Source organism: Tachyglossus aculeatus, chromosome 16, assembly GCF_015852505.1.
Source record: "Tachyglossus aculeatus isolate mTacAcu1 chromosome 16, mTacAcu1.pri, whole genome shotgun sequence".
Lineage (NCBI taxonomy): Eukaryota > Metazoa > Chordata > Mammalia > Monotremata > Tachyglossidae > Tachyglossus > Tachyglossus aculeatus.
This window is the reverse complement of record NC_052081.1, coordinates 49,140,268-49,271,977: the sequence shown is the minus strand read 5'-3', so window position 1 is coordinate 49,271,977 and position 131,710 is coordinate 49,140,268. Positions and strand designations below refer to the sequence as shown.

Genomic DNA, 131,710 nt, shown 5'->3' with positions numbered 1-131,710 from the left:
CTTGACTCTTTTTGGCTGGAGCCTCCCCCAGAGGAAGCCTGTTTCCTCGGGCGATCAATCAGTCTCTGATGTTTTCTAGTAGAACACCTACTGCGTACAGAGTGCTATACTAAGCACTTAGAGTAGCAGACAGGATCTCTTCCCTCAAGGAGTTTAGACCCAGGGAAATGCAAGGGCAGGTTACTCAATCTGGCTGAGAGCTGCAGAGGCGGATGGGTGGGTGGGCTAGCCCAGGGGCAGTGGGAAGGCCAGCAGAGTGGTTCAGTAGACGGTGGACAGAGCAGCCTGGAGACGGTGAGTGGGTGGGCAGGGACTTTGGGAGGGCCAGACTGGCAAAGGCAGAGCACTGTGGCCCTGCTCATGCTCCGCTCGGTGCGGATTTGAGGTGAGCAGCAGTGGGAAAGGATTGCCAATCACCACACCTGCGTGCGCTGAGGGATTAAAATCTCAGCCCAGAGGGCAATTAGATCACTCCTTGGGGTGGGAAGAGGCCCTGGGAGGTGGGCAGGCCCAGGCGAGATCATTTTGGGAAGGAAAAGCACAAGGCTGAAGCCTCTCAAATGCCACTAGTGAGTGAGTCTCCCTAGCAGAGAGGCTGGCACGGGGGCCCTGATGGGGCTAGGCTCTGGGCATTAGTTCCCAGATTTCTGAGCAGGGCTGTGCTCCTCCCTGCCCATCTCCAAACACACACAGGGAAGATAACATTGCTATGCCCACTTCCCCATAGGGATGTTTGCGTGGCTGTGCATGTGCCCATCCCTAGGTGCCCAAAGGATTTGCTGGGCTCCAGAGACCTTCAGATACTCCAGGATTTCCTGCTTGAATGGCTGGTGGGTAGTGGCACCTCACCAGCACTGCGGAGCCTGCCTTAGGAAAGGGTAGGTGCCGCCCTGCCTGTAACTTATGGAGGCTGTACTCTCAGCGAGGGAGGAACAACTCTTCCTGAGACTGACTCCCCTAGTAGCAGGGCTACAAGGACCGGCCTTCAAGATTGCCCGTGGTGCCCGTGGGGAGTGGTGTCCTTCAGGGCTGGAGATGGTGCCCGGCCGGCCTTGAGTTCCTGCAATCGGCTGGCCATCAGCAGCCGCTTTAAGTTCTGAAAGTGGTCTGTTTCTGCTTTTTGTCGTGTCTCTCCCCACTCCGCTTTTCCTCCATAGTCCCAGGCTCCTACGCCTCCCTCCTCATCCTCCCTGCTCCCACCTCCCCACCCTCAGGGTACCCCCTCCCGCCAGTGCTCCTTCTCCTAGCCCTCCCCAACTGCTCCTCCTTCCTCACCTCCATTTCTCCCCACTTTATGCTGCCTGTTCATACCCGCTCCTCATCCAACGCAGCCTGTTTGGGTGAGGTCATGTCAAGTCCCCTGAGCGCTCAGAGCCCCCTGCCCTGCCCTGCCCGGATCCGGGGTGCCCCCTCTGAGCTACCCCTGGGTGGACTTAGTGCCAGGCCCTGGCCAAGTGGAGGGACTGGTGCCCCACCCTCCCGTGACCCGCTGCCGGCAGCTCCAGGTTCGCTCACGCTGGGAAGACGGAGCCCTGGGGCCTGCGGTGCCATTCCGACATCGGGAAGGGCTGAGCCGGAGGTGGCAGGAGCAGGCGGAGGGTCCCAGTGGGCAGATGGACAGACTGTCGCATCCCTCTGTAGCTTCGGAGCATCCCCAGGGCCCGCCCGCCCAAGGCTACGGGCCCCGTTCCATGCGGGGAAGGGCTGGGTTGACCTCGGGAACCACAGCTGCCTCTACTGCCTTGAACATCTGAGAAAGAGCCGGCAACCTCTCCTCTCCTCTCCCCTCCCTCCTCCTTCCCTTTTTCCCCTTCACTCTCTTTTTCCTCCTTCCTCCTCCCCCTCTTCCTCCTTTCCCCTCCTCTCTCTCTTCTTCCCCCTGGGCTTCCCCTCTTCCTCCTTCCCTCTGTGCTTACCCTCTTCCCCTTTCCCTCTCCTCTCCCTCCTCCCCCTTCTCCTCTCTCTTCCTCCTTTCCCCCCATGCTTCCCCCCTTCCTGCTTTCCCCTCTTCCACCTTTCCCCTCTCATTTCCCTGTATACATGTATATTTGTATATTTCCCTGTATATATGTATATTTGTACATATTTATTACTCTATTTATTTATTTTACTTGTACATATCTATTCTATCTATTTTATTTTGTTAGTATGTTTGGTTTCGTTCTCTGCCTCCCCCCTTTAGACTGTGAGCCCACTGTTGGGTAGGGACTGTCTCTGTATGTTGCCAATTTGTACTTCCCAAGCGCTTAGTACAGTGCTCTGCACATAGTAAGCGCTCAATAAATACGATTGATGATGATTTGTATATTTCCCTGTGTATATGTATATTTGCTTGTACATATTTATTACTCTATTTTACTTGTACATATCTATTCTATCTATTTTATTTTGTTAGTATGTTTGGTTTTGTTCTCTGTCTCCCCCTTTTAGACTGTGAGCCCACTGTTGGGTAGGGACTGTCTCTATATGTTGCCAATTTGTACTTCCCAAGCGCTTAGTCCAGTGCTCTGCACATAGTATGCGCTCAATAAATACGATTGATGATGATTTCCCCCTCGCCTTCCTACTTTCTCCTTGCCTCCTCCCCCCTCCCCTCTGACCCTTAATAATAATGATAACTGTGATATTTGTTAAGCGCTTATTAGGTGCCAGGCATTGTACTAAGCGCTGGGGTGGATCCAAGCAAATCGGGTTGGGCACCGTCAGCCCCTGTCTCACGTTGGGCTCACAGTCTCAATCCTCATTTTGTACAGATGTGGTAACTGAGGCCCAGAGAAGGGAAGTGACTTGCCCAAGGTCACACAGCAGACAAGTGGCGGGATTAGAACCCATGGCCTCCTAACTCCCAGCTTTATCCACTAGGCCAGGCTGCTTCCCTGTCCCTCCTGTGCACTGCTCCCTCTCCCAACTCCCCTCCCCTCTTGGGACCCTCCTGAGCTGGGGCGCAAGCAGGGGAGAAGGGTCCAGCCAAGGCGGGTCAGCCTGGCTGCCTTCGCTGGAGATGAGCCTGTTAAGTGCTTAGTATGTGCCAGGCTCTGTACTGAGCACTGGGGTAAATACAAGATAATCATGTTGGACACAATCTATGTTCCTTAAGGGGCTCGCGGTCATAATCTCCATTTAACAGATGAGGTAACTGAAGCATATAGAAGTGAAGTGACTTGCCCAAGATCACACAGCAGACCAGTGGCAGAGTAGGGATTAGAACCCAGCTCCTTTTGACTCCCGGACTCGTACTCTATCCCCTAAACCCACTGCTTCTCCTACCTGTAACTCACTTTAGTATCTCTCTGTTCAGCTAGATTATACAATCCTTGAGAGCAGTGGTCATGGCTAGTGTACTCTTCCAGATGCCGAGTACAGTGCTCTATGAGAAGCAGCGTGGCTCATTGGAAAGAGCCCGGGCTTTGGAGTCAGAGGTCATGGGTTCAAATCCCGACTCCGCCAACTGTCAGCTGTGTGACTTTGGGCCAGTCACTTCACTTCTCTGGGCCTCAGTTACCTCGTCTGTCAAATGGGGATGAAGACTGTGAGCCCCACATGGGACAACCTGATTACCTTGCAATCTCCCCAGCGTTAGAAGAGTGCTTTGCACATAGTAAGCGCTTAATAAATGCTATTATTATTATTATTATTATTATTATTATTATGAGCCTCAAGAGCGGGCTGGCCCCATGGCAGGCCCTCCGAGGCCCTCCCGCCCTTTCCTGCTGGTCCCTTGGCCGCCTTCCGAGGTTAGTGGATGGCCGCCAGCCCCCAAGACCCCCAACCAGTTGGGGAGGGGGTTTCTTTGGGGGCCTGAGCGTCCCAGACCGCAGCTCGGCTGGGCCCTTTCTCTTCGCGAGATGGAAAGACGGCTCGAGCCTGCGGGGGCTGATTTTCAGCTTCTCCCGCCTCGAACTCGGTCCCCTCGACATCCAGCCCCGCGCTCTGACGGTCAGGCTGCCAGGCTACTCCTCCGGCGGGGTCCCAGTGCCCAGATGGAGGCCACTCGGTCGGAGCAAATGTCTCCGAAGGTCACCTTGCCCGCTGTGTGACCTTTGGCAAGCCACTTCACTTCTCTGAGCCTGTTACCTCATCTGTAAAATGGGGATTAAGACTGTGAGCCCCACGTGGGGCAACCTTGTATCTACTCCTGTACTTTGCACAGTACTTGGCACATAGTAAGTGCTTAACAAATACCATCATTATTATAATTATTATTATCATCTGTCCGGAGGCACCCCACCCCCTTCTCCATCGCCTCCCTGATTTCACTCGGCCTGTCCGTTAATCCTTAGCCACCCGGGACAGCCTCCCCGCTCCATCCCACTCCCTGTCATTGTAATAATGATGGCATTTATTAAGCGTTTACTATGTGCAAAGCACTGTTCTAAGCGCTGGGGAATTTACAAGGTGATCAGGTTGTCCCACGTGGGGCTCACAGTCTTAATCCCCATTTTACAGGGGAGGTAACTGAGGCCCAGAGAAGTGAAGTAACTTGCCCAAAATCACACAGCTGACAAGTGGCAGAGCCAGGATTTGAACCGATGACCTCTGACTTCAAATAATAATAATAATAATAATAATAATAATAATAATGGCATTTATTAAGCACTTACTATGTGCAAAGCAATGTTCTAAGCGCTGGGTTCAAAGCCCGGGCTCTTTCCGCTGAGCCACACTGCTTCCCTAGGCACCTTTATAATAATTGTAGTTATGGTATTTAAGTGCTTACTTGGTGCCAGGCACTGTGTTAAGCACCGGGGTGGAAACAAGCAAATAGGGTTGGACACAGTTCCTGTCCCACATGGGGCTCACAGTCTCCAGCCCCATTTTACAGATGAGGGAACTGAGGCCCAGAGAAGTGAAGTGACTTCCCCAAGGTCACGCAGCAGACAAGTGACGGAGCGGGATTAGACCCCATGACCTCCTGACTCTCAGGCTCATGCTCTAGCCACTACGCCATCCTGCTTCCCTACCTTTACTGTCTCTCGTCCCTCCTGCGGACCGGTCCCTAACTTTGGAAGCAGCGTGGCTTACAGGAAAGAGCACGGGCTTGGGAGTCAGAGGTCATGGGTTCAAATCCCGGCTCTGCCGCTTGTCCGCTGTGTGACTTCGGGCAAGTCGCAACTTCTCTGTGCCTCAGTTACCTCGTCTGTAAAATGGGGATGAAGACTGTGAGCCCCACATGGGACAACCTGATCACCTTGTATCCTCCCCAGCTCTTAGAACAGTGCTTTGTACATAGCAAGCGCCTAACAAATGCCACCATTATTATTATTATTTAATGGTATCAACAGGCCCGGGCCTTCGCTCCCTCGCGAGCCTGGTCCAGCCATCCCTCCGCCTCCACGCAGGCACGCCCAGCTTTGAAGACCCTCGGGGAGAAGAGTCGGACCCCCACCTCCCTGGGGACTCCTCCCTTGGCCCTCTTTCCTGCCAGAACCTCCCGTCGGTGGAGCCGAAATTCCCACTGCTGCAGCCGGGCCTGGTCCTGCCCCGACCACCTAGACATTCCCTGTGGGTGGGGTGGGATGGGGCGGCTCCGAGCCCCCCGCGGGCCCATCGGGGGAATGGGGGTGGACCCCCAAGGCCGGATGGCCCCCTGCAGCCCCCTCTCTGATCTCTACGGTCCAGCTTCCTGCTGCCCAAGGGCGTTCGGTCGGGGCTCGGGCTGAGCAGGAAACTGAGTCAGCCACCTGGGACCCAGCCCTTTCCTCGTCTTCCCTGCCCTGATCCCCGCCCCACTGCAGCTCCTGGAAAGGGGAGCCAGTGCGGGAAGCATGCGGCACGATGCTGCCCCGGTGCCCCCGCATCCCGCTGTCCCGCCACTTTTCCAGTAAAACGCTTCCCGTCCTCCGAGCCTGGCAGCCGGACGGTGTGAAGTTTGGGTCAGCAGGACTCCGGGGTTCCCCGGAGACTGCATGGACTCTTCCACACTGCATACTGCAGCAGTATGGCATAGTCGATAGAGCACGGGGCTGCGAGTCGGAAGGTCATGGGTTCTAATCCCGGTTCTGCCACTTGCCTGCTTTGTGACCTTGGGCAAATTACTTCACTCCTCTGGGCCTCAGTTGCCTCATCTGTAAAATGAGGATTGAGATTGTGAGCCTAACAGAGGACAGGGACTGTGTGATGATGATGATGATGGCATTTTGTTAAGCGCTTACTATGTGCAAAGCACTGTTCTAAGCCCTGGGGAGGTTACAAGGTGATCAGGTTGTCCCTCATGGGGCTCACAGTCTTCATCCCCATTTTACAGATGAGGGAACTGAGGCGTAGAGAAGTGAAGTGACTTGCCCAAAGTCACACAGCTGACAAGTGGCAGAGCTGGGATTTGAACCCATGACCTCTGACTCCAAAGCCCGGGCTCTTTCCACTGAGCCACGCTGCTTCTCCAAATAGGGCTGTTTCCACCCCTATTTGCTTGTATCCACCCCAGTGCTTAGCACGGTGCCTGGCACATAGTAAGCGCTTAACAAATACCATTATTATTATTATTATTGTTATTATTGTAAGTAGGAACGGAAGGGTCATGGGGTCTGGAGGCCTCTGGGTCCAGGACTGAGTCAGATGTTGTCAGCGGGAGGTTGGGATCCAGCCCCAGTCCCGGGAGGGACTATTGGGGGGTGGGGGAGAGTGTGTCTGGAATTAATTAGAGAAGCAGCGGGCTCAGTGGAAAGAGCACGGGCTTTGGAGTCAGAGGTCCTGGGTTCAAATCCCGGCTCCGCCAATTGTCAGCTGGGTGACTTTAGGCAAGTCATTTAACTTCTCTGTGCCTCAGTTACCTCATCTGTAAAATGGAGATTAAGACTGTAAGACCCCCGTGGGACAATCTGATCACCTTGTAACCTCCCCAGCACTTAGAACAGTGCTTTGCACATAGTAAGCACTTAATAAATACCATTATTATTATTATTAATTAGGGCTCCAGATCTGGTTGGGACTTGAAGGGAGAGTGGAAAGGGGTGGGGAGGGGTGGAGCCCCCTTTCCCACCCTGCCTTGACCCTTCTCTGATTAGAGGCTTGCCTAGGACCCTGATTCAACAAAAGTCAGGTCAGTGGCATCAGGGCCTGGAATGCCCCCAATCCCTCTGCCCATCCACCAAGCTAGCTCTCTTCCTCCCTGCAAGTCCCTACTGAGAGCTCACCTCCTCCAGGAGGCCTTCCCACACTGAGCCCCTTCCTTCCTCTCCCCCTCATCCCCCTCTCCATCCCCCCATCTTACCTCCTTCCCTTCCCCACAGCACCTGTATATATGTATATATGTTTGTACATATTTATTACTCTATTTATTTATTTTACTTGTACATATCTATTCTATTTATTTTATTTTGTATGTTTGGTTTTGTTCTCTGTCTCCCCCTTTTAGACTGTGAGCCCACTGTTGGGTAAGGACTGTCTCTATATGTTGCCAACTTGTACTTCCCAAGCACTTAGTACAGTGCTCTGCACACAGCAAGCGCTCAATAAATACGATTGATTGATTGATTGATTACTCTATTTACTTGTACATATTTATTCTATTTATTTTATTTGGTTTATATGTTTTGTTCTGTTGTCTGTCTTCCCCTTCTAGACTGTGAGCCTGCTGTTGGGTAGGGACCGTCGCTATATGATGCCAGCTTGTACTTCCCAAGCGCTTAGTACGGTGCTGTGCACACAGTAAGTGCTCAATAAATTGAATGAATGAATTAATTGAATGATGATGATGACATTTATTAAGCGCTTACTATGTGCAAAGCACTGTTCTAAGCGCTGGGGAGGATACAAAGTGATTAGTGTATTGAATGAATGAATGAATCAGGGCACAGGAGTTCTGTGGTCCAGGCTGAGGTCCAGGTGGTCTGAGGAAGCCCCCATAGTCCAGCAGAGGGGAGGGGCTCCAGTTAGGAATTGAAGAAAGGTTGGGGGATGTTGGTGGCCAGGACTCTGGCCTCCCCGATTGGCCTCTGTGGTCTCAATCCAATCCCTAGCAGCCTTGGGGTTAGCCTGGGACCCTGGACCAAACTATGCAGCTTCTGTTTACCCTCCCTCCTCCACCCACAGTTCTGGGGGCTTCCAGGAGCATCTGTGTCTTCACCCTCAGGTCTCACTAGCACCATCCCGAATGACCAGGGGGCCGCAGGGCTCTTTTGGGCTCTTTACCCTGAATGAGGCTCCTCAGAACAGGCTGGGTGATTGTGAAGGAAGCCCAGCTAGTCCAGAGACAACAGGCAAATGTGTGAAGGCAATAATAATGATGGCACTTGTTAAGTGCTTACTATGTGCAAAGCACTGTTCTAAGCACTGGGGGGAATACAAGGTGATCAGGTTGTCCCAGGTGGGGCTCACAGTCTTAATCCCCATTTTACAGATGAGGCAACTGAGGCGCAGAGAAGTTGTGACTTTCCCAAAGTCACACAGCTGACAGGTGGCAGAGTCGGGATTAGAACCCAAGACCTCTGACTCCCAAGCCCGGGCTCTTTCCACGGAGCCACGCTATATCCTCCTGACTCCCAGCTACTGGTCACTAGTCACTGAACCCCAACACCCAGCAAGGCCCTTCAAGGCCCTGCTGAGAGCTCACCTCCTCCAGGAGGCCTTCCCAGACTGAGCCCCTTCCTTCCTCTCCCCCTCGTCCCCCCTCCATCCCCCGCATCTTACCTCCTTCCCTTCCCCACAGCACCTGTATATATGTATATATGTTTGTACATATTACTCTATTTATTTATTCTACTTGTACATATCTATTCTATTTATTTTATTTTGGTAGTATGTTTGGTTTTGTTCTCTGTCTCCCCCTTTTAGACTGTGAGCCCACTGTTGGGTAGGGACTGTCTCTATATGTTGCCAATTTGTACTTCCCAAGCGCTTAGTCCAGTGCTCTGCACATAGTAAGCGCTCAATAAATACGATTGATGATGACGACCCAGCACGGGCCAGGTCCAAGGGCTCAGGAGGTGGCACGGGCTTGGGGAATCCCCTTGAATAAGAGCCAGTTGGAGGCATGTCCCCTGCGTGACAGCAGAATATCAGGCCAGGCGGGGGTTAGCAGACTGAGACAGAGGAATATCAGGCCTCTGTTCAGAGAGCCGAGGGGGCCAGACTGGTTCTGGCCCGGGGACTTGAGGGTACCAATCTGGTTAGCGTGGAGACCACTTAACTGACAGCCACCCCTGAGGTCATGGACCAAGTGGAAATGGCAGCGGGAAGGAGCCAGGAGGTGAGGCTATTGTGGGACAAACCCTGTGTGGTCTCTTCTTGAAAGCCACACGCTGGGCTGACAGTCTCAATCAATCAATCAATCGTATTTATTGAGCGCTTACTGTGTGCAGAGCACTGGACTAAGCGCTTGGGGAAGTCTAAGTTGGCAACATATAGAGACGGTCACTACCCGACAGTGGGCTCACAGTCTAAAAGGGGGAGACAGAGGACAAAACCAAACATACTAACAAAATAAAATAAATAGAATAGATATGTACAAGTAAAATAAATAGAGTAATAAATATGTACAAACTTATATACATATATACAGGTGTTGTGGGGAAGGGAAGGAGTCTCAGCCCACAGACCTGGACTCACAGGGCAAGGTGAGACTGGAGGGCAGGGACAGTCAGTCAGTCAGTTAATTGCCTGTCCGCTTGTTTTGTTGCCTGTCTACTTGTTTTGTTCTGTTGTCTGTCTGCCCCTGCTAGACTGTGAGCCCGTTGTTGGGTAGGGGTTGTCTCTCTGTTGCCGAATTGTACTTTCCAAGCACTTAGTACAGTGCTCTGCACACAGTAGGTGCTCAATAAATACGATTGAATGAATGAATTTGAGTACTTACCGTGTGCAGAGCACTCTACTAAGTGCTTGGGAAAATACAATATAACAGACACATTCCCTGCCCACAATGAGCTGATAGTCTAGAGTGGGAGACGGACATTAATATAAAAAAAATTACAGATGTGGACACAAGTGCTGTGGGGCTGGGAGGGGGGATGAATAAAGGGAGCAAGTCAGGGCGACGCAGAAGGGAATGGAAGAAAATAAAAAAGGCTTATTCAGGGAAGGCCTCTTGGAGGAGATGTGCCTCAATAAGGCTTTGAAAGTGGGGAGAGTAATTGTCTGTCGAAAATGAGGAGGGAGGGCCTTCCAGGTCAGAGGTAGGTCGTGGGATAGTGGTCAGCAGGGCTAGCGAGACAGATAAGATAGAGGTGTCTTGAGAAGATTAGCATTAGAAAAGCAAAGTGTGCAAATTGAGTTGTATTAGAAGAGTAGCAGGTGAGGTAGGAGAGGGCAAGGTGATTGACTGCTTTGAAGTCGGAGGTAAGGAGTTTCTGTTTGATGTGGCAGTGGATGGGTAACCACTGGAGGTTCTTGAGGAGGGGAAAAACATGGCCTGAACATTTTTGTAGTAAAATGATCCAGACAGCAGAGTGAAGTATGGACTGGAGTGGAGAGAGGAAGGTGGCCAGGAGGTCAGCAAGGAGGCTGATACAGTAATCAAGACAGGATAGGATAAGAGCTCGGATTAACATTGGTAGCAATTTGGATGGAGAGGAAAGGGAGAATTTTAGCAATGCTGTGAAGGTCGAATTGACAGAATTTAGTGATGGATTGAAAATGTGGGTTGAATGAGAGAGAGGAGTCTAGGAAAACACCAAGGTTACAAGGCTTGTGAGACAGGAAGGATGGTGGTGCTGTCCACAGTCAGGGGAAGGACAGAATTTGGGTTGAAAGATAAGGAGTTCTGTTTTAGACATGTTAGGTTTGAGGTGACAGAGGGACATCCAAGTAGAAATGTCTTGAGGGCAGGAGGAAATGAGAGACTGCAGAAGGGGAGAGAGATGAAAGCTGGAGTTGGAGATTTGGGAATCATTCACATAGAGGTGGTAGTTAAAGCCATGGGAGCAAATGAGTTCTCCAAGGGAGTGGGCGTAGATGAAGAATAGAAGGGGACCCAGACCTGAGTCCCGAGGGACACCCACGCTTAGGGAACGGGAGGCAGAGGAGGAACCTTCAAAAGACTGAGAATGAGTGGCCAGAGAAATGGGAGGAGAACCAGGAGAAGATGGTGTCAGTGAAGCCAAGGCTGGATAATGTTTCCAGGAGAAGGGGATGGTCAATAGTGTTGAAGGCAGCTGAGAGGTCGAGGAGGATTAGGATAGAGTAGAGGCCATTGGATGTGGCAAGAATATCATTGGTGACCTTTGAGAGGGCAGTTTTGGTGGAGTGAAGGGATGGAAGCCAGATTGGAGGGGGTCGACGAGAAAATTGGAGGAGAGAAACTTGAGACAGAGGGTGTAGACAACTCGCTCAAGGAGTTTGGAGAGGAATGGTAGGAGAGAAATGAGACAGTAACTGGAGGAAGCCCTGGAGTCTTCCTTAAGACTGTGAGCCCACTGTTGGGTAGGGACTGTCTCTATATGTTGCCAACTTGTACTTCCCAAGCGCTTAGTACAGTGCTCTGCACACAGTAAGCGCTCAATAAATACAATTGATGATGGAGTCGAGAGGTTTTTTTTTTTTAGGAAAGGGGAGACATGGACATGTTTGAAAGCTGTGGGGAAGACACCCTTTGAGAACAAACAATTAAAAATAGCTGTTAGGTAGGAAAGAAGGGAGGGGACAGTGTTTTAATAAGGTGTGAAGGGATAGGGTCGGATGCACAGGTGGAGGGGGTGGATTTTGTGTTCTGCACACAGTAAGTGCTCAATAAATATGATTGAATGAATGAATGAATTTTGAGAGAAGGCAGGAGATCTCTTGAGATTCTGCTCGGAAAGATGGGAGAGTTGAAAAGCGGGCAGTATGGAGAAGGGACTGGGGAGGGGCAGGGGAGATTTTAGGGAGATCATGCTTGAGAGTTTGAATTTCTCAATAAAGTAGGCGGTGAGGACATTAGGAACAAGGGATGGGGGAGGTGGGGGGACAAGGGGTTTGAGGAGGGAGTTAAATGTCTGAAACAACTGGTGAGGGCAATGGGCAGGATGTCAATAAGGTTGGAGAAATAATTTTGCTGGGCAAAGGAGTTAAAGAACGCAAGGATAAACTTGAAGGGGACGAGGTCGGCCTGATAGCTAGATTTCAGCCAGCAGCGTTCTGTGGTTTGTGTGCAACAGCGAAGGAGGCAGGCTATGGAGGTGATTCAGGGCTGTGGCTTAGTGGTATGAGATCAACAAAGGGTCAGGGAGGAGTAAGAAAGGGGAGCGTCAAGGCTGTGGTGATGATCGCATTAATTATATTAATGTCTGTCTCCCCCTCTCGACTGTAAGCTTGTTGTGGGCCGGCAATGTGCCTGTTTATTGTTGTATTGTACTTTCCCCAGCGTTTAGTATAGTAAGCATTCATTAAATAAGATTGACCAACTAATTGACATCACTGATTTCATTTATTCATTCAATCGTATTTATTGAGCGCTTACTGTGTGCAGAGCACTGCACTAAGCACTTGAGAAGTACAAATTGGCAGCAAATCGGCCTACCCAACAACAGGCTCACAGTCTCTGTGAGTTTGCAAGGAGAGGAGCTAGCCAGCAATCCGTGCCCACTGAGAACCGGGCAGGGCATTTTGGCAGGACCCAGGAAGGAGTTGACCAGCTCTCTGTGCCCACTGAGGACTGGGAAGGGCAACTTGACAGGGCACTGGGAGGAGTTGACCAGCTACCTGTGCCCACTGAGGATCAGGCAGGGCATCTTGGCTGGGCAAAAACTGACAGTATGGACACCTGAAGGCTGTGATTGGAGTGGGAAGATTTTAGAAAATCCTGTTTCCAAACGGGGGTGCTGGGAGAGAAAGAAGGGAAGATCAGACCAATCTGGGGGGTGGGGAGGAGAGGATATTTGTTAAGTGCTTCCTATGTGCCAGGAACTGTACTATACTCTAGGGAGAGTACAATACAACAAACAGGCACATTCCCTGCCCACAACGCTGCAGTGGATACAAGCAAATTGGGTTGGACACAGTCCCCGTTCCACAGTCTCAATCCCCATTTTGCAGATGAGGTAACTGAGGCACAGAGAAATGAAGTGACTTGCCCAAAGCCACACAGCCCCCCAACCCCCCTTCCCGTTCCGGTCCTGACTCCCCCCCCCTCCCCCGGAAAAAGGCCCTTGTTATCACCAAGTTACATTAACGACAACCTCTTTCGCACCTACTCAGCCTTCCTGTCCTGCCATCGACCCCCCGCCCACGTCCTCCCCCAGGCCTGGAATGCCCTCCCTCTGCCCATCCGCCAAGCTAGCTCTCTTCCTCCCTTCAAGGCCCTACTGAGAGCTCATCTCCTCCAGGAGGCCTTCCCAGACTGAGCCCCTTCCTTCCTCTCCCCCTCGTCCCCCTCTCCATCCCCCGCATCTTACCTCCTTTCCTTCCCCACAGCACCTGTATATATGTATATATGTATGAACATATTTATTACTCTATTTATTTATTTATTTTACTTGTACCTATCTATTCTATTTATTTTATTTTGTTAGTATGTTTGGTTTTGTTCTCTGTCTCCCCCTTCTAGACTGTGAGCCCACTGTTGGGTAGGGACTGTCTCTATATGTTGCCAACTTGTACTTCCCAAGCGCTTAGTACAGTGCTCTGCACACAGTAAGCGCTCAATAAATACGATTGATGATGATGATGATGAAGAGGCTGAGCCGAGATTAGAGCCCATGACCTTCTGACTGTCAGGGCTATGTTCTATCCACAACACCATGCTGCTTCTCAACATCATCTCCCCTCTAACTGGGTGTTCTGTTGCTCTCTGTTTAGCTATCGATAAATGTCACCCTGAGATAATTATATAGAACAGTTCAACCAACGAAGAAAAATGTTCTTATGGTCTTGAAATCCCCATCCTTGTTCAAATGATACTGATGCTCACCAGGTGGTCCGGTGGGTTCATGTCCCTTCCCCCTTTTATTTCATGGCTCCCAAGAAGACAGGCTCTCTGGGAGTTGATCAATGAATCCTTCTCTGGAACTGTCTGGAAGCCAATTTGCCCTACCGGGCTAAAATCTAGGAAGATACAATCTTAACCCCAGAATTGTTAGCCATTCATTCATTCATTCAATAAGTACCCAGCAGCATCATGTGACCAGGTCAAACTTTATCAGTTGTAACAGCTCTTTCCCAGTAATATTTAACAGTAGCACATATTCCCAATTATTATCCTTCCATACCTTTCCAAATCTCTGGGATCTAAAACTTTGCCGTCCCCTTAAAGAAGACACAGTTGCAAAGACAAAATAAACATCTTTCCTTTGCCCATGATCAAAGTCAGCATTCGGGGTTTCCGTTTGTTTTGACCCGTAATGCAGTGAAAATTTATATTAAAAATAATCTGAACCAAAGATCAGTGTAACAAACAGAGATGAACAAATAAACCTCATTTCTAAAAGATTTAACCTGTAGCACTCAGCAATTAAATCTCTCATTTTCGCGCAGCTGCCTCCCTTATCGCAAACTTCTTTGAGGTTAACGACTGAAAAAGTTTCTCAGCCTTATTCCATTCCAGCTAACCTTTAATATTCGTTTTGAAAGCTGGGGTTTTGTGTGAACCTAAGCCCCCTTGTCAAATAAGGAAATGTCCCACTCTCTATTGTTAGCCTCTCTACATCCTTCTGAAGTCCTCCAGGGTGGCCTCCGTGGGCTCTCGGAAAATTCCCCGCACCAGACTCAAGGCTGCCCCCGCAAGCTAGAATTAATTAGTTAATTAATTGATTAACTCATTCATTCACGGAAACCTTGGGCTACCTCGTTCAGAAGCATAGTCACCGTGGTCCTGTTCCTGTATCCACCCCCGTGCTTAGAACAGTGCTTGGCACATAGTAAGCGCTCAACAAATACCGTCGTTGTTATTGTACCGGTCCGTGGGAGGTCATGGGTTCTAATCCCGGCTCCGGCACGTTTCAGCTGTGTGACTATGGGCAAGTCACTTAACTCCCCTGTGCCTCAGTTACCTCCTCTGTAAAATGGGAATTAAGACTGTGAGCCCCACGTGGGACAACCTGATTACCTTGTATCCACCCCAGTGCTTAGAACAGTGCTTGGCACATAGTAAGCGCTTAACAAATGCCACCATCGTCATCATCATCACCATCATTCCGCGACGTTCTCCTACATCCCCGTCTGTACCAAATCTATTGGAGTCTTTCTCTTCTCTTCCAACACTTCCTCAACTGCTGAAGCCAGTTTCTTTTTCCAGGATCTGAACCCTCTCTATCCCGGTCAGCCTCTAAGGCCGCTCCTCCACTGCCTTCGCCTCTTCCCTAGCACATCCCAATGCTTCCAGGGGGTGTCCAATAAAGGTCTCCTTGCCCCCCGCCCCTTTCTTTGTCTTACTGGCCTGCTTCCGATCTGTTAACTGGTCACAGATCGTTGCCCCGCTACTCCACGCCGAGGCCACCCTTAACCGGTCCCATCGGGAGATATCTAACCTAGCTCTTCTAGAGGGTTTGTGGTCCCCTTGCCCTAGCCATATCACACTTCTGACACCAAGAAAATGTCACCCACAGAGGTCCCTCTGACCCGGGTAGGCGGATTAGGCCGGGGAAAGGAGCACAAAGCTCAGACCAGTCACTTGTTCAAACAACCGTGATTTATATAGAGAAGCAGCGTGGCTCAGTGGAAAGAGCCCGGGCTTTGGAGTCAGAGGTCAGGGGTTCGAATCCCGGCTCACCACCGGTCTGCTGTGTGACCTTGGGCAAGTCACTTAACTTCTCCGAGCCTCAGTTACCTCATCTGTAAAAATGGGGATTAAGACTGTGAGCCCCACGTGGGACAATTTGATCACATTGTATACCCCCAGCGCTTAGAACAGTGCTTCGCACATAGTAAGCGCTTAACAAATGCCATCATTATTATACCGACGAACTGCAGAATAAACGACATCCCTGAACGAGCATGCTAAGGCCCACATAATCTATTCGCGAATACCGCGCTCTTCCAAACATTTTCCGACTTGGGGAGTCATAATCTGGTCGCATATGACCGCACTCTTCCAAACGCCACCCGACTTGGGAGTCAAAAGCTATTCTCGTATAACCCCGCTCTTCCAAACACTACCCGATTTGGGAGTTATAATCTATTCGCGCACAGGGCTGGATCACTACAACCCCTCCCCTGTGAGTGGGGTCGGGGGGTGTCTTATAATATCTGGTAATAAATAAGGAAGGCCGCCAATTGGTTGCTGTTCTCTAATCGCATTCCACCACGGCTGGGTTTTAGCGGGTGTTGGTTCTGCGTGCCCCCTTCCCTGTTTACGCGCGTAATTCAAATGTGTGAATCGGTGGGCTCACAGACAAAGGGCCCTATGTCGAGTTTCTTCCGCGCTTTCCCTGACTTGCCCTGAAATTCTTTCCTTCCTTCCTTCCTTCCTTCCTTCCTTCCTTCCTTCCTTCCTTCCTTCCTTCCATCATTCAATCATATTTATTGAGCGCTTACTGTGTGCAGAGCACTGCACTAAGCACTTGGGAAGTACAAGTCGGCAACATATAGAGATGGTCCGTATCCAACGGGCTCACAGTCGAGAAGGGGGAGACAGCCAACAAAACAAAACATGTAGACGGGTGTCAAAATCATCAGAACAAATAGAATTAAAGCTATATGCACATCGTTAACAAAATAAGTAGAATAGTAAATACGTTCAAGTCAAATAAATAGAGTAATATAACTGGACAAATATATATACAAGTGCTGTGGGGAGGGGAAGGAGGTAGGGCCGGGCGGATCAATCAATCGTATTTATTGAGCGCTTAATGTGTGCAGAGCACTGTACTAAGCGCTTGGGAAGTACAAGTTGGCAACATATAGAGACAGAAATAGGGGGATCAGTCTGGGAATGCCTTGTGAAAGAGGTGAGCTCTCAATAGGGCTTTGAGGGAGGAAGAGAGCTAGCTTGGCGGATGTGTGGAGGGAGGACATTCCAAGCCAGGGGAAGGGTTCGGCCAAAGTGGAGTCCCTTGGGTCTTGTCTAATAGCCACCTAACTTGACTCTGGGGCAGAGGGTTTGCCAAGGCCCAGTTCAATCCTCATCGGGTCCCTGGGGGTGCGGGCATCATGAGGGGCAGGCTCCTGGCTCTGCCGCCTATGAACCACTCACGCGATGGGTTGACGACATCTCTCCTGAAGGCATCAGTGCTGACACTCCTGCTGCTGGCTTGGGGGCCCAGAGGGGTTCAGAGCATCTCCGGCGGGGGGTGAGCCCTCCTTCCAGCCCCCCTCTCTGGCACAGTTTCCCTGGACCCCCAGGCCGGTGGGAGAGAGGCCGGTGGGAGGGAGGCCAGGAGAGCACTCTCAGGGTGATGGTAAAGGCCAAGGGGGATGATCGCCTGCATTTCCTCTCTCTGAGTGACTCGGCAGTGGCTTTCTGTTTCCTCAGTTTTGCAATCCTCAGTACCCGTGCCGGGCCTAAGAGAGCGACTGGAGTTAAGACAGGCAGCGCAGGGCTGGGCCTGCCAGGACCGGGCCCACCAGGACTACGGGGTTCTGCTCTGGGGGAGCTGAGGATCCCCACCTGCCACAGCACAGGTGAGCATGGGACGGCATCACTACGGGCTGGGGTGGAGGGGATTTGTGAGGTTGGGGGAAAGGAGCCGGGAAATCCCATGACCTGGGACTAGTGGGGACCTTGAGAGGTCATTTAGGACATCCTTCTGTCTCCGGCCAAGACCACCTCGGCCCACTCAAGCAGGAGATCTAGAGAATTCAAAGATCCACAGAAAAGGAAAAAAACTCTCTGCCTCAGCCACCATCTGATAGTCTGTCCAAGTAATGTCCCCCAGCAGTCTGGCCCCGGGGTCTGAGGGTCAGACAGCCCCAGGGGGCCTCAGTTTCTCCTTCTAAGTCAAATGAGGACCTGGTCAGTAGCCAAATTCTGACAGTTCCTGCCATCCTTGACGGGACAGGCTTTAGTATGCCCTGGCTAGGGGAACAGGGGGATGGGCTGGAAAAAGAGAGCCCCTCTTCTCCCCAGATTTTGGACTCTGAATATGAGCCTATCTCCAGACGATGGGGCGGGGGGGAGGGATCAATCAAGTAAATAATCAATCACATTTATTGAGTGCTTACTGTGTGCAGAGCCTTGTACTAAGTGCTTGGGGGAGTACAATATAATAATAACGATGGTATTTGTTAAGCGCTTATTATGTGCCAGGCACTGTATTAAGCACTGGGGTGAATGCAAGCAAACCAAGTTGGACACAGTCCCTGTCCCATATGGGGCTCACAGTCTCAATCCCCATTTTACAGATGAGGTAACTGAGGCCCAGAGAATAATAATAATAATGATGATGGCATTTGTTAAGGGCTTACTATGTGCGAAGCACTGTTCTAAGCGAGTGAAGTGACTTGCCCAAGGTCACGCAGCAGACAAGTGGCGGAGGTGGGATTAGAACCCATGGCCTTCTGACTCCTAGCCCTGTTTGCTATCCACTACTGACATGTTGCCTGCCTACAACAAACTTACAGTCTATAGGGGGTGGTGAATGTGTATGTGGCCTTCCCAAACTGAGCCCCCTCCTTCCTCTCCCCCTCCTACCCCTCTCCATCCCCCCTGCCTTACCTCCTTCCCTTCCCCACAGCGCGTTTATATATATATATATTTGTACGTATTTATTACTCTATTTACTTATTTATTTTACTTGTACATATCTATTCTATTTATTTTATTTTGTTAATATGTTTTGTTTTGTTCTCTGTCTCCCCCTTCTAGACTGTGAGCCCACTGTTGGGTAGGTACTGTCTCTATATGTTGCCAACTTGTACTTCCCAAGCGCTTAGTACAGTGCTCTGCACACAGTAAGCGCTCAATAAATATGATAGATTGATTGATTGATGCGGTTGGGGTCGGTGTGCACATGTGTGGTGGAGAGGGTGGTAATGAGGGTGTGGCAAACATGAGTGTGTGCATTGGTGATTGAGGGGGGTGTTGCGTATGTGTGCACATATGGGTGTCAATGTGCATGTGTGTTTGTGTGTGTGTGTGAGAGTCAGTCCATCGTATTTATTGAGAGCATACTGAGGGCATTCATTCATTCGTTCATTCAATCATATTTATTGAGCACTTACTGTGTGCAGAGCACTGTACTGAGCGCTTGGGAAAGTATAACAATATTACAGACTTATTCCTTGCCCACAACATGTGTGTGCATGTGGGTATTTGTGTGTGATAGGGGGTGTTGCAGAGTGAGATGCCCACTGTGTCCTCTGAGCAGGGACCCTGGCAGCCTCTTGAAGGTCCAGCCCAGTTCCGAGCTGATTATCTTGGTCGACGGGAACCAGAGAGGAGGAAGCAGCAGCAGCAGTAGAGGAAGAAGGGGCCCAGAGGGTGGGCAGGAGGAACTCCAGAGGCAGCAGGGTGGTGAGAGTCACAATTATAACAGTGCTATTAAGGGCTGACTGTGTGCCAAGTACTGTATTAAGTGCTGGGGTAGATAGAAGATAATCAGGTTGGACACGGTCCATATCCCACTTGATGCTCCCATTCTAAAGTATTCAAGAGCGTAGATACAGTAATAATAATTGTAGTATTTGTTAAGTGCTTACTAGGTGCCAGGCACTGTATAAAGCGCTGGGGTATATACAAGCAAATAGGGTTGGAACAGTCCCAGTCCCACATGGGGCTCACAATCTTAATCCCCATTTTACAGATGAGGTAATTGAGGGCCAGAGAAGTTAATCAATCAATCAATCGTATTTATTGAGCGCTTACTATGTGCAGAGCACTGTACTAAGTGCTTGGGAAGTACAAATTGGCAACACATAGAGACAGTCCCTACCCAACAGTGGGCTCACAGTCTAAAAGGTGGGCTCACAGTCTAAAAGTTAAGTGATTTGCCCAAGGTCACACAGCAGGCCCGTGGCAGAGGCAGGATTGTAACACAAGTCCTTCTGGCTCCTAGGCCTGTGCTCTATCCACCAGGCCACGCTGCTTTCTCAAGCGCTTAGTACAGTGCTCTGCACACAGTAAGTGCTCAATAAATACGATTGATTGATCTATGTATATAGGTTTGTACGTATTTATTACTCTGTTCTATTTGTACATATCCATTCTATTTATTTTATTTTGTTAATATGTTTTGTTGTCTGTCTCCCCTTTCTAGACTGTGAGCCCACTGTTGGGTAGGGACCGTCTCTATATGTTGCCAACTTGGGCTTCCCAAGCGCTTAGTACAGTGCTGTACAATAAATACGATTGATTGATTGATTTCTCTGTAATGTAGAGGGCGAGGAAGGAAAGAATGTGGGGTTTCTTCTGTGTTGCTGCCCCTGCCAGACTTACTTTCTCCCAGCTGCTGCTGTCTTTGAAGCTGGCTATGTTATTGCCAGCTCCCGGTGGAGGGTGGGACCAGGCCAGTCCTGGAGTGATGGAGTGGAGTGGAGTGATGACCGTCTCTATATGTTGCCAACTTGTACTTCCCAAGCTCTTAGTACAGTGCTCTGCACACAGTAAGCGCTCAATAAATACCATTGATTGATTGAGGAAGAGCAGTTAATCAGGGAGGGGCTGATGGTGTCTCTCAGCTCTGCCTGGGGCTGCATGGCTCCTCGCCCAGTCCTCTGCCTCTGGCCTCAGGTGAGAAACTGCCCACCCAGCTCGGCCCAGTCCATCGCCTCCACCCCCATCTCCACCACTGAGCAGGTGCAACTGGTTGCCATCAGGGGTAATAATAATGATTGTGGTATTTGTAAAGCACTTACTATGTGCCAGGCACTGTACTAAGCCCTGGGGTGGTTACAAGTAAATAGGGTTGGATGCAGGCCCCTGTCCCACATGGGGTTTACAGTTAATCCCCATTTTACAGATGAGGTAACTGAAGCCCAGAGAATAATAATCGTGGTATTTGTTAAACGCTTACTGTGTGCCAAGCACTGTTCTAAACATGGGGGTAGATACAAGGTAAGCAGGTTGTCCCATGGGGCTCACAGTCTTATCCCTATTTTACAGGTGAGGTGACTGAGGCCCAGAAAAGTGAAGTGACTTGCCCAGGGTCACACAGCAGATAAATGGTGGAGTTGGGATTAGAACCCATGATCTTCTGATTCCCAGGCCTGTGCTTTATCTATTATGCCATGGTTGCCAAAGGCGCCTGGTCGCAGCAGGGATTAGGTGGTGGGGTGGGATATCCCGGGAGCCGGCAGAAAGGCAGATAGTTCTGCCGGTCCTATCGCCCATCCCTCCGCTTAGAGGGTTAATGGGAACTGTGGTATTCTTTCCGGGAGGGGTTCCCAGAAGTAGTCGAGGTACAGCGCAACCCACGTTCCCGCCTCTGACCCAGCCTCAGCACCCGGGGGTAGCCATTGGCCCCAGGGTGCCTTGGCCTGGGGAGCCCCTTCCTGCCCCGATCTTTGCAGATTTGGCTGGTATTGGGCCCACGCTCAGCCCGGGCAGGGGCTCGGGCATGGGGCTCCGGAGAAGCTGAGCCGAGGGATAAGCCTGCGGTCTGGGCAAGCGAGGTTCTGCAAACGGACCAGAGACCATGGGGACTCTGGGGAGACAGGGGGGCCAGACAGGGGGGCAGAGGGTCGCCTTCCTCAGGGGCAGGAGTGGGGTCCGGCAGGACGAGCCAGGGCTTGGGCAAGGCGTACCTGCCCGGCGCGCCCTGAGCCGGGAGGCGCACGTGGCCGTGGGTGCGAGCCCTGTGAACACGTCACGGAAACATCAGGGCCGCTGTTGGGGTGACTCAGCCCCGCTGCAGTGGGCCGCCTGCAGGGGCGGGGGCTATTGCGAAACTGGGCCTCCCCAGTTTCTCTTGAAAAGGGAAGATCTCCAAGCTCAAACTCTCCCAGCCGCGACCGACCCTATAGGCCGCGACCCCCGCTGCCTGCTTTGGCTGGGGCGGGCTCCTATTCGGGGACAGCTAAGGGCCCCCTGGGGCCCCGTGGATCCTCCAGCTCCCTCGTCCCCCCTCCTCGCTGCCCTGCAGGTGGACACAGGGAAGCCCGGAGCCGGTCCAGTCTGTGGGGCGAAAGTCCGAGATCGGCTGGCAGCGCGGGAGGGGCAGGAAGTGCCGGGAGGGCAGGTCCCCGACTGACCCACCGCTCTATGGGGCAGAAGGGGTCAGTCCCCTCAGCTGTAAAATGAGGATGAAGACAGTGAGCGTGGGACGTGGGCTGTATCCAATCTGATTAGCTTGTATTTACCCCATTGCTTAGTACCAAGTAAGGACTTACCATTAAAAAAGGGGGTCCTCCAGACCCCCTCAATCTCCCCACGGGTTTGTATGTGCCCGCGCGGGGGGCCGGGGATAGCAGGCTGAGCTCGGTGGGGCAGGCCGCAGATCTGGATGATCAGAGAGAAAGAGAGGTCCTGGGAGAGAACTAGCCTGCGTGAGAGGCGAGACGACACATTCCAAGGAAGAGGCCTGAGCCCGTGGGAAGAGGGTGGGTCTGGGTCTGTGCCAGCTACGGCCAGGCTTTCCCCGAGGGCACTGGGCATTTCCCTCCTCTTCAGCCCTGCCCCACCCTCTGCCCTCCCTGAGGCCCAGGATGCCCTCTCCCGCCTCCATCTCATTCACAACAGTCCCTCCCACAGAGTCCTTGTGGGGAGGGGGAGATGTTGGGTGGGTGGGTCCTGCCCCGGGCTGGGAGATGAGAACCAGGGGCGCTTCCAGCCACAGCCCCAGTGACCGCCGAGAATTTGCTTTTTTTTGCAGGAGCCCCAGAGAACCCGAGGGTCCGTCCCCGAGCCGGGCCGCGTCTCCCCACAGAGCGATGTCGCCGGGCCCCAACACCACCAGGCGAGTGGACTCCGAGTTCCGTTACATCCTCTTCCCCGTGGCCTACAGCATCATCTTCGTGCTGGGCGTCTTCGCCAACGGCTACGTGCTGTGGGTCTTCGCCCGCCTCTACCCCACCAAGAAGCTGAACGAGATCAAGATTTTCATGGTGAACCTGACGGTGGCCGACCTATTGTTCCTGGTGACCCTGCCGCTGTGGATCGTGTACTACTGGAACCGCGGTGACTGGATCCTGCCCCCGTTCCTGTGCAACGTGGCCGGCTGCCTCTTCTTCATCAACACCTACTGCTCCGTCGCCTTCCTGGGTGTCATCACCTACAACCGCTTCCAGGCCGTGACGCGGCCCATCAAGGCGGCCCAGGCCACCACGCGCAAGCGGGGCATCATCCTGTCGCTGGTCATCTGGGTGCTGATCGTGGCCAGTGCCTTGTACTTCCTCGTGGCCGAAGGCACCAACACGGCCACCGAGGAATCTGGCCGGAACGTGACCCGCTGCTTCGAGAGCTATGACAAGGACAGCCAGGCAGTGCTGGCCATTCACATCTTCATCGTCGCCAGCTTCTTCGCAGTCTTCCTGCTCATCTTAGTGTGCAACCTGACCATCATCCACACGCTGCTCGCCCAGCCGCCTCAGGCCCAGTCTCCGCGTGGCGCGGGCGTCAAGAGCCGCGCCCTGTGGATGGTGTGCACCGTGCTGGCCGTCTTCATCATCTGCTTCGTGCCCCACCACGTGGTCCAGCTGCCCTGGACGCTGGCCGAGGTGAAGTGGCACAACCACCGGAACCACCAGGGCATCAACGACGCCCACCAGGTCACGCTCTGCTTGCTGAGCACCAACTGCGTGCTGGACCCGGTCATCTACTGCTTCCTCACCAAGCGTTTCCGCAAGCACCTGACCGAGAAGCTGCGCAGCCTGCGCGGGAGCCGCAAGTGTTCCCGGGCCACCACCGAGACGGGCACCGAGGGGGTCGCCATGCCACTTAATGCCTTCGCCGGCTACTCCATCAAGCAGTAGCCAGAGTTGCCGCTCCCAAGGACCGGCCCGGTCAGGCCGGGGACGGGACAGGGACCCGGGCCGGGAGCCTGGAACGTGCCTGCCCCGGCCAGCTACTCCCCAGCCCCGAGCCAGAGGCCAGTAGACCCGGCTACCCACCACTGGCCAGGCCCGGGCAGAGCCACCCCCTCAGACCATCGCCCCTGGGGTTCTGAGGCCGAAGAGGCCTGGACACTCCACTTGGACACCCCCAGACACCACCCTGGCACCCACCCAGGAAAATATCTGAGCCGGGGGGCCCAATTCTCTCCCCAAACCCCGTGCACCCCATTAAGCCTCATGCTTGCGAGTTGTAAGATTCCATCACTGCCACAAGTCTGGGAAGGCTCAAGTCAAAGTGCCGGAAGGTCTCTGGGCCTGCTGGACCGGAGATCCCCCAAGTGACCCAATGCTGGTGTCAGCTTCGGGCAATGCCACCGGCAAGGCGATGTGGGTGTGTGTGGGTTTCGGGGCATGAGCATGCAAGTGCGTGAGTGCAAGCATGTGTGTGGCAGTTGCAGCTTGAAGCATGAAGGCTGCCTGCCCCGCTCCCCGCCAACTCCCTGCGCTTGATTGGCACCTATGGGGAGCCAGCCAGGTCCCCGGGGGGGGGGTCCACAGCGATATGAACCCCCTGCTGCCTGTCTGCCTGGCTCTGCCATCACAAGGTATGAATTAGTAAATCTATTTTTGATACACAAACAGCCTCGTTAATATTTACAGCCCGGATGGAGCAGCAGCGGGGCCCTGAGGAGGCTGCCGCCGGGCTGGATCAGCAGGACCGCTGGCAGGCAAGGCCGGCTGCGGGCAATGAGCCAGGCTTGCAGCATCCAAGGGGCACTGCGTGCCCGGGGCAGCTTACAGGACCTTTGCAAAGATGGTGACCGAATGGCGGTTGTCCCTTAGTGGGGCAGAAGTTGGGCTTTCAGAGCTAGGCTGCCTGGGGTGCTCCGCCAACGGGCACCCACAGGGATGGTGGGGGGGGGATGTGGGGAGAGAAGCAGTGTGGCTTAATGGCTAGAGCACAGGCCTGGGAGTCGTCAGAAGGACCTGGGTTCTAATTCTAGACCTGCCACTTGTCTGCTGTGTGACCTTAGACGAGTCATTTCACTTCCCTGGGCCTCAGTTACCTCGTCTGTAAAACGGGGATTAAGACTGTGAGCTCCATGTGAGACATGGTCCGTGCCCAACCTGATCAGCTTGTATCTATCCCAGCGCTTAGTAAAGTGCCTGGCGCATAGTAAGTGCTTAACAAATAACATAATTTTATAAAAAGGAGAGATGCTGTTCCCTAAAACATGGAGTAGAAGCAGCATGGCCTAGCGGAAAGAGCTTGGATCTGGGAGTCCTCTAATCCCTGCTCTGCCACGTATTTGCTGTGTGACCTTGGGCAAGTCACTTTATTTCTCTGTGCCTCAGTTACCTCATATGTAAAATGGGGATTAAATCCCACTCCCTCCTACTTAGATGGTGAGCCCTGTGTGGGTCAGGGACTGTGTCCAACCTGATTAACTGTCTATTCCAGTGCTTAGAGCAGGGCAAATAATAAGTGCTTAACATGTACCTTAGTAATAACAATATGAATTTGTATTCCCATGCAGTGTGATGGGGTGGGTCATTAGGAACGTAGGGGATGACTCTTGTAGCCCTGCCTTAAGGCACCTTGATGTCTGAAGCCGGCCCTGCCGAAGGTGAGTTCCTCTTCAGGGTGGGCTACTTCTCAGGCCAACTACTAGAGAAGCAGCAAGGCTTAGTGAAAAGAGCATGGGCTCCGCCCCTTGTCTGCTGTGAGACCTTGGGCAAGCTTCTCTGGGCCTCAGTTACCTCATCTGCAAAATGGGGATTGACTGTGAGCCCCAAGTGGGACAACCTGCTTACCTTATATCTACCCCAGTGCTTAGGACAGTGCTTGGCACCTAGTAAGCGCTTAACAAATACCATGATAATAATAATAATAATAACCGCTACTCAGGGCTGGCTATTGCTCAGGGTAGGCTGCCGCTTGGGGTGGGCTACTCCCCATGGGTGGGCCACCCCTTGGGCCAACTGCTGTTCTGGACAGGCTATGGTTTGGGGTGGGCTGCCCCTCTGGGCCAGCTATTCCTTAGGGTAGGCTATGGCTTGGGGCAGACTGCTGCTTGGGGTGGGATGCTGCTCAAAGTGGGCTGCACTTCATTCAATCGTATTTATTGAGTGCTTACTGGGAGCGGAGCACTGTACTAAGCATGTGGGAGAGTACAGTACAACAATAAACAATTGTTGTAAATCAACTTCAGGGCAGGCTGACTTGAGGACAGACTCCTGGATGAGTCCCGGGAAATGGGTCTTTGTGTCAGGGGAGGGACATGGGCTACGTTCAACCTCCTCATCGAGCTGCGGTTAGGCCAACCCCTCCCCTTTCCTCCAATTGCAGGATTTAAATCAATCAATCAATCAATCGTATTTATTGAGCGCTTACTGTGCGCAGAGCTCTGTACTAAGCGCTTGGGAAGTACAAGTTGGCAGCATATAGAGACAGTCCCTACCCAACAGTGGGCTCACAGTCTAAAAGGGGGAGACAAAGAACAAAACCAAACGTACTAACAAAATAAAATAAATAAAATAGATATGTACAAGTAAAATAAATAGAGTAATAAATTTAAAGAGCCCATATCGTGCCCCTCTGGATTCCCTCCCCAGGGCCCACCCGGCATTGCCGGATCTGAAGTATCTATGTTCCGTCCTCTGGTCCCTCCCAGCTCAAAGGACCGAAGACACTGTGTCCCACAGCCCCTCTATGAAGCGGTCTCCCTCTGGGTGTGGCATTTGTCATTTGCTCTCTCGGTTTCCCAGGGAAACAAGGAGAAACAAGTCTCTCAGTCCCTGGTCCCAGCCGGCAGACGCGCAGAAATGTGAGTCCCAGGGGAGACTTGGAAATGGCAGAGCTGGTGCCAGTGGTGGTCAGTTTGGAGCAATTTCCGGGCCTTTTGAATTTCTCGGAAGGCAGGAGGTGAGTGCAGTGAGGTCTGGGACTGCTGTCCCGGATCCCCGGGTCCCCACGGCCCCCACCCTGCCCAGGCTGGCCTGGACTGCAGGTGTGGTGACACCTAGGAGAGTGGTAGTGACCCTTGCATGACCCCTCCCAACCTCCACTGTTCCTTCATTGACCAGGAAGCTCAGTGCTGATCCTGCAGCTTTCAGCCTGCAGAGAGAGAGGGAGTGAGGAGCATGTGAGGAGACAATTTTGGAACAGCAAACCAAGGCAGTGGCAGGCCACAACGACCACGGCCCCACAGCATCCATACCCTGCGACACCCATGGCCTCACGACGTTCACAACCTCCACATTGCCCATGTCTCCTGGTGCCCAAGTCCTCAAACCCCCTGGCTCCCCAGTTTTCGCTCTTTCATCCTTCAGTATTTCCCTTTGGTGATGGCTCTGGCCACAGGGATCTTCCAGTTGTTTTCCTTTTTCCATGTCTCACCACGCTCCAAAGGAGATGCCCCCTGTCTTGGCCTCACAAAGTGGGTCTGGGTGGGGGTAAAAAGATGGAGAGCAGGTCTAGAAGACCCTCCCCTTGAAAATCCACCAGCTCACAGCTCTCCTCTTCCTCAGAACCTTCTGACAGCCCAGTCTTAAGGAAACTTTTCCTGCTTCATTTTCCTCTGGCCGGATCACACCCATCCAGCTCCCACCTCAGCACTCAACCGCCCGCAGCCGCTCCAAGCACTTTGGATCGTATCGATTTGTCTCGTCCACTATTGCAGCATTTCTTCGTCCACCTGCCCATCTTTCCATTGCCTTTTTGCTCCGAGCTGCAATTGATTGTGAGGCCTCCTCTCCCATTAAATGGGGGCAGCGTGTTGTAGTGGTAGCAGTGACAGTACCGTCTGAGGACCTACCCGATACAATGCTCTGTACTAAACCCCTCATCCTCCTCTGACCAGAAGGAGACGATTGATGATGAGATGTACTAGCTGCTCAAGGGAGAGAGGCCGCCCTACAGCCTTGGAGGGAAATCTTGTGCAGAGCGAGAAAGATCCTGATTTCTGCTGGGCAACTGGGGAAAAACCCAGATTTCTGCTCTGCTGAGAGGTGACAAGGCCAGTCAGCTAAGAGCCCCCCACCCACCCACCACCTCTCCCAAGCTGGGAAATGGCAGTTCTTCCCAGCCTTGGGTCCAGCCTGAACCAACCATGTCCGTTCTCTCCCAGCAAGGACCCCCATGGGACTGACACTCCTTCATCTCGGCCAGACCTCTCTCCCCCTCCTCCCAGTCCCAACCTCCAGCATCCCCTTGCTCAATACTGAATTTCCCTTTTGTACAGGAAACTGAAAAGGAGCGGAACAGAGACTGCTAGGGACACTTTTTGTGTGTGTGTGTGTGTGTGCGTGCTTTGTCGTGATGACTGCATACAGGCCCGGAGGATTTTGTAGTCAGAGAAGCTGCTGTTGCCGAGGGAATGGCCCTTCCCGGGGGTTTCCATGTCTGGGGGACCGTGTCCAGCCACGACTCAGTGGTGGGAAGCCCTGCTTTGGAGGAAATTGGTCCTGGCTGCCTCTTCCCCAACCCCCCTGAGAGCCATAATGTAACTGCCCCCATCCAGGGGGCCCGTGATCCAGGATGGTCCTGCGAGGGGCTCGGTGGTGGGGTGGCTGGACACCCCCCAAGACCACCAGCTGCCTGTTAAGGCAGGCCCGAGCTGGGCCAGACCCACAGAGGCAGGACTCAGACTCACTGGTGTCATGGAAGATGAGAGAGGGGCAGGGAGGAGGCTCATATAAGGCAGGTGGGGACCCAGTCTCCATCACTGCCATCAGCCACCTCCTTCTCCACCAGTGGACCCCTTTCTCTCCACCCCACCCCGGTCAAGCCCTGACACCTTCCAGGCTAGACTCCCACATTGGTAACCTTGCTGGTTTCCCTGCCTCCTGCCTCTTCCCCTGAGTCTCTCTGCCATTCAGATCAATCAATCATATTTAATGAGCCCTTACTATGTGCACAGCACTATACTAAGGGCTTGGGAGAGTACGACATGACAATATAACAGACTTGGCTGATAGGTTCCCTGCCCACAATGAGCTCACAGTTGAGGGGGGGAGACAGGCGTTAATATAAATCACTAATTTAAGAATTTCTTTATAATTGCAGGAGAGCTGAGGGAGGGGTGATTAAAGGGAGCAAATCAGGGTGACGGAGAAGGGAGTGGGAGTAGAGGAAATGAGGGCTTTTGGAGATGTGCCTTCAGTGCTTTGAGGGTGGGGAGAGTGATTGCCCATCGGATCCAGATGGAGATTTCATCAATTAATCGATAGCATTTCCTGAGCATCTACTATGAGCACAGTACTGAGCCCTTGGGAGAGTACCCCAGAGTAGGGTAGACACGATCAGGGAATTTACAGTCTAGCAGGGAGGGTCTATTCATCCCTCCCCTGCTCAAAGATCTCCAGAGACTCCCCATGGCTTCTGGACGACCCCGGAGGCTCCGATGGTCGGCTCTGAGCCTCTCTCCCGACGGCTCGCTCCCTTTTCCCTTTCCTGCTGTCTTGTTTTGCTCTCCCTCTCAGCTCCCCCCAGGTCCCTCCGCGCCCATCCCCGGCTCTGTCTCAACTCGTCCATCCCCGACTCACTGCTCTGAAGGCTCCGAGCAGCCAGCTCCTCCTGAAAATCTTTCCTTCCCTGTCTGATTCTCCATCTTCCAGACCCTGCCACCCACTAGTTCCCCGCCAGGCCTGGGCCGGGCCTTTTGTTCCCTCTGCCCCCATGCCCCGTGTGTTTCCTCTCACTGCCCAGCAGCTAGTACAGGCTGAAACGAGAAGTGGGAACCGGGGAGGAAGCGGAGCAGCATTTTCGGTGCCCGGGGCCGCTCCGAAATTGCTGCCTTCCTGCTCCAGGAACTCCAGTCTCCTCTAAGCTCCTTCCGCAATAAATATCCCTGCTCTCGCCCGTCCTCACGCCCTTCCCTCCAGAACCACTCCCATCCTGCCAACCCCTGGGGTCACCCCCAGGACCCTCTGCTTTCCCGGTGTCCCTGGCTAGGGCCTTCTCTGCCTCTGTTGCCATGAGCCTTCTCCCGGTACCACCTGTTCCAAGCCATCCCCAAAGCCGGTAGTGGTGGGAGTCCATCCAGACCCTCTCCCTAGCTGGGGTGCAGCAGGAAGGCCCAGTGGGGGCTGGGGGTGGGGGGCGGAAGGTGGGGTAGGGAAAGGTGGGGTTGTGACAGATGGGGAGACAGGAGGGTCCAGCCACAGCCAGCTCCCAGGCCCCGCGGACATGGCTGACCCCTGTGCCACCTTGGGGGCCCAATCAATCATCAATTAATCAATCAATCAATCAATCAATCGTATTTATTGAGCGCTTACTATGTGCAGAGCACTGTACTAAGCGCTTGGGAAGTACAAATTGGCAACACACAGAGACAGTCCCTACCCAACAGTGGGCTCACAGTCTAAAAGGGGGAGACAGAGAACAGAACCAAACATACCAACAAAATAAAATAAATAGGATAGAAATGTACAAGTAAAATAAATAAATAAATAAATAGAGTAGTAAGTATGTACAACCATATATACATATATACAGGTGCTGTGGGGAAGGGAAGGAGGTAAGATGGGGGATGGAGAGGGGGACGAGGGGGAGAGGAAGGAAGGGGCTCAGTCTGGGAAGGCCTCCTGGGGGAGGTGAGCTCTCAGCAGGGCCTTGAAGGGAGGAAGAGAGCTAGCTTAATTAATCAATCAATCGCATTTACTGAGTGCTTAATGTGCACAGTACTAAGTGCTTCGGGGTGTACAACATAAGAGAGTTAGTAGATTGTGCTCTGTGCACACAGTAAGCGCTCAATAAAAATCGCTGATTGATAGTTTCCGCGTTCTCCAGGGCTGGGGCAGAGACTCAAGAGAGCAGGTAGCAGCCACCCTACCTCAGGGGCATCGAGTCTCTGGAGGTCAATCAATCAATCAATCAATCAATCAATTGTATTTATTGAGCGCTTACTGTATGCAGAGCACTGTACTAAGCGCTTGGGAAGTACAAGTTGGCAACATATAGAGACAGTCCCTACCCAACAGTGGGCTCACAGTCTAAAAGGGGGAGACAGAGAACAAAACCAAACATACTAACAAAATAAAATAAATAGAAGCAGCGTGGCTCAGTGGAAAGAGCTCGGGCTTTGGAGTCAGAGGTCATGGGTTCAAATCCCGGCTCCGCCACTTGTCAGCTGTGTGACTTTGGGCAAATCACTTCACTTCTCTGGGCCTCAGTTCCCTCATCTGGAAAATGAGGATTAAGTCTGTGAGCCCCACGTGGGACAACTTGATTACCTTGAATCTACCCCAGCGCTTAGAACAGTGCTTTGCACATAGTAAGCGCTTAATAAATGCCATTATTATTATTATTATTATTATCCTGTTCATTCGTTCATTTATTCATTCAATCGTGTTTATTGAGCGCTTACTGGGTGCAGAGCACTGTACTAAGCGCTTGGGCGAGCACATATAGATAGTAAACAGACACATTCCCTGTCCATGACGAGCTTACTGGTTCTGCACACAGATCCCCGGCAGCGCTGTTCCACCCAAACAGGGGGCATAGTGTCAGCCAGGCCCGCCCTGCCCCCCGAAATGCTAAGAGACTGGAAAAGGGGGTCTACGATAGTCACTGGCATGGACTGCAACTGTCCAAAAAACGCTCTGTGCGACGCTCACATCCTTGCCCTCCCTCTACCCATCCGCCAAGCTCGCTCTCTTCCTCCCTTCAAGGCCCTACTGAGAGCTCACCTCCTCCAGGAGGTCTTCCCACACTCAGCCCCCTCCTTCCTCTCCCCCAAGTCCCCCTCTCCATCCCCCCATCTTACCTCCTTCTCTTCCCCACAGCACCTGTATATATGTATATATGTTTGTACATATTTATTACTCTATTTATTCTACCTGTACATATCTATTCTATTTATTTTATTTTGTTAATATGTTTGGTTTTGATCTCTGTCTCCCCCTTTTAGACTGTGAGCCCACTGTTGGGTAGGGATTGTCTCTATATGTTGCCAACTTGTGCTCCCCAAGCGCTTAGTACAGTGCTCTGCACACAGTAAGCGCTCAATAAATACGATTGATTGATTGATTGATTGATTGATTGCGCCCAATCGTACCGCCCCTTTGAACTGAGGGGAAGCTCTGCTTAAAAATCAGTCTCAATTGGTCTCTGCCGCCATCTGGTGGACACAGTCTATACGACAGCCTTGCGCGCGCTCTCTACCGCCATCTGGTGGAACCAGACATTGGACAACTTGGATTGCCTCTTTGATGCCATCTAGTGGTCGCAGATCTATGTGACTGTGTTGGGCCTTGTCGCCCTCTAGTGGTCCGGGTCAATCAATCATCAATCAATCAATCAATCAATCAATCGTATTTATTGAGCGCTTACTGTGTGCAGAGCACTGGACTAAGCACTTGGGAAGTACAAGTTGGCAACATATAGAGACAGTCCCTACCCAACAGTGGGCCCACAGTCTAGAAGGGGTAGACGGAGAACAAAACCAAACATATTAACTAAATAGAATAGATATGTACAAGTAAAATAAATAAATAAATAGAGTAATAAATATGTACAAACATATATACAGGTGCTGTGGGGTGGTTTCAAACACCTACCCACCGGCTCGTCATCGCCGTTAACGGTATTTATTCAACTGAGGCCTGGGCGGGAGCTGATTACCTGCCCTGAATGGGTGTCTCTGGGTTTTAGGGGCCGGGAGCTACCTTGGCTGCTTGCTTGATCAGCTGTGTCAGCTGGGCTGCTGCAGGAGTCTCTGCTCTCTTCAACTGGAACTCAAATGTAGAGGAAATTTGAGCCCCGACTTGCAGTGGGTAAAAGCGGCCATCACCGTGGCTCCAGCTTCTGTTTCCTTCACCCTATCAAGCAATCAATCAATTAATCATATTTATTGAGCGCTTACTGTGTGGAGAGCACTGTACTAAGCGCTTGGGAAGTACAAGTTGGCAACATATAGAGACAGTCCCTACCCAACAGTGGGCTCACTCCTTCCAGCACCTTGGTCTTGCTGCCTCCCAGGGGAATATTGTTTTTCACCTGTCTGAGGGGGGCCTGGCCACCAAACCAAAACTAGAGGATTCGGGAGACCAGGGCTGAACTGGAGGCTCCTTAGGATGAAGTAATGAGGAGAGATGGGGTTCCGGGGAAGTTACTTTGTCTCTACTGCATTGCCATATCCAACCCTGCTCTCAATGCCAAGTTTTCTGCAAAGCCACCTTGCTCTAAGCCAGTTAGAGTACTAGACCTTTAAAGGAGTACCTGGGCCTGAGCAGAGGACCTTTTGAGCTTCTGGGACCTTCCCACTCTGGCACAATCTAGTTCCAACGCACGAGCTCTGGAAGATATGGGGCTTAAACAGGTCTGGCCCTGTCCCCGCCCCAAGAGGCCCCCCATGGACTTATAAACATCTCTTGTCTCCTCCAGCAGAGCAGGCAGCAGCAACCCCAAGCATTCAGCCAGTGGGAAACATCATAGGCAATGATACTCGGGCATCATAATTAAAATTGTGGTATTTGTTAAATGTTTACTATGTGCCAAGCACCATACTAAGCACTGAGATAGACAAAAGATAATCAGGTTGGATTAATTCATTCATTCAATCATATTTATTGAGCACTTACTGTGTGCAAGGCACCGTACTAAGCGCTTGGGAAAGTACAAGTTGGCAACATATAGAGACGGTCCCTACCCAACAACGGGCTCAGTCTAGAAGATGTAGACCATGTCCCATATGGGGCTCATAATCTAAGGAGAAAGGAGAGCGGGTATTTTGTCTCCAGCTAAAGATGAGGAAACTGAGGCACAGGGATGTTAAGTGACTTGCTCAAGGTAACTCAGAAAGTAAACGGCCGAGCTAGGATTAGAACCCAGGTCCTCCGATTCCCAGGCTTGGAGATCATTCCATTAGGTCACGTTGCCCTGGTCACGTCAGAGGCCAGGCAGGGGTGTGAGTCAATCAATCAATCAATCAATCGTATTTATTGAGCGCTTACTATGTGCAGAGCACTGTACTAAGCGCTTGGGAAGTACAAATTGGCAACACATAGAGACAGTCCCTACCCAACAGTGGGCTCGCAGTCTAAAAGGGGGAGACAGAGAACAAAACCAAACATACCAACAAAATAAAATAAATAGGATAGAAATGTACAAGTAAAATAAATAAATAAATAAATAGAGTAATAAATATGTGCAACCATATATACATATATACAGGTGCTGTGGGGAAGGGAAGGAGGTAAGATGGGGGGATGGAGAGGGGGACAAGGGGGAGAGGAAGGAAGGGGCTCAGTCTGGGAAGGCCTCCTGGAGGAAGTGAGCTCTCAGCAGGGCCTTGAAGGGAGGAAGAGAGCGAGCTTGGCGGAGGGGCAGAGGGAGGGCAAGAGTCCTGCTTCTTCCTGGAGAATCAGACCTCTGGTAGCCTTGAGCAAAGGTAGAAACATGGTGGAATATGTGCATGGGCGGAGAGAAAGAAAGGGCTGAAACGGGGGTGTGGGAGGAGAGTACAGTTGGTAATGAGGAGAGGGGGCTGCGTGTAGGGAAGGATAAGGGACCAAGAGGCTTCTTCCCCACCCATGGTGTGGTTACCCAAGGCTGCCCCTCCTAAGGGCTACTGCTCCTTCCCGCATGTGGCCTTAGCTGAGTCCATTCTCCGTCCCTGTGGTCCCCTCCAGGCTGGGAATTGTCCCCACAATGCTGAAGATGCGAGCCCAGCCCCCTCTGTCTCTGGGCTCGGCCGGCCCAGCTGCGAGGCTGGAACGGCCCCAAACCTCACTGCCAGCGTGGAGGTGTCGCAGCTGCTCCAGCAGATCGCAATCAGAACCACAGGGATGCGAGAAGTGATTTTTCTTGGGGGCACAAGCTCACGTCTCTTACCGGAGAGGAAGGAGCGGCGGGGCTGCATCCAGCTTATCTTGCTTTGTCTGCGGCAACTTCTCCACCAAATTCAGAGGCTTGAGCAGCCTTAGGGAACTTATAGAGCTGAAATATCCAGTTATTTTTCACCTTAACAACCTACACTCGCAGTCACACACATGCCCGCGGACAAACAGAGTTCCAAACACAACCCTAAAGATGCACTACACAGGCACACCGTGGGAACAGCAGAGAGAGCAAGCGGTGACCAGCCAGTCAAAGAGAGGATCAGTCAACCAGGAACAAGGGGAACAAAGGAGACCCAAGGTGGGGAGCAAATGGGGGTGAAAGGGTGTGGGTGCAGGGGCTGAAGGAGCTCTGGCTGGGAGGAGGCTGAAAGGAGATTGTGGGTTTTTTTGGGGGGAATGGGTGAGGGGGAGTGGGGGTTGGAGGGATGGTCCAGTTGGGCATGGCTGAGGGGGTGGACGAGGCCAGTCCCTGGGGATCACGGATAGTCACTGGACGGGCCGCTGGGTGGGAGTTGGGACCAGATTGGGGAGGCAGATCCCACTGGGGGAGGTGCAGCAACAACCCCAAACCCCAAGAGGTGGGTCACCGGTCCCCGTGGCAAGGGGGTGCATGGTGTCACATCGCCTCTTTGCTCATATATGGCCATCACTGGGGGGTTCAGGATCCTATTGGCCCTGGGAGCTGTGCACAGGGCAGATGGAGGTCCTGATAATGTCTGAAAAGGTAAAGGGGGCTCCTATTGGCTCCCATATGGGGGTATGATGGGGTGCGGAGGGGGGCTGGATTTATAAATTTCCCTCCCATTTCCTGGCTTCCGCTTTCATGCACTGTGCGGCCCCACGGAGAGGGCACAGAAGGCCTGGGAGGAGGGTGTGGGGTTGGGATGGCTGTGTGGAGACGACCTTCTGCTCAGGCCTTCCGTGTCCTGGTCTTCAGTCTTCTGCTGGTTATCCCAGGTAAGCGGCCTTCCATCCTCTGCAGTCTGGGCACAGGGCTAGGCGGGCAGCATGGGTAGGGTGGGTCCAGTGGGGGAAATGGTTTTGCCAAGGCCCAGCTTGGAGCCGTGGCCAGGGCAGAGTCCAGGGGATCGGGTTCTCGTCCCATGAGGGACACCCCACTTCAGGTTGAAGTTTGAGTAGTCTCAGGGTAGAGGGGTCAGTCCCCATCCGACCCTGTTCCCTTCTCCATCACAGGCCCAGCCCCGCCACCATCATCCCCAGGAGGTTTGATCGTGCTCAGTGGCTCTAGTGACCTTTCCTGGGGTTTGTTCTGAGTCCTGGGAGCAGGGGCAGGATGGCTATGGGGAGGCTGGGCTCTAGAGAGAAGCGTGATGGCATCAGGGGACTCCAACAAGGAGGCAGGGGCAGGGGCTGGTGAGGCTGAGGCCCTATTTACAAAGAAATGGCCCCATTGTCCTGATCCCATCAATCAGTAGTCTGTTGAGGGTTTGTTGAGGGAGAGGGCAACAAAATTAATCGACACAAAGGCTGCCCTTAAGGAGCTCAAAATTTAGTTGAGGAAACAGACACTTAAATAATTTAGAGTGTAAAGTTAAGAGTATAAAGATTTGGATTAGTAGTACCAGGTATTTGTAAATACTTAAGGGGATTTTGAGTTTTTAGGAACTAGGTGCCAGGGAAGGGCTGAATCGTCAATTGGGAAATACAGATTGGATTAAGTAGCAAAAGTCTTCTGGAGGTTGTGTAATTTCAGAAGGATTTTGAGGATGGGCATGAGGGAAGGGGTTGGAGGCAGGAGGCACAGGGAGTAGGTGGGCTTGAGAAGAACAGAGAGTGCAAGGTTGTTCTGGGAGAAGAGCAAGGATTAGTAGGAGGGGAAGAGCTCATTGACTTAAAGCTGATGGTGAGTTTCTTTCTTGATGCGGAAAGGGATGGGCGACCATTGGAGGCTTTGAGGAGTGGGGAGATGTGAGCAGAGTGAGGTTTAAGGCAAAAGATGTGGGCGGCAGAGTGAAGGGTGGACTGGAGAGGAAGAAATGGAGGCAGAAGGCCAGTGAGGAAGTGGAAACAAGAGTCAAGGTGGATCTGGTGTGGTGGTCACTTGGATGGAGAAGATTCTGGAAATTCATTCATTCATTCATTCAACCGTATTTATTGAGATCTTACTGTGTGCAGAGCACTGTACTAAGCGCTTGGGAAGTACAAGTTGGCAACACATAGAGACTGTCCTTACCCAACAGCGGGCTCACAGTCTAGAAGGGGGAGGCAGACAACAAAACAAAACATAATAACAAAATAAAATTAATAGAATAAATAAATAGAGTAGTAAATATGTACAAACATATATATACAGGTGCTGTGGGGAGGGGAAGGAGGTAAGGTGGGGGGGCTTGGGGGGGAGAGGGGGAAATGTTGTTGAGGAAGAATTAATCCTTGACTCTGTTCCTTCCCCTGCCTTGCCTCCCTTCCCCCAATCCCCAGTGCCTCAGTATCCAAGAGTCCATGTCCTGCCCTCGCCACCCACCCCATCTCTCCTCTCCATGACAGTCTCCAGCGAGCTCATTCCATCCCAGTCAGAACTGGTTCTTTTCCTTGACCCCATCCTGGAGCGGGGACCACATCACCCTGCTGCGGCCTGTGGCCTCCCGAGCCAACAGACAAGCCTTTGGGGGACCCAGCTGGAAGGCAGGGAGCTGGGGCTGGCCCAGAGTGGAGGGGTGTGGGGGGAGCAGGATCGGGATCTCCCCTGTGACCCAGATGGAGTGGTCTGTGTTTCAGGGACGGCGGCTGATGAGCTGAGGCTGGCGGATGGAGAGAGCCCATGTGAGGGGCGTGTGGAGGTGGAACATGAAGGACAGTGGGGGACAGTATGCGATGATCAATGGGATAAGAATGATGCAGCCGTGGTGTGCAGACAGCTGGGGTGCGGGACGGTGGTCAGTGCCCCAGGAGGAGCTACATACGGACCAGGCTCTGGACGTGTTTGGGTGCATGATCTGGACTGTGAGGGAGAAGAGGAGGCTCTCTGGGACTGCGAGAATTTTGAATGGCAGCAGCAGGTTTCCTGTGCCCACAGCGAGGATGCCGGAGTGCGGTGCTCAGGTAAGTCCGGGTCCATCCATCCCCCTGCGGGGAGCCCTGAATGAACCCCAGCCTCAGGAATGACCCAACATAGGCACTGGACTTCCCTGGCTGGGCTTTCCCAGCAATTGGGTTTCTGAGTTGGGCAGGTGATGGGCCTGGGAGGGGAGGAATGGCAGGTCCCCCACCCGGTCCTTGGGCCACCGGGTTCGAGTCTAGCAGAGCTGCCAACTCTCCATGCTGAAAGGGGGCTGAGATGTGAAAGGGGATGTAGACTGTGAGGGCGCAGGTTTCAGGGGAGCAAGCAGGCCAAGAAGCTGCCATTTTAGATCCTTCCAGCCTAGACTGGAGTCTGTCGATTCTTGTCAGAGCTCTGGGATGAGTGAGGCTGGGAGTCCCCCAGCTCACACAGTCATGGGGGCCCCTCACTCCCCTCACCCCCACAGAAAAGGCCCCTGTCTGTGCCAGCCCTATGCCCCAGCTCCCTCTTCCCTTAGCTACAAGGAGGCACCTGAGTGTGGTTGAGGCAGCTGGTCCTTTCATCCCCAGGTTAATTTTATTTTTTTTTATATTATTTATTAAGTACCTACTATGTGTCAACCACTGTTCTAAGCACTGGGGTAGGCACAGGTAAACTAGGTGAGACATAGTCCCTGTACAATGTGGAGCTCCTAGTGTGAACAGGAGGGAGAACAGGTATTTAATCCCTATTTTACAGTGGAGGAATCTGAGGCACAGAGAATTTAAGTGACTTTCCCAAAATCACATGGCAAGCACTTGCAGCCCAGGCAGGATCCCCTGCTTTTCATTCATTCATTCAAGCAATTGGCAGAACTCAAATTAGAACCAAGGTCCTCAGCCTGGAATAATGTCAGGATGGGGGAGCTTCTGGGAGTTTGGAAGAACTGAAGATGGGGAAAGAGGAAGCACAGAAGCCCAACTTGGCTCCAAAGTACCCTGCTTCCCCATGGACCTCAGACCAGAGCCTCAGCTGAGAGGATGATGGCTTCCCAGGATTCAAACCACCCAGTTGACCCCAGATCCTTCAACTGCAGTCCCTCCCCTAGTTGGGTGGGTGGGAGAGCCCTCCTAGAAGTCAGGAAAACCTTTGGGGGGAAGCCAGGGGCAACAAGACACGGCTCGGTGGGACCAAAAGAAAATCTGGCTGAGCTCTGATGGTCCTGGGGCTCCCTGGTCAGGCAACTGCTGACACGGTCTTGGGACCAGGAATTCTGGGCAGGAGACAAAGAGCAGAGCCAGGGGTGTCTCTGGGAAGGCAGGCTCTGGCCCCAGGAACGACTCAATGTAAGACCCTGGACTACCCTGGCTGGGCTTTGCCAGGAATTGGATTACTCAGTCAGGCCGGGGCCGGGTAAATGTCTGGGATAGTGACCGCGGTAGAGGAGTGGAGTGTGAGGGCTGGGCTCTAGAAGGAGAGACGGGAGGTGAGGTAGGAGGGGGCGAGGTGATGGAGAGCTTTGAAGCCGAGCGTGAGGAGTTTTTGCTTCATGCGAAGGTTGATGGGCAACCACTGGAGATTTTTGAGGAGGGGAGTGACCTGCCCAGAGTGTTTCTGTACAAAGATAATCCGAGCAGCAGGGTGAAGAATTGACTGAAGCGACGAGAGACAGGAGGATAGGAGATCAGAAAGGAGACAGATGCAGTAATCTAGTTGGGATAGGATGAGAGATTGAACCAACAAGGTAGCAGTTTGGATGGAGAGGAAAGGGTGGATCTTGGCGATGTTGTGAGGGTGAGACCGGCAGGTTTTGGTAACGGATTGGATGTAAGGGGTGAATGAGAGAGCGGAATCAAGGATGACACCAAGGTTGCGGGCTTGTGAGATGGGAAGGATGGTAGTGCTGTCCACAGTGATGGGAAAGTCAGGAAGAGGACAGAGTTTGGGAAGTAAGATAAGGAGCTCAGTCTTGGATATGTTGAGCTTTAGATGGCTGGTAGCCTCCTGCTGTGCATTCAGGTATGAGAAAGAAGGAGGAAAGGGAAAGTGAAGGGAAATGAAGGAATTTAGATTCATAGGAGGCTCTGGGGGAGGACGCTGGGTGTTTGTCTTGGCCCTCAGAGCACCCCACAGCGGCTGTGGTAAATGGGAAGAAATTTTCTCTGATCCAGGAACAATGTGTTGGTGATCGGGCTGTGAACTGGAGAATAGATCCCCGAGGGAGGGAATGGAGGCTCCGTCCTGGAGACCTTCAAGTTAAGAACAGGTGCAGCCCTTGCCTGGATGGCTGTTAGTGACCTGTCTGGAGGCGGGGGCTGGGACTGGGGAGGGTCTCTTACTGTCGTGTCGTTGCTGTTTCCCAGAACACAGGCATTCCCGGCTGGCCGGGAGTCCCCGGCTGTGTACAGGAAGAGTGGAAGTGACCCATGGAGACACGTGGGGCTCAGTTTGCGACTCCCAATTCCCTCTGGAGGCCGCGACCGTCTTGTGCCGGCAGCTGCAGTGCGGGGTGGCCGTCTCCATCCTGCGGGGAGCCCACTTCGGAGAGGGCCAGGGGCCGGTCAGGGCAGAAGAATTCCGGTGTGTGGGGAATGAGTCTCATCTGTCTTTCTGCCCTAAAGTGTCTCCTCCGGATGGGACGTGTAACCACAGCAGGGACGTCGGAGTCATCTGCTCAAGTGAGATTCCAGATATTCACTCAATCGCATTGAACGTATGACATCACACACCCACTCAGCCTGTGCTGAGCTGGGCTTTCTGACCTGTCCTTCTTCCCCGCTTCTCCCTCCCCGTCCCCAGGGTACACAGGGTCCCTGCAGGGGCTGGACCCTCTGATTTGCCCCTCCTCTTCTGCTTCTTTTCTTTTTCCCCGCCCAGAGTACACAGGGTCCCTGTAGGGCTAGGCCTTCCAATGTGCCCCTCCTTCTCTGCCTTCTCCTCCTCCTCCCCAGGGATACAAGTTTCCTGCAGGGGTCGGACCCTTTAACTTGTCCCTCCTTCTCCCTTCACCCTCTGCCCTCCCAGGTAGGGTCCAGGCTGGGTTTGGAGTCTTCAACCTCAATCAATCAATTGACCAACTGTATTTATTAATAATAATGATGGTATTTGTTAAGCGCTTACTATGTGCCAAGCTCTGTTCTAAGCGCTGGGATAGATACAAGGTTATCAGGTTGTCCGACCTGGGGCTCACAGTCTTGATCCCCATTTTACAGATGAAGTAACTGAGGCATGGAGAAGTTAAGTGACTTGCCTAAAGTCACACAGCTGACAAGTGGCGGAGTCAGGATTAGAACCCATGACCTCTGACTCCCAAGCCTGTGCTCTTTTCACTAAGCCACACTGGTTCTTTACTGATTTATTGAACAAACAAATATTTTTTATATTATTAAAATCATATTATATTATATATTAATGATATTAATATATAATATTTATTGAATGCTTAATGTACGTAGAGCACTACACTAAGCTCTTGGGAAAGTATAATAGAACAATTTGGCAGACATGCTCCTTTCCCACAAGGAGTTAAAAGTCTACAGGGGGAGACAGACATCAATATAAATAAATTATGGCTATGTGCATAAGAGCTGTGTGGCTGAGGGTGGGGTGAATAAAGGACACAAATCCAAGGGCAAGGATGACACAGAAGGGAGGAGCAAAGGAAGTGGGGGCTTGGGGAAGGAGATGTGATTTTAACAAGGCTTTGAGGGTGGGGAGAGGGGTGGTCTGTTGGATATAAAGTGGCATGGGGTTCCAGGCCAGAGGTAGGATGTGGGATAAGAGTCAGAGGAAATAGACCAAATCAACCAAATTAGAAGAGCGAAGTGTGCAGGCTGGCTTATAGTAAGAGATCAGAGAGGTGAGGTAGGAGGTGGCAAGGTGACTGAGTGCTTCAAAGCCGATGATGGTAAGGAGTATCTGTTTGATATGGAAGTGGATGAGCAACCACTGAAGATCCTTGAGGAGCGGGGAAACATGGAACGAACGTTCTTTTTAGAAAAACGACATGGGCTGCAGTGACTCCCATCTTCCACTCCCCAGGGTACATGGATTTCAGGCTTTTTTTAAAAATGGTATTTGTTAAATGTTTGTTACGTGCCAGGCACTGTACCAAGGGCTGGTGTAGATGCAAGATAATCAGGTTGGACACTGTATATGTCCCACATGAGGCTCACGGTCTTAATTCCCATTTTATAGATAAGGTAACTCAGGAACAGAGAAATGGAGCTACTTACCCAAGGTAACACAGCAGAGAAGTGGCAGTGCTATCACTAGAACCGAGGCACGTGGGCAGGCTGGTGCTTTTTCCGCTAGGCTATGCTGCTGATTAGAAGGTTCTATCTCTAATCTCCCCCTCCTCCTCCTCCGTCTCTCCTCCCTAGGACACAGAGAATCTGGGGTGGAATTAGGCATTCCGGCCTTCTCTGACTCCCATCTCCCCCTCCCCAGGGTTTGCAGGGTTCAGGCTGGAGAACGGCAGCTCCCGCTGTGAGGGCAGAGTGGAGCTCCTGATGAATGGGGACTGGAGCAGCCTCTGTACCGCCCACTGGAACCTGGCAAATGCCAATGTTCTGTGCCACCAGCTCGGATGCGGTAACCCCGTGTCGGCCTTCAGAGGGGTGGAGTACGGGGAAGGAAATGGCCTTGTGTGGAACGGGACGTTGCACTGCTCAGGGTCGGAGACCAATCTGAGAGATTGTCCTAGGACGGTCCTGGGGGCCCCTCACTGTGCTGAAAACATGGCCTTGGTGATCTGCTCAGGTGAGGAGGGGGAACACGGGCAGGGGTCTCCACCATGGGGGCGGGGGAGCTGACCGGAGCTGGTTTCTGAGAGAGACAGCTGCTGGGAAGAGCCAATATGAGGGGGGCTGGTTGAGTTTGAGACACTGGAGTGAAACCTGGGATTCTAGAAGGAGTTCCTGGACCAGGGGATCACTGCTCCTGCCAGAAGGGACCCCTTACCCAACTTCCTCCTCCAATGTCTCCTTTTAGACTGTGAGTCCACTGTTGGGTAGGGACTGTCTCTATATGTTGCCAATTTGTACTTCCCAAGCGCTTAGTACAGTGCTCTGCACATAGTAAGCGCTCAATAAATACGATTGACGATGACGATGTCTCCAACTCCTCCTCCTCGACTGCTCCCTCTGCCTCCAGAAGAGGGGAGAGACTGATCTTCTGATGGTTTCTTTGCTGACAAAGCTGTTCCTGTATCACTTCTTAACCCCATAGTCATAGTAGTAGTAGTATTCACCAAGTGTTCACTATGTGCAGAGCACTGTATGAAATACTGGGAAACACTATGCAGCTGGAAATTAGACACATAGCAGTAGTAGCATTCACCAAGTGTTCACTATGTGCAGAGCACTGTATGAAATACTGGGAAACACTATGCAGCTGGAAATTAGACACATAGCAGTAGTAGCATTCACCAAGTGTTCACTATGTGCAGAGCACTGTATGAAATACTGGGAAACACTATGCAGCTGGAAATTAGACACACAGCAGTAGTAGCACTCACCAAGTGTTCACTATGTGCAGAGCACTGTATGAAATACTGGGAAACACTTTGCAGCTGGAAATTAGACACATAGCAGTAGTAGTATTCACCAAGTGTTCACTATGTGCAGAGCACTGTATGAAATACTGGGAAAGACTATGCAGCTGGAAATCAGACACACTCCCTGGCCCTTGAGGGGCTCAAAATCTAAGGTTATAAGGGGGAGAGACACACAGGGTGGGATGAAAGATTGAAACACCATAAAAAAGAAAAATACACAAAATAAAAGCACTCCAATGTTCCCGGCACCACTGCCCAGCGTGGCTCTTGCCTACAGTTAACGGAAACTCAAAGCTGCCCACACAACACACTCACCTCCGTTCGCAAGGAGGTGACAAGGTTGAATCCTCTCCTACAGCTCCAGCCTTTCTCACAACCCCCAAACCCAGCTGGGATCTACCATCAGATCAGCAGTACCCTCACATCCACTAAGAAGCCCTCCTACCACCCCCATGCCCACCTGCCTGCCACCCTCTTTTCCTATGCCACATCCATCACCCGAGCACACGCTCACACACACACACTCACACACACACACACACACACACACACGTAGCTCAGCACCCATCTTCAGGTAAGTTCAGGTGGCAGTCTCAGACTCATTCAGCTTTCAGGGAGGTGGGCAAGATTCCCCTGGGACCCCCACCAGTGCTGGTCATCATCATCATCATCATCATCAATCGTATTTACTGAGCGCTTACTATGTGCAGAGCACTGTACTAAGCGCTTGCGAAGTACAAATTGGCAACATATAGAGACAGTCCCAACCCAACAGTGGGCTCACAGTCTAAAAGGGGGAGACGGAGAACAAAACCAAACATACTAACAAAATAAAATAAATAGAATAGATATGTACAAGTAAAATAAATAGAGTAATAAATATGTACAAACATATATACAGGTGCTGTGGGGAAGGGAAGGAGGTAAGATGGGGGGGATGGAGAGGGGGACGAGGGGGAGAGGAAGGAAGGGGCTCAGTCTGGGAAGGCCTCCTGGAGGAGGTGAGGTAACTGAGGCACAGAGAAGCTAATAATAATAACGATGGATTTTGTTAAGCGCTTACTATGTGCCAAGCACTGTTCTAAGCACTGGGGTAGATACAAGGTGAATCAGGTTGTCCCACATGGAGCTCATAGGCTTAATCCCCGTTTTCCAGTTGAGGTAACTGAGGCACAGAGAAGTCAAGTGACCTGCCCAAAGTCACACAACAGATAAGTTGCAGTGCTGGGATTAGAACCCATGACCTGTGCCTCCCAAGCCCGGGCTCTTTCCACTGAGCCATGCTGCTTCTCAAAAGAACAGTATTTATTGAGCGCTTGGTGTGTGCGAAGCGCAGTACAAAGAGTTTGGGAGAGCACAGTGAGAAGCAGCGTGACACAGTGGAAAGAGCCCGGACTTGGGAGTCAGAGGTCATGGGTTCCAATCCTGCTCCGCCATTTACCAACTGTGTGATTTTGGGCAAGTCACTTCTCTGTGCTTGGTCGGGCCTGGAGACATGAATGAAATGTGCTCAGCGGCGGCTCCCTCACATTCACTCATTCAATCGTATTTATTGAGCGCTTACTGTGTGCAGAGCACTGTACTAACCGCTTAGTACATTCTTTCGTGTTTTAGTGACCTCGAGGCCGGCACCTCGGAGCCCCTAGGCCTGGCTCTGCGCCTCCCCCAATGCGTTTCGGACATTCCCTCTCTGGGCTTAACCCTGGGGCCGCTTCAACCCTCCATCCCGGGGCTGATGCCGCGCTGTCCGCAGGAAACGGGACCCTGCCGTCGTCGCCGCCGTCGCAGTGCAACGTGTCCACGTGGGAACCGGCCGGACCCGGGGGCCCGCAAGAGGGCGCTGCAGAGTGCACAGGTGACAGCCCCGCCCCGTCCCGTCCCGCCCGGCCCGCCCCGTCTGGGGCATGCGCACTGACGGGCCCCTCGCCCCGCAGGGCCTCCACAGCTCCGCCTGGCGGACGGAGGCGGGCCCTGCGCCGGCCGCGTGGAGATCTTCCTCGACGGCAGCTGGGGCAGCGTATGCGACGACTCTTGGGACGTGAGCGACGCCCAGGTGGTGTGCCGCCAGCTGGGCTGCGGGGTGGCCCTGAGCGCCCCCGGGGCCGCCCGGTTCGGGCCGGGGGCCGGGCCCATCTGGCTGGACGAGCTGCGCTGCTCCGGGAACGAGTCGCACCTGTGGCAGTGCCCGTCGGGGGGCTGGGGCCGCCACGACTGCGGGCACAAGGAGGACGCGGGAGTGCAGTGCTCAGGTGAGCCCCGCACCCGGACCCCGACCTCCCGCCGCTGCGGAACCGGCTTAGGGTTTTGTTTGTTTTTTCATGGCTTTGTTAACACCTTACACTGTGTCATTCCACAGTACTAAGCGCTGGGGTAGAGACTGTTAGCTCATTATGGGCAGGGAACGTGTCTGCTAATTCTTTTGTTATTGTACTCTCCCAAGCACTTAGAACAGTGTGCTGCTCATAGTGAGTACTCAATAAATTGCATTCATTGATTGATACAAGCTAATCAGGATGGACACATTCCGTGTCTCGCATGGAGCTCAGTCTTGATTCCCATTTTGCAAGTGAGGTAACCATGATACAGGGTAGTTAAGTCACTTGTTCGAGGTCACACGGCAGATAAGTCCTCTCTCAAAATCCACCCGCTCCACCTCTGAATCTGACTTCATTCCTTCGCACTTGGCCCATCAATCAACTGTTTTTATTGATCGCTTTCCATGTGCAGTGTACCATACTAAGCACCTGGGAGAGTACAATGCAACAGAATTAGCAGATGTGTTCCCTGCCCATAACTAGTTTACAGTCTAGAGGGGGAGGAAAATGCCATTCTTCCCTCCCAGACCCCATCTTTAACAGTTCACAATGGCTTCTTCCCCATTGTTTTCACACATCTCCCCTATCCTGAAAAGACTCTCCCTTGCACCCAAACACTCCCTCCAGTTATCACCCCATCTCCTGCCTTCCATTCCTCTCCAAACTCGTTAAGCAAGTTGTCTACACCTGCTGTTTCAATTTCCTCTCCGATTCTCTCTTTGACCCCCTCCAATTTTGGCTTCCCTTCCCTTCACTCCACAGAAACTGCCCTCTCCAAGATCACCAGTAGTCTTCTTCTTGCCAAAACCAACAGCCTCTACTCCATCCTAATCCTCCTCAACTTCTCAACTGCCTTCAACACTGTCGACCATCCCCTTTGCTTGGAAACATTATCCAGCCTTGGCTTCACTGACACCTATGTACTTATTTATTTATATTGACGTCTGTCTTCCCCTCTAGACTGGAAACTAGTTATGGGCAGGGGACATGTCTGCTCATTGTGGGCAGGGAACGTGTTTGTTATATTGTTCTGTTGTACTCTCCAAAATGCTTAGTACAGTACTCTGCACACAGTAAGCGCTCAATAAATACAACTGATTGATTGCAGTGGCAGAGCAGGGCTTAGAACCCGTGTCCTCTGAATCCCAGGTCCGTAGTCTTTCCTTTAGTCCATGCTCTTTCTTGGGGTTCAAGGTGAATCCCCACACAGAAGGGTCCACACCCCCTGACCCTGGGTGAGCAGAGCTGGGTTGGCAGCTGGGGAGGGAAGGGGGCTGAAGGAGAAGGGCAGAGCGAGGGAGACACTTAGATTCCCGGAGACCAGATGGAAGCCTGGAACCTGGTGGGGCCCTGAGGGGCCCCAGAGCAGAGTCAGAAAAACGTTTCTCAGTCCTCTTCAGGACTAGAAATTTCAAGTGAAAACGCCCTCTCTGACTGAACCGTCCATCCCCGATCTCCTCTGCAGAGTTCCTGGACCTCAGGCTGGTCAGCGACACCTCGCCTTGTGCCGGGCGCCTGGAGATTTTCTACAACGGGACTTGGGGGGGCGTGTGTAGCAACTCCATGCTGGATGTCACCGTGGGGGTGATTTGCCGGCAGCTGGGCTGTGGGGACAGCGGGACGATAGAGTCTCCTGGCACCTACGGGAAAGGATCTGGGACTTGGTGGGTCGACAACGTTGAGTGCCGATCCGGTGACCCTACCCTCTGGGAGTGCCCGTCTGACCCCTGGAATGAGAAGTCCTGCTCTTGGGACGAGGAAGCCCAGATCAAGTGTGCAGGTGACTCCTTGTCTGTTGCTGTCCCTAAGTGTGTCCTTCTGAAATCTCCACGTGTCTGTCCCAACTGATCATCCATTCACCTGCCCACCATTTGCAGCCCAGAGGCAAAGAGCCTCCCTTGGCCGGGGTCTGGGGCTGCAGAGGAGTGAGGGGCTGCCTGACCTTCAACTCACACCTTCAGGGGTGGGGAGGGATTCCTGGGCCTTGACCAAGGCCTGCGGGAGAAGACAGCTGCTGCCCGGGCCGTGCCCAAACTCCCATCTGCTGGGCCAGACACCAGGCATGGACACTGAGACGTTTACCCATTCCCAGCCCTCGGGAGGATCTTCACCCCGATTTGACGTATGAGAATTGGCCAGTCTATCTGCCTGGGAGTTTATTTACCTGCCTCTGAGCCAGGGATGCCTCCCCTACCCAGCCCACCTTTCCCACAGAGATCCATGAACTCTCCCCCAGGCTCAGTCACGGTAACCCTTGGTAATGAGAGGTGACCCCCTCAGGGTAGGAATCCTGGTTCTTCCCCACTCCATTCCTCCTGGAGCCTCAGCTGGATGCTGCCTGGTGGTTGCTTTATCATTTGTCGGTGGGGCCCGGCCCTGCTGAGACCCCTCGCGATGTGTTCAGGACATCCAGTCTTGTCTGCTCTACCCCAGGGCGGCGGTGGGACTACCTGTGTCTTCTGCCCCAGGCCAGCCAGAATTTAGAATTAGTTGATCCTCCTGGATTTTCCCATTCATCCCAAACTGCAAGGGCTTCCACGTTGTTTCAGTAGTGGATCACGAGACCGGAAATCCTTATGTGAGTGGGAACGTGGATTTTTCATCAGTAACACTGGAGAAGTGTAGCCTGTTATCTTTTCAAATACGTGGATTTTGAGCCAGTTGTGCGCAGGGAATGTGATTACTTATTGTATATTGTCCTCTCCCAAGCACTTAGTTCACTGCTCTGCACATAGTAAGCGCTGGATAGATACAAATGAATGAATGAATGAAAGGTTGAAAAGCAGTTTAATCAAAGCAATTAGTCCAAAATTGTCAGTTACAAGCCCGGTGTCAACAACTGATCAGTTTTGCTGGAGTCGGTGAAAACCGGCTGAGCCATTCCTGAGGGCTTTTGGGTGGATTCAGAGAGATAAGGCCCATCTCCGATTAGCCTAGGCCTTTCTGGCCTCGTAGTTGATCTGTGCTAGCTAATCAGCGATCAAAAAGATGTTGAAATTCTCAGCCAGCTCAACTCGGCAGTTCAGTGTGTTCATCCCCAGCCCGAGGGTCCCTCTCCCCCAGGTCTGTCACTCGGCTCCAATGTCTCTTCATTGTGTCTCCCCAGAGGAGGAGAGAATCCGGTGCCCCGGATCTGCCAAGTGCTCCGGTAGGTCAGCCTCTCCCCCTCTCCCTTCCCAGCACCCCAGTCCTTCCCCTTCCCCTGTCCCACCCCCAGCTCTCACCTCTCTTTCTCCCTCCTTGCGGGTGGTGATGCCCGGATGTCTCTTTCTAGAGCGGCACAATATCCGTGTGGTAGGCAGTGAGACCAAGTGCTCTGGGCGTGTGGAAGTGTGGCACAACGGCACCTGGGGCACGGTGTGCGATGACTCCTGGGACCTGAGGAACGCTGAGGTGGTGTGCCGGCAGCTGGGCTGTGGCTCAGCCGTGGCCGCCCTGGGGGAGGCTGCGTATGGTCCGGGCACCGGGCCCATCTGGTTGGACGAGGTGGTGTGCAGGGGCCGAGAGGCCTCTCTTTTGGACTGCCCCGCGGGGCCGAGGGGGCAAAGTGACTGCGAGCACAAGGAGGATGCGGCGGTGAATTGCTCCGGTGAGGGCAGAGGGATGGGGCGGGGGAACGGGGGCTGGGCCGAGGGGAGGGGGATCCTGGTGACATACGTGTCTGGAGCCCGAGGAAAACGGAGCCCAGTTTCCCAGCGCGGACGTTTGGTGGGAGGAGGGAAGGGAGCAAGAACTCTCCAGTCTATTTGAGGAAACCATTTGTAGGAGGGTCTTCCTGGTCCTCAATGCCTCCCTGGGCCTGGCTCTGGTTCTGCCCCTGACTCAGGCCCTGCCCTCTATCTGTTGCAGGCATTACAGAGACCATGGCGGCATCAGCCCCTGCCCCAGGTAACTGCCCTCCGACGCAGGTAAAGGGGACCAGAGCTCTCCCTGTCCCCCTCCTGCAACTCTGCTCACCATCCTAGCAGTAACTGAGCCGTCACGGGCACCCACCATGACGGGTACTCGGGAACGCTTGGAAAAGGGAAGGGTGAGCGGGGAGAGGAGGTGGGATTCTCCCTCCCAGTTAGTTTGTTCATGACCCTGGGACTCGAACAGCCCCGCTCCCAGCCTCAGGCCCTGCCCTCTGTCCATTGCAGGAGCCACGGGGACCACAGTCACAACGCTGTCCAACCCAGGTAACTGCCCCAGCTGCGGGTGAAGGGCCGGGAACTTCCTATCCTGCCATCAACCATTCTACTCACTGAGCCCCCCGGGGTTACACACCATGCTGGATCTTTGGGGTTTCAGGGGCTCCCCGCTCTGATGGGGCAACTCCGAGGGGTGGATGGGGTTTGGGCCTCCGGCTTATGTTGGGGCCGGGTGGGACTGACCATACTCGAGCACCCGCACTCTCCTCTGGGATCTGAACATTCCTCAGGCCCGAGATGCTACCTCTGACTTGGGAGGAGAGGTAGGGGTGACTACTAGTTGGATGAGCTGATGCCAAACCCCCACCTCAGCTCTGTGAGTTCAGGGTTGTTGAAAATTGAGGTTCCACCTGGAAGGTGGGGGAGATCCCAGTATGAACGGAGGATTTTGGAAGAGTCATGGCCCCAGGGCTCCACAGGGGTGGGAAGGCCCGGAGCTCGGAAGCCCTGATGGCCCGGTTGGGTGTCTGCATTGTCAGGGCTGAGCACCGCGGTGGACACCTTACCCAGGATCTTGTGTGTCGTGCTGGGAGCCCTGCTTTTCCTGGTCCTGGCTGTCCTGGGGGCTCAGGTCCTGCAGCAGAGAGCCCAGCGCAGAGGTGGGGGTGCCCCTGGACACGGGGAGAGGCCCAGGAGGGGAACGGGTGAGGGGAGGGGAGGGCTCAACCCAGGCAAGAACGGAGTTACCAGGCCCTGGGAGGGAAAGGAGAGAGCCCTGGGAGGCGAAGGTGCCCAGACCGACGAGGGCCTGAGTGCGAGGGGGCCCTAGACAGAGCAGTTGGATCAAGCTGAAGGATATTAGAAGCAGCGTGGCTTAGTGGAAAGAGCGTGAGCTTGGGAGTCAGAGGTCATGGGCTGTAATCCCCGCTCCGCCACTTGTCTGCTGTGTGATCTTGGGCAAGTCATTTAACTTCTCTGTGCCTCAGTTCCCTCATCTGTAAAATGGGGATTAAGACCGTGAGCCCCACGTGGCACAACCTGATTACCTTGTATCTCCCCCAGCACATAGAACAGTGCTTGGCACATATAACAAATGCCATCATCATCATTGTTATTATTTTTACCCCGAGGCCCCAGGGAAGGGAGGAGTGCAGGGTGGAGGGGCCGGGCACACCAGGGTCCAGCCCATCGTGGAGGGATCATGGTTGCTCCGAGCTCCTGTTCCGAGTGGGAGAGCAGACCCGGGAGTCTGGGACTCTGAGAGGTTTCTGAGCGGAGATCGTGGTCCTCAGCCTCCTCCAGACGCCGGGATTCTCTCTCTGAGGCCGTGTACCAGGAGCTTGAATACGCGCTGATGGGGGAGAAGGACAGGCTGAGCTTCCCAGGTGTGTGCGTGCCCCCTACCCGACTCCTGGGCCTATGCGGGCCACCCCCACCCGGCCCCCGTCCTGCAGTCGCCCTCGTCCCCAATGAAGGGACAGTCCTGTCCCAGAGATGGGTCCCTTGCTGGATGGCTCACCCAACTCTACAACGAGACAAGGGTCCGGGGCTGCCAGGGAGGGGGCTCAGGTCCAGTGGGTCCCATCCTCTCTCTCCCCTAGCCCCACTGCCAGGATGGCCACCCCCTCGGCCATTTCCCCAGGTCCTACCCTCCTCCTGCTGGGAGGGTGACAGCCACCACCCCGTGATGACCGCCACACACCCCACACCGGCCTTCTGGTCCCCTGGGTAGTGGCCATCACAATGCGACCCCAAGGTGAGGCTTTGGCCCCGACGACTCTCACCGCTGTCTTTCTTCCCTGAGCTCCCGGAGATTTTCCCACCCCCCTGGATGGTCGGGATTCCTCACTGTGCTATACCCTCCTCATCTCCCTCCACCACCGCAGAGCCTCTCCCTTGGGCACGAGTGGCTCCACCCGCGGGGTCCCGGGGGTCGGGGGAGGCGGCCGGGGGGCGAAGACGAAGGGGTTTCTCCTTCCCGTCTGACCTCGGGACGAGTCTCCGTGTTTCCCATTCAGGCTCCGGGTCCTGGGGCTCGGGGGCTCAGCTGCCTTATTACACCAAGGACAGCGAGGAGGGAGACGGAGCTGCAGGTAATTCATTCATTCATTCTTTCCATTGTATTTATTAAGCGCTTACTGTGTGCAGAGCACTGCACTAAGCGCTTGGGAAGTACAGTGCAGCAATAGAGACAATCCCTGCTCACAACGGGCTCACAGTCTAGAGGGGGGGAGACAGACATCAATATAAGTAAACAGGCATCAATATAAATAAATAGAATTATGGATATATACACATATACATGAGTGCTGTGGGGCGGAGAGAGGGGAGAAGAGCAAAGGGGTCGTGGTGTCGCGAAAGGGAGGGGGAGCTGAGGAGAAGCAGGGCTTAGCCTGGGAAGGCCTCTTTGAGGAGGTGCGTCTTCAGTAGGGCTTTGAAGTGGGGGGAGGAGCGATTATTTGGCGGAATTGAGGAGGGGAGGGCATTCCAGGCCAGAGGTAGGACGTGGGCCAGGGGCCGAAGGCGGGACAGGCGAGATTGAGGCACAGCGAGCAGATTCAGTGCTTAGAACAGTGCCTTGCACACTGTAAGTGCTTAATAAATGCCGTCATTATTATTAGCACCAACAGAGGAGCGTAATATGCGGGCTGGGTTGGAGGAGAGAAGGGAGGTGAGGTAGGAGGGGGCAAGGCGATGGAGAGCTTTGAAGCCAATATTGAGGTGCTTTTGTTTGATATGGAGGTTGATAGGCAACCATTGGAGATTTTTGAGAAAGGGGTGACCTGCCCTGAATGCTTTTATAGAATGATGATCCGGGCAGCAGGGTGAAGTATGGACTGAAGTGGGGAGAGGCAGGAGTATGGGAGGTCAGAGAGGAGGCTGATGCAGTAATCCAGTTGGGATAGGATGAGTGATTGTAGTAACGTGGTAGCGCTTTGAGTGGAGAGGAAAGGGGAGAGACCCCGGAGGGCCTCTCCTCAGGGCGGAGTGTCTCTGGGCAGCACTGTGGGATGGCAGGGGTGGGGGGAGGCTCTGGATGAACGGGTCCTGCCCTTCAACCCTGGGAGACTAGATTCCCGGCGGAGGGGTACGCTGGTGTCCAGGGAAGCGGGTGCCCAGTTCCTGGGAGACCGGAGATGGGTCCAGGCTGCTGGGGGCCCAGGCCTGGCCCAGGGGCGGAGGGTCTGAGGGGAAGCCAGGCGCGGCTCCCTGGGTCAGGCCCCATCGTCCATCCGTCCTGTGGCCGCTCAGAGCGAGGTTCCGGCGGGGAGCAGGACTGGGCCTACGACAATGCGGAGGAGCCCGAGGGCAACCACCTCCCCCCATCGCCCGGAGGCAGCGGTGAGCCGGGGAGGGGCTCCAGGACCTCCCCCACGGGCACCAGGGGCGGGGGGCGGACCCACCGGGGGGCAGGGGGGCCTGGCATCCCGGGGGGCAGGGAGAGGGCGGGTCATCCCTTGGGGGGCCGGATCCTGGGGACGGGACTGGGACCCATCCCGGTGGAGAAGCAGCGTGGCTGAGTGGAAAGAGCCCGGGCTTGGGAGTCAGAGGTCGTGAGTTCTAATCCCGCCTCCGCTGGGCAACTTCGGGCAAGTCACTTTACTTCTCTGTGCCTCAGTTACCTCACCTGTAAAATGGGATTTAAGAGTGTGAGCCCCACGTGGGACAACCTGATAACCTTGTATCTATCGCAGTGCTTGGCACATAGTAAGTGCTTTACAAATACCATTATTATTATTATTCGCCTTTTCCTCTTAATGCCGCCTTCTGGGCTCCTCCAGGACCCGTCCCCCAGCCCCTCCCGCGGGTGGGGGCGGCTCACCTCGGTCCTGGGGCGAGTGAGGGCCGCGGGTGGAGGAGGGTCCGTAGCTCAGGGTGTCCCTCCAGGACAGGGCCCAGCCCGGCCCCCAGCCGCAGACTCCTTCCCCCCGGTGGACCCGTCCGACGGCTACGACGACGCCGGGGTTCCCGACCCTGCGCTGAGCGATGCGGTCCCCCCGACAGGTGAGCGGGGGAGGGGCCGTCCGCCCGTGACCCCGACGGCACGTCCGGGGGAGCGAGAGCCTGTGTCCGGGGCCAGTGGGGAGAGCGTCACCACATCTCCCTATTGCCCCTTCCAGGTGGGACTCGGCCATCCCGAGGGGAGGCCGAGGGCCCCGAGGCGGCGACGGGTGACCGGCCGCTGCCCCCCGAGGACCCGGGCTATGACGATGCTGAACTCTGTGTCCAGGACGTCCCCGAGAGAGCGGCCGAGCCCGGAGACCAACTCCTGGGACGCTGACCCTGCCACCCGGCTGGGCTGGGGGCTGCCGTAGACATTGCCCCCCCGCACCTACTTCGATAGATCGCCCCCAGAGCAGGAGCCCCAGCCGGGTGGAGCCCCATTTCCAGCGAGGCCTTGGGCACTGCCTTGCCTGAAACCCCTAGCCTTTGGCATTGGCCATTTCTTCCATTAAATATGTTTTCCCCTTGGTGTCTGTGTGGGTCAGTATCGTGTCGGGGCCGCAGGATGGAAGAGGGGATTCGTTGTGAGTTTGGGGACCAGGGCAGACCTGGAATGGATAGTGAGGATGAAGAGCTGCCCCGCCCCTGCAGCTCTGTGCCCGCTGCTGTGGAGGGCATGGACGTTCCCAGTGCCCGATGGCCATGGGAGAACTGGCCCGGACCCTTTCCCTCCCAGTCTCCTTCCCCGACCCCCCGAATGACAGGGAGGTCAGATACTTGGAAGGGAGGGGATCGGTGCAGGTGTCTTGTTGCCCCTTGTTCCCTCTGAACCGCCCCGGACCAGTCAGATCAATGAATCAATCAACAAGTCAGTGGTATTTAGTTAGCATTTACTTTGTGCAGAGAACACTGTAATAAGCTCTTGGGAGAGTATACAACAGAATTGCAGTCATATTCACTGACCACAGTGAGGTTGCAGACGAGAGATGAAGACAGACATTAATGTGAATAAATACGTAAAAGATGGGTACCACAATATGTCCTCGTTTCTTCCCCCGGGCCCACAGTTCTTCCCCAGAGCCTAACGGGTGTCCTGCCGTGACTCTTTACTGGTGACGCAGGCAGGGCCTTCGTATCGACACATGGGAAAGGGGAACGGAGAGTTCAGGCGATCCGCCCCGGACTGCACAGTGGTCATGGTAGGGGCAGGATTAGAACCTCTAGGAAACACCAATCATAACCCTGGTCTTCCCTGACCTCTCCGGTCACCCCAGTTTCCCCCGGTAACACCCTCAGCCCCGGCTTCAACTGGGAGGGCCGCACTCTCCTTGCTGGGGCCGGGGCCAGGCAAGGGTCACCGCTGTATCTCCATGGACGCAGGCTGCAGCACTGGAAACCAGAGGGCGACCACCCGACAGTTACAACAATGCAAGGGCTTGCTTTTCATCACGGCTCCTGCGTTTGGGGTGACTTTACAGATGGGGTGATGGTATTGAGTCGTGAGGGGGAAATAATGACCGGAAGCAGAGGATGAGGAGGGTGTACCCATTCTTCTTCAAACACCACGGAATTACGGGAAAATCCTTGGCCGCCAGAAGGCTAGGGCCTGGGTCGAGGACTCCTGGTTTGGCTTCAGTAATTCCAGGTGAGACGAGAGTAGGGAAAGCTGCAGGCCCTCTGCTTGGATGACGACCATGTTCCCCAGCTTGAGACCCAGCCCTGCCTCTCTGCGTTGCTCCCTTTACTCTCCCTCCAGGATGCCTTGTGCTCTTCAGCCCCCATCGTTCTTCCTGTCACCCTGTCCTTCCCCACCGCCACGGGTAGGGTCCGTTGGCACTCTGCCATCTTTATTTGCCCACTGCCTCCCGGTGCATCTGTCTGTCTGCATGGCAGGGTCTGTGGCACTGCTTATCAGTCCTCTTCTGCGAGTCCGTCCCCATCTTCCAGCGCATCCCTTTGCCTTTTTGTCTCCTCAAGCCGGGCTCCTCCTCAAGGCGCTGAACAGACATTGAGGGGATGAGGCCAGAAAGGGAGGTTCATGCATCCCGGGTGCCCCTGGTATTGCAAGCCCCACTGGGACACAGATCGAGTCCCATCTGATTATCCTGTTTCTCCCCCAGCTCCTGGTATAGCACCTGACACTTGTATGCGCTTAACAAATACGTGTTATAAGTTCTTTATTATTATTCTTCAGCATTCCAGCCCAGCCCAGGCAACCACCACCTAACCCTGCTTGTGGTATCCTGAGCTGTCGGTAGCCAGATGTTTGCATCTCTTTTGTCCCTCTGTGCTGCTTGATTGATGATGGATGATGCTTGTGAGTACTGTGCTCTGCACACAGTAAGCGCTCAATAAATACGATTGATGATGATGATGATGGATTTGGCTGTTTCCAGGTTTGCCCTAGAGGACGACGTTTAAGGAGCAGCGGTGAGGAGCTGGTGCAGGGGAGGAATCCCAGCGTCCGTGATTGACTGTGAGACCACCTGGCAGCTCTGTTGCCACCGGCTGTCTTGGGCACAACCACACGAGTGAGAGGTGGGTAAGTGGAGCCCAGTGGTTCCGGGTGGGCGCTGTGTGAATCCGCTTTCTAATGGCGGTGAAGGAGGATGAAAAGCACGTGAAAGCACTAGGCCAGTAGTAGCACTACAATTTTCCGTTAATATCGAGAACTCTCAGTTCTCTCACCTGGAAAATGGGGATGAGGACTGGGAGCCCCCCCGTGGGACAACCTCATCACCTTGTAACCTCCCCAGTGCTTAGAACAGTGGTTTGCACACAGGAAGCGCTTAACAAATACCTTCATTATTATTATTACTTATTATTGGGGAGGGAGAAGGGGGCCGGGACCTTCCATCTCCGGGATCCCGGCTCTGCCACTTATCAGCTGTGTGACTTCGGGCACGTCATTTCACTTCTCTGGGCCTCAGTTCCCTCATCTGTCAAAATGGGGATCAAGACTGTGAGGCCCCCGTGGGGCAAGCTGATCACCTTGTAACCTCCCCAGCGCTTAGAACAGTGCTTTGCACGTAGTAAGCACTTAAAAAGTACCATTATTATTATTATTATTAAGTCACTTCACTTCTCTGGGCCTCAGTTCCCTCATCTGTAAAATGGGGATTAAGACTGCGAGCCCCCAGGGGGCAACCTGATCACCTTGTAACCTCCCCAGCGCTTAGAACAGTGCTTTGCACATAGTAAGCGCTTAACAAGTACCATCATTATTATTATTATGTGGCCTTCTCAGTGATGCAGAGCACGGCAGGCCGGGAGGAGGAGGCGGCTGGAAAGGCAGCCGCAGCGGTGGCGCCCTCTAGTGGTCACAGAGGTGATGGCTCCTGCGGAGGCGGGGTGGGGGACGGCGTTGGCCGCGGGGTTTCCGGAGGATTTGGGTTCTGGCTGGTGTCGACGCCTGCTTGGGCCCCAATTCCTCCCAGTCCCGTGGGGTGAAAGGGAGGTTATCCGAACTACGGCTGGAGATTTGGCCGAGTTCGTCCAGAGGGAGAGAGGAAGGGATCTCCTTCCCATCTCCTTCCCCATCTCCTTTCCTCCTCCTTCCCCATCTCCTTCCCTCCTCCTTTCCCATCTCCTTCCCTCCTCCTTTCCTTTCTCCTTCCTTCCTCCTTTCCCTTCTCCTTCCCTCCTCCTTCCCCATCTCCTTCCCTCTTCCTTCCCCTTCTCCTTTCCTCCTCCTTCCCCATCTCCTTCCCTCCTCCTTTCCCATCTCTTTTAGACTGTGAGCCCACTGTTGGGTAGGGACTGTCTCTATACGTTGCCAACTTGTACTTCCCAAGCGCTTAGTACAGTGCTCTGCACACAGTAAGCACTCAATAAATACGATTGATGATGATGATGATGATGGGGGGAGAGAGGTACCCACTCTGGGCTCACACGACACCCCCTCCCGGCCTCCCCTCCACCAATCAATCATTCCACCAACTCACTCTTCCCTTACTCCTTGTCCCATTACTCATTCCCAATCGTCCCTCCAATTCCTCCTTCCTCTGCCCAATGGCTCCATCATCTCTCTCCCTTCACTCTTTCCTCCTCCTTTTCTCCAGAGGTCACAACTGGAGAGGGGTATGCCCTGAAGGGAAAATGGCCCTAGTCCCATGGAGGGGGAGAAAACAGGACTGCCAGGGAGTCATTCCGTGGTCTAGGGGAGTGAAGGAGATGGTGGGTGGGCAGTTTGCCAAGTTTCACAGGTGCCTAAATCTTTCCTCCCCAGGCCCAGGGGTTCTATGAGCTTCCTTCCTGCAGAGCCGGCTCGGCTCGGGGCAGAGATGTCCCAGGTGCTGCTCTGACTTTGTGGCTGCTTCCCAGGGGGCCCCCCCACAGAGACCCCCCCCTCCCAACTCTCCTCCCGCTCCCAGATCCACCCCACCCTGAGGCACAGGATCCCTGAAAGTGCCACCAGGGAGACCCAGGGCGAGCCTGGAACTTATTTCATGAGAGACCCATGCCTATGGTCAGACCCATGTGGGCTATCTTTGTCCCATGACCCTGCACGGTGCCGGGCCCCAACCTCACCGCCTACAAGGAGGTGTCACAGCTTCTCCAGCAGATCACAATCAGACCTTCGGGGATGTGAGAAGTGTTTTCTCTTGGGGGGCACAAGCTTACGTGCCTCACCGGAGAGGAAGGAGCAGCCCGGCTGCATCCAGCTTATCTCCCTCTGACTGTGCCAACTTCCCCCCAAATTCAGAGGCTTGAGCTGCCTTAGTGAAAGTGCAGAGTTGAAATGTCCAGATATTCTTCACCTTAACAGTTACACTAGCAGTTACACATATACAACCACAGACACACACATGTCCACACACAAACCCACAGATACAGAACACATGCGCACTGTGGGAACAGCAGAGAGAGCATGCGGGGACTGGCCAGTCACAGGGAGGATCAATTATCCAAGAACGAGGGGAGACCAAAGGTGGGGAGCAGAGGGGGTGGGGTCTGGGCTGAGGGCACTCTGGCTGGGAGGAGACTGAAGGAAGAGTGTGGAGGGGTTTAGGAGAATGTGTAAGGGAAGGGGGAGTTGGAATGTCTAGTTGAGCATGGCCACGGGTGTGGACAAGGCTGGTCCCTGGGGGTCACAGAGATTCACTGGATGGGCTACGGGTTGGGAGTCGGGGCCGGGCTAGGGTGGTAAACCCCAAGGGGGGAGCTGCAGCAACAACCCCCGATCCCAAAGGGTGGGTTGTTGGTCCCCGTGGCAAGGGGGTGCAGGCTGTCACACAGCCTCTTTGCTCATATATGGTGATTATTGTGGGGTACAGGATCCTATTGGCCCCAGGAACTGTGCTCAGGGCAGATGGAGGTTCTGATTATGTCTGAAAAGGTAAAGGGGGCTCCTATTGGCTCCTTCCCAGGGGCATGGTGGGGTGTGGAGGGGGGCTGGATCTATAAATTTCCCTCCCATTTCCTGGCTCCCGCTCTCAGGTCCCTCAGTGTGTGCGCAGACAGGCTGGGTGGAGGTTTCGGGGTTGGGATGGCTATGGGGTCACGATCCTCTGCTCGGGGCTTCGGTGTCCTTGTCATCAGTCTCCTGGTCATGAACGTCCTGCTTTTTGTTCCAGGTAAGTGTTTACCCATCCCCGTGGTCTGGCCACAGGGCTAGGAGGATGAGGTAGGCATGGCGGGCTCGGCGGGAGAAACAATTTTGCCAAGGCCCAGCCTGGAGTGCTGGCAAGAGGGACAGAGTCCAGGGGATCTGGTGCTTGTCCCATTAGGGACATCCCAGTTCAGGATGAGGTTTGTAGTGTCTCAGAAAAGTAGGGTCTTTCCCCTTGTACCCTTTTCCCTTCCCCACTTCATGCCCAGCCTAGCCCTCGGCAGCCCCAGAAGGTCTGAGCACGTTCATTTGCTCCAGCGCCCTTTTCTGGGTTTTTTTCCAAGTCCTGGAATCCGGGGCAGGGTGGCCAGGGGAGGCTGGGCCCTAGGGAGGGGCATGACGGCATCAGAGGACTCCATCAAGGAGGCAGGGAAGGGACTGGTGAGGCTGAAGCCCTACTTACAGAGAAATGGCCCCATCCTCCTGATCCTGTCAATCAGTAGTCTACTGAGTGCTTGTTGAGGGAGTGGGCAACAAAATTAATAGATATAAATGCTCCCCTTAAGGAGCTCGCAATTTAGTTAAGGAAACTGACACTAATGAGTTATGAGTGTAAAGTTAAGAGTATAATATTTGGCCTAGGAGTAACAGGTATTTGTAGGTACTTAAGGGAATTTTGTGTTCTAAAGTACTTGGTTCCCGGGAAGGGCTTAAATGGCAATTGGGGAATATAGGTTGGGGAGATGAGAGATGAATTGGAAAGGCCTCTTTGAATAGATGTAATTTCAGAAGGACTTTGAGCCTGAGGAGAACAGCGGCCTGCTGGAGTGAAAGGGGAGAGAGTTCCAGTCAAGGAGGGGGCCATGAGGAAGGGACAGGGAGTACGTGGCCTTGAGAGGGTCAAAGAGTGCAAGGTGGGGGTTTTGGGGAAGAGGAGCAAGGATTGGCAGGAGGGAAAGAGTTGATGGTGAGGAATTTCTGCTTGATGTAGAGACAGACGGGGAACCACTAGAGGTTTTTGAGGAATGGGGAGAAGTACTCAGAGAGAGGTTTAAAGCAAAAGATCCAGGCAGCAGAGTGAAGTGTGGACTGGAGAGGGGGAGATGGAGCCAGGAGGTTAGTGAGGAGGCAATTGTGTGGTGGGAGGACTATTCCCTGATGCTGTCTGTTTCCCACTAACAGCTCATTGCCCCCCAAGACTGTCCTTGCCTTACCTCCCTTCACAGTCCCTCCTAAACCCTCAGTGCCTCAATAACCAAGAGTCCCTGCCCCATCCTCACTGCCCAACCCATCTCTTGCCTCCATGCCAGTTTCCAGGGAGCTGACTCCATCCCAGGCAGAACGGGTTCTTTTCCCTGATCCCAGCCTGGACCGAGCAGGGTGCTGCCCCGTGGGAGTGGGCTCCAGATCATCCTGCTACGGCCCAAGGACCTCTGAGCCAACAGACAAGCCTCTGGAGGATCCAGCCAAGGGGCAGGGAGCTGGGGCTGGCCCGGAGTGGAGGCGTGTGGGGGGAGTAGGGTCAGAGTCTCCCCTGTGACAGGATGGATTGTCCTGTGTTGCAGGAGCGGTGGCTGACGAGCTGAGGTTGGCGGATGGAGAGAGCCCGTGTGAAGGGCGTGTGGAGGTGGAACATGAAGGACAGTGGGGGACAGTGTGCGATATTTGGTGGGACTTGAATGAAGCGGCTGTGGTATGCAGACAGCTGGGTTGTGGGCCAGCGGTCAGTGCCCCTACTAGGGCCAAATATGGACCAGGGTCTGGGCGCGTTTGGATGGATGGTCTGGTCTGTCGTGGGACAGAGGAAGCTCTCTGGAATTGCTATCCCCATATGTGGAGACAGTATAATTTCTGTAACCACACACAGGATGCCGGAGTGCAGTGCTCAGGTTAGTCTGGGCCCGTCCATCCCCCTACAGGGAGCCCCCAAGGGAGCCCTAACCCCAGGAACAACCCAAAGTAGACAACGGAATTCCCTGGCTGGGCTTTCCCCAGAATTGGGTCTTCCAATTTGGGAGGGGGCTGGGCCTGGGAGGGGAGGACGGGCAGGTATCTGGGATAGTGACCATGTCCAGCCCCACCTGGTCCTCAAGCCACAGGATTCTCCTCTAGCAGAGCTGCCAACTCTCCACGGTGAAAAGGGGCTGAAATGTGAGGGGGGACGAGGACTGTGAGGGTGCAGGCTTCAGCAAGCAAACAGGCCAGGAAGTCACCATTTTAGGTCTTTCCAGCCCAGATTTGAGGCTGCTGGTTCTTGTCAGAACTCTGGGATGAGTGAGGCCAGCAGTCCCCCACTTCACACAGCTTCATTCTTCTTCTCCCCACAAGCAGGGAATGACTTTGTGCCAGCCTTCTGCCCCAGCTCCCTCTCCCACATGGGGGTTTCTGAGCTTGGGTGAGGCAGCTGCTCTTTTCACCCCCAGGTCAATTTATTTTTATAGTTGTTAAGTGCTTCCTAAGTGCAGTCAGTCAGTCAATAGTATTTATTGAGTGCTTACTGTGTTCAGAGCACTGTACTAAGCACTTGGGGCAGAACAACACAGCGATAAACAGATACATTCCCTGTCCACAATGTCAAACACTGTTTTAAGCACTGGGGTAGGTACACGTTAATTAGGTCAGACACGGCCCCTGTTCAATGCGGAGCTCACAGTGTAAGTGGGAGGGAGAAAAGATATTTAATCACCATCTTAAAGCTTAAGAAACTGAGGCCCAGAGAAATTAAGTGACTTGCCCAAGGTCACACAGCAAGCAATTGGCAGAGCCAGGATTACAACCTTCTGACTCGAGGGCCAGAGCTATTTCCACTAGGCCATGGGATGGCTGGCTTGGTGTGACTCTCAGGGCTCTGGGTGAATCTGGGCCCCGTGGGCCTGCATGGGAGATGACCAGGGATAGGGAGGGGGGGCCCAGGAAGTCTTCTTTGGCCTGTAGCCACCCATGGTGTCTCCTTCAGTCTGGTATGATGTCAGGTAGGGGAGCACCTAGGGATCTGGGTAGAACTAGACGTTGGAGGTCCAACACATTTCCAAACCACCCTGCTTCCCCACGGGCCCAAGACCAGAGCCTCAACTGAAATTGGTCCTGGCTTCCCAGCCTGGCTTAGTGGAAAGAGCACGGGCTTGGGAGTCAGAGGTCATGGGTTCCAATCCCGCCTCCGCCACTTGTCTGCTGTGTGACATTGGGCAATTCACTTAACTTCTCTGGGCCTCAGTTACCTCATCTGTAAAATGGGGATTAAAAGTGTGAGCTCCATGTGGGACAACCCGATCACTCTGTATCTACCCCGGTGCTTAGAACAGTGCTTGGCACAAAGTAAGCACTTGACAAATACCACAATAATAATAATAATAAATCACCCGATTGACCCCCGATCCTGCAGCTGCAGACCCTTCCCTGGTTGGGTGGGTGGAAGAGCCCTCTTAGAGGTGGGGATACAAGACTTGGCTTGAGTGGTCCAAAGGCAAACTTGCCCGAGCTGCAAGGGTCTTGGGACTCCTTGATCAGAAAGGGTCTTGGGGCCAGGGATTCTGGCCAGGAGGCAGAAAGCAGAGCCTGAGATGTCCCTGGGAAGTCAGGGACCAGCCTGGGAAGGAGACTGCAGCAGGAAGAGCAAATGTCCCATTAGCCCAAGCCCAACTCCGTTCCTTGTTTCTGAAGGTTCATTCCACAGCGGTCTCCTCCTCTTCCCAGTGCTAGTTCCCTGCTATGCATTCAGGTATGAGGGGGAATGAGGAAAGGGAAAGAGAAAGGAAACGAAAGAACTCAGATTAGTGGGGTCTTTGGGGGAGGAAGCAGTCCAGCTCTCCAGGTCCTCAAGCAGACTACAGTGGGCATGGCATTTCCAATGAACTGGGATAAATTTTTCCAAACGCAAGAAAAAGGGGTAGGCTATGGGGCTGTGAACTGGGGAATAGGTCCCCAAGGGAGGGAGTGGATGCATCCCTGACCTGAAAGATTGACAGTCACCTGTCTAGAGACAGGGGCTGGGCCGGGGGAGGGTCTCTGACTTTGGGGTCCCTGCTGGTTCCCAGGAGACAGGCTGCCTCGGCTGGTCGGGCTGCCTCGGATGTGCACAGGAAGAGCGGAGGTGACCCACGGAGACACATGGGGCTCAGTCTGCGACTCCCACTTCCCTCTGGAGGCCGCGGCCGTCCTGTGCCGGCAGCTGCAGTGTGGGGTGGCCGTCTCCATCCTGGGGGGAGCCCACTTTGGAGAGGGCCAGGGGCCGGTCTGGGACGAAGACTTCCAGTGTGTGGGGAATGAATCCCTCCTGTTGCAGTGCTCCAGAAGGTCCCTTCCGGAGGGGACGTGTGACCACAGCAGGGACATCGGAGTCGTCTGCTCAAGTGAGATCCAGATATGACACCACACACCCACTCAGCCTGCGCTGAGCTGGGGCCGAACCCCCCTGACCTGCCCCTCCTCCTCCCCCTCTCCTCCCCCTCCCCAGGGTATACAGAGTCCCTTCAGGGGCAGGACCCTTCAATCTGCCCCTATGCTTTACTCCCCTCTCTTCCCCCCAGGGTAGGGTCCACGCTGGGGTTGTACACTTCAGCCTCAATCAATCAATCAATGGGATAAGGGGACTGAGTGCCCTAAAGCTAATGGTAAGGATCTTCCATTGAAACAGAGGTTGATTAACAACCACTGCAGGTTCCTGATGACTAAGGAAACACGGACTAAATGTTATTTTTGAAAAATGATCCGGGCATAAGAGTGACTCCCTTCTCCTATTCCCTAGAATACACAGAGCTCAGACATGGGTTTTTGTTTTTAAATGGTATTTGCTAAATGCTTACTATGTGCCAGACACTGTACTTAGCACTGTGGTAGATACAAGATAATCAGGTTGGACACTATACTTGTCCCAGATGGAGCTCACAGTTTTAATCCCCATTTTATAGATGTTAATTGAGACGAAGAGAAATTCAGTTCCTTGCACAAGGTCACACAACAGACAAGTGGCAGAACTGTGATTAGAACCCAGATCCTTCTGACTCCCATGGTCTTTCCATAAGGCCACGTTGCTGATTAGGGGGCTACACCTCTAATCTCTTCCTCCTGTCACCCCTCCCCAGGACACAGAGGGACTGGGGTGGAATTAGTCCTTCCAACCTTCTCTGACTCCCATCCCTCTCTCCCCAGGGTTCACAGGATTCAGGCTGGTGAATGGCAGCTCCCGCTGTAAGGGCAGGGTGGAACTCCAGGTGGATGGGACCTGGGGAAGCCTCTGTGCCACCCGCTGGGACCTGGCAGATGCCAACGTCCTGTGCCGCCAGCTCGACTGTGGGGTCGCCGTGTCGGCCTCCAGAGGGGTGGAATTTGGGGAGGGAAACAGTTCCATGTTGGGGGAGATGTTTCACTGCTCAGGGTTGGAGACCAGTCTGAGGGAATGTCCTGTGACCGTCCTGGGAGCCCCTCCCTGTTCTCATGGAAACGTGGCCACGGTGATCTGCTCAGGTGAGGAGCGGGAGCACGGGCAGGGGTGTCCACCTTGGGGGAGGAGGAGCTGACGGGGGATGATTCCTGAAAGAGGGAAAAGGGTAAGGGGAAGAGCCTTAGAGAAGCAGCATGGCTCAGTGGAAAGAGCCTGGGCTTTGGAGTCGGAGGTCGTGGGTTCAAATCCCAGCTCCGCCAACTGTCAGCTGTGTGACTTTGGGCAAGTCACTTAACTTCTCTGGGCCTCAGTTCCCTCACATGTAAAATGGGGATGAAGACTGTGAGCCCCACATGGGACAACCTGATCACCTTGTATCCACCCCAGCGCTTAGAACAGTGCTTGGCATATAGTAAGCGCTTAACAAATACCAACATTATTATTATTATTGAGTCAATGTGAGGGCAGGTGGTTGGGACTGGGGACTCGAGAGGGAAACCCGAATGTCCAGAAAAGAGTTTGGACCAGGGAACCACTTCTCCTTTACCCAACTCCCTGCCTGCCACCCGTTTTTCCCACCCCGCACCCTGTGGGCAGCCCTCCCCGCCCCCTCGGCCTAGCTCTGTGTCTCCCCCCCACGAGAAGCGACACTCCCTCCTCAGGCTTGCCGAGGGCCCGTCCCCCTCTCCGGCCGTCCCCTCTTCCCTCCCTCCCGTCCCCGGGGCTTCTCTCCTTCTCCAGCCCAGCCCGCACCCTCCGCTCCTCCGCCGCTAATCTCCTCACCGTACCTCGTTCTCGCCTGTCCCGCCATCGACCCCCGGCCCACGTCATCCCCCGGGCCTGGAATGCCCCCAATCCCTCTGCCCATCCGCCAAGCTAGCTCTCTTCCTCCCTTCAAGGCCCTGCTGAGAGCTCACCTCCTCCAAGAGGCCTTCCCAGACTGAGCCCCTTCCTTCCTCTTCCCCTCGTCCCCCTCTCCATCCCGCCATCTTACCTCCTTCCCTTCCCCACAGCACCTGTATATATGTATATTTGTTTGTACATATTTATTACTCTATTTATTTATTTATTTATTTTACTTGTACATATCTATTCTATTTATTTTACTTTGTAGGTATGTTTGGTTTGTTCTCTGTCTCCCCCTTTTAGACTGTGTGCCCACTGTTGGGTAGGGACTGTCTCTATATGTCGCCAATTTGTACTTCCCACGTGCTTAGTACAGTGCTCTGCACATAGTAAGCGCTCAATAAATACAATTGATTGATTGATTGATTGATTGATGCCCGCGCTGTCTGCAGGAAACGGGACCTTCCCGTCACCACCGCCGCAGTGCAACGTATCCACGGGGGAGCCGGCCGGGCCCGGGGGCCCGCAAGAGGGCGCTGCAGAGTGCACAGGTGACAGTCCCGCCCCGTCCAGTCCCGCCCGGCCCGCCCCGTCTGGGGCATGCGCACTGACGGGCCCCTCGCCCCGCAGGGCCTCCACAGCTCCGCCTGGCGGACGGAGGCGGGCGCTGCGCCGGCCGCGTGGAGATCTTCCTCGACGGGAGCTGGGGCAGCGTATGCGACGACTCTTGGGACGTGAGGGACGCCCAGGTGGTGTGCCGCCAGTTGGGCTGCGGGGTGGCCCTGAGCGCCCCCGGGGCCGCCCGGTTCGGGCCGGGGGCCGGGCCCATCTGGCTGGACGAGCTGCGCTGCTCCGGGAACGAGTCGCACCTGTGGCAGTGCCCGTCCGGGGGCTGGGGCCGCCACGACTGCGGGCACAAGGAGGACGCGGGAGTGCAGTGCTCAGGTGAGCCCCGCACCCGGACCCCTCCCGGGGATTCCCGGCGGGGTGACCCTGGGGAGCGGGATTTCCCGCTTAAATGTCCACTGGACTCCGGCCCGTGCTCCGTCGCCGTCTGAAGACGGTCTGAGCGCCCAACCCTGGTACTCTGGTGGGAAAGTGGGGAAGGGTTTCTCTTCTGATGATTTTCCATCTGACAAAGCCGTTCTTAACCTAAGGTAAGGTCCCCATTCCCTGGCCCTGGGTGAGCAGAGCTGGGCTGGCAGCCAAGGGGACTGGGAGAGAAGGGGCAGTGCGAAGGAGACCCTTAGACTCCCAGAGACCAGATGGAAGCCTGGAACATGATGGGGCTTCAAAGGGGCCCAGAGCAGAGTCAGGAAACTATTTCTCAGTCCCCTGCAGGAATCAAAGCTTGGGGCGCAAATGCTCCCTCCGATCAGACCGTCCGTCCCTGATCCTCTATGCAGAGTTCCTGGACCTCAGGCTGGTCAGCGACACCTGGACCTGTGCCGGGCGTCTGGAGGTTTTCTACAACGGGACATGGGGTGGTGTATGCAGCAACTCCATGCAGGATGTCACCGTGTCCGTGATCTGCCGGCAGCTGGGCTGTGGGGACAGCGGAACGCTAGAGTCTCCTGGCACCTATGGGAAAGGGTCTGGGCCTTGGTGGGTCGACAATGTCAATTGCCGACCCGGTGACCCCACCCTTTGGGAGTGCCCGTCCGATCCCTGGAGCGAGAGCTCCTGCTCTCAGGAAGAGGAAGCCCAAATCAAGTGTGCAGGTGACTCCCTGTCTGTCCCTGTCCATCAGTCTGTCCAGCTGAAATCCCCACGTGTCTGTCCCAACCGATCGTCTATTCACCCACCCACCATTTGCAGCCCAGAGACACATCACCTCCCCTGGCTGGGGTCTGGGGTTGCGGAGGAGTGAGGAATTGCCTGATCCTCGACTCACACCTGCCGGGTGGTGAGGAATTCCTGGAGTCCACTAGGGCCTGAGGGAGAAGTCAGCTACCGCCCGGGCTGTGCTCAAACTCCGTTCCACTGGGCCAGACTGGCCATTCGCAGTGAGACAGTGACCTGGTCACTCGGTTCCAGTCCCCAGGAGGATCTTCACCCTGACTCGATGTGCAGAATTGGCCAATCTATCTGATTGGGAGATTAGTCACCTGTCCCTAAGTCAGGGTGTCTCGTTCCCAGCCCACCTTTCCCACAGAGATCCATGGACTCTCCCCTGGGCACAGGCATGGTAACCAGTGGTAACGAGAGGTGACCCCTCAGGCCAGGAATCCTGGATCTTCCTTGCCCCGTTTCTCCGGGAGCCGCAGCTGGATGTCTCCTGGTGGTTGATTTACAGCTGGTCTTTTGTTGGGGCCTGGCCCTGCTGAGGCCCTCCCCGTGGGTCCAGGGCATCTGGTCTGTCCGCACCAACCTCAGAGTGGCGGTGGGACTGTCTGTGTCCTTCCCAAGGCCAGCCCAAATTTAGAATCAGTTGAGCTTCCTGGCTTTTCCCATTAATCCCAAACTGCAGGGTCTTCCACATTGTTTCAGTAGTGGATCACAAAACCCGAAGTCCCTATTCACTCCATCATATTTATTGAATGCTTACTGGAGGAAGAGGAAAGGGGTACTTAAGGTAGGCCTCTTGGAGGAGATATGCCTTCAATAAGGCTTTGAAGGTGGAGAGAGCAACTGGTAACATTGGAAAAGTGTACCCTGTAGTCTTTTTAAATACATGTTTTTTAGCAGTACTAAAAAAAATATTTAAAAGCAGTTTAAGCACTGTAATTAGTCCAAAAGTGTCGGCTATAAGCTCGGGTCGACAACTGATCAATTTTGCTGGAGTCAAGGAGAACACTGGTATGCAATGGGGCAAACGATTCCAGAGGGCTTTTGGATGGATTTGGATACATAAGGCCCATCTCCATTTTGCCTAGACCCAACTAGCCTAGTAGTTCATTTGTGCTAGCTGATCAGTAATCAAAAAGTTGCGGAAATTCTCTGACAGTAACCCTCGGCAATACAATATGCCCATCCGTGGCCCAAGTGACCTTTCCCCAAGGGCTGTCACTTGGTCCCAGTGTCTCCCCATTGTGTCTCCCCAGAAGAGAAGAAAATGCAGTGCCCAGGATCTGCCGCGTGCTCTGGTATGTCAGCCTCTCTCCCTTCCCCTCCACTGGCCCCCTGATCCTTCCCCCCGCCCTTCCCCTTTCCCTGTCCCATCCCTGCTCTCGCCTATCCCTCCCTGTGGGCACTGATGACTGGGTATCTCTTTCCAGAGCGACACAAGATCCGTTTGGTAGGGGGGGAGAACAATTGCTCGGGACGTGTGGAAGTGTGGCACAATGGCACCTGGGGCACAGTGTGCGATGACTCCTGGGACCTGGCGAATGCGGAGGTGGTGTGCCGGCAGCTGGACTGTGGCTCGGCCGTGGCCGCCCTTGGGGAGGCCGCGTATGGTCCGGGCACTGGGCCCATCTGGCTGGATGAGGTGGCATGCAGGGGCCGAGAGGACTCGCTGTGGGACTGCCCTGCAGAGCCGAGGGGGCACAGTGACTGTCAACACAAGGAGGATGCGGCCGTGAAGTGCTCTGGTGAGGGCCGGAGGGCACAGCAGGGGACCGGTATCTAGGCCGAGGGGAGGGGGAACTGAGTCACACACATGTCTGGAGCCTGAGCAGAACCGAGCCTGGGCTCCCAGCACAGACGTTTGGTGGGTTGAGGGAAGGGAGTGAGGGCTCTCCTGTCTATTTGAGGACAGCATTTCTTCGAGGGTCTTCCCGGACCCCAATGCCTCCCTGCCCCTGGCTCAGGTTCTGCCCCTGGCTCTGGCCTCACCCCTTGTCTGTTGCAGGTGTTACGGCGACTACGGTGCCATCGGTCCCTACCCCAGGTAACCGCCCTCCAACGCAAGTTAAGAGGACCAGGACTCTACCTGTCGTCCACCCACAACCATTCTCAGTGTCCTAGCAGTAACTGAGCTGCTGCGGGGACCCAGCAGGACGGGCACTCGGGAAACCTGGGAAAAGGGAAGGGTGCAGGGGGAGAGGAGTTGGGATTCTCCCTCCTGGTTATGTTGTTCATGAGGAGACCCTGGGACTCAGACAGGCCCCGGCCCCAGCCCCAGCCCAGCCTCATGCCCTGACCTCTGTCCATTTCAGGAGCCACGAGGACCACAGTCACAACGCCCTCCAAACCAGGTAACTGCCCCGACTGCGGGCAAAGGACCGGGGGACTTCCTGTCCCGCCATCCACCATCCTACCCACTGAGGCCTCTGGAATCTTCACATGTGCTGGACATTTGGGTTCTCGGGAGCCCCCCACTATGCTGGGGAGATTTCTAGGGGTAGATGGGGTTTGTGCCTCCAGCCTACGTTCAGGGTGGGTCGTGGCTGTTTCTGCCAAAACCCCCAAACTCTCCTCTGGGATCTGAACTATCCACAGACCCGGCATGCTGCCTCTGACTGGGGAAGAGAGGTGGAGGTGGCTACGGGTTGGATGAGGCTGATCCCAAATCCCCACAACTAAGCTCTGCGAGCTTGGAGTTGTCAAAAATTCAGGTTCTGGGGTCGCTGGTCCAGGTTCAGGTTCTGGGGTCCCGGGGGACCTGGAAGGAGGGGAGATCAGCACGTGATCTCAGGGGTCAGGGGTCCGGCTCCACGGAAGGATCGTGGCCTCAGCGCCCTGCAGGTGTGGAGAAAGCCTGGGGCTCGGAAGCTCTTAAGGACCCCTTTGGGTGTTTCCACTGTCAGGGTCGAGCTCCTCGGTGGACACCTTCCCCAGGATCCTTTGTGTCGTGCTGGGAGCCCTGCTTTTCCTGGTCCTGGCCGTCCTGGGGGCTCAGGTCTTGCAGCAGAGAGCCCAGCGCAGAGGTGGGGGTGCCCGCGGACACGGGGAGCGGCCTGGGAGGGGAACGGGCTGGGGGATGGGAGGACCCAACCCAGGCGAGAACAGAGTTGCCAGGCCCCAGGAGGGGAAAGAGAGAGCCCGGTCGGACTGGCGGGAAGGTGCCCAGCCCCAGCCCCAAATAGACGAAGGCCTGGGTGCGAGGGAGCCCCGGACAGGGAGGGTGGATCAGGCTGGAGGATCCCGGGGTACCGGGGAGGGGGGGAACGAAGGGCTGAGGGGCCGGGCACACCAGGGTCCAGCACAGCGTGGAGGGATCACGGTCGCGAGTTTCTGAGTGGAGATCGTGGTCCTCAGCCACCTCCAGACGCCGGGGTTCTCTTTCGGAGGCCGTGTACCAGGAGCTCGCATACGCGCCGATGGGGGAGAAGGACGGGCTGAACCTCCGAGGTGTGTGTTTGCCCCCAACCCGACTCCCGTCCTACAGCCGCCCCCACCCCCGATGAAGGGACAGTCCTGTCCCGGAGATGGACCCCTTGCTGAGCGACTCACCCAACTCTGCATCGAAACAAGGGTCCGGGGCTGCCAGGGAGGGGGCTCAGTGCGTCCCACCCTGTCTCTCCCCCAGCCCCACTGCCAGGACGGTCATCCCCTAGGCCATTTCCCCAGGTCCTACCCTCCTCCTGCCGGGTGGGTGACAGTCCTCACCCCTTGATGACCCCCACACACCCCACACCGGCCTTCTGGTCCCCTGAGTAGTGGCCACCACAATGCGACCCCAAGGTGAGGCTTCGGCCCTGACGACTCTCACCGCTGTCTTTCTCCCCTGAGCTCCCGGAGATTTTCCCGCCCCCCTGGACGGTTGGGATTCCTCACTGTGCTATACCCTCCTCATCTCTCTCCACCACCGCAGAGCCCCTCCCTTGGGCACGAGTGGCTCCACCCGCGGAGCCCCGGGGGTCGGGGGAGTTGGCCGGGAACAAGTGGGGCGCGGAGCTCCGGGGGACGGGGGAGCGAGGACGATGGGGTTTCTCCTTCCCGTCCGACGCCGGGACGAATCTCCTTTTTTCCCGTTCAGGCTCCGGGTCCTGGGGCTCGGGGGCTCAGCCGTATTACAACGGGGACAGCGAGGAGAGGGACGGAGCCGGAGGTAATGGGGAGAGGAGACCCCGGAGGGCCCCTCCTCAGGATGGAGGGGTGGGCCCTGGAGGCCCGGGAGGGATTCCGGGCAACACTTTGGTGGGGGGTCTCTGGGGGAACGGGTCCCACCCCTCGGTCCTGGCGGACTAGATTCCCGGTGGAGTGGTGAGGCTGTGTCCGGGAGACCGGAGATTCGTTCATTCATTCAGTCGTATTTATTGAGCGCTTACTGTGTGCAGAGCACTGTCCTAAGCGCTTGGGAAGTACAAGTTGGCAACATATTTGGTATGTTTGGTTTTGTTCTCTGTCTCCCCCTTTTAGACTGTGAGCCCACTGTTGGGTAGGGACTGTCTCTATATGTTGCCATTTTGTACTTCCCAAGCGCTTAGTCCAGTGCTCTGCACACAGTAAGCGCTCGATAAATACGATTGATGATGATGATGATATAGAGACGGTCCCTACCCAACAGCGGGCTCACACAGTCTAGAAGGTGGGTCCAGGCCGCTGGGGGCCCGGGCCTGGTCCCGGGGCCGAGCGGGTGGGGGGTCTGAGGGGACACCGGCGCAGCCCCCCGGGGCAGGCCCCCCCGGGTCAGGCCCCCCCGGGTCAGGCCCCGCCGTCCGTCCTGTCGCTGCTCAGGGTACAGCAACGTGGAGGAGCCCGGGCACAACCACCTCCCCTCACCGGCCCGGAGCAGCGGTGAGCCGGGGAGGGGCTCCGGGACCTCCCCCACGGGCACCAGGGGCGGGGGGTGGACCCACCCGGGGGGCAGGGGGGCCTGGCATCCCGGGGGGCAGGGCGAGGGCGGGTCACCCCGTGGGGGTCCGGGTCCCGGGGACGGGACCGGAACCCATCCCGGTGGAGAAGCAGCGTGGCTGAGTGGAAAGAGCCCGGGCTTGGGAATCAGAGGTCGTGAGTTCTAATCCCTCCTTCGCCACTTTAATAATAATAATAATAATGATGATGGCATTTATTAAGCGCTTACTATGTGCATAGCACTGTTCTAAGCGCTGGGGAGGTTACAGTGTGATCAGGTTGTCCCACGGGGGGCTCACAGTCTTCATCCCCATTTTACAGATGAGGCAACTGAGGCCCAGAGAAGTGAAGTGACTCGCCCGAAGTCACCCAGCTGACAGTTGGCGGAGCCGGGATTTGAACCCAAGGCCTCTGACTTGTCAGCTGGGTGACTCTGGTCGAGCCACTTCACTTCTCTGCGCCTCAGTTGCCTCATCTGTAAAATGGGGATGAAGAGTGTGAGCCCCACGTGGGACAACCTGATCACCCTGTATCTATCATCATCATCAATCGTTTTTATTGAGCGCTTACTATGTGCAGAGCACTGGACTAAGCGCTTGGGAAGTACAAATTGGCAACATATGGAGACAGTCCCTACCCAACAGTGGGCTCACAGTCTAAAAGAATCTATCGCAGTGCTTGGCACATAGTAAGCGCTTTACAAATACCATTATTATTATTATCCACTGTTTCCTCCTGCTGCCGCCTTCTGGGCTCCTCCAGCGGGTGGGGGCGGCTCCCCCCGGTCCTGGGGCGCGGGTGGAGGAGGGTCCGCAGCTCAGGGTGTCCCTCCAGGACGGGGCCCGGCCCGGCCCCCAGCCGCAGACCCCTTCCCCCCGGAGGACCCGTCCGACGGCTACGACGACGCCGGAGTTCCCGACCCTGCGCTGAGCGATGCGGTCCCCCCGACAGGTGAGCGGGGGAGGGGCCGTCCACCCGTGACCCCGACGGCGAGTCCGGGGGAGCGAGAGCCTGTGTCCGGGGCCAGTGGGGAGAGCGTCACCACATCTCCCTATTGTCCCTTCCAGGTGGGACTCGGCCGTCCCGAGGGGAGGCCGAGGACCCCGGGGAGGGGACGGGTGACCAGCCGCTGCCCCCCAAGGACCCGGCCTACGACGATGCTCAACTCCGTGTCCGGGACGTCCCCGAGAGAGCGGCCGAGCCCGGAGACCAGCTCCTGGGTCAGTGACCCTGCCACCCGGCTGGGCTGGGGGCCACTGTAGACGTTGCCCCCTGCACCTACTTCGATAGATCGCCCCCTGAGCAGAAGCCCCGGCCGGGTGGAGCCCCATTTCCAGCGAGGTCTTGGGCACTGCCTTGCCCGGAACTGTGCGGACACCCCTAGCCTTCGGCATTGACCGTTTCTTCCATTAAATACGTTTTCCCCCGGTTCAGTGTGGGTCAGTACCGTGTCGGCGTCGCGAGTGGCAAGGGGGGGATTCACTGTGGGGTCTCGGGTGTAGGGACCAGGGCAGGCCTGAAGTGACATAGGATGCCTGCCGCTCTGTATCCGCTGCTGGGGAGGGTACGGACGCTCATTCATTCATTCAATGGTTTTTATTGAGCGCTGACTGTGTGCAAAACACTGTACTAAGCGCTTGGGAGACAAGCATATTCCCTGCCCACAAGGAGTGTCCGATGGATGAGGGAGAACTGGCCCGGACCCTTTCACTCCCCGCCTCCCTCCTCGATGCTCAGAGCCACGGGGAGATGGGATCCTGGAGGGGAGGGGGGCGGTGCAGGGGTCTCGTTGTCCCTCGTTCCCTCCATCCCGCCCTGGACCAGTGAAATCAATCAACGGTATTTATGGAGCACGTACTATGTTCAGAGCACTGTACTATACTCTGAGGAGAGTAATTAATTATGGTGTTTGTTGAGCGCTTACTATGTGCCAGGCACTAATAATAATAATAATGATGGCATTTGTTAAGCGCTTACTATGTGCAAAGCACTGTTCTAAGCGCTGGGGAGGCTACAAGGTGATCAGGTTGTCCCACGGGGGGCTCACAGTCAATCCCCATTTTCCAGATGAGGTAACTGAGGCCCAGAGAAGTGAAGTACTAAGCGCTGGGGTGGATACAGGCAAATTGGATTGGAAACAGTCCCTGTCCCACGTGGGGCTCGCAGTCTCGATCCCCATTTTACTGATGAGGTAACTGAGGCACAGAGAAGTGAAGTGACTTGCCCTAGGTCACACAGCAGAAAAGCGGTGGAGCTGGGATTAGAACCCATGACCTTCAGATTCCCGGGACCGTGCTCTATCCACGTGTGCCATATAATTCAACAGAATTAACAGGCAGGTTTCCTGCCCATAATGAGCTTATAGTCTAGAGGGGGAGCGAGACATTAATATAAATAAAGTAAGAGAAGGGTTGGCTGATGTGGGCTCATTTCTTCCCCCCGGGCCCACCCAACCCCGGAGCTTGCCGGGTGTCCTGCGGGACTGTGTCCCATTGACGTGGGCAGAGGCTTCCTGTCGACATGTGGGGAAGGGGTACGGGGAATTCAGGTGATCCGCCCCAGTCTACACAGTAGTCATGGCAGGGGCAGGATTAGAACCTCTAGAGAACACCAATCCTAACCCAGTTGTTTCCTGCCCTCTCCGGTCCCCCCGTCCCCCCTCCACCCCGTAACCCCCTCAGCCCTGACCCCAGCAGGGTTTGGGGGCTCGGAGGGGTAGGCCAAGTCGAGTTCGGGGCTGGGGCCAGGCTGAGTCCACTGCTGTATCTCCATGGACGCAGACTATAGCACTTGGAACCGGATTACAACGACTCGACACTAGCAGCAATCCACAGACTCGCCTTTTGTCGCAGCTCCTACATTTGGGGTGACTTTACGGATGGGATGATGATACTGAGCTGTGAGGTGGCAATAGTGACCAGAAGTAGGAGAGGAGGAGGGTGTTTCCAGCTTAATGAAAACACTGGGGAATTACGGACACCCACGTAGTTCACAGAAGGTGGGGATCTGGGTAGATGACTCCTGATTTTGTTTCAGTAATTTCAGGTGAGACTCTGAGTAGGGGAAGCTTCAGGCCCTCCGATTGAATGATGATCAATCCCAGGTTCCCCGACTTGAAACCCAGCCCCACCTCCCTCCGTCACCCCGTTACTCTCCCCACGGGATGCCTTCCACTCTTCACCCCTCCTTCATTTTTCCTGGCACTTTGTCCTCCCCAACTGGGAGGTGTATGGACCTCTGGCACTCTGCCACCTGATCCCCCCTGTGTCTGCATTAACGGGTTTGTGGCCCTAGTTTAATGTAGTCTTCTGCCTATCTGTCCCTTTCTTCCTGTGTGTCCCTCAGCTTTTTTTCTCCCCGTGCAGGGCTCCTCCTCCCCTGAGCAAAGAGATGAGGGGGCGAGCCAGGAAAGGGAGTTCATGTATCCTGAGTGCCCCTGGAGCCACATGTCCTATTTGGGACACAGTCCCAGATTGAGTCCTAATTAATTATCTTGCATCTATCCCAGCGCCTAGTACAGTGCTTGGCACATAGTAATTGCTTGACAAATACCCGAATTATATGTTATTTGTCATTATTGTGCAATATTCCAGCCCATCCCGGGAAAAACTCCTAACCCCGCCCGTGGTCAGATGTTTGCAGCTGTTCCATCCCGCTGTGCTCCTGGCGATGATGAGTTTGGCTGCTTGCGGGTTTGTCCTAGGGGATGACGTTTAGTGAGCAGCGGTGCGGAGCTGGTGCGGGGGAGGAATCCCAGCGGCCGTGATTGACCGTGAGAGCACCTGGGGGCTCGGTTTGTACCTGAGGCCTCGAGCACAGCCGAACGAGTGAGATTTGGGTAAGTGAAGCCGAGCGGTTCTGGGATGGGTGGTGTGGGAAGTCGTTTTCTAGCGGCGTTGAAGGAGGATGAAAAACACATGACCACGCTGGTCTGGCAATAGCACTACAATTATCCTGTAATATCACGATCTACAGATATAGTATTGTGGCAATAATATACGATGTGGCTTTCTCACATCTCGGCAGGCCCTGGAGGAGTCGGCAGGGAAGGCAGTGGTGCCGGGGGGGCCCTTTTGTGGTTGAGACCGAGATGCGCTGGGGCGCAGTGTTGGCTGCGGGATGTCAGGACGATTTGGGTTCTGGCTGTTGTCGTTGCCTGCTTGGGTTCCTGTTCTTCCCGGTTCCGTGGGTCTGAAAGGGAGATTATCTGAGCTATGGCCAGAGAGTTTTGGCCGAGTTTGTCCAGAGAGTAAGGGGAGGGAGGGAGGGAGGGAGGGAGAGAGGTGCCTGCTCTGGGCTCACTGGACAACCTCCCCAAGTCCATCAACTCACTCCTACCTTACTCCCTGCCTCATTACTCATCCCACACCATTCCTCCAAAGCCTCCTTCCTCTGCCCAATGAATGGCTCCATCTTCTCTCTCCCTGCACCACTTCCTCCTCCCCTGCTCCAGAACTCACACTCTAGGGAGGGGCTCGCTCTGGGGTGGTGTCTGCCCCAGGACGTTGGAGGGAGGGAAACCAGCCCCTTCTCAAGACTGTCAGGGGCTGTCCGATCATGGTCTAGGAGAGCAGAGGAAACACTGTGTGCACGAGTCTCCCAGATTTTCTGGACCCTCCATGTTTTCCCTGAGGACCCATGGGCTTCCGAGTTTTCCTTTCTGCAGCCCCATCCAGAGCAGAGATGTCACGGGTGCTCCTCTGACTCTGTGGCTGCTTTGCCAGCAGGTCCCCCACCGAGACCCCCCTCTACCACCCCACTTCCTTCTCCCCAGTCTGCCCCACCCGGGGGCACAGGAACCTTGAAGTTTCCACCAGGGAGACCCAGGACAAGCCTGGAACCTCTGTTTCCTGAGAGATCTTTTTCTGCAGTCAGACCCGAGTTGGCTCCCTTCTGCTTCCCTGACCCTGTCTGGAGTCTGGCAGGGCCAGCCCTCCCAATGACCCCATTAGCCCTGCTCAATGTTGTTGTAGACACTCACTTGGAATAGACTAGGAAGGTGAAGGCGAGAGTCTGTGGTCCCAACTTGTACTTCCCAAGCGCTTAGTACAGTGCTCTGCACACAGTAAGTGCTCAATAAATACGATTGATTGATTCTGGGCCCTGACTCATCGCTTGAGGTGCAAACCCAGTCCCCTCTGGCTGTGGGCCTGGCCGGCCCAGCTGCGAGGCTGGAACAGCCCCCGACCTCACTGCCAATGTGGAGGTGTCACAGCTGCTCCAGCAGATTGCAATCTGACCTGCGGGGACACAAGAAGTGTTTTCTCTTGGGGGGCACAAGCTTGTGTCTCTCAGCTGAGAGGAAGGAGCAGTGGGGCTTATCTTATACTCTGACAACACCAACTCTCCCCCCCGCCCAAATTCAGAGGCCTAATTAAAGTGTAGAGTTGCAATATCCAGATATTCCTCACCTTAACAATGCACACTAGCAGTTACACACACAAGCCTACAGATACACAACACTGCCACACCATGAGAACAGCAGAGAGAGCAGGCCGGGGATCAGCCAGTCACAGAGAGGATCAGTCACCCCAGAATGAGGGGAAAAGGGAGACCCATGGTGGGGAGCAGATGGGTGGTGTGAGCATGGGGGGTCCTGAGCTGAGGGAGACCTGGATTGCAGGAGACTGAAGGGAAAGTGTGGGTGTTTGAGAGAATGGATGAGGGGTGTTAAAGGTTGGAGTGAGGGTCCAGTTGGGCATGGCCATGGGTATGGATGAGGCTGGTCCCTGGGGGGTCACAAAGAGTCACAGGTGAGCCATGGGTTGGGAGTTGGGGCCGGGCTGCGGCTGCAGACCCCACAGGGGGAGTTGCAGCCACAACCCCTCACCCTGAGACGCAGGTGACTGGTCCCAGTGGCAAGGGGACATGTCCTGTCACACAGCCTCTTCAATCAATCAATCAATCAATCGTATTTATTAAGCGCTTACTATGTGCAGAGCACTGTACTAAGCGCTTGGGAAGTACAAATTGGCATCACATAGAGACAGTCCCTACCCAACAGTGGGCTCACAGTCTAAAAGGGGGAGACAGAGAACAGAACCAAACATACCAACAAAATAAAATAAGTAGGATAGAAATGTACAAGTAAAATAAATAAATAAATAAATAAATAAATAGAGTAATAAATATGTACAACCATATATACATATATACAGGTGCTGTGGGGAAGGGAAGGAGGTAAGACGGGGGATGGAGAGGGGGACGAGGGGGAGAGGAAAGAAGAAGCCTCTTGACTCATATATGGCGATCATTGTGGGGTTCAGGATCTGATTGGCCCTGGGAGCTGTGCTCAGGGCAAGGGAGGTTCTGACAATGTCTGAAAAGGTAAAGGGGGTGCCTACTGGTCCCGGCCCTGGGATACAGCGAAGTGTGGGGGTGGGGCCTGGATCTATAAATTTCCCTCCCATTTCCTGACTCCCACTCTCAGATGCTGTGTGGCCCCACGGAGTGGCACCGACAAGCCGGGTGGAGGTTGTGGGATCGGAATGGCCATGGGGGGCCGAACCTCTGCTCGGGGCCTCAGTGTCCTGGTCCTCAGTGTCCTGCTGGTCATCCCAGGTGAGTGTCCATCCGCCCCCATGGTCTGGGCATGCGGTTATGCCCAGGGCAGGGTGGCCGCACAAACCAGGTGATGAAAACAGTTTTTCCAAGGCCCAGCCTGGAGCTGTGGCCAGAGGGGAGAGAGGCATCATAGCATCAGAGGAGTCCAGCAAGGAGGTAGAGGCTTGTGAGGCTGAGGCCCTGCTGATATAGAAATTGTCTTGATTCAGTCAATTAATTGTATTTATCAAGAGCCTTTTGAAGGAGAATGTAACAGAAATCAATAAACATGAAATGCGGCCCTGAAGGAGTTCACAACTTAGAGGGGGAAATAGGCACTTAAGTTTCAGATAGGATGGAGTAATAAAATTATAAAAAATATGGACTAGGAACAACATGTACTTGGACGTATTTAAGGGGATTTTGAATTCTTAAGTACTAGGTGCCAGGGAAGGATTGGGAAATACAAATTGGAGAGATTTAGTGAAGGCCTCTTGGAAGATATGAAATTTCAGAAGGACTTTGAGGATGGGGAGAACAATGGCCGGCTGGATGTTGAGGGGATAGAGAGTTTCCAGGCAGGGAGGAGGGCATGAGCAAGGAGTTGGATGATGATAATGGTATTAGACAGCAGGCACAGAGATTAGATGGACTTGAGAGGAACAAAGAGTGCAAGGTGGAGTTTTGTGGGATAGAAAGAAGGATTGGTACCAGGGAAAGAGCTGGTTGACTTAAAGCTGATGGTGAGGAGTTTCTGCTTGATCAGTCAATCAATTGTATTTATTGAGTGCTTACTGTGTGCAGAGCACTGTACTAAGCGCTTGGGAAGTACAAGTTGGCAACATATAGAGACGATCCCTACCCAACAGTGGGCTCACAGTCTAGAGGGGGGAGACAGAGAACCAAACAAAACATATTAACAAAATAAAATAAATAGAATAGATATGTACAAGTAAAATAAATAAATAGAGTAATTAATACGTACAAACATATATACATATATACAGGTGCTGTGGGGAAGGGAAGGAGGTAAGGTGGGGGGGATGGAGAGGGGGAGGAGGGGGAGGGGAAGGAGGGGACTCAGTCTGGGAAGGCATCCTGGAGGAGGTGAGCTCTCAGTAGGGCTTTGAAGGGAGGAAGAGAGCTAGCTTGGCGGATGTGGGGAGGGAGGGCATTCCAGACCAGGGGGATGATGTGGGCTGGGGGTCGACTGCGGGACTGGTGAGAACGAGGCACAGTGAGGAGATTAGTGGCACAGCAGTGGAGGGTGCGGGCTGGGCTGTAGAAGGAGAGAAGGGAGGTGAGTTAGGAGGGGGCGAGGTGATGGAGAGCCTTGAAGCTTGATGCAGAGAGGGATGGGTGATTAGAGGTTTTTGGACAGCAGGGTCACAATGTGTATAGCAAGATTTAAGGCAAAAGATCTGGGTAGCAGAGTGAAGTATGGACTGAAGAGGGAGTGATGGAGACAAGAGGTCAGTGAGGAGTCATTAGCAGTAGTTAAGGTGGAGTCAATGTAGTGACTGGATGGAGAGGATGGATTAGATTCTGGATATGTTCTGATTCCTGATGCTGTCCCTTTCCCTGTCACAGTTCATTCCCCCTCTCCATCCCTGTGCCTGTTATTGGCCTACTTCCCTTCCTCACCACTCCCCTACTGCAGGCTCGATGACCAAGGGTCCCTGCCCCGCCCTCGCCACCCACCCCATCTCTTCTCTCCATGCCAGTCTCCAGTGAGCTGACTCCATCCCAGTCAGAACCTGGTTTTTTCCCTAACCCTAGCCCAGTCCAAGCAGGGCACTGCCCTCTGCGGTTGGGCACCAGATCACCCTGCTGTGGTCCAAGGCCCCCTGAGCCAACGGACAAGCCTCTGGGGGACCCAGCCGGGAGGGAGGGAGCTGGGGTTTGGAGTGGAAGGGGGTATTGGGGGAGCAGGATCGGGATCTCCCGTGTGACCAGGTGGGGTGATCTGTGTTGCAGGGGCGGTGGCTGATGAACTGAGGCTGGCAGATGGAGAGAGCCCGTGTGAGGGGCGTGTGGAGGTGAAACATGATGGACAATGGGGGACGGTGTGCGACGATTACTGGGACCTGGATGATGCGGCCGTGGTGTGCAGACAGCTGGGGTGTGGGACGGCAGTCAGTGCCCCTGGTCTGGCCCACTACGGACGGGGGTGTGGGCGCATTTGGCTGTCTAATCTGTCCTGTCGTGGGACAGAGGCAGCTCTCTGGAACTGCAGTCACTTACAGTGGAATCAGTATGATTACTGCAGCCATGCCGAGGATGCCGGAGTGCGGTGCTCAGGTTAGTCTGGGTCCATCCATCCCTCTGCGGGGCTCTCCGAGGGAGTCCCAGCCCCAGGAACGACCCAACGAAGACAGCGGACTGCCCTAGCCGGATTTTCCCAGTAATTGGGTTTTTCAGTCAGGCAGAGGCTGGGCCTGGGAGAGGAGGATGGGCAGTTGTCTTGGATAGTGACCTGTATCTAGCCCTCCATATCCTCAAGCCACAAGGTTCGGGTCTTGCAGAACTGCCAACTCTCCATGGTGAAAAGGAGCTGAGATGTGAGGGGGGAACGCAGGCTGTGAGGGTGCAGGCTTCAGGTAGCGAGCAGGCCAGAAAGTTGCCATTTTAGGTCTTTTCAGCCCAGACTGGAGGCTGTCAGTTCTTGTCAGAGCTCTGGGTTGAGTGAGACTGAGAGTCCCCCAGCTCACATTACCATGGGATCCCTCACTACCCCTCACCCCTCACAAAAGGTACAACTCTTTGCACCAGCCCTCTGCCCCAGCTCCCTCTCCCCTTGGCAACAAGAGGGCTCCTTTCACCCCCAAGTCAAATTTTTTAATGGTATTTATTAAGTGCTTATTATGTGTCAAATGCAGTCCTAAGCGCTGGGGTAGGTACAAGTTAAGTCAGACCTAGTTCCTGTACAATCAATCGTATTTATTGAGCACTTACTGTGTGCAGAGCACTGTACTAAGCGCTTGGGAAGTACAAGTTGGCAACATATACAGTCCCTACCCAACAGTGGGCTCACAGTGTAAAACACAGAGCTCCTAGTGTAAATAGGAGGGAGAACAGGTATTTAATCCCCATCTTACAGTTGAGGAAACTGAGGCCCAGAGAACTTCACCGAGGTCACACAGCAAGCACTTGGCAGAGCCAGAATTAGAACTCAAGCCCTCTGACTCCCAAGCCCGTGCTCTTTCCACTAGGACATGGGATGGCTGGCCTGTTGTGGCTATCAGGGTCTTGAGTAAATCTGGGCCTCCTGGGCCTGCAGTGGGAGCTGCAGGGACAGGGAGGGGCTCGGAGGTCTGCTCCGGCCTGCAGCCATTCCTGGGATCCCCTTCTGCCTGGAATGATGTCAGGCTGTGGGAGCCTCTGGGGTGCTGGGTCAAACTGAGGGTGGGGGAAGAGGAATCAGAGGGGCCTAACATGGCTCTAAACCACCCTGCTTTGCCATGGGCTCCACACCAGAACCTCAGCTGAGATTGATGCCAGCTTCCCGGGACTCAAACCACCCAGTTGGCCCCAAATCCTGCAACTGCAGACCCTTCCCAAGTGGGTAGTGGGTGAGCCAAGATCAGGAAAACCTGTGGAGGGAATCCAAGGGCAACAAAAGCAAACCAGGCTGAGCTCCGATGGTCCTGGGGCTCCCTGGTCAGGCAACTACTGACAGGGGCCAGGGATTCTGGCCAGAAGACAAGGAGCAGAGCCAGGGGTGTTCCCGGGAAGTCAGGGAGCAGTCTAGGCAGGATCCCCTGCTGTGGCTGCTGAGATTCCAGCATGAAGCCCAACTCTTTTCCTTGTTTCTGAATGGTTCATTCCACAGTGGTCTCCTCCTGCCCCAGTCCTAGCCCCCTGCTGTGCATTCAGATGAGAGAGGGAATGAGGACAGAGAAAGGAAGTGAAGGAACTCAGATTTGTAGGAGGCTCTGGGGGATAAGGCTGGCTGGCTCTCCTGGCCCTCAGAGTACCCCACAGGGGCCATGGAAATGGGAATAAATTTTCTCTGAACCAGTATCAATGTGTTGGTGATCAGGCTGTGAACTGGGGAACAGATCCCCGAGGGAGGGAGTGGAGGTTCCAACCTGGAGTTAAGAATAGACATTGCCCTTGCCTGTCTGGGGGCAGGGGCTGGGGAGGGTCCTTTACTGTTGTGTTCATCGCTGTTTCCCAGGACACAGGGGACCCCGGCTGGTCGGGGGTCCCCAGCTGTGCACAGGAAGAGTGGAAGTGACCCACGGAGACACATGGGGCTCGGTCTGTGACTCCCACTTCCCTCTGGAGGCCGCGGCCGTCCTGTGCCGGCAGCTGCAGTGCGGGGTGGCCGTCTCCGTCGTGGGGGGAGCCCACTTTGGAGAGGGCCAGGGGCCGATCTGGGATGAAGACTTCCACTGTGTGGGGAATGAGTCCCGCCTGCATGACTGCTCCAGGGAGTCCCGCCCGGAGGGGACATGCAATCACAGCAAGGACGTCGGAGTCATCTGCTCAAGTGAGATTCCAAATACGACATCACACACACCCAGTCAGCCTGCGCCAGGCTGGGGCTGGACCTTCCACTTCACCCCTCCTCCCTGCCTCCTCCTCCCCTTCCCCAAGGTACACAGGGTCCTCCGGGTGCTGGACACGCTGACCTGACCCTCCTCCCTGCCTTCTCCTCCTCCTCCCCAAGGTACACAGGGTCCCTGTAGTGGCCGGACCCTTCAACCTGCCCCTCCTTCTCCCCTTCCCCACCCCTTACCAGATGGGCCTAGGCTGGGTTTGGATTCTTCAATTTCCATCAGTCAATCAATCAATTGTATATATTGGGTGATTAATGTATGCAGTATATGAGAGATTGTCCTGTTACTAAGTGCTTAGGAGATCATCATCAATTGTATTTATTGAGTGCTTACTATGTGCGGAGCACTGTACTAAGCGCTTGGGAAGTACAAATTGGCAACATACAGAGACAGTCCCTACCCAACAGTGGGCTCACAGTCTAAAAGAGATGCAATATAACAATTTGGCAGACAACTGTCTACAGGGGAAAACAGACATCAATATAAATAAATTATAGGAATGTGCATAAGAACTGTATGGCTGAGGGTGGGGTAAGTAAAGGGTACAAATCCAAGGGCAAGGATGCCACAGAAGGGAGGAACAGAGGAAATGAGCTGAAGCTGATGGTAAGAAGTAGCTGATGTGGAGGTAGATGGGCAACCACTGGAGGTCTTTGAGGAGAGGGAAAACATGGACTGAACTTTTCTTTTAGAAAAATTATATGGGCAGCAGTGACTCCCATCTTCCATACCCCAGGGTATGCAGAGTTCTGACTTTGAAAAAAAAATGCTATTTGTCAAATAATAATAATAATGGCATTTATTAAGTGCTTACTATGTGCAAAGCACTGTTTTAAGCACAGTTTGATTAGGTTGTCCCACGTAGGGCTCACAGTCTTAATCCCCATTTTACAGATTAGGTAACTGAGGCACAGAGAAGTTAAGTGACTTGCCCAAAGTCACACAGCTAAGTGGTAGCTTGTACACAAATCCTTGTTATGTGCCAGGCACTGAACTAAGGGATAGTGTAGACACTATGGGAAGCAGCATGGTTTAGTGGAAAGAGCTCAGGCTTGGGAGTTAGAGGTCATGGGTTCTAATCCTGGCTCTGCCACTTGTCAGCTGTGTGACTTTGGGCAAGTTACTTAACTTCTTTGGGCCTCAGTTGCCTCATCTGTCAAATGGGGATAATAATAATAATAATAATCACGGTGGCATTTAAGTGCTTACTATGTGCAAAGCACTGTTCTAAGCGCTGGGGAGGATACAAGGTGATCAGATTGTCCCACGTGGGGTTCTCAGTCTTCATTCCCATTTGACAGATGAGATAACTGAGGCCCAGAGAAGTTAAGTGACTTGCCCAAGGTAACACAGCTGACAAGCGGCAGAGCCGGGTTTAGAACCCATGACCTCTGATTCCCAAGTCTTTCCACGGAGCCATGCTGCTAATTAGAAGGTTATACATCTTATCTCCCCCTCCTCCTCCTTTCTGTCTCCCCTCTCCAGGTACAGAGGGTCAGGGGTGAAATTAGCCCCACTATCCTTCTCTGACCCCCATCTCCTCCTCTCCAGGGTTCACAGGGTTCAAGCTGGAGAACGGCAGCTCCCACTGTGAGGGCAGAGTGGAGCTCGAGGTGGACGGGACCTGGGGAAGCCTCTGTGCCACCCGCTGGGACCTGGCAGATGCCAACGTCTTGTGCCACCAGCTCGACTGCGGGGTTGCCGTGTCGGCCTCTGGAGGGGTGGAGTTTGGGGATGGAAATGGCTCCGTGTGGAGGGAAATGTTTCACTGCTCAGGGTCGGAGACCAGTCTGAGGGATTGTCCAGTGACCGTCCTGGGGGCCGCTCCCTGTTCTGATGGAAATGTGGCCACGGTGATCTGCTCAGGTGAGGAGTGGGGGCAACGTGGGCAGCGGTCTCCATTGTGGAGGAGGAAGGGGGTGACAGGGGACGGTTCCTGAGAGAGACAAGCTGCTGGGAAGAGCCAACAGGAGGAGGCTGGTTGGGGCTGAGAACATAGGAGTGAAATTTGGGGTCCCAAAAGGGGGTCCTGGACCACGGGATCACTGCTCCTGCCAGAAGGGACCCCTTACCCAACTCCCCCCGTCCAGTGTCTCCAACTCCTCGACTGACCCCTCAGCCTCCGGGCTTCTCTTCCAGCACACAGCATAGTAGTCACAGTAGTTGTAGCAGTAGTAGTCAACGAGTGTTTACTATGTGCAGAGCGCTATATTCATTCATTCATTCAATCGTATTTATTGAGCGCTTATGAAACGGTGGGAGAGAATATACAGCTGGCAATTAAACATGGTCCCTGGCCCTCGAGGAGCTCCAATCAATCAATCAATCAATCGTATTTATTGAGCGCTTACTGTGTGCAGAGCACTGTACTAAGCGCTTGGGAGGTACAAGTTGGCAACATATAGAGACAGTCCCTACCCAACAGTGGGCTCACAGTCTAAAAGGGGAGAGAATATACCGCTGGCAATTAAACATGGTCCCTGGCCCTTGAGGGGCTCAAAATCTAAGACTACAAGGAGGAGAGACATACTGGTGCGATGAAAGACTAAAACAAAATAAAAAACATGAATACCCAAAATAAAAACACTGCTGCCAACCATGGCTCTTGCCCACGGTTTGCAGAAACGCAAAGGCACCTACATGGCACACTCACCCCACTATTGCAAGAGAGGAGGCATAGTTGGATCCTCTCCTGCAGCTCCAACCTCGCTTGCAGCCCCCAAACCCAGCCAGACTCAGCCTTCAGATCTGTGGTGCCTTCAGACCCTCTATGTAGTAATAATAATAATAATAATAATAATAATAATAATAATGGCATTTATTAAGCACTGACTATATGCAAAGCAATGTTCTAAGCGCTGGAGTGGTAACTAGGTGATCAGGTTGTCCCAAGGGGGCTCACAGTCTTAATCCCCATTTTACAGATGAGGTAGTTGAGGCCTAGAGAAGTTAAGTGACTTGCCCAAAGTCACACAGCTGACAAGTGGCCGAGCAGGGATTTGAACTCCTGACCTCCGACTCTCAAGCCCGTGCTCTTTCCATTGAGCCACGTAGCTCTCCTATCACCCTCGTGCCCATCTGCCTGACACCGTTCCTTCCCACCCCACACCCAGCACCCCAAGAGCAGGCTCACACACACAACCCCAAGCACCCCCATACCCGCAACTCCGTGCCCCTTCCCAGGTGGGCACGGGTGGCAATCACATTCAGCTTTCAGGGAGGTGGGCAAGATTCCTTGAGAACCTCTCCAGCTCTGAGCGGGCCTGGAGACGGGAGTGAAATGCGCTCAGCGGCGGTTGCCTCAATTTCCCACCGTTTTATGGACTCCCCAGCTCCACAGACATGCAGCTCGCGGCACCTCAGTTTGGTTTTTATACCTCTCCCAACTTGAGGAACACATTCCCTTCCCGGGCTTGCACCGGGGACCCAACCCCAGCATGGCTCAACGGAAAGAGCACGGGCTTGAGAATAAGAGGTCACAGGTTCAAATCCCGAATCTGACGACTCTCAGCTGTGTGACTTTGGGCAAGTCACTTACCATCCCTGGGCCTCAGTTACCTCATCTGTAAAATGGGGATGAAGACTGTGAGCCCCACATGGGTCAACCTTGTATCCTCCCCAGCACTTAGAACAGTGCTTTGCTTCCCCCTTCTAGACTGTGAGCCCGCTGTTGGATAGGGACCGTCTCTATATGTTGCCAACTTGGACTTCCCAAGCGCTTAGTACAGTGCTCTGCACACAGTAAGCGCTCAATAAATATGATTGAATGAATGAATGAATAGTAAGCGCTGAGCCCCTTCCTTCCGCTCCCCCTTGTCCCCCCTCCATCCCCCATCTTACCTCCTTCCCTTCCCCACAGCACCTGTATATATGTATATGTTTGTACATATTTATTACTCTATTTATCTTGTACATATCTACTCTATTTTATTTCGTCAGTATGTTTGGTTTTGTTCTCTGTCTCCCCCTTCTAGACTGTGAGCCCGCTGTTAGGTAGGGACTGTCTCTATGTGTTGCCGACTTGTACTTCCCAAGCGCTTAGTACAGTGCTCTGCACACAGTAAGCGCTCAATAAATACGATTGATTGATTGATCATCATCATCACCCCTTCTCTGGCCGCCCCTTCCCTCCCTGGGGCTGCTGTCCGCAGGAAAGGGGACTCGCCCGTCGCCGCCGTCGCAGTGCAACGTGTCCACGTGGGAGCCGGCCGGGCCCGGGGGCCCGCAAGAGGGCGCTGCAGAGTGCACAGGTGACAGCCCCGCCCCGTCCCGTCCCGCCTCGCCCGCCCCGTCTGGGGCATGCGCACTGACGGGCCCCTCGCCCCGCAGGGCCTCCACAGCTCCGCCTGGCGGACGGAGGCGGGCCCTGCGCCGGCCGCGTGGAGATCTTCCTCGACGGGAGCTGGGGCAGCGTATGCGACGACTCTTGGGACGTGAGGGACGCCCAGGTGGTGTGCCGCCAGCTGGGCTGCGGGGTGGCCCTGAGCGCCCCCGGGGCCGCCCATTTCGGGCCGGGGGCCGGGCCCATCTGGCTGGACGAGCTGCGCTGCTCCGGGAACGAGTCGCACCTGTGGCAGTGCCCGTCCAGGGGTTGGGGCCAACACGACTGCGGGCACGAGAAGGACGCGGGAGCGCAGTGCTCAGGTGAGCCCCGGACCGGGGCACAATCTAACTGCCCCCCAGGGCTCAGGGATTCCCGGAGGGGCAGCCCTGGGGAGCGGATTTTCCTGCTTAAATACCCCCAGTTCTCCAGCACCTGCTTCATCGACGGCTGAAGACTGTCTGAGCGCCCACTCCTAGTACATTGGTAGGAAGCAGGGAGGGACTGACCTTATGCTCTCTCGATTGACAAAGCTGTTCCTGAATATTTCTTAACCCAAGGGAGGAGTGATGTTTGCACTGCACCATCCACAGTCGCCCTTTTTAGACCGTGAGCCCACTGTTGGGTAGGGACTGTCTCTATATGTTGCCAACTTGGACTTCCCAAGCGCTTAATACAGTGCTCTGCACACAGTAAGCGCTCAATAAATACGATTGATTGATTTTTGACTATTGGTCCAGTACTAACTGCAGAAGTGAGGAGAGAAGGGGACTGAACTTCTGGCACCTGTAAAACTTTCCACGAGGGTTTTTTTTAAAAAACCCCTTACTAGGGGCCAATCTACTGTACTAAGTGCTGGGGTAGAGATTGTAAGATCATTATGGACAGGGAATGTGACTGTTAATTCTTTTGTAATGTGCTCTCCCAAGCACTTAGAGCAGAGCTCTGCGTATAGTAAGAGCTCAATGAATCCCACTGATTGATTGATTAACGCTAATCAAGGTGGACACAATCCGGGCCCCGTATGGAGCTCAGTGCTAATTCTCATTTTGCAGATGAGGTAACCGACACATAGGGAAGTTGTGACGTTCCCAAGGTGACACAGCAGACAAACCTTCCCTCCATCAATCAATCAATCAATCGTATTTATTGAGCACTTACTGTGTGCAAAGCACTGTATTAAGCGCTTGGGAAGTACAAGTTGGCAACATATAGAGATAGTCCCTACCCAACAGTGGGCTCACAGTCTAAAAGGGGACTCAAAATACCCCATCCACCTGTATATTTAACTCCATCCCTTCACACCTTACTAAAGCACTTGGCCCCTCAATCAATTGCTTCTGACTGGACTGTCCATCCCCGATCTTCTCTGCAGAGTTCCTGGACCTCAGGCTGGTCAGCGACACCTGGGCCTGTGCCGGGCGGCTGGAGATTTTCTACAATGGGATATGGGGGGGCGTGTGCGGCAACTCCATGAAGGATGTCACGGTGGCCGTGATTTGCCGGCAGCTAGGCTGTGGGGACAGTGGGACGATAGAGTCCCCTGGCACCTATGGGAAAGGGTCCGGGCCATGGTGGGTTAACAATATCAAATGCCGACCCAGTGACCCCTCCCTCTGGGAGTGCCCGTCTGATCCCTGGAGCGAGATGTCCTGCTCTCAGGAAGAGGAAGCCCAAATCAAATGTGCAGGTGACTCCCTGTCTGTCACTGTCCATTATTCTGTCTGTCTGAAATCTCCACCTGTCTGTCCCAACCGTTCATCCATTCACCAACCCACCATTTTCAGCCCAGAGCCCACACCTTCCCTGGCCAGAGTCTGAGGCTGCAGGGGACTTAGGAGCTGCCCGACCCTCGACTCGTACTTGCGGGGGTGGTGAGGGGTTCCTGGAGCTCGACCAGGGCCTGAAGGAAAAGGATGTTGGTGCCCGGGCTGTGCCCAAACTCCTTTTCACCAGGCTGGATGGGACATGTGCAGTGAGGCTGTGACCCGGTTCCAGCCCCCATGAAGATCTTCACCCTGATTCGAATTGGAGAGTTGGTCAGTCTGTTGGGCCAGGAGTGTATATTCACCTGTGTCTAAGCCGGGGCTCCCCCTGCCCAGTCTCTTACTTTTCCCACAGAGATCAGTGGACTCTCCTCCAGCCTTGGGCATGGTAGCCATTGGTAACAAGAGGTGACCCCTAAGGCTGGGAACCCTGGGTCTTCACGGCCCTTTTCTTCCAGGAGCCTTGACTGGATCCCACCTGGTGATTGGTTTCCAGGTGGTCCATCGGTGGGGCCTGGTCCCGCTGGGGCCCCTCACGGTGGGTCCAGGACATCTGGTCTGTCTGCTCCAACCCCAGGGTGGCGGTGGGACCGTCTGTGTCCTCTTTCCCAGGCCAGCTGGAATTTAGAATTAGTTGAGCCTCCTGGCTTTTCCCATTCATCCCAAACTGCAGGGGCTTCCACGTTGTTTCAGTAGTGGATCGATCACATGATCAGAAATCCCTATTTGGGGAAACATGGATGTTTTTCATTGGTGACAGTGGAAAAGTTTAGCTTGTTCTTTTTTGAAATACATGGATTTTTAGGAGTAATAAAAAATGTATAAACAGTTTAATCAAGCTACAGGCTCAGGGTTAAAAGCTGATCAATTTTGATGAAGTCGATGAGCACATTGGTACATAACAGTGCTTTGCACATAGTAAGTGCTTAACAAATACTATTATTATTATTATAACAGGCTGAATCATTCCTGAGGGCTGTGGGGTGAATTTGGATAGAAAAGGCCCTTCTCCATTTTGCCTAGGCCCTAGTAGTTCATCTGTGCTAGACAATCAATAATCAAAATGTGTCTGATGTTCTCAGCTTGTTCCACTAGGCATTTCAGTGTGTCTGACCCGGCCCAAGGGCCCCTCTTACCAAGGGCTGTCACTCAGCCCCCGTGTCTCCTTTTTCTGTCTCTCAGGGCGGAAGGCAATCCAGTGCCCGGAATCTGCCCAGTGCTCCGGTAGGTCAGCCTCTCCCAATCTCCCTTCCACGGGCCCAACCATCCTATCCCCTAAACTGCATCCCAGTTCCCTATTGCTCATTTCAGGTCGGAATTTGCCATCCCAAAGGGAGTCTGAGGACCCTGGGACAGGAACAGGTGACCGGTCGCTGACCCCCGAGGACCCAGGTCATGACGATGCCAAACTCCAGAATGTTCCTGTGAGAGCGGCTGAGCCTGGAGACTAGCTCCTGGGACCTTGCCCCTGCCCCTCATCTAGGCTGTGTTTTGCATCTTGCCCACTTCCACAGGGGCCCTCAAGGAAATATCCCCAACCTTGATATCCTACCCCGAGAGCTTCAGCCCGCGTGGGGCTCGTTTCCAGCTGGTTCTGGGGAATTGCCTTTCCCAGGCTTGTGCAAAAACCCCTAGCCTTTGGCATTGGCCATTTTGCCCATTAAATATGTCTCCCTAGTCTGTCCGTGTGTGTCAGTACTGTGTCAGCGCCGGGGGTGGCGAGAGGATATTTGGTGTGGAGTCTCCCTGAGATTTGGGTTGAGGAAACAGGGCAGGCCTGGAGTGGGATAGGAAGATTGCAGAGGGGCCCTTCCCCTCAGCTCTGTGCCCACTTCTAGGGAGGGCACAGACATTTACAGTGCCCAATGGCTGTGGGAGAACTGGCAGGATCCTTTCACTTCTGGTGTCCCTCCCCGACACCCGGAGCTACAGGGAGAGCGAATCCTGGAGTGGGACAGTGCAGGTGACTCATTTCCCTTTATTCCCTCTGTCCCGCCTGGGACCAGTGAGATCAATCAGTCAGTCAGTGGTATTTGTTGAGCAGTCACTGTGTGCAGAGCACTGTACTAAACTCTAAGAAGAGTATGATTAAATAGAATTAGTAACAGCTTCCCTGCCCATAATGAATTTACAGTCTAGAGGGGGAGAGAGACATCATTATGAGTAAATGCAGTAAGAGAAGGGTCCACTGACTTGGGCTCATTTCTTTCCCTCCGGGCCCACAGTTCTTCCCTGCTGGGTGTCCTGCTGAGACTGTGTCCCGGGGACGTGGGCAGAACTTTCCTAACAACATGTGGGTAATGGGCATGGAGAATTCAGACAATCCGCCCTAGGCTGCACAGTGGTCATGGCAGGGGCAGATTAGGACTTCTAGAGAACACCAGTCCTAACCCTGCTCCTTCCTGTCCTCTCCGGTCACCCCGGTTCTCTCTGGTAACACCTTCATCCCCGGCCCCAGCTGTGGGGGGATCTGCACTCTCCTGGCTGGGGCCGGGGCCAGGCAGGGGCCACTTCTGTATCTCCATGGACGCAGACAGCAGCATTTAGAACTGGAAGACAACGACCTGATACAGACAGCAATGCACAGACTCACCTTTTGTCGCAGCTCCTGGGATGACTATGCTGATGGGTTGGTGGTATCGAGCTGTGAGGGGGAAATAGTGACCAGAGGTAGGGGATGAGGAGGGTGTACCCCGCATCCTCAAAACACCAGGGAACTATGGGAACCTCCTTGGCTCACAGATGACTCGGACCTGGGTCAATGATTCCTGGTTGTGCTTCACTAATTCCAGGTGAGATTCTGAGTAGGGAAAGCTGCAGGCCCTCTGACTGGATGATGACCAATCCCAGGTTCCCCTCCTAGAGACCCAGCCCCATCTCCCTGCACCTCCCCCATTACTCTCCCTCCCTTGGGATGCCCTGTGCTCTTCAGCCCCATCGTTCTTCATGTCAATTTCTTCTCCCCCACTGCCATAGGTATGGACCATTGGCACTCTACCACTTTAACTGCCCTCTGCCTGCCTGTACGTGTGTCTGTCTATACCATTAGGTCTGTGGCACTCCTTGTCTGTCCTCTTCCGCGTGTTGGTCCCTCTCTTTCTGTGAGTCTCTCAGCCCTTTTTCTCCCCCAGCAGAGCTTCTCCTCAAGGCTCTGCTCAAGGACTTGAGGAGGGAGTGAGGTAGGGGGGTTCAAGCATCCTGGCAGGGTGCCCTTGGAGCAACATGCCCTATTTGGAACACAGATTGAGTCCTTCCTGATTATCTCGTATCTACCCCAACGCCTAGTACAGTACTTGGCACACAGTAAGTGCCTAACAAATACCAGCGTTATATGTTATTCATCATTATTGTGCAATATTCCAGCCCACCCCAGGAAAAACTCCCAATCCCGCCTGTGGTTTCCTGAGCTGTCCTTGGCCAGATGTTTGCATCTGTTCCATCCCGCTGTGCTCCTTGTGACGATGAGTTTGGCTGTTTGCTGTCTGCCCTAGGTGACCATGTCTAGGGAGCAGCTGTGAGGAGCTGGTGCCGGGGGAGGAATCCCAGCGGCCCTGATTGATCATGAGGCCACCCGGAGGCTCTGTTTGCACCTATGGCCTCGGGCACAGCTGCACGAGTGAGAATTGGGTAAGTGGAGGCGAGTGGTTCCGGGATGGGCAGTATGTGAAGTCGTTTTCTAGCGGCGTTGAAGGAGGATGAAAAACACATGAGGGCACTGAGCCAATAACAGCACTACAATTAGCCTGTAAAATAGCAAGCTACCAACATAGCATTGTAGCAATGATATACGATGTGGCTTTCTTAGTGTTACCCAAGGGCTTAGTACAGTGCTGTGCACACAGTAAGTGCTCAATAAATATGACTGAATGAATGAATGAATGTTACAGAGTGTGGCAGGCTCAGGGGGGATGCCCTCTTGTAGTCACGGTAATGAAATGCTGCTTGGTATGGGCATCGGGGGAGGCAGTGTGGGCGGCAGGATTTCTCTCCACGGGGGGAGATGCAGCCACGACCCCTGACCCCGAGATGCAGGTGACTGGTCCCAGTGGGAAGGGGACATGTCCTGTCACACAGCCTCTTGGCTCACATATGGTGATCCCTCTAGGTTTCAGGATCTGATTGTCCGAGGGAGCTGTGCTCAGGGTAAGGGAGGTTCTGATAACATCTGAAAAGGTAAAGGGGGTTGCTATTGGTCCCGGCCCTGGGCCTACATGGGAGCTGACCAGGGACTGGGAGGAGCCCAGGAGGTCTCCTGTGGTCTGCAGCCACCCCTGGGGGTTTCCTTTAGTCTGGAATGATGTCAGAGTGGGGAAGCCCCTGGGTGGAAGTGACGGTAGGGGTAGGGGACGCATAGGGGCCCATACAACGCCCGACCACTCTGCTTCCCCCTGGGCCCCAGGCCTCAGCCACAGCTTAGTTTCGTGGCAGCTTCCTGAGACACAAACCCCCTACAGGGCCCCGGTCTCTGCAGCTCAGATCCTCCTTGAGATGGGTGGAAGAGCCCTCTGAGAGGTCAGAAAAACCAGTGGGGAATCTCAGAGAGACAAATCTTAGGTTGGTCGGCCCATGGGCAAACCTGGCCCAGCTCTGAGGATCCTGGGATTCCTTGAGGTCCACAGAGAGATAATAATAATAATAATAATAATAATAATAATAATAATAATAATAATAGCATTTGTTAAGTGCTTACTATGTGCAAAACACTGTTCTATGCACTGGGGTGGATACAAAGTGGTCAGGTTGTCCCACATGGGGCTCACAGTCTTAATCCCCTTTTTACAGATGAGACACAGAGAAGTTAAGTGACTTGCCAAAAGTCACACAGCTGACAAGTGGCAGAGCAGGGATTAGAACCCACGACCTCTGACTCCTAAGCCCAGGCTCTTTCCACTGAGCCACGCTGCTTCAGGTGACCACTGACAAGGTCTTGGGGCCAGGAATTCTGGCCAGGAGGCAGGGAGCAGAGCCTGGAGGGGCGGCGGGGATCACTGAGAAGGCTGGGAGCAGCCCAGGTAGGATCCTCTACTGTGGATGCTGTGGATGCAGGAAGAGGAAATGTCCCATCAGCACAGGACCACCCCTGTTCCATGTTTCTGAAAGGTTCATTCCACAGTGGTCTCCTCCTGCCCCAGTCCCTAGCCCCCTGCTTTGCATTCAGGTGAGTGTGGGAATGAAGAAAGAGAAAGGAAATGAAAGAACTCAGATTTGTGGGCATCTCTGAGGGGTTCCTGATCTGATTTTGGCAGGGAGAAAAGGCGGGTTAAGCACAGCCCCTTTCCTGGCCAGAGCATGGGGTTGTGGGGAAATGAGGAGCTTCCAGATGCTTGACGCAGACCTGCAGGAGTAGTTGGGGAGGACATCTCCTGGAGTTCTAGCAGGTCCTGAGGGTGAAGGCCGCAGCTGTGCCAGGGCTCCTCTCTGCCAGGCTATGCTGGGCATGTGCAGTGAGATGTTCACCTGGAATCAATCGATCAACCAGTCATATTTATTGAGTGCTTACTGTGTGCTTCCCCACTCCTCAAGAAACTCCAGTGGCTGTCCATCCACCTCCAAATCAAACAAAAAGTCCTCACTATTGGCTTTAAAACACTCAATCCCCTTGCCCCCTCCCACCTCACCTCACTACTCTTCTACTACAACTACACACTTCGATCCCCTAACGCTAACCTTCTCACTGTACTTCGATCTTGTCTATCTCACCGCCCATCTCTTGCCCACATCCTGCCTGTGACCTGGAATGCCCTCCCTTCTCATAGCTGACAGACACCCCACCCTTCAAAGCCTTACTGAAGGCACATCTCCAAGAGGCCTTCCTTAATAATGATGGCATTTGTTAAGTGCTTACTATGTGCAAAGCACTGTTCTAAGCACTGGGGGGGATACAATGTGATCAAGTTGTCCCACGGGGGGCTCACAGTCTTAATCCCCATTTTTACAGATGGGGTAGCTGAGGCTCAGAGAAGTTAAGTGACTTGCCCAAGGTCACACAGCAGACTTGTGGTGGAGCGGGATTCGAACCCAAGACCTCTGACTCCAAAGCCCGTGCTCTTTCCACTGAGCCACGCTGCTTCTCTTCTGCCTTCCTTGACTAAGCTCTCTCTTCCTTTTTTTTCAACTCCCTTCTCTGTCACCCGGACTTGTTCCCTTTATTCATCCCCCGTCCCAGCTTCACAGCACTTATGTGTGTGTAATTTATTTATTTATATCAATGTCTGTCTTGACTGTAAGATTGTTTTGTGGAGGAAATGTGTCTGTCATATTATTATGTTGTACTCTCCCAAGCACTTAGTACGGTTCTCTGCACACATTAAGTGCTCAGTAAATACACTTGACTGATTGATTGATTGATTGACTGACTGACCAGAATTCATGCAGGCCCATGAGGAATCCAGCCCGAGAGTGGCCAGACCCGTCCCCATCCCAAAGCCCCTTCTCAGCTCAAACAGGCTGTCTTGTCTCTCCAGAATGGAGCGAAAAGTGTCCAGGCTCCGGTCCCTGTACAGGTAAGTCAACCTGTTCACTCCTTCTCTCCTTAGCTCTGTCGTCCCCTCCCCTCCCCTCCCGCCTTCTCTCCTCCTCTCTCTGTCTCCCCTCCCTGTGGCTGGTGACAGCTGAGTGTCTCTTTCCAGAGCGGCACAAGATCCGCGTGGTGGGAGGCGAGACCGAGTGCTCTGGGCGTGTGGAGTTGTGGCACAGTGGCACCTGGGGCACGGTGTGTGATGACTCCTGGGACCTGGCGAATGCAGAGGTGGTGTGCCGGCAGCTGGGCTGTGGCTAGGCCGTGGCCGCCCTTGGGGAGGCTGCGTACGGTCCGGGCACTGGGCCCATCTGGCTGGATGAGGTGGCGTGCAGGGGGCAAGAGACCTCCCTGTGGGACTGCCCCACGGGGCCGAGGGTGCAAGGTGACTGTCAGTATAAGGAGGACGCGGCGGTGAATTGCTCTGGTGAGGGCCAGGGGACAAGGCAGGGGACTGGGGGCCAGGTCGAGAGGAGGGGGAACTGGGTGACACACTTGTCTGGAGCCTAAGCAGAACCAAGCCTGGATTCCCAGGACCAAAATTTGGTGGGAGGAGGGAGGGGAGTGAGGACTCTCCAGTCTGTTTGAGAAAAGCATTTCTAGGAGAGTCATCTTGGAACCGATGCCTCACTGCCCTTGGCTCAGGTTCTGCTCCTGGCTCATGCCCCACCCTATCTATTGCAGGTATTACAGGGACCACGGAGATATTGCCATTTGCTCCAGGTAACTGCCCCCCCAACACAGGCTAAGGGGACTAGAGCTCTCCCTTTCCCCCAGCTGCAAATGTGCTCATCGTCCTAGCATTAACTGATCTGCCACAGGCACCCACCATGACCCGTGCTCAGGAACCCTGGGGAAAGGGAAAGGTGCATGGGGAGAGGAGGTGGGATTCTCCCTCCTGGTTAGTTTTTTCCTGGGGAGACCCTGGGACTCAGACAGGTCCCACCCTCTTTCTATTGTGATGGGGTGATTCCAAGGAGTGGATGGGGTTTGTGCTTCCAGCCTGCATTGGGCACAGGTTGGACTGTTCCTACTCACATGCCCGGACTCTCCTCTGGGATCTGAACCATCTGCTGGCCCGGGATGCTGCCTCTGACCTGGGAGGAGAAGTGGGGGCAGCTACTGGTTGGATGAGGCTGATGCCAAACCTCAACAGCTCGGCTCCGTGAGCTCGGGGTTGTCGACAATTCAAGTTCCGGGGTCACTGGTTCAAGTCCTGGGGGACTTTGAAGGAGGGGAGATCTGCACATGAACTGAAGGTTCTGGAGTCCCCCTCCACAGAGGGTCATGGTCCTCAGGGCCCGGCAGGGGAGGGGAAGCCTGGTGTTTGAAAGCCCTCACGGCCCCGGTGGGTGTCTCTACTGTCAGGGTTGAGCTTCACGGTGGAGACCTTTCCCCGGATTCTGTGCGTCGTGCTGGGAGCCCTGCTCTTCCTGGTCCTGGCCATCCTAGGGGCTCAGGTGCTGCAGCAGAGATCCCAGCGCAGAGGTGGGGATGCACGTGGTCATGGGGAGTGACCCGGGAGGGGAATGGGGGTGGCGGGGAGGGCCCAATGGAGGAAAGAGCGGAGGTACCCAGAAGAGTGACAGGAAGCTGCCCGGACCCAGACAGATGAGCACTTGGAGGTGCTGGGGCCCAGGACAGGGTGGGTGAGTCTGGGAATCTGTGTTTCTGAGCTGATACCCTCATCCTCAGCCTCCTACCGTCACGAGGATTCTCTCTCCGAGGCCGTATACCAGGAGCTCAAATATGTGCCGACAGGGGAGGACAGATTGAGCCTCCGAGGTATGTGTGCCCCCAACCTTACTTGACCCCACAATTCCTGAGCAGATGCAGGCTACCCCCATCCAGCCCCCATCCTGCAACCACTCCTGAGCCCAATCAAGGGAAAGATCTGTCCTGGGAACGGACCCCCTGCTGGGCAACTGACCTTTCTCTGCAGTGAGACAGGGGTCCAGGGCTGTGAGGGAGGGGACTCAGTTCTGGGGGGGGGTGGTCCCATCTTTGTTCTCCCCCAGCTCCACTGACAGAATGGCCACCCCACTCCCCCATCTCCCTGAGCCCTACCCTTGCTCCTGTCAGGAAGGTAACAGCCCTGGCACTGTGATGACATCTCCACACATACCCTCCTGGACCCCCAGGGCAGCAGGCAGCACGGGGTGGCCCCAGAGTGATACTTTGACTCTTACGACTCTCAGTGGTCCCAGGATGATACTTTGACCCTGACGACTCTCACCCCTCCCTTTCTTCCCTGACTTCTTGGAGATTATCCCACCGTCGGGATCTGTCATTGTGAAATTTTACCTCACCACCTCCTCCATAGAGACCCTTCCTTAGAAAGTAATTATTCCAGCCCCGAGCTCCAGGCGGAGGTGGTGTAGATGATAAGATCAGGGGTGCGGAGCCCTGGGGCATGGAGGAGGTGACAGGGAAGATCAGGAGTACAGGGTGACAGGGAGTAAGGACAATGGGGTTTTTCCTTCCATCTGATCCCGGGACAAGTCTCTGTATTTCCCCTTCAGGCTCCGGGCCCAGGGGCTCGGTTGCCCAGCTGCCGTATTATACCGGTTTCAGCGAGGAGAGGGATGTAGACAGAGTTATGGGGAGGGGAGACACCAGAGGGCCTCTCCTCAGGATGGAGGAGTTGGTCCAGCAGCTTTGGGAGTCTTAGGGCAGTAGTATGGAGGCCGGGGGGTGGTCTCTGGAGGAACGGGTCCTGGACCTCCTTCCTGGTGGACTAGATTCCCCGTGTGGGGGGGGGGGGGTGCAGCAGTGTCCAGGGAAGTGGGTGCCCAGTTCCCGAGAGGCCAGAGATGGGTCCAGGCTGCTGGGGGCATGGGCTCGGTCCTGGGGCCAGGTGGGTGGATGGTGCCTGTGTTTGAACACAGATAGTGCACATTGGGTGCATTAGAGAAGCAGCATGGATCAGTGGAAAGAGCCCGGGCTTGGGAGTCAGAGGTCATGGGTTCGAATCCCGGCTCTGCCACATGTCTGCTGTGTGACCTAGGGCAAGTCACTTAACTTCTCTGAGCCTCAGTTCCCTCATCTGTAAAAAATGGGGATTAAGACTGTGAGCCCCACGTGGGACATCCTGATCACATTGTATCCCCCCCAGCGCTTAGAACAGTGCTTTGCACATAGTAAGAGCTTAACAAATGCCATTATTACATTTATTATTACATTGGGTGGGGCATCTGAGGGGAAACCAGGTGCAGGGAACCCCGGGTCATGCCCTGCTGACTGTCCTGTCGCTGCTCAGAGCGAGGTTCCCACGGGGAGCAGGACTGGGAGTACGACAACGAGGAGGATCCCTGGCCCAGTGACATCCCCCGATCACCAGGGGAGAGGGGTGAGCCACAGAGGGGCTCCTGGGATCTACCTGACTGTGCCCACGGGACTGGGTTTGGATTGTCTTATGGGGGACTGTGTCACCCTGTGAGGGGGCATGTTATCTGGGGGGTTGGGGGACTGTCATCCCATGGGGGGGTTCATATGGGACAGTATCATCCCATGTGGGGGTCATGTCATCCCATGGGGTTGTCTGTATCATCCTGTGGGCAATCAGCGCCATCCCTTGTGGGGCCATAGCCTGGGACTGGGACAGGTAACGATCCACCTTTTCCTCCTTCAGCTGCCTTCTGAACTCCTCTAGGCATCTCCCTGTCCCCAGCCCCACCGCAGGGCCCTGGTGGACCCCAGACCCTCCCATGAGTGGAGGTGGATCACTTTGGCCCTGGGAAGGGTGAGGGCCATGGAGGGGCCACAGCTCAGCATGTCACTACAAGACAGGGCCCATCTCTGCCCCTAGATGCAGACCCCTTTCCATTGGAGGATCTGGCTGATGGCTACGATGACGCCGGTGTTCCTGACCCCTTGCTGAGCAGTGCGGTTGCCCTGGAAACCTCAGTGGGAGCACCTGGAAGTGGGGTCTCCCTGTCAGGTGAGTTGGGAAGGGACAGTCCTCCCATGACTCCGACAGCACGGCCGGGGGAGTGAGACCCTGTATCCAGGGCTGGCAGGGAGAGCAGCCGTTTGGCCCCCGCGCCACCCCGGTTCCCTATTGCCAGTTTCAGGTCAGTCTTTGCCATCCCGAGAGGAGGCTGAGGACTCTGGGGCAGGAACAGGTGACCGGTCGTTGCCCCCCGAGGATCCAGGTTACGACGATGCAGAACTCTGTGTCCAGGACGTTCCCATGAGAGCAGCTGAGCCCGGAGCCCAGAGCCCGGAGACCAGTTCCTGGGTCTCTGACCCTGCTGCCCGTCCGGGCTGGGGACCTCAGTAGGCATCACCCTACCACCTACTGCGGCATACCACCCCTAGGACAGGCCCCGGTGAGGTGGGGTGATGTTTCCAGTTTGCTTTGCCTTGCCTGTAGGCACTGCCTTGCCCAGAACTGTGTGGACACCCTTAGCCTTCGATGTTGGCTGTTACACCCATTAAATCTGTCTACCCTGGATGTCTGTGTGGGCCAGCATTATACTGGGGCTCTGTGTGGTTAGGGGGGATTTGGTGCGGGGTCTCTTCGGGGTCTGAGTTTGGGGAAATGCTTAGTTCTAAAGTCAGATAGTGAGGATTCAGATGGTTCCCACCCCCAGCAGCTCTGTACCCGTGGCTGTGGAGGGTATGGACATTCACAGTGCTCGGATTTAGGAGTCAGAAGTTATGGGTTTTAATCCCTGCTCCACCACTTGTCAGCTGTGTGACTTTGGGCAAGTCATATAACTTCTCTGTGCCTGTTACCTCATCTGCAAAATGGGGATTAAGACTGTGAGCCCCACATGAGACAACCTGATGACCAGCCCTTAGAACAGTACTTGGCACATAGTAAATGCTTAACAAATACCATCATCATTATTATTATTATCTGGGCCCTGGTGGGTCAACCACGTCAAATGCCAACCTAGTGACCTCTCCCTCTGGGAGTGCCCATCTGCCCCCTGGAACTAGCGGTCCTGCTTCCAGGGAGAGGAAACCAGATCACAGGTGCAGGTAGGGGACTTCTGTCTTTCCTTGTCCTTCAGTGTGTCTGTAATCTCCATCTGTCTGTCCCAACCATCTGTCCGCCCACCCATCCAACATAACGGCCCTCGTTGTTTCCTGGCCAGAGGTGGGCCCGTGAAGTGTCTGGAGCTTCATGGGAGAGAGGCCCTACCTGGCCCTCAACTCAGAACTGGGGGGTGGTCCCCCAGAGTTCTACCAGGGCCTGAGGGAGAAGGCAGCTGCTTGTTTGGTTGTGCCCGACCTCCCATCCGAGCGGCCAGACCGGGCATGTTACAGTAAGATAGTGATAAAGACCCAGACCCCAGGGAGAATCTTCACCCAGGCTCCGTCAGTCCGGGTGCCCATTCCCGGATTTGACAGATGAGGTAACTGAGGCACAGAGAAGCCAAGTGACTTGCCTAAAGTCACAGCTGAGAGTGGCAGAGCCGGGATTAGAATCTATGACCTTTGACTTCCAAGCCCTGGCCCGTTCCGGTGAGCCATGACGCTTCTCTGAATAACTGGACCTGAGTGGTTCCGGGAGGGCATTGCATGAAGTCATTTTCTAATGGCGTTGAAACACTGTGTCGGTAATATTACTGCAATTTTACTGTAATATCGCGATCTACCAATACAGCACTGTAGCCTCACCCTCGGCTTCAAGGCTGTCCGTCACCTCGCCCCCTCCTACCTCACTTCCCTTCTCTGCTTCTCCAGCCCAGCCCGCACCCTCCGCTCCTCTGCCGCTAATCTCCTCACCGTGCCTCGTTCTCGCCTGTCCCGCTGTCGACCCCCGGCCCACGTCATCCCCCGGGCCTGGAATGCCCCCAATCCCTCTGCCCCTCCGCCAAGCTAGCTCTCTTCCTCCCTTCAAGGCCCTACTGAGAGCTCACCTCCTCCAGGAGGCCTTCCCACACTGAGCCCCCTCCTTCCTCTCCCCATCGTCCCCCCCTCCTTCCCTTCCCCACAGCATCTGTATATATGTATATATGTTTGTACATATTTATTACTCTATTTATTTTACTTGTACATATCTATTCTATTTATTTTATTTTGTTAATATGTTTGGTTTTGTTCTCTGTCTCCCCCTTCTAGACTGTGAGCCCACTGTTGGGTAGGGACTGTCTCTATATGTTGCCAACTTGTACTTCTCAAGCGCTTAGTACGGTGCTCTGCACACAGTAAGCGCTCAATAAATACGATTGATTGATTGATTGATTGATTGTAGCAATAATATACAATGTGGGTTTGTCAGAGCGACAGGCCCGGGAAAAGTCCGCGGGGCCTGGTGCCGCGGGCGCCCTCTAGTGGTCACGACCGGGATGTGCTGCTTGCGGGGCCTGATTTGGGTTCTGATTGGTATTCATTCATTCATTCATTCATCATCATCATCATCAATCGTATTTATTGAGCGCTTACTATGTGCAGAGCACTGTACTAAGCGCTTGGGAAGTACAAATTGGCAACATATAGAGACAGTCCCTACCCAAGAGTGGGCTCACAGTCTAAAAGGGGGAGACAGAGAACAAAACCAAACATACTAACAAAATGAAATAAATAGGATAGATATGTACAAGTAAAATAAATAAATAAATAAATAGAGTAATAAATATGTACAACCATATATACATATATACAGGTGCTGTGGGTAAGGGAAGGAGGTAAGACGGCGGGGATGGAGAGGGGGACGAGGGGGAGAGGAAGGAAGGGGCTCAGTCGTATTTATTGAGCGCTTACTGTGTATCCACGCTTGCTTGGGCCACTGCTCCTCCCTGTCCCGTGGGGCTGAAAGGGAGATTATCCGAGCCTCGGCTGGAGAGTGTTGGCCAAGTTTGTCATTCATTCATTCATTCAGTCGTATTTATTGAGCGCTTACTGCGTGCAGAGCACTGTACTAAGCGCTTGGGAATCAATCAATCGTATTTATTGAGCTCTTACTGTGCGCAGAGCACTGTACTAAGCGCTTGGGAAGTACAAGTCGGCCACATCTAGAGACGGTCCCTACCCAACAGCAGGCTCACAGTCTAGAAGGGGGAGACAGACAACAAAACAAAACATATTAACAAAATAAAATAGAATAAATATGTACAAATAAATAGAGTAATAAATACATACAAACATATATACATATATACAGGTGCTGTGGGGAGGGGAAGGAGGTAAGGCGGGGGAGGGGGAGGAGGGGGAAGAAGGTGCTTCAAAATCAATCAATCAATCGTATTTATTGAGCACTTACTGTGTGCAGAGCACTGTACTAAGTGCTTGGGAAGTACAAGTTGGCAACATAAAGAGACAGTCCCTACCCAACAGTGGGCTCACAGTCTAGAAGGGGGAGACAGAGAACAAAACCAAACATATTAATAAAATAAAATAGAGTAGATATGTACAAGTAAAATAAGTAAATAGAATAATAAATATGTACAAACATATATACAGGTGCTGTGGGGAAGGGAAGGAGGCAATACGGGGGGGACGGAGAAGGGGCCGAGGGGGAGCGCTTGGAGAAGCAGTGTGGCTCAGTGGAAAGAGCCCGAGCTTTGGAGTTAGAGGTCATGGCTCCGCCAACCGTCAGCTGTGTGACTTTGGGCAAGTCACTTCATTTCTCTGTGCCTCCGTTACCTCATCTGTAAAATGGGGATTAAAACTGTGAGCCCCCAGTGGGACAACCTGATCACTTTGTAACCTCCCCAGCGCTTATAACAGTGCTTTGCATATAGTAAGGGCTTAACAAATACCATCATTATTGTTAACAAATGCCACCATTATTATTATTAAGGGAGGGAGAAGGGTACCTGCTCTGGGTCCCTTCCCACATTCAATCAATCACTCTTCCCTAACTCCTCGTACCATTCTCATTCCCCACGGTCCCTCCATTGCCTCCTTCCTCTGTACCCCTTCCTCCTCCCTTTCTCCAGAGGTCACACACAGGCAAGGGTTTGGGGCTTTTTTATTGGTATTTATTAAGCGCTTATTGTGTGCCAGGGCACTGTTCTAAGTGCTGGGTAGATACAATCTAATCAGGATGGACATAGTCCCTGTCCCACATGGGGCTCATAGTTTTAATCTCCTTTTTATAGATGAGGTAACTGAGGCACTTCCTGCAACCCGGCCCGGGGCAGAGATGCCCCGAGTGCCTCTAACTCTGTGGCTGCTTCCCAGCGAGTCCCCCATAGAGACCCCCTCCCCCACCCCATTTCCCACTCCCAGATCCACCCCTCCCTGAGGCACAGGAACCCTGAAGATTCCACAAGGGAGACCTAGGATGAGCCTGGAACCTTTAATCAATCAATCGTATTTATTGAGCGCTTACTGTGTGCAGAGCACTGTACTAAGCGCTTGGGAAGTACAAGTTGGCAACATATAGAGAACCTTTAATTCATGAGACACCCATGTCCATGGTCAGGCCCATATGGGCCGTCTTTGTTCCAACGACCATGCGTGGTGCCAGGCTGGGTCAGGACACCTGAAGTCCCCTCTAGCTCTGCTCAGTGCCAGTATAGACACCCACTGGGGATAGACTAAGGAGAGCCCAAGAGTCCCCGGTCCACTTAATACAGTGCTAAGCACTTAGTACAGTACTTTGCACACAGTAGATGCTCAATAAATAGGGCTGAAAGAAAGAACGGTCCCCACCGTGCTGGAGACGTGAGCCCTGCCCCCTCTGTCTGTGGGCACAGTCGGCCCACCTGCGGGGTTGGACAGCCAACATGGTGGTGTCACAGCTGCTCCAGCAGATTGCAATCGGACCCACGGGGGTACAAGAAATGTTTTCTCTTGGGGGGCACAAGTTTGCATCTCTCACCAGAGAGGAAGGAGCAGCGGGGCCGCATCCAGCTTATCTCACTCTGACTGCACCAACTTCCCCCCAGTATTCAGAGGCTCAAGCTGCCTTAGTGAACTTAGAAAGCTGAAATATCCTGATATTCCCTACCTTAACATCCCACAGTAGCAGTCACACACACTTCCACACACAAGCCCACAGATACACAACATAGGCACACCATGAGTACAATGAAGAGAGCAAGCGGAGGATCGGCCATTCACAGAGAAAATCAGTCACCCAGGATTAAGAGGATCAAGGGAGACCGAGGGTGGAGAGCAGAGGCGGGGAGTGAGGTGGCGGGGGGCTGGGCTGAGAAAGACCTGACTTGGAGGAGACTAAAGGGACAGTGTGGGTGTTTTTTGGGAATGGATGACGGGTGAGGGGGTTGGAGGGAGGGTCTGATTGGGCATGGATTCGGGTGTGGACAAAGCCAGTCCTCGGGGATCATGGAGAGTCACTGGACGGGCTGCCGGGTGGGAGGTGGGGCCAGACCGGGGCAGCAGACCCCATTGGAAACAATCCCCTACCCTGAGAGGCAGGGCGCTGATCTCTACGGTTGGGGCGCGTGCTGATACGCAGCCTTTTTGCTCATATATGGCGATCAATGTGGGGTTCAGGATCCTATTGGCCCTGGGAGCTGTGCACATGGCAGATGGAGGTTCTGATAATCTCTGAAAAGGTAAAGGGGGCTCCTATTGGCTCCCACCCAGGCATACAGTGGGGTGGGGGGTGGGGTGGGGCTGGATCTATAAATTTCCCTCCCATTTCCTGGCTCCTCTCTCAGACGCTGTGTGGCCCAGTGGTGTGGGCACAGACAGGCTGGGTGGAGTGTGCGGTGTTGGGATGGCCATGGGGAGACGACCCTCGCCTCAGGGACTTGTTTTCCTGGTCCTCGGTGTTTTTGTGACCACTCCGGGTAAGTTTCAGTCCATCCCCGTGGTCTGGCCATCGGGTGGATCAGGCCAGACGGGCCATAGAACCAGGCCGGAGCTGGGGACAGAGGGCCAGAGTTTAGTGGACAGGGCGCTTCTCCCTTGGGGATGCCTTGTATTGGGGCGGGGGTGGAGATGTCTCTGACAAAAGGGTCTCAGCATGCTCAGGGCTCTCGTGCCCTTTCCTGGGGGTTGTAAGTAATTCAGGGACTTTTGAGCTGGCACAGAAGGGCTGAAGTTGCAGTTGGGGAATATAAAGTGGAGAGTTGAGTGATTAACTGAGGAAAGCCTTCTGGAAGTTGTGTTATTTTCAGAACAACTTTGAGTATGAGAAAACAATGGCCTATTGGATATGAAGGAGGAGAGAGTTCCAGGCTGGTTAGAAGGGCATCAGCACGGGGTTGGAGGTGGGAATAGGCCAATTTGGGAGGAACCAAGGGTGTGAGCTGGGGTGTTGTGGGAGTGGAGGGAGGCTAAGTAGTGGGGAGAGAGATAATTAAGTGCCTCGTAGCCGCTGATCATCATCATCATCATCATCAATCGTATTTATTGAGCGCTTACTATGTGCAGAGCACTGTACTAAGCACTTGGGAAGTACAAATTGGCAACAAATAGAGACAGTCCCTACCCAACAGTGGGCTCACAATCTAAAAGGGGGGAGACTGAGAACCAAACCAAACATACTAACAAAATAAAATAAATAGAATAGATACGTACAAGTAAAATAAATAAATAGAGTAATAAATATGTACAAACATATAAACATATATACAGGTGCTGTGGGGAAGGGAAGGAGGTAAGATGAGGGGATGGAGAGGGGGACGAGGGGGAGAGGAAGGAAGGGGCTCAGTCTGGGAAGGCCTCCTGGAGGAGGTGAGCTCTCAGTAGGGCCTTGAAGGGAAGGCCCTTGATCAAGAGTTTCCGTTTGATGTGGAAAGGAATGGGCATTGGTGGGAGGTTTTTGAGGAGTGGGGAGTTGTGTTTAGACAAATGAACTCGGCAGTGAGTGAAATGTGAATCGGAGAGTGGAGAGATGGAGGCAGGAACGTCAGTAAGAAGGCTGATGCAGAAGCTAGGATGGGAGGGATTAGGGCTCAGATTAGGGTTTTGGCCATTAGGACAGAGAGGAAGAAGTAGATTCTGGAAAAGTTGTGGAATAAGAACCAATCTCTGACTCTGTTCCTTTCCTCCTCACAGCTGATCTCCACCCACACCTCAACCCATCCAGCTTCTCCTCCTTGCCCTCCCCTACTCCCCACCCCACCCCTCAATATCCAAAGAGTCCCTGCCCCAAGTTCCCCTGCTATCCCTCATCCAGTGAGCTGTCTCCATCCCAGTCAGAAATGTGGTTCTTTTCCCCAACACCAGTCCAGGGAAAGGGAGGAGGGTGCATTGCTGTGGCCAAGGGTCCCCTGGATCAATTGATAAGCCCTTGGGGGTCCCAGATAAGGAGGTGGGGGGATAAGTTGCTTCTGGCCTGGGGTGGACGTGTGATAGGGGAGCAGGACCGGGGTCTCCCCTGTGACTGGGTGAGGATGTCTGTGTTGCAGGGGCAGTGGCTGACGAGCTGAGGCTGGTGGATGGAGAGAGCCCATGTGAGGGGCGCGTGGAGGTGGAACATGATGGACAGTGGGGGACGGTTTGCGATGACGACTGGGGCATGGACGATGCAGCTGTAGTGTGCAGACAGCTGGGATGTGGGTCTGCAGTCAGTGCCCTTGGTCAGGCCCAATATGGAGTGGGGTCTGGGATCATTTTGCTGGATGATATGTCCTGCAATGGTGATGAGGCGGCTCTCTGGAACTGCAGTCATGCCGAATGGGGAAAGAGTGATTGTGCTCACAGCGAGGATGCCGGAGTGCGGTGTTCAGGTAAGGCTAGGCTGTTGTCCCCCCCATACAGAGCCCCAGCCCTGGGGACTAACAAGGAGAGATACATGACCTCCCTGTCCAGGCCCTCCTGGGGCTCCAGCTCTCTGGTGAGGCTCCGTGCCCGGGTGGGGAGGATGGGTGGGTGTCTGGGGTGGAGACTGTGTCCAGTCTCTCCTGGTCCTTGGGTGAATGTGGGGTGGAAAGGGCTGAGATTTGAAGGGGGGACACAAACTGTGAGGGTGCAGGCTTCAGAGGGCAAACAAGCCAGATAGTCACCATTCAGGGTCTTTCAGCCTAGACTGGAAGCTGTTGGTTCTTGTCAGAGCTCTGGGATGTGAAAGAGGCTTGGAGTCCCCCAGCTCCCACCACCGTGGGGGCCCTTGCTCCTCTCACCCCCACAGACAAGCACGTCTAAGATCCAACCCTCTCCTCCAGCTCGCTTTACCCTTGGCCACAACAGGCTCCTGAAAGTGGATGTTGTGGCTGCTCCTTCCGCCTTGGGGTCATCATCATCATCAATCGTATTTATTGAGCGCTTACTATGTGCAGAGCACTGTACTAAGCGCTTGGGAAGTACAAATTGGCAACAGATAGAGACAGTCCCTACCCAACAGTGGGCTCACAGTCTAAAATGTGGGCTCACAGTTTAAAAGTGGGCTAGGTGGCCGCTAGCAGTGGAGGCTGGGTGGGGACAGGGAGGAGTCAAGGATGTTTTCTCTGGCTTGCAGCCATCCTGGGATGGATTTCCTTAGGGTTGGGCCAATAATAATAATAGTGGTATTTATTAACTTCTGACTATGTGCTAGGCACTGTACTAAGTGCTGAGGTGCCTCCAAGATAATCAAGCCAACTCCAGGCAGGGGAGTGGAGGGAGTCCCCTGTGGTCTGGGTAGAACTGAGGGTGGGAGAAAGGGGAAGCAAAGAGGTGTGCTTGGCCCCAAACCACTCTGCTTCCCCATCGGCTCTTTCCCAGAGCCCCTGCAGGACTGGTGCTGGCTTCCCCAGGACACAAATCCCCTGGGACCTTAAGGCTCCAGACCCACACCCACTGGGGATCCAGGCAATCTGCAGGAAATTCTGGGTCTCCACGATCTGGTTTGGTTGGCCTAAAGCTAAATCTGACTGGGTCCTGGGGCCCCCTGAGGTCTGAGGCTTTGGGGGAGGTGGGACTGCCAGGTGATCACTCCCAGGGATCAGGAACAGGATTTGGGGCTGGGAATTCTAGACAGGGAACAGAGCCTGGAGTGGCCCTGGGTGGACGGGGAGAGGCCAAGGCAGGAACCGCTGTTGCTGCTGTGGCTGCTGAGACTTCAGCGGGAAGGGGAAATACCCTGTCAGCTCCAGCCCCACCTCGGTTCCGGGTCCCTGGATGGTTCATTCCACAGTGGTGGTCTCCTCTCCCCATCCTTAGTCCCCTGCTGTGCATTCAGGTATAAGGGGGAATGAAGAAAGAGAAAGGAAATGAAAGAACTCAGATTAGTTAGGTATCTCTGTGGGAGGATGCCAGCTGCCTCACCTGGCCCTCAGAACACCACTTAGTGGATTTAGGACTTCCAGTAAATGGGAAGTAAATGGGAAATGCGATTGACTGGTTGACATTTTCTCTGAATGCAGAAACAGTGTGTGGGCGATCGGGCTGTGAACTGGGGAACGGGTCCCCAAGGGAGGTAGCGGAGGCTCCGTCTTGAAGGCCTTCAAGTTAAGAACAGATGCAGCCCTTTCCTGTCTGGAGGCAGGGGCTGAAATCGGGGAGGTCTCTTTCTGCATTGTCATTGATGTTTCCCAGATCACAGACATTCCCGGCTGGTCGGGCGGACCCAGCTGTGCGCAGGAAGAGTAGAAGTGATCCATGGAGACACGTGGGGCTCAGTCTGCGACTCCCACTTCCCTCCGGAGGCCGCCGCCGTCCTGTGCCGGGAGCTGCAGTGCGGGGTGGCCGTCTCCGTCCTCGGGGGAGCCCAATTTGGAGAGGGCGAAGGGCCAGTCTGGGATGAAGACTTCCGGTGTGTAGGGAACGAGTCCCTTCTATTTCACTGCTCTAGAGGGTCCCGTCCAAAGGGGACATGCGACCACAGCAGGAACGTCGGAGTCGTCTGCTCAAGTGAGATTCCAGATATGACATCACACACCCACTCGGCCTGCAATGGGCTGGGGCTGGACCCTCTGACTTGCCCCCCTCCCTGAATTCTCCCCCTCACCAGGGACCACAGGGTTCCTGCAGGACTAGACCCTCCAAACTGCCCCTCTTCCCCACCTTCTTCTCCCCCTCCCCAGGGTACCCAGGGTCCCTGCAGGGGCTAAAACCTCCAACCTGCCCCTCCTACCCCTCCCCAGGGAACATAGAGTCCTGGCTGAAGTTTAACCCCTCCAACCTTCTCTGATTCCCATCTCCCCCTCGCTAGGGTTCACAGGGTTCAGGCTGGAGAACGGCAGCACCTGCTGTGAGGGCAGAGTGGAGCTCCAGGTGGTTGGATCCTGGGGAAGCCTCTGTGCAGCCGGTTGGGACCTAGTAAATGCCAACGTCCTGTGCCACCAACTCAGCTGTGGGGTTGCCCTATCAACCCCTGGACGGACGGAATTCGGCAAAGCAACCGGCACCGTGTGGAGGGAGATGTTTCATTGCTCGGGGTTGGAGACCAGTCTGAGGGATTGTCCTGTGATCGCCTTGGGGATTCCTCTCTGTTCCCGTGAAAATGTCGCCTCGGTGATCTGCTCAGGTGAGGAGGATAAATATGGGAAGGAGTCTCCACCATGAGAGTGGGGAGCCAAGGAGCGGGACAGTCCAGAGAGGGGGACAAGTGGCTGGGAATCAATCGATCAATTGCTTTTTTGAGCATTTACTACGTTCAGAGCACTGCACTAAGCACTTGGGAGAGTACAATTAAACAGAACTAGCAGGCCCGTTCCTTGCCCACAATGAACTTACAGGTTAGAAGGGGAGACAAACGTTAGTATGAATAAGTAATTTGTAATATGTAATTTAAAGATATGTACATAGTGCTGTGGGGCAAATATAAAGTGTCCCAAAGATTGAAGTGCTTAGATGATGCAGAAGGGAGAGCGAGCCAGGGCTTAATCGGAGAAGGTCTCTTGGGAAATATGTGACCTGAATAGTGCTTTGAAGGTGAAAAGGATAGTGGTCTGACATATGTGAAGAGGGAGGGAGTACCAGGCCGGGGGGAGGATGTGGGAAAGAGGTTGTTGGCGAGATAGACGAGATTGGGGCACAGTGATTAAGCAGGCATTGGAGGAGCGGAGTGTGCGGGCTGGGCTATGATAGATTAGTGAGTTGAGGTAGGATTGGGTGAGCTGGCTAAGTGCTTTAAAATCAATCAATCAATCGTATTTATTGAGCGCTTACTGTGTGCAGAGCACTGTTTTAAGCGCTTGGTAAGTACAAGTTGGCAACATATAGAGACGGTCCCTACCCAACAGTGGGCTCACAGTCTAAAAGGGGGAGACAGAGAACAAAACCAAACATACTAACAAAATAAATAGAATAGATCTGTACAAGTAAAATAAATAGAGTAATAAATATGTACAAACATATATACATATATACAGGTGCTGTGGGGAAGGGAAGGAGGTAAGATGTGTGGGATGGAGAGGGTTATTGTGTGTGGAGCACTGTACGAAGCCCTTGGGGGAATATAGTACAACAATAAGCAGACAATAAATAATAAACACATTCCCTGCCCACAACATACTGACAGTCTAGAGGGACTACGGTCTGTGGTCCAGAGCAGACTGGTTCTGCTTTGTGGTTTTGCATCATTCCACCTCCGTCGTCCTTCTCTTTCCCTTCCTTTGAAACCCATAGCATCCACTTCTGCCACCTACTTCAGATACCAGTCAATCAATCAATCAATCGTAGTTATTGAGCGCTTACTGTGTGCAGAGCACTGGACTAAGTGCTTGGGAAGTCCAAGTTGGCAAACCGTTGGTAAGGAGTTTCTGTTTGATGCGGAGGTGGATGGGCAGCCACGAAGGGTCTTGAGGAGTGGGGGGACATGGGCTGAATGTTTTTGTTGATAAATGATCTGTGCAGCAAAGTGAAGTATGGATTGGAGTGAGGAGAGATGGGAGTCCAGGAGGTCAGCAAGGTGGCAGATGCTAGTGGTTAAGGCAGGATAGGATGCGTGCTTGGATCAGCATGGAAGCAGAGGAAAGGGTGGATTTTAACAAATATTGTAAAAGGTAGATCCTACAGGATTTGATGACATTGGATATGTTGGAGGAATGAGGGAGATGAGTCGAGGACATGCCAAGTGTAAATGAGGTGGGCTGGTTTGGACTGAGTATTCCAGCGTGGCTCACTGGAAAGAGCCCGGGCTTTGGAGTCGGAGATCACGGGTTCAGATCCTTGGCTCTGCCAATTGTCAGCTGGGTGACTTTGGGCAAGTCGCTTAACTTCTCTGTGCCTCAGTTGCCTCACCTGTAAAATGGGGATGAAGACTGTGAGCCCCACGTGGGACAACCTGATCACCTTGTATACCCCCAGGGCTTAGAACAGTGCTTTGCATATAGTAAGCACTTAACAAATACCATTATTATTATTATTATTATTATTATTATTATTATTTTTATTCCAGAGTGAAATCTTAGGTTCCAGAACAGGATTGTGATCAGCATCAGACCAGGAGCCTACTGCTCCTGGCCAGAAAGGGCTCTTTACTCCATTTCCCAGCCCCATCACTGTCTCCATTCTCCCCAGCTCCATTCTGCTTTCTCTAGGCTGTGAGTTCCTTGTGGGCAGGGAATGTGTCTGTTGTTGCATTGTACTCTCCCAAGTGCTTATTACAGTGCTTATTGCACACACTAAGCACTCAATAAATACGATTGAATGAATGGATGAACATGATCCTTGCCCACAAGGAGCTTACCATCTTCAGGAGGAGACAGGCAATAAAGTAAATGTCATATAGGGGAAATAGTAGAGTATAAGAATATGTAGATAAATGCTGAGGGGCTGGGATGAGTATTAAAGTGTTTAACATCTAACAAATCCTGTCCAACTGTCTTTCATGGCCTAGTGTATAGAGCAAGAGCCTAGGAACCAAAAGAACCTGGGTTCATTCATTCATTCATTCATTAATTCAATCGTATTTATTGAGCGCTTACTGTGTGCAGAGCACTGTACTAAGCGCCTGGGAAATACAAGCTGGCAACATATAGAGATGGTCTGTACCCAACAGTGGGCTCACAGTCTAGAAGGGGGAGACAGACGACAAAACAAAACATATTAACAAAATAAAATAAATAGAATAAATATGTACAAGTAAAATAGAGTAATAAATATGTACAAACATATATACATATATATATACAGGTGATGTGGGGAGGGGAAGGAGGTATGGTGGGGGGGATGGGGAGGGGGAGGAGGGGGCTCAGTCTGGGAAGGCCTCCTGGAGGAGGTGAGCTCTCAAGAGGGCTTTGAAGGGAGGAAGAGAGCTAGCTTGGCGGATGTGCGGAGGGAGGACGGAGGGTTGTAATTCTGGCTCTGCCATTTATCTGTTGTGTGACTTTGCGCAAGTCACTTAGCTTCTCTGTGCCTCAGTTACCTCATCTGTAAACTGGGGGTGAATGTGAGCCCCATGTGGAACAGGAACTGTGTCCAACCTGATTTGCTTGTATCTACCCCAGGGCTTAGTACTGTGCCCTTAACAAATACCACAATTATTTCATGTCCACCTACTAGCCTCTGCCGTTCTGAGCACCCATCCCTTTCCCTAATGCCCCTCAGAGTCCTCCCCTAATGGGCTGGTGTGGCAGCCCAGCCCACTCCTCTCTCACTTTGCTATCAGGGGGGTTGCCAAGATTTACCACCCCCTCACTGACCCAAAACCCCCAACTTGGCCCGCTCCCAGCACTCTGTGCTAGGGAGGGGAGGGGCAGCCCTCGCCCATCACGTCGGTCAATCAATCAATTCAATCAATCAATCGTATTTACTGAGCGCTTACTGTGTGCAGAGCACTGTACTAAGCGCTTGGGAAGTCCAAGTTGGCACCATATAGAGACAGTCCCTACCCAACAGTGGGCTCACAGTCTAAAAGGGGGAGACACCATCATCATCATCAATCGTATTTATTGAGCGCTTACTATGTGCAGAGCACTGTACTAAGCACTTGGGAAGTACAAATTAGCAACATATGGAGACAGTCCCTACCCAACAGTGGGCTCACAGTCTAAAAGTGGGCTCACAGTCCCAGAGAACAAAACCAAACATACTAACAAAATGAAATAAATAGAATAGATATGTACAAGTAAAATAAATAGAGTAATAAATATGTACAAACATGTATACAGGTGCTGTGGGGCTCACAGTCTAAAAGGGGGAGACAGAGAACAAAACCAAACATACTAACAAAATAAAATAGAATAGAATAGATATGTACAAGTAAAATAAATAAATGGAGTAATAAATATGTACAAACATATATACAGATGCTGTGGGGACGGGAAGGAGGTAAGATGGGGGGATGGAGAGGGGGGCGAGGGGGAGAGGAAGGGAGGGGCTCAGTCTGGGAAGGCCTCCTGGAGGAGGTGAGCTCTCAGTAGGGCCTTGAAGGGAGGAAGGTCCTCCACGAGGTGGACACTACATCCCTGAGCTTGCCCCAGGGCTAGTCCTCCTTTCTGACCGCCCCCTCTCTCCCTCCCCGGGGCTGCTGTCCGCAGGAAACGGGACCTTCCCGTCGCCGCCGTCGCAGTGCAACGCGTCCACGTGGGAGCCGGCCGGGCCCGGGGGCCCGCAAGAGGGCGCTGCAGAGTGCACAGGTGACAGTCCCGCCCCGTCCCGTCCCGCCTCGTCCGCCCCGTCTGGGGCATGCGCACTGACGGGCCCCTCGCCCCGCAGGGCCTCCACAGCTCCGCCTGGCGGACGGAGGCGGGCGCTGCGCCGGCCGCGTGGAGCTCTTCCTCGACGGCAGCTGGGGCAGCGTATGCGACGACTCTTGGGACGTGAGGGACGCCCAGGTGGTGTGCCGCCAGCTGGGCTGCGGGGTGGCCCTGAGCGCCCCCGGGGCCGCCCGGTTCGGGCCGGGGGCCGGGCCCATCTGGCTGGACGAGCTGCGCTGCTCCGGGAACGAGTCGCACCTGTGGCAGTGCCCGTCCGGGGGCTGGGGCCGCCACGACTGCGGGCACAAGGAGGACGCGGGAGTGCAGTGCTCAGGTGAGCCCCGGACCCCACCCTCCCACCGATGGGGACCCCTCATCGTGGGAAGTGGGGGTCAATCAATCAATCAGTCGTATTTATTGAGCGCTTACTGTGTGCAGAGCGCTGTACTAAGCGCTTGGGAAGTACAAGTTGGCAAGTCCCTACCCAACAGTGGGCTCACGGTCTAAAAGGGGGAGACAGAGAACAAAACCGTACTAACAAAATAAAATAAATAGAATAGATATGTACAAGTAAAATTAATAAAGTAATAAATATGTACAAACATACAGACATATATACAGGTGCTGTGGGGAAGGGAAGGAGGTAAGATGGGGGGGATGGAGAGGGGGACGAGGGGCAGAGGAAGGAAGGGGCTCAGTGTGGGAAGGCCTCCTGGAGGAGGTGAGCTTTCAGTAGGGCCTTGAAGGGAGGAAGAGAGCGAGCTTGGCGGATGGGCAGAGGGATTGGGGCATTCCAGGCCCGGGGGATGATGTGGGCCGGGGGTCGATGGCGGGACAGGTGAGAACGAGGCACGGTGAGGAGATCAGCGGCAGAGGAGCGGAGGGTGCGGGCTGGGCCGTCCCGCGGCCTTTGCCTCAGTGTGTTGGTTCTGGTTGGAGAGCGGGCATCTGGCCTTCTGGGCAGAGAGACACGCGGGGGGCTGCTGCTGTTGCTGCTGCTCCTCCGTCGTGGGGGTCAGGGGAGAGGTTCGTGGTTGAAGGACTCTGGATGAGGCAGATGGGGAATTCCACGCCAGGAGACAGGGTTTAGGATCTGTCCCCACACGGGATGGCCTCTATCCCTGTTCCTCAGGAGACCAGAGTCGCCCTCGCAGCCTGGGCAGGGATGGGGAGGTCAGGGTGGAGTGATGGAGAGATTCAGAGAGCCAGGGACAGGACAGAAAACCACTCCGGGAGCAGAGCCAGGAAACTGTTTCCCAGTTTTCTGCGGGGAATCAATCACTCAATTGTATTTATTGAGCGCTTACTGTGTGCAGAGCACTGGACTAAGCGCTTGGGAAGTACAAGTTGGCAACATATAGAGACGGTCCCTACCCAGCAGTGGGCTCACAGTCTAAAAGAAGGGGAATCAGAGATTGGGATGCAAACGCTCCCTCTGACCGGACCATCCGTGCCCTGATCTCCTCTAGAGTTCCTGGACCTCAGGCTGGTCAACGACACTTGGGCCTGTGCTGGGCGGCTGGAGGTTTTCCACAACGGGACATGGGGGAGCGTTTGCAGCAACTCCATGCAGGATGTTACCGTGACCCTGATCTGCCGGCAGCTGGGCTGTGGGGACAGCGGGACGATAGAGACTCCTGGCACTTATGGGGAGGCGTCCGGGCCCTGGTGGGTCGACCGTGTCCTGTGCCACACCCATGACCCCTCTCTCTGGGAGTGCTCGTCTGATCCCTGGAACGAGAAGTCCTGTCTCCCGGGAGATGAAGCCCAGGTCACGTGTGAAGGTGACTCCGTGTCCGTCCCTATCCGTCCGTCTGTCCGTAACCTCCGCCCTCACTGTCCAACACTTCACTCATCCAATACAGTGTTCCTGACCCAATCATTTTCTGGAGAAAAGGTGGATTAAGCACAGCCTCTCTCCTGGCCAGAGTGTGGGTTGTAGGAAAATGAAGAACTGACAGACCCTCGACCCAGACCTTCAGGGGTGGGGACATTCGGTGGGGAGGAGTCCCCTGGAGCTCTAGTAGGTCCTGAGGGCCGAAGCAGTAGCTGCGCCAGGGGTCCTGTCTGCCAGGCTGTTCTGAGCTTGTGTTCTGAGATACCCCCTTTTAGACTGTGAGCCCACTATTGGGTAAGGACTATCTCTATATGTTGCCAAATTGTACTTCCCAAGCGCTTAGTACAGTGCTCTGCACACCGTAAGCGCTCAATAAATACGATTGATGATGATGATGATGATGATGATAACTCAGAAGCAGTGTGGCCTAATGGAATGAGCCCAGGCCCGGGAGTCAGAGGACCTGGGTTTTAATTCCAACTCTGCTTCTTGCCTGCTTTTGACCTTGGACAAGTCACTTCTCTGCCCCTCAGTTATCTGTAAAATGGGGATTAAAACTGTGAGCCCCATGTGGGAGAGGGACTCTGCCCAACCTGATTATCATGTAGATACCACAGTGCTTAGTACAGTGCCTGGCACACCATTAGAATAGAAAAAAAAGGCCCAGTGAAAATCTTCACTCCATTTTGATATGGAGAGCCTAGACCGTAAGCTTGCTGTGGACAGTGAACATATCTACCAATTCTGTTGTACTGAACTCTTCTAAGCTCTTAGTACAGTGTACTTACTGCACACAGTAAGCCCTCAATAAATACCAAGAAATAGAGAAGCAGCGTGGCTCAGTGGAAAAAGCACGGGCTTTGGAGTCAGAGGTCATGGGTTCAAATCTCAGCTCCACCACTTGTCAGCTGTGTGACTTTGGGCAAGTCACTTAACTTCTCTGGGCCTCAGTTCCCTCATCTGTAAAATGGGGATGAAGACTGTGAGCCCCACGTGGGACAACCTGATCACCTTGTAAATTCCCCAGCGCTTAGAACAGTGCTCTGCACATAGTAAGCGCTTAATAAATGCCATTATAAAAAAAAAATACCACTGATTGAGTCAGCCAGTCTGCCAGGCCTCGAGTTTGTTTACTGTCTACTCATTCATTCATTCAATCGTATTTATTGAGCGCTTACTGTGTGCAGAGCACTGTACTAAGCGCTTGGGAAGTACAAGTTGACAACATAAAACTAGAAACCGTGGCCTCTACTCCCTAGCCCACTTTTCTCGTGGAGATCCATGGACTCTCCCGGAGCCTCTGGCATGGAGACCATTTGTAATTAGGTATGACCCCTTGGCCCGGGAATTCTGGATCTTCCCCACCCCGCCTCAGAGCCCCTTCTCAGATTGAACGTGCTGTCTTATCTCTCCAGGAAGGAGCAAAAATTGTCCAGGCTCTGGTCCCTGTACAGGTAAGTCATTCTGTTCATCCCTTCTCGGCCCCACTGTCCCCTCCCCTCCTGCCTTTTCCCCTCTGTCCTGTCTCCCCTTCCTGTGGGCGGTGACGGCCAGGCATTTCTTTCCAGAGAGGGACAAGATCCGCGTGGTTGGGGGTGAGACCAACTGCTCGGGACGCGTGGAGGTGTGGTACAACGGCACCTGGGGCACGGTGTGCGACGACTCCTGGGACCTGACGAATGCGGAGGTGGTGTGCCGGCAGCTGGGCTGCGGCCCGGCCCTGGCCGCCCTAGGGGAGGCCGTGTACGGTCCAGGCGGTGGGCCCATCTGGCTGGACGAGGTGGCGTGCAGGGGCCGAGAAACCTCGCTGTGGGACTGCCCCGCGGGGCCCAGGGGGCAAGGTGACTGCGGGCACAAGGAGGACGCGGCGGTGAATTGCTCTGGTGAGGGCCACGCTACGTGTCGGAAGGTTTGGTGCGGCTAAGGTCGGTGACGGAGCCGAGGGGAAGCCCTTGAGGTGGTGGGGAGCCAGGGGACACACGTGTTCGGAGCCTGAGCGGGGCCAAACGTGGTTGCCCGAAACTGACATTTGGCGGGAAGAGGGAAGGGAGTAAGGACTTTCCAGGCTGTTTGAGGAATGCCTTTCTCTCCTCGACTCAGACCCTCCCCCTGTCTATTGCAGGAGCCACAGGGACCAGTGCCACATCTACCGCCGCCCCAGGTAACCGCCCCCGCTGTGGGCTAGCAGCCAGAGACTTCGATTCACACTAACAACCCTGTTCAGCATCCCAGCACTGACTGAGCCCCTGGGTACACCCTGACCCGGGTGCTTGGAGACCCACAGGGGCATACAGGATTGAGTCCTTAATAATAATAATAATAATAATGGCATTTATTAAGCGCTTACTATGTGCAAAGCACTTGTTCTCAGCGCTGAGGAGGTTACAAGGAGATCAGGTTGTCTCACGGGGGGCTCACAGTCTTAATCCCCATTTTACAGATGAGGGAACTGAGGCCCAGAGAAGTGAAGTGACTTGCCCAAAGTCACACAGCTGACAATAGGCAGAGCTGGGATTCGAACCCATGACCCCGACTCCAAAGCCCGTGCTCTTTCCACTGAGCCACACTGCTTCTCTTCAGCAGCGTGAAGGACCCTTCTCTTAAGGGTCCTTGCCTTCGGGGGTCTGTTACCCTAATGGGGTGGCCCTGGAGTCGGAGAAATTGTTAACCCCTTTTAGTCTGGGTTGGGGGACTGGGCCGGGTCTCCCTCTCCAGGTTCCAGAATCCTCCGTCAAAAGCTGAACTCTCTGCAGCCCCCGACTCAAGCCCCTTAACGTGGTGGGAGAGGGGAGGCCATGAGTGACCAGGGAGGAGAGATGGGGATGGCTGCTGGAGGGATGAGATAGTTGCGAGTTCCTCACATGTCACCCATGAGAGCTTGGGGCTGTGGGAAGCCCGGTGCTGGGGGTCTTGGGTTCCCAAACTGGGAAAGCTGGTGGTGGGGAGACTTGGATATGGAGAAAAGATTCTGGGAATCCCTTCCTGAGAATAATAATAATAATGATGGTATTTGTTAAGCACTTACTATGTGCCAAGCATCATCATCATCATCATCAATCGTATTTATTGAGCGCTTACTGTGTGCAGAGCACTGTACTAAGTCCTTAGGAAGTACAAGTTAGCAACATATAGAGACAGTCCCTACCCAACAGTGGGCTCACAGTCTAAAAGGGGGAGACAGAGAACAAAACCAAACATACTAACAAAATAAAATAAATAGAATAGATATGTACAAGTAAGAAGTAAGTAAGTAAGCACTGTTCTAAGCACTGAGTAGATACAAGGTAATCAGGTTGTCCCACGTGGGGTGCACAGTCTTAATCCCCATTTTACAGATGAGGTAACTGAGACACAGAGAAGTTAAGTGGCATGCTCAATGTCATATAGCAGACAAGTGGCAGAGCTGGGATTAGAACCCATGTCCTCTGATTCCCAAACCCGTGCTCTTTCCAAGAGAAGCAGCATGGCTCAGTGGAAAGAGCACGGGCTTTGGAGTCAGAGGTCATGGATTTGAATTCCGGCTCCGCCACATGTCTGCTGTGTGACCTTGGGCAAGTCACTTAACTTCTCTGAGCCTCAGTTACCTTATCTGTAAAATGGGGATTAAGACTGTGAACCCCACATGGGACAACCTGATCACTTTGTATCCCCCCAGCGCTTAGAACAGTGCTTTGCACATAGTAAGTGCTTAACAAATGCCAATATTATTATTATTATTATTATTTCCACTAAGCCACTGTCCCCGCATGGCATCCCAGGGATAATTTGGGAGAGGGGGAGCTGGGGCTCAGAGCCCTCGTGGCTGTCTTGCAGCCCCTCCACTCTCAAGTTTGAACGCCAGAACCCCTACGGTGGACACCTTCCCCAGGATCCTGTGCATCGTGCTGGGAGCCCTGCTCTTCCTCGTCCTGGCCATTCTAGGGGCTCAGGTGATGCAGCGGAGAGCCCAGCGTCAAGGTGGGGGTTCACAGAGTTGAGCTGAGAGTGGGGTCACAGGTCGCCGGGTGTGGGGAAACAGGGGAGGGTCCCGAGCCAGCCCCCAGAGGCTGCCCGGCTGAGGCGGGTCGCCAGGGTGGCGGTGGGCACGCTGTGGTACTCCTCCTTTCCCTTTTTCCTCGCCTTCTTTGTATCCTTCTCTAACAAGGGACGGAATGGCCTAGAGCGGATTCGGCTCGGCCCCAATTCCCACCCTCTTCCTTGGAGCGGGACCGTCCTCCTCACCCCTGACCCCTGACCCCTGACCCCTGGCCCAGACCAGCCTTTGGGTAGGGTCCCCAGGCCCCCATCACCCCTTCCCCTCCCTGGCCTCGTCTTCCTCCTACCAAGCCGGCCCTCCCTCTGTTTTCTTCTGTTATCTGTCTCCCCCTTCTAGACTGTGAGCCCGCTGTTGGGTAGGGACTGTCTCTATATGTTGCCAGCCTGTACTTCCCAAGCGCTTAGTACAGTGCTCTGCACACAGTAAGTGCTCAATAAATACGATTGATTGATTGATTGCCCATATGCAAAGAGGTACTCCTGGAAGGAAGTGGGCTGGGGGTTGGCAGGGCTGATGTGGGCAGCGAGCAGGGGCAGGGTTGGGGGACCACAAGGAGAGAAAGTGAGCAGGCCTGATGGACAAGACTCTCGGCAGCTCCAGGCTACCGGAGAGGGATCACCGCCCCTCTGAGCTCTGGTTCTTCCAGCCTTCCCAGACTGAGCCCCTTCCTTCCTCTCCCCCTCGTCCCCCTCTCCATCCCCCCATCTTACCTCCTTCCCTTCCCCACAGCACCTGTATATATGTATATATGGTTGTACATATTTATTACTCTATTTATTTATTTATTTATTTATTTTACTTGTACATTTCTATCCTATTTATTTTATTTTGTTGGTATGTTTGGTTCTGTTCTCTGTCTCCCCCTTTTAGACTGTGAGCCCACTGTTGGGTAGGGACTGTCTCTATGTGTTGCCAATTTGTACTTCCCAAGCGCTTAGTACAGTGCTCTGCACATAGTAAGCGCTCAATAAATACGATTGATTGATTGATTGATTGGTTCTGACGAGAAGAGCAGAATCCAAAGCCAGAGAGAGGAGCAGCCGGGCCAGGGGAGGGTCAGGGAATCTGGGTTTCTGAGCCGGGATTCTGTCCCCCCCAGCTGCCACCGAACGCCAGGATACTTTCTCCGAGGCCGTGTACCAGGAGCTCGAATATGCACTGATGGGGCAGAAGGACGGGCTGAGCTTCCGAGGTGTGTATGCCCCCGACCTGACCACCCCCCTACAACTCCTGGGGTGATGCGGGTCGCTTCCACCTACAGTCCTACAGCCGCTCCTCGGCTTCACTGAGGGGACACCCCTGTCTTGGCGTCCTACTGGGCAACTGACTGGCTGCTGCAGGGGAGGGGCTCAGCTTTCGTGGCTCTCATTCTCAGCCCCGCTCCCAGGTCAGCCGCCCTTCCCCTCCTATTCTGCCTTACTTCCTATCATCTCCATGTCTGTGAGCAGGAGCATGGCAGCACATACCCTATGCCATCCCCCCGTCACACTCCCAAGACCCCCAAGGGCAGTGGCCAGCACAGGGTGACCTCCATGTGAGGATTCGCCCTAACGACTCTTCCTGGTTTCTGGCCCCTGGAGCTCCTGCAGATGGGCCTGTCCCCTGGGTGATTCGGATCAATTTATCAGTGGTATTTATTGAGTGCTGTCTGTGTGCCAAGCACTGTGCTAGGTGCTCTGGGCAGTACAATACAATAGTGTAGGTAGACACATTCCCTGCCCAAAAGGAACTTACAGTCCAAAGGGGTAGAGAGACATTCAAATAAATTATGCAGGGGAAATGATTATGTATAAACATGCTGTGAGGACTGGGTTGGAATGATTGTCAAGTGCTTAGTTATTATTGAACAAAATGCATAGGTGAATAGGTGAATACTTTTCACCTGCTTTTAACACTGTGGACCACCCCCTTCCCTTGGAAACATCTAACCTTGGCTTTGCTGACACCACCTCTCCTGGTTCTCCTCCTATCTCTCTAGACGCTCATTCTCTGTCTCTTTCGCGGGCTCCTCCTCTGCCTCCCGCCCTCTAATAGTAGGAGTCCCTCAAAACTCAGTTATGGATCCCCTTCTATTCTTCAGCTACACCCACTCCTTCGGAGAACTCATTCCTTCCCACAGCTTCAGCAATCATTGCTATGCGGATGATTCCTAAATCTACATCTCCAGCCCTGACCGCTGTCCTTCTCTGCAGTCTCTCATTTCCTCCTTCCTTCAGGACATCTCTGCCTGGATGTCCCACCGACACCTCAAACTTCATTATGTTCATCTTCCTACCCAAAGTCTGTCCTCCCCATGACTTTCCCATAACTGTAAACAGCACTGCCATCCTCCCTGTCTCACAAGCTCATAACCTTGGCATCATCCCTAATCCATCTTTTTCACGCACCCCGCCTATTCAGTCTGTCACCAAATGCTGTTGGTTTTACCTTCGTAACATCTCTAGAATGTGCCCTTTTCTCTTATCCAAACTGCTACTATGCTGATCAAAGCACTCATTTCCCACCTTGACTACTGCAGCAGTCTCCTTGCTGACTTCCCTCCCACCTGTCTCTATCCAGTCCAGTCCTTACTGAGAAGCAGCGTGGCTCAGTGGAAAGAGCCCGGGCTTTGGAGTCAGAGGTCATGGGTTCAAATTCTGGCTCCGCCAATTGTCAGCAGTGTCACTTTGGGCAAGTCACTTAACTTCTCTGGGCCTCAGTTACCTCATCTGGAAAATGGGGATTAAGACTGTGAGTCCCCCATGGGACAACCTGATCACCTTGTAACCTCCCCAGTGCTTAGAACAGTGCTTTGCACATAGTAAGCGCTTAATAAATGCCATTATTATTATTATTATTACTTAACTCTGCTGCCCAGATCATTGTTTGAAGAAAAGTTTAATTCATATCTCTCTACACCTCAAAAACCTTCAAGGCTTGCCTATCTATCTCTGCATCCAACAGAAACCCTTTACCGTCAGCTTTAAGACACTCAATCAGCTTTCTTCCCCTGCTTAACCTCACTGGTCTGCTCCAACCCAGGCTACATACTTTGTTTTTCTAATACCAACCTGCTCATTGTACCTTGATCTTATCTATCTTGCCACTGACCCCTTCCCACACCCTCCCTCTGACCTGAAACTCCTTCCATCTTCATATCCAAGGGACCACTAATCTCCCAACCTTCCAAGCTATCCTAAAAAATCACATCTCCTCCAAGAAGCCTTCTCCATTTATTTCCCCTACACACTCTCCCTTCTGTATCACCTGTGGACTTGAATCTACACACTTTAAACACCTGATATCCACTCCACCCTCAGCCCCGTAGCATTATTGTACGTACCCTTATACCCTTCCATTTCCCCTTTGTGTTATTTATTTTCATGTAGATCTCCTCTTTAGCTTGGAAATTCCTTGTGGGCAGGAATCATGTCCAGAAAATATATTGTACTATATTCTCCCAAGCACTTGGTTACAGTGGTCTGCACACAGTAAGCGTTCAATAAATACCATTGATTGAATTCATTCATTCAATCGTATTTATTGAGCACTTACTGTGTGCAGAGAACTGTACTAAGCGCTTGAAAAGTACAGTTTGGCATCAGATGGACACAATCCCTACCCAACAACGGGCTCACAGTCTACAAGGGGGGTGACTGATTGAACAGAGGAAATAAGGGCTCAGTTGGGGAAGGCCTCTTGGAGGATATGGGATTTTACTAAGGCTTTGAAGGTGGGGAGATTGATGGTCTGTTGAATATGAAGCGGGAGGGAGTTCCAGGTTAGAGGGAGAGCGTGGGTGAGTGGTCAGCCGCAAGATAGATGAGATTGAGGTTCAGTGGGTAGATTGCAGTTAGAGGACTGAGCTGGGTTACAGGAGGATTAGGGAGGGGGAGCAAGGATGATGGGGTTTCTTCTTCCTGTCCGATCTTGGGACAAGTTTCCGTGTTGCTTCTTCAGGCTCCGGGTCCTGGGGCTCGCGTACTCAGCTGCCGTATTACAATGTGGACAGCGAGGAGGAGGAGGACAGAGCCAGAGGTAATGGGGAGGGGACACTGCAGAGGCGTTGGTCCAGCAGCCCTAGGAGTGTGTCCGGGCAGCACTGTGGAACGGGAGCAGTTGCTGGGAAATGGGTCCCAACCATTGGCCTTGGTGGACTATATTCCCGGTGGAGGGGTGCGGCGGTGTCTGGGGAAGCGGATATCTAGTTCCCAGAAGACCAGAGATGGGTCCAGGCTGCTGGGGGCATGGGCTAGGCCCTGGGGGTGAGCAGGTGGATGGTGTCAGTGTCCACACACAGGCAAAGAGCAGTTTGGGGGTGGAGGGTCTGAGGGAAAACCAGGCACAAGGTCCCCCAGTTTAGGACCCGCTGACCAGCCTGTCACTGCTCAGAGCAAGGTTCTCATGGGGACTGGGAGTATGACAACACGGAGGACCCCGGCCACAGCTACATCTCCCCCAAACCAAGGGGCAGTGGTGAACTTGAGAGGGTCATCTAGGATCTACTTGTCTGTGCCCCCTAGAAAGGGAGAGCCGGACTGTCCCATGTGGTCCTGGGGCCTGGGCAGGGACCATGCCTTCGCTCCTATAACTGCACTCTGGGCTCCTCCCTGCATCTCCCTGACTGCCACCCTGAGTGGGAGCATCCTCCCTCGATCTGAGGGAGGCCCAGAACAGTGGGTGGGTGGGGGGCGGTTGTAGTTTAGCATGTCCTTGTAGGTTGGGGCCTGCCCTCACTCTCAGAGGCCTGCCCTCACTCTCAGACCCAGACACCATGCCACCTGAAGCTCTGGCCGATGGCTACGATGACGCTGAAATTCTCAACCCTACGCTAAGCGATGTGGCTGTTCAGGACCGCTCAGGGAGGGCACTCGGGGCCGTGGAATTCCAGTTAGGTGAGTGGAGGAGGGGCTGCCTGTCCGTAACCACGATAATGTGGAAGGGAGACCTGCACCCTGTGTCCGAGGATGACGGGAGACTGAACGCTCGGCCCTCCTGCTCCACCCGGCTCCCTCTTGCCCATTTCAGGTCAGACTGTGCCATCCCACGGGGGGTCCGACTACCCTGGGACAGAAGCAGGTGACCAGTCGTTGTCCTCCCAGGACCCGGGTTACGACGATGCCGAACTCTGTCCAGAACATCCCGGGGAGAGCAGTTGAGCCCGGAGACCAGCTCCTGTGATTCTGACCCTGGTTGACCTTGTCTGTCTCCCCATCCCAAGTGCAGGAGCCCCAACTGGTGTGGGGCTACGTTCTGAGCTGCTTCCAGGGAACTGCCTTGCCCGGGGCCACGCGGGCACCTCTTTGCCTGCTGTGTTGGCCGTGTTGCCTATTAAATCCGTTGTGCTGTTTTCCCAGGGTGTCCCTGAGAGTCTGCGCCGTGTAGGGGCATGCGGATCAGAGGGGAATTCAGTGTAGGGTCTCCCAGGGGCTGGGGTTTGGGGAGTGGGGCAGGCCTGGGGTTGGAGGGAAGTGGGAAGGACACTGAGGAACTATTCGGAAACAGATGGGACAACAGACTGCCCAACAAAGTGTCTTGTAGCTTGGTCTAGGCACTTGTGGGGCAGGATTGGAGGCTGCTGGGAGTCCATCTGGAACATCCATAATTTTGTGTGTGTGTGTCCCGACTTGGAAATGAAACAACTGGGGGTGAAATTCACTCTGGGGGGGGCGGGGGTGTTTGTGTGTGTGTGACTGAACAGGCCAGTGCGGGACCGTCCTGATCACACTGTGCACACGCACAGGCTATGAATCAGTCAATGGTACTTCGTGAGTGCCTACAGTCTGCAGAGCACTGTACTAAGCATTTGAAGTAGTGCAATAGAGTTATTAGACAAGATCCCTGCCCTTGAGGAGCTTGTAGTTTAGAGGTGGAGACAGGCACTTCATTTGTCTGGAACGAGGGCCACTAGGTCCCCAACTGGGAAGGGCTCCATTGGGTTGCTCAGAGGAGGATGCTAAATAACTGTTTCTCTTGTAACATGTTGTCACATCCAGATACTGGCCACCTTGTATTCTGGCCTGGGGCAAGACCAGCTCACACATTATGGGGCAGGACTCATCCCAACCCGCCCAGGGCTTGGCCTGTCCTAGCTGCTGCTGAGCCTAGCTAACACCGCCCAGAGTGGTCCAATGGAAAGAGCACGGGCTTTGGAGTCAGAGGTCGTGGGTTCAAACCCCGGCTCTGCCAACTGTCAGCTGTATGACTTTGGGCAAGTCACTTAACTTCTCTGTGCCTCAGTTACCTCATCTGTAAAATGGGGATGAATATATGTTTGTACATATTTATTACTCTATTTATTTATTTTACTTGTGCATATCTATTGTATTTATTTTATTTTGTTAGTATGTTTGGTTTTGTTCTCTGTCTCCCCCTTTTAGACTGTGAGCCCACTGTTGGGTAGGGACTGTCTCTATATGTTGCCAACTTGTACTTCCCAAGCGCTTAGTACAGTGCTCTGCACACAGTAAACGCTCAATAAATACGATTGATGATGATGATGAAGACTGTGAGTCCCCCGTGGGACGGCCTGATCACCTTGTAACCTCCCCAGCGCTTAGAACAGTGCTTTGCACATAGTAAGCGCTTAACAAATGCTATTATTATTATTATTATTATTTTATCATTATTATTATCTCTGCTGCTGCCCCGTGTAGCCTCGGGTCATGTGACCCTTTTGAAGTCTCTGCTGCCCTCTGTTGGCCACAAATTATATGACTCTACGGACTGATTTTTGCCGCCCTCTGCTGGCGGCAGCTGGTTATGACACTTTGTTCTTTGTTTCTCTCTGGGGGCCACAGACCACATAGACCATGTAAAAAAGTCTCACTGCTTCACTCCTGTTGCCACAGGTGCCCCCTAAACAGGACCCCCACCATGGCCCCTTGAGCTGCGTTTCTCTCCTGTTGTCTTAATGCTCTGATAAATGCCATTATTATTATCCTTTGAGTTGTCGCTCTGCTGCCCTCGTGTGGCCATAGGACACTTTAAAGGGTCTTTGGCTCTCCTTGAACTGTTTTTCTGCCACCCTTTGGCAGAAAAAGGATTGAGTAAATGAATGCATGACCCTTTAAAGGGTCTCTGGTTCTCCTTGAACTGTTTTTCTGCCACCCTTTGGCAGAAATATGATTGAGTAAATGAATGAATGAATGAATGTTGGGTCATGTGACTTTTAAGGTGTCTCTGCTGCCCTCTGTTGGCCACAGATTATGAGTATATGAACCGTTTTTTGCCGCCCTCTGTTGGCTGCAGCCCGTATGGCACTTTGCTTCTCACTAATAATAATAATAAAATAATAATAATAATAGCATTTATTAAGCGCTTACTATGTGCAAAGCACTGTTCTAAGCGCTGGGGAGGTTACAAGGTGATCAGGCTGTCCCACAGGGGGCTCACAGTTTTAATCCCCATTTGCCAGATGAGGGAACTGAGGCACAGAGAAGTGAAGTGACTTGCCCAAAGTCACACAGCTGACAATTGGCAGAGCTGAGATTTGAACCCATGAACTCTGACTCCAAAGCCCGGGCTCTTTCCACTGAGCCACGGTACCATGTAACACGCTGAAGTTGCTCACTCCTTCCCTCCTGTTCATTTAATCGTATTTATTGCATGCTTACTGTGTACAATTGGGGTCACGGAGAGTTCATGGGGGTCATCTGAGGACACGAGTGGGGTCACAGAGAGTTCACCAGGTCATTTGAGGTCAAATGGGACATTAAACGGGTTTCTGAAATTTTTCTCAATTTCAAAAGTAAGAATGAGGTCATCTGAGGACACAAATAAGGCCACAGAGAGTTCATGGGGGTCATATGAGGACACGAGTGGGGTCACAGAGGTCATTTGAGGAGAAGTCGGACACTGAGCTGCTTTTTGACAATTTTCCTGGTTTCATAAGTGAAAGTGGGGTCATCTGAGGACACAAATGGGGTCCCAGAGAGTTCATGGGGTCATCTGAGGAAACGAGTGAGGTCCCAGAGAGTTCATCGGGTCATTTGAGGTGAAATGGGACATTAAACTGCTTTTTGAAAATTTTCCCAATTTCAAAATTGAAAGTGGGAGTCATCCTAGGACACAAATGGGGTCATGGAGAGTTCATGGGGTCATTATTCTACTCGTACACATTTACTATTCGATTTATTTTGTTAATGATGTGCATCTAGCTTGATTTCTATTTATTCTGATGACGACACCTGTCCACATGTTTTGTTTTGTTGTCTGTCTCCCCCTTCTAGACTGTGAGCCTGTTGTTGGGTAGGGACCGTCCCTATATGTTGCCTACTTGTACTTCCCAAGCGCTGCTTAGTACCATGCTCTGCACTCAATAAAGATGATTGAATGAGTAAATGAATGCAGAGCACTGTACTAAGCGCTTGGGAAGTACAAATCAGCAACTTATAGAGACGGTCCTTACCCAATGGCCCTTTGAGTTGTTTCTCTCTTGTTGCCATAGGCTCTGTAATCCTTTGAATTGTCTCTCTGCTGTCCTCATGTAGCCACAAGACATATGGCACTTTGAAGGGTCTCTGGCACCCTCGAGGGGGACAGTTTGAACTGTTTCTCTGCCACCCTTTGGTGCCCACAGGCAATGAGTTAGAAGCAGCGTGGCTTAGTGGAAAGAGCACGGTCTTGGGAGTCAGAGGACGTGGGTTCGAATCCCAGCTCCCCCACTTGTCTGCTGCGTGATCTTGGGTAAGCCACTTAATCTCTATGCTTCAATTACCTCATCTGTAAAATGGGGATTAAGACTGTGAGCCTCACGTGGGACAATCTGATTATCTTGTATCTACCCCAGCGCTTAGAACAGTGCTTGGCACATAGTAAGTGCTTAACAAATACCATAATTATTATAATTCTTATTATGAGTTTGAACTTTCTGCCATCCTCTGGCGGCCACAGGCATAGGACAGTTTTGCAGTGCTACCCAACCGTCCTCTGATGATTGCAGGCTGTGACACTTTGAGTTTCCTTTTGGCCTCTCTCCTGTTGCCAGGCCCTGCGGTCCCAAGAACTGTTGCTCCGCTGCTCTCGTTTGACACTTTCCCAAGCGCTTAGGACAGTGCCCTGTACACGGTAAGCGCTCAATAATTATGATTGAAGGGTTTCTGTGGTGCGGTTGGGTGCCCATAGTGGATACGACAACACCAACTCTCTGCCAGCATCTGGTGGCCAAAGGTTGTGCATTTAAACTGCTCCCCTGTCACCCTCCGGGGGCCACAGGTATAAGCCAGATTGCAATGCTTCTCTGTTGCCACCCAGAAAAGTCTGCTTTTCTTTCATTCAATTTTCTCTTGTTGCTATAGGGTTTCTGATCCCTTGAATTGTCGCTCTGCTGCCCGTGTATGGCCACGAACCATATAAACTGAAGGCCACAGCTTCCCGGTTTAAACTATTTCTCTGTCGCTCTTTGGCGTCTGTTTATTTATTTTACTTGTACATATCTATTCTATTTATTTTATTTTGTTAATGTTTTGTTTTGTTCTCGTTCAAGCTCTCATCCTATCCCGTCTGGACTACTGCATCAGCCTTCTCTCTGATCTCCCATCCCCGTGTCTCTCCCCACTTCAGTCCATACTTCATGCTGCTGCCCGGATTGTCTTTGTCCAGAAACGCTCTGGGCATGTTACTCCCCTCCTCAAAAATCTCCAGTGGCTACCAATCAATCTGCGCATCAGGTAGAAACTCCTCACCCTCGGCTTCAAGGCTGTCCATCACCTCGCCCCCCTCCTACCTCACCTCCCTTCTCTCCTTCTACAGCCCAGCCCGCACCCTCCGCTCCTCTGCCACCGCTCACCTCCTCACCGTTAGGCCTCGTTCTCGCCCGTCCCTCCGTCGACCCCTGGCCCACGTCCTCCCCCTGGCCTGGAATGCCCTCCCTCTGCCCATCCGCCAAGCTAGCTCTCTTCCTCCCTTCAAGGCCCTACTGAGAGCTCACCTCCTCCAGGAGGCTTTCCCAGACTGAGCCCCTTCCTTCCTCTCCCCCCTCCATCCCATCTCACCTCCTTCCCTTCCCCACAGCACCTGTATATATGTCTATGTTTGTACATATTTATTACTCTATTTTTACTTGTACATATCTATTCTATTTATTTTATTTTGTTAATATGTTTGGTTTTGTTCTGTGTCTCCCCCTTCTAGACTGTGAGCCCACTGTTGGGTAGGGACTGTCTCTATATGTTGCCAACTTGTACTTCCCAAGTGCTTAGTACAGTGCTCTGCACACAGTAAGTGCTCAGTAAATACGATTGATTGATTGTACATATTACTCTGTTTATTTTTACTTGTACATATCTATTCTATTTATTTTATTTTGTTAATATGTTTTGTTTTGTTCTGTCTCCCCCTTCTAGACTGTGAGCCCACTGTTGGGTAGGGACCGTCTCTATATGTTGCCAACTTGGACTTCCCAAGCGCTTAGTACAGTGCTCTGCACACAGTAAGCGCTCAATAAATACGATTGATTGATTGTTGGATATTATAGGAGTTTGAAGCGTCTTTGCTGCCCTCCAGTGGCTACAGGACATATGACACTTCACATCGCACAGTGTTTCTGTGCTGCCCTTTTAGACTGTGAGCCCACTGTTGGGTAGGGACTGTCTCTATATGTTGCCAATTTGTACTTCCCAAGCGCTTAGTACAGTGCTCTGCACATAGTAAGCGCTCAATAAATACGATTGATGATGATGACGATGCCCTCTGGTGGCCACAGGGCGTCCCGCACCTTTAAGGGACTCGTCCACCCTACCCTGGCTACAGGCCTTAAATTTGCTCCTGGTGCCCTCTGGTGGCCACAGGGTATATGACCCCTTACATTCATTCATTCAATCGTATTTATTGAGCGCTTACTGTGTGCTGAGCACTGTACTAAGCGCTTGGAAAGTACAAGTTGGCAACATATAGAGACGGTCCCTACCCAACAGCGGGCTCACAGTCTCCATTTCTCTCTTGTGGCCCTCAGCCCTGTAATCTTGGCTTTGTATAGTGCTTTTATTCCCAGTGTTCTCACATCAATTATTTTATTTTTGCCCTCACAACCCCCCTGCTGGGTAGGTAAGAAAAGCAGGAAGTATCCCCCTTTTACAGATGAGGAAACTGAGGTACAAAGAGGTAAACACTTAGCAAGCTGGTGGCAGAGTTGAGACTTGAACCTGTGCCCTCGGGGGGAGGGGGGGAGAGGGGGGAAAAAGAGAGAGAGGAGAGAGAAGGGGGGGAGAAAGAGAGGGAGATGGGGGGGAGAGAGAGGGGAAGAGGGAGAGAGAGAGGAAGAGGGAGGGGGGAGGGGGGAGAGAAAGAGGGGGAGAGAAAGAGGGAGAGGATGGAGAGGGAGAAAGAGGGGGAGAGAGAGAGGGGGGGAAGAGGAGGGAGAGGAAGGGGGGAGAGAGAGAGAGAGAGAGAGAGAGAGAGAGAGTGTGTGTGTGTGTGTGTGTGTGTGTGTCTGTTCCTCTGGTGGCCACAGGCCACTCAGTCCAGGCCAGTAAGTTTTGAAACACGTGAAGCTGCAGGCAGATACTGATTCTAGTCCTGCTGGTTTGTGCCCAGACCCACAGCTTTGGTTTGGCCACGATGGAGGCTGCAGTCACAAATCTAGGGGCACAGCCTGTGACCGGGGCATCTCAGCTACAGCCGGTTCTGTTCCATCGCAGCACAGCATTCAGGTTTGCAGCTATGCACACAGGGAGCAGGAGAC

The 131,710-nt window shown here is 53.7% G+C and overlaps 3 protein-coding genes across 3 annotated transcripts; all 3 read left to right on the top strand.

The window, feature by feature from the left end:
* The first annotated feature begins 22,650 nt into the window (after positions 1–22,650).
* On the top strand, positions 22,651–24,196 carry PTAFR (platelet activating factor receptor). The gene has a single exon (XM_038758421.1). It carries the CDS (start codon positions 22,651–22,653, stop codon positions 23,689–23,691), a length of 1,041 nt encoding a protein of 346 aa, XP_038614349.1. The 3' UTR covers positions 23,692–24,196.
* An 11,752-nt stretch (positions 24,197–35,948) lies between these two features.
* On the top strand, positions 35,949–49,691 carry LOC119938751 (antigen WC1.1-like). Its single transcript, XM_038758653.1, has 10 exons — positions 35,949–35,991; positions 37,126–37,680; positions 39,982–40,296; positions 42,068–42,379; positions 44,929–45,030; positions 45,110–45,424; positions 46,956–47,266; positions 48,767–49,079; positions 49,340–49,378; positions 49,630–49,691. Exons 1-10 carry the CDS (start codon positions 35,949–35,951, stop codon positions 49,689–49,691), a joined length of 2,367 nt encoding a protein of 788 aa, XP_038614581.1.
* A 6,467-nt stretch (positions 49,692–56,158) lies between these two features.
* On the top strand, positions 56,159–125,306 carry LOC119938750 (scavenger receptor cysteine-rich type 1 protein M130-like). Its single transcript, XM_038758652.1, has 24 exons — positions 56,159–56,185; positions 57,939–58,033; positions 59,005–59,141; positions 60,682–61,005; positions 65,973–66,287; positions 66,749–67,063; positions 68,387–68,428; positions 68,561–68,875; positions 87,461–87,775; positions 88,828–89,142; positions 107,027–107,341; positions 109,128–109,442; positions 109,744–110,058; positions 114,017–114,115; positions 114,195–114,509; positions 115,645–115,969; positions 117,435–117,466; positions 117,581–117,895; positions 117,985–118,173; positions 119,826–119,969; positions 121,148–121,240; positions 123,988–124,065; positions 124,791–124,922; positions 125,056–125,306. The coding sequence occupies exons 1-24, from the start codon at positions 56,159–56,161 to the stop codon at positions 125,184–125,186; spliced, it is 4,998 nt and encodes a 1,665-aa protein (XP_038614580.1). The 3' UTR covers positions 125,187–125,306.
* The last annotated feature ends 6,404 nt before the right edge of the window (positions 125,307–131,710 follow it).

Coding starts and splice junctions, on each gene's coding strand:
- PTAFR (XM_038758421.1), top strand. CDS start 22,651: ATGTCGCCGGGCCCCAACACCACCAGGCGAGTGGACTCCGAGTTCCGT.
- LOC119938751 (XM_038758653.1), top strand. CDS start 35,949: ATGGCATCAGGGGACTCCAACAAGGAGGCAGGGGCAGGGGCTG. Junction 45,031..45,109: donor GGGCGCTGCAGAGTGCACAG/GTGACAGCCCCG, acceptor CTCGCCCCGCAG/GGCCTCCACAGCTCCGCCTG. Junction 49,080..49,339: donor TGCGGCGGTGAATTGCTCCG/GTGAGGGCAGAG, acceptor TATCTGTTGCAG/GCATTACAGAGACCATGGCG.
- LOC119938750 (XM_038758652.1), top strand. CDS start 56,159: ATGGCGGTGAAGGAGGATGAAAAGCAC. Junction 89,143..107,026: donor AGCCCAAATCAAATGTGCAG/GTGACTCCCTGT, acceptor TTGCAGGGGCAG/TGGCTGACGAGCTGAGGCTG. Junction 118,174..119,825: donor CACATCTACCGCCGCCCCAG/GTAACCGCCCCC, acceptor GCTGTCTTGCAG/CCCCTCCACTCTCAAGTTTG.